At 43.3% G+C, this 139,972-nt stretch overlaps 1 protein-coding gene across 1 annotated transcript; it reads left to right on the forward strand.

Annotated features, from left to right (window-relative positions):
• Positions 1-24,649: 24,649 nt before the first annotated feature.
• CIP2A (cellular inhibitor of PP2A) lies at positions 24,650-111,621 on the forward strand. Its single transcript, XM_088481106.1, has 21 exons — positions 24,650-24,914; positions 25,045-25,192; positions 32,786-32,898; positions 57,147-57,241; positions 64,158-64,254; positions 66,865-66,987; positions 74,397-74,542; positions 79,808-79,883; positions 80,426-80,653; positions 81,358-81,517; positions 87,624-87,765; positions 88,819-88,918; positions 89,812-89,930; positions 91,288-91,474; positions 92,064-92,138; positions 92,225-92,335; positions 92,722-92,918; positions 101,087-101,200; positions 102,661-102,743; positions 109,394-109,533; positions 111,073-111,621. The coding sequence occupies exons 1-21, from the start codon at positions 24,813-24,815 to the stop codon at positions 111,241-111,243; spliced, it is 2,727 nt and encodes a 908-aa protein (XP_088337232.1). The 5' UTR covers positions 24,650-24,812; the 3' UTR covers positions 111,244-111,621.
• Positions 111,622-139,972: the final 28,351 nt, after the last annotated feature.

Raw genomic sequence — 139,972 nt, forward strand, 5'->3', positions numbered from 1 at the left:
GGCTCGACTTTTCCCGCCTGACTCGGATCTGAAATAGAGGCAAAACTTCATCATCCCGCCTCTTGGGTCTCTCGGGTTTTGGATTCTATATAAGGTACCCGCATCGGCGCCATTTTCTCACTCGGCTGTGGACAGTGAAGAGGGAGGGTGGGAGTTAGGGCTGGCTGGGCTGTGTAGTGTAGTGTTGTGCTGAGCTGCGCTGCTGTTGTCCATAGGGGCTGTGTCCACTCCTCCAAAGTCCATAGGGGCTGGCTGTGTTGTGCTGCTGTTGTCCATAGGGGCTGTGTCCACTCCTCCAAAGTCCATAGGGGCTGGCTGTGTTGTGCTGCTGTTGTCCATAGGGGCTGTGTCCACTCCTCCAAAATCCATAGGGGCTGGCTGTGTTGTGCTGCTGTTGTCCATAGGGGCTGTGTCCACTCCTCCAAAGTCCTGTGCAGTGTCCCAGTCCTAAAGGGGTGCTGTAGTGTTGACCAGGGGGTGCTCTGTACATCAGGGGTGCTCCCCCCAAGTGCAAAAAAAATAATATTTTTGCTGTGTTTGTGAATTATGTGCGCAGTAGCCGCACATGCATCAACAAAGTAGCGCCAAGCGTGCGCCTGTGTCATAAGTAAAGGGCCGGTTGGCTCGTCTGTTAAAGGGTGGTGTAACCCCCAAAGTGCACTCCAAACAAAATAAAATATTATTTTCTGTGTTTGTGAATTGTGTGCACTGTGGCTGCACGTGCATCAACAAAGGAGCAGCGCCAAGCGTGCGCCTGTGTCCTAAGTAAATGGCCGGCTGGCTTGTCCGTTAAAGGGTGCTGTAACCCCCAAAGTGCACTCCAAAAGAAATTAAAAATATATATTTTTTTGTGTTTGTGAATTGTGTGCGCAGTAGCCGCACGTGCATCAACAAAGTAGCGCCAAGCGTGCGTCTGTCTGTCATAAGTAAAGGGCCGGCTGGCTCGTCTGTTAAAGGGTGGTGTAACCCCCAAAGTGCACTCCAAACAAAATAAAATATTATTTTCTGTGTTTGTTAATTGTGTGCTATGTGGCTGCACGTGCATCAACAAAGGAGCAGCGCCAAGCATGCGCCTGTGTCCCATAAGTCTGTTAAAGGGTGGTGTAACCCCCAAAGTGCACTCCACAAAAAATAAACAATTAATTTTTTTTCTGTGTTTGTGTGCGAAATGTATGCGCAGTAGCCGCACGTGCATCAACACAGCAGCAGCGACAAGCGTGCGTCTGTGTCATAAGTCAAGGGCCGGTTTGGACATCTGGTCCGGACTGAAGGACGTGCCAACAATTTCTGACATGTCTACTGTCACTGCATATGACACTGTCACCACTGACAGAATGGTGGAGGAATTATTTTCTGTGTTTGTGAATTGTGGGCCTGATTCAGAGCCGGACGCTCTGACAAGAGCGCTCGCTCTGAATCAGGGCCCTCCTACCTAATATTGGAGCGGCCTCCTGGCCGCTCGCATAGCTGTGGGTGACCACCCACAGCTTATGCGAGCGGCCAAAAAGATGGTCGCGATGGTCAAGACCATCGCGACCATCAGGCTTGCGACAAGAGACCCTTGTGGTAGGGTCTCGTCTGCCGCAAGCCCGGAGTGCTTTTGGCTCTATCAGAGCCAAAAACACTCCCACTGACATCACTAGTGATGTCAGTGGGGCCGGCCCCAGACGGTAGGTGTTCCCATGGGAACGCCTCTGTCTGGGCAGCCACGCCCCCGGCACGCCCACCAAAGGGGGCGTGCTGTCACTCACCATCGACAGCATGCCCCCTTTGTTGATGGTGAGTGACAGCACGCCCCCTTTGGTGTCGCATGCCCCTTCCCTGTCGCTCGCCGGGTCTCGGGCATGCGCACGACGGAGCAGCCTCCGTCGTGCGCCTGCGCATTTGGGTAACATCGACCCACTTGCAAGCGTACAGCGCTCGCGAGCGGGTCTGAATGAGACCCTGTGTGCACTGTGGCTGCACATGCATCAACAAAGGAGCAGCGCCAAGCGTGCGCCTGTGTCATAAGTAAAGGGCTGGCTGGCTTGTCCGTTAAAGGGTGCTGTAACCCCCAAAGTACACTCCAAAAAAAATAAATTCTTCTTTTTTTTTCTGTCTTTGTGAATTGTGTGGGCTGTAGCCGCACCTGCATCCTCAAAGCAGCAGCGACAAGCGTGCATCTGTCTGTTAAAGGGTGGTGTAACCCTCAAAGTGCGCTCCAACCAAGATAAAATAATAATCTTTTTTTCTGTGTTTGTATGTGAAATGTATGCGCAGTAGCCGCACCTGCATCCTCAAAGCAGCAGCGACAAGCATGCGTCTGTCTGTTAAAGGGTGGTGTAACCCTCAAAGTGCGCGCTGCAAAAAATAAAAAATTCTTTTTTTTTCTGTCTTTGTGATTTGTGTGGGCTGTAGCCGCACCTGCATCCTCAAAGCAGCAGCGACAAGCGTGCGTCTGTCTGTTAAAGGATTACATCGGTGACAGCATCCAAGTAGGCATGTCAGACAGTCCGTACCTGTACTGGCAGGAAAAAGAGGCAATTTGGAGGCCCCTGTACAAACTGGCTCTATTTTACCTGAGTTGCCCCCCCCTCCAGTGTGTACTCAGAAAGAGTGTTTAGTGCAGCCAGGAACCTTGTCAGCGAAAGGCGTAGGAGGTTGCTTCCACAAAATGTGGAGAAGATGATGTTCATAAAAATGAATTATCAACTCTTCCAGGGAGACCAGCCTCCCGAACGTACAGAGGAACCTGTGGTGGTGGATTCCAGCGGGGACAAATTTATACTCTGTGAGGATGAGGATGTACACAACACTGAAGAGGGTGAGGAATTGGTGGATGAGGACATCTTGCCTCCGTAGAGACAGTTTGTGCAGGGACAGGTTAATTGCCAGCTTGTTTTGTGGGGGCCCAAACGAACCAATCATTTCAGCCAGTCGTGTGGCAGACCCTGGCGCTGAAATGATTGATTTGTTAAAGTGTGCATGTCCTGTTTATACAACATAAAGGTGGGTGGGAGGGCCCAAGGACAATTCCATCTTGCACCTCTTTTTTTTCTTTGCATTATGTACTGTTTGGGGCCTAGTTTTTCAAACTGCCATCCTGTCTGCCACTGCAGTGTCACTTCTAGATGGGCCACGTGTTTGTGCCGCCCACTTGTGTCGCTTAGCATAGTCATCCAGCTACCTCGGTGCAAACTTTTGGACATAAAAACACTATTGTGAGGTGTTCAGAATAGACTGGAAATTAGTGGAAATTAAGGTTATTGAGGTTAATAATAGCATAGGAGCAGAAAAACCCACAAATTCTGTGATTTTAGCTGTTTTTATGCTTTTTTTTCCCAAAAAATACAGATCCAAAACACAAAACCAAGAACCCAAAATACAGAAGAGTGGTTTTGGCAAAACCAATCCAGATCCAAAACCAAAACACAAAACACGAAAAGTGGTAGGTGCACACCCCTAGTTTAAGGTTGTGTTCATCCTGCTTTATTTTGTTTGTTTATTTTTGCAATGGGAATCCAAAAGTGTATTTTTATTTTGTTTTAGGTTATCTTGTCTATTTTGCTGGGAGCCACATATGTGATGTGTGTTAGTCAGCTAGATAGATATATTCAGTGGTGTAATAGGGCTGATCCTAGTCCTGTATTATACTGCACAGGAAATGGTTTTTCCTACTATTGTATTCTAATATAGCACTGTTTATAAGGTCAAATGGCCGATCCTAGTACTGTATGGTGTGTATGACATTGTGGATGAAGGAGCGGGGTGCCACACTGGATGGGAATTTGCTTTCTGCCCTTTCAAAATAGGGCAGGGCGTGGCAGCTGGCAGAAACAGCCTCGTGGGAAACGCCACATATGGTCAGACGGTTGATCCTAGTGCTTGATTAGCAGTGTTCTCCCCAGAAAATTTTGCCAGCCGTGTGGTATCAAGAAGTAGCCAGGTGGGGCCTTCGCAATAATAAAATGTTTTAAACCCTGACCTTAGAAGTGCCCATTATGCAGTGTCCCCTGTAGTTATCCCCATATGCAGTGCCCCCTGTATTTGTCTCCTTTATACAGTGCCCCCAGTAGTTTTCCCTTTTTTGCCTTGCCTCCTGTAGTTTTGTTTTGCCCCTATGCAGTCCCCCCAGACTGGCCCCATTATGCAGTGTACCCAGAGTGGCCCCATTATGAAGTCCCTAGAGTGGCCCGATTATGCAGTGTCCCCAGACTGGCCCGATTATGCAGTGTCCCTAGACTGGCCCAATTATGCAGTGTCCCTAGACTGGCCCCATTATGCAGTGCCTAAAGACTGGCCCCTTATGCAGTGCCATATGCAGTGCCTCCAGACCTAAACGGGGGCACTACTGTGGGGACTACTACAGGAGGCAATGCATAGGAGGGACTCCTACTGTGGGCACTGCATAGTGGGGACCACTACTGAGGACTACTACTGGGGGCAATGCATAGGCAGACTACTACTGTGGGCACTGCATATGGGGGATCTATATAAACAGCGCAGCTTTAAGAATGCTAAAGGATTTTGAAAGGAAGTTTCCTAACGCAATATTGAAGTGTCTAGAATGATTTATAAGTTTGTCTGGGCATTTTTTTCGGTTCAAATGCCTTTTGCACGAGGTAGAGGTGGCTTTGGGGCTGGGTAAATATATATTATTCCCCTTGTATGTTAACAAAAACCGTAGGTACATGATTGATTTTGTCTACGTAATTTAAAAAAAAAAAAAATCCAAAAATACTTTTGCTTTGTGTTTGTAAAATGTGTATTAAAAATATTACATTTTTTGTTTGAATATCTATATAAATATGTGTATATATATAATATATATATATATATATATATATATATATTATATGGATATATATTAATATGCCCATGATTGAACGAGGGGTCATCAAATTAAAAAGTGTCAGACTAATCTAAAAAAATTTAAATATTTTCTTGCAACCATTTTCAATCCTGGTGTTTACAGACACACACATAAACCAGCCAGAGTAGAAGCTGTGTTGAGGAATAGATGTTTGTGTGTGTGTGTATATATATATATATATATATATATATATATACACAGTCAGGTCCATAAATATTGGGACATTGACAGAATTTTCATTTTTTGGCCTCTATTCACCACCACAATGGCTTTGAAATGAAACAAACAAGATGTGCTTTAACTGCAGACTTTCAGATTTAATTTGAGGGTAATTACATCCAAATCAGGTGAACGGTGTAGGAATTACAACAGTTTCTATATGTGCCTCCCACTTTTTAAGGGGCCAAAAGTAATGGGACAAACTAAACAATCCTAAATCTAACTTTCACTTTTTAATACTTTGTTGCAAAACCTTTTCAGGCAATTACAGCCTGAAGTCTGGAACGCATAGACATCACCAGACGCTGGGTTTCATCCCTGGTGATGCTCTGCCAGGCCTCTACTGCAAATGTCTTCAGTTCCTGCTTGTTCTTGGGGCATTTTCCCTTCAGTTTTGTCTTCATCAAGTGAAATGCATGCTCAATCGGATTCAGGTCAGGGGATTGACTTGGCCATTGCATAACATTCCACTTTTTAGCTTTAAAAAACTCTTTGGTTGCTTTTGCAGTATGCTTCGAGTCATTGTCCATCTGCACTGTGAAGCACCGTCCAATGAGCATTTGACTGAATATGAGCATATAATATTGCCTAAAACACTTCATAATTCATTCTGCTGCTTTTGTCAGTAGTCACATCATCAATAAATACAAGGGAACCAGTTCTATTGGCAGCCATACATGCCCACACCATGACACTACCACCACCATGCTTCACTGATGAGGTGGTATGTTTTGGATCATGAGCAGTTCCTTTCCTTCTCCATACTCTTCTCTTCCCATCACTCTGGTACAAGTTGATCTTTGTCTCATCTGTCCATAGGATGTTGTTCCAGAACTGTAATGGCTTTTTTAGATGTTGTTTGGTAAACTCTAATCTGGTCTTCCTGTTTTTGTGGCTCACCAATGGTTTACATCTTGTGGTGAACCCTCTATATTCACTCTTGTGAAGTCTTCTCTTGATTGTTGACTTAGACACATATACACCTACCTCCTGGAGAGTGTTCTTGATTTGGCCAACTGTTGTGAAGGGGTTTTTCTTCACCAGGGAAATAATTCTTCTGTCATCCACCACCGTTGTTATCCGTGGTCTCCCGGGTCTTTTGGTGTTGCTGAGCTCTCCGGTGCGTTCTTTCTTTTTAAGAATGTTCCAAACAGTTGATTTGGCCACACCTAATGTTTCTGCTACCTCTCTGATGGGTTTGTTTAGATTTTTCAGCCTAATGATGGATTGCTTCACTGATAGTGACAGCTCTTTGGATCTCATATTGAGAGTTGACAGCAACTGATTGCAAATGCAAATGTCACAACTAGAATCAACTCCAGACCTTTTACCTGCTTAATTGATAATGAAATAACGAGGGAATAGCCCACACTTGTCCATGAAATAGCTTTTGAGTTGATAGTCCCATTACTTTTGGCACCTTAAAAAGTGTGAGGCACATATAGAGACCGTTGTAATTCCTACACCGTTCACCTGATTTGGATGTAATTACCCTCAAATTAAATCTGAAAGTCTGCAGTTAAAGCACATCTTGTTTGTTTCATTTCAAAACCATTGTGGTGGTGAATAGAGGCCAAAATCTGAAAATTCTGTTAATGTCCCAATATTTATGGACCTGACTGTATATATATATATATATATATATATATATATGTGTGTGTGTGTGTTATACTTAATATATATATATATATATAAAATATATGTTGGATATATATATACATATGCAGCTGCCTGGCTGGTGTGACACCCAGCGGCTGCCAAGGGGCTGGTGGCGGAGCAGTCAGTGGTGGCTGATGGCTTCGGTCTCCACAAAGGATTGGGGGAGTTGCCCCCATCGGCCATTTTAGTTAAATTCAGACACACTACTGTGCTATGTACAATATAACCCTCTTTTTCAAGCCTCCAGCATTGCCACAAAGACAGATCCGTCTTTGTGGCTATGCTGGAAGCTTGAAAAAGAGGGTTACACCTCGAAACGTCGCCCTGTGGCATCATTGAATATGCCACTTTCTAAGATTCTGTGAGTGCTGTCCAGTTATTTTTTGGGAATATATATATATATATGTATATATATATATATATATATATATATATATATATATATATATATATATTAGGGATGTGCAGGCTCGGTTCTACTCTGTTCCGTTCGTTTTTTTTTACCTTATCTTATTGGCTATCCAAAACTCGTGACAGCTGAAACCCAATAAGATTCGGGGAAAAAAAACGAACGGAACCGAGTAGAACTGAGCGTGTCACTGACTGTAAACTGACATGCGGCTCAGTGAACCGATTGACCAGTGATGAATGCGAGCCAGCCTTAAGTGATGAGGTGTTGAACCTTGAGGGGCTGCATTTTACTATGTGCTTTTAAGTACAGCGTTTCTAACATTGAGACCATGTCTTTTTATGTATTCGTGTTTACTACTATTGGATGAGGTCTTGAGAAAGGTTCTGTCTAGAACCGAAACATCGACCAGAATCTTCTTACATCCCAGCAAGTGTTAATTGAATAAACCATTTTTTATAAAAAAAATTATTTGGCGAGTGCCTCCTTCCGTTTATGGATATACTGGACTATTGTGGGATCATCTCTGTGTGATCCTTGGAAGCACCCCAACGTTGCACAGTGGACAGTTGTGAGTGCAGGACTTTGTGGAATATATATATATATATATATATATATATATAGATAGATAGATCAATATATATATATATATATATATAGACGTATAATTAAATAAATACAAATGTATTAATTTAAAAAAATATATTATTTAATTTTTTTTTAAAGGTTCCAGACAAAAGAAAACCAAAATACAAGAAGACAAAGATGATGATGGCAATTGTTCGGATGGAGAAGATGGGTCTCTTCCTAGGAATATCCAGTTCAGTTTTAAAGAGAGTGATTTACTGGTTACGATGGTACTAGAATCATACCACAGTCTCTTTGGTAAAAGAGCACAAAGTACCCCAGGAAGACGTAAAACTGCAATATGGCAAAATATAGCAGACCAAATTAGTTCTATCGCTGTGCAACCACAAACGATAAAGCATTGTAAAAAGCGATTTCATGACTGCAAACATAGTGCAAAGAAAAAAATGGCCAACATTTCAAATCACCAACATGGAACTGGTGGTGGGCCACCATTAAATTTAATCTTTAATGTTTGGGAAGAGAAATTAAGGAAACATCTTTCTCCAGTCCTGGTTGAGGGAGTACTTGAAAGTATTGATACGACAAACCAATCATCCATTCCATTGGAAGGTATTGAAGCTTGTGTATATATATTTATATCTGTTCATTTTTTTAAGCTATGTATGTAAATGTACTTTTATTTTCTTGTGGGGCAGTTGTCCAAACATTGTGTAAACAAACACAGATCCAGATGCAAGATGATTCACAACGAGCCACCACATCTACAGGGATTGTTTCTGGAGGTCTTAAAAGAGTCATAGCAGGTATGTTTATTGGACAGTATAAATAAAATGTGTATTGGCCATGAACAGATTATAATTTTTATAATTAATTTGTAAAAAAACAAATTCTCAAGCCTCCCAAAAATAAACAACTCCAGCTGGAAAAACTTCATCTGACAAAGGATTGAAAAGGGTTTTAAATGATAATCCTGTAGTGACACTAACAAATGAATCTTTGCCCCAAACGGCTATTTCATCTTTACCCATTTCAACACCTGAAGTCATACAATCTGGAGAAAATATTAATTCCTCCACTGAATCAAATAATTCAAAAAGACAACATATGTATCAAATTGTAATGGGTTTGCTTAGGTAAGGTATACTTTATTTTGAACCAAATCAATTAATCTTCATAGGTCAGGAATTACAAATTGAAGTTGACTCCCCAGAAAATCTTTTTGAGTGTTTTCCTATATCGTCACCATGTAAGTGTATTAATTTTGTTTTTTAAATATATATTTGATACAATTGTAAGATTTTTCCAAAATTTTTTTAAACATTATAGATCTGGAGAATAGTGATTCTGAGATATTCGAGGCCAATCCTAGAGCACCAGAAAGTATTTTTATTTAAACTACTTTTTTTTTATTTTATTTCATTTAAATGTTGTTAATGTTAAACCTTTTTAATTTCAACACTTTCAAAAAATATTATTATACAAAGGGATGAACAAAGATCTATAACTCCACTTATTCCTGATGTTAGAGATATTTCACCTGGTATGTGAAGGTTGAATGTGGAAAAATGCACTATGCTAATAAATGCATTTTACAATAAAAAAAATTAATTTATATTTCTATAAAGATTCGGAGATTGAAGTTGGATCCTTGACTTTTTCACCAGCTTCTGTTACTCCAGGTAGTTAGTTATTTATGTATGTTAGGTAAATTTGGAAAATTTTGAGAAATTTTCATTTAATATAGTTTACTATTTCTAGGATCTATTCTTGCTTTTAAAATTCTGGCAATAGCTTTTAGAAATCTAATGGTAAGGTCTTCCCCTGCAGATAGACCACAAGCACCGGGTGAAAAAACACAGGTTAATATTCCATTTGATGCAATCACAGATTTTACGAAGTCTATGAAGTACATCATGAAGAAATCCATGCTTCACGTATACAAATAGATCAGCATCATAGAGAATCCCTACAAGTAGCAAGTGCAATGAATAGTGAACTTTCAAAAATGTCAAAGACCTTTGAGAAAATTTCAGAACAAGAGGTTCTCTCTTCTGCTTTATTAGTTATGTCATCTGGAATAAAATTCTTAATGGAGGAGCAGATTGTCCGTCAAAACACACCAATAAGTAGTTATGTTCCTGATTTTTCAAGCTCATTATTGAGAACACCAGTCATGAGGCAGAATTATTTTTCGCAAACTCAATCTCAATTATTTCCATCCAACAGATTTGACCACATTGTTGGTCCACCGAATATTCTAAACCCAGTTCAAAGCCTAACCAATCTTCCAAATCAAATTCAATCAGGTTCATTGTTGAAAACTCCCGCGCTGGATGACTCAACTTCCACAACACGGAGACGTCTACTCCCGGAAAATGAATCGATTGTTGAATCCGAAGTAATCCCTGCTACGATGCCTTTTGCCTAATTTGGATTTAAGGTATATATTTAAAAATCAGTTTATTAGCGTTAATTAAACGGGTAAAAATCCATGTTTAAAAAAGAAATTACTGTTTTCATGTATATTTATTTAAATAACAGATTATCTTAATTATTGGACATATGGGACATAGAACATATGGGGATGCAGTAGGGTAGCCGACAGAGGGAATCCCAAACGCCGCCTTCCCGACCGTCTAATCCCGGCAAGGCAGTGTTCTCCTCGGGTTGTTTTCTGCGGATGCCTCGCCCGGCAGAAACAGCCTACCACCTGCCACTTACCCCCGCCGACCACTGCTGAAGAAGCTTGGGCTCTGAAATGACCAGAGGCTAAAGAAGCCTCCGATCGTTTCAGAGGCAAGCGTTCCCAGTGATGCACTGCACGGGGGACATCACCCATGACATCAGGAGCCTGCCCCGCGTGCTTGCTGGACCTAGTTAGATCCAGTCAGAGTGAGGCAGTGGGAGCGTGAGTGTCAAGCAAGTAAAGGTAAGTGTTGGGCTGGGGGCACTGTCTAAGGGGCACTATTAAAGCCTTGGGGCACTGCATAAGGGGCCAGCCAGGGGGCACTACATAGGGGCATTAATTCAGCCAGGGGGCACAGCATAATGGTGATTTTTGACATGGGGATCAGCCTGAGACCTGTGAGGCTGGATTGGTTCTTGGCGTACGCATAATTGGTAAGGACCCCACTCCGCAACTTTCGTTCAACTGATTGGCAACCATGTATATATGATATTTTCTTTACATTTAATATGCAAGTTAATTATAATCATTTACTACTTCAACAGTGAAATAATCTTAATAGGAGTTAAATTAGGGTTTATGAGGTTTGAAAAATGATTTGTTTTAAATTTAAAAAATTTTCCTTGTCTTATAGGTTTCAAATGTTCGAGTTAAAAAGAAGATGGCAAAGTTGCTTATTTGAATGCAAGAAAAAAATCAACGTAAAAAGTTTAATATGTTTAAAAATAAAAAATTAAACTAAAAAGCAATTTTTATATAAATGGGCAAGAAATTATTGTTAAAAAAACATTCCCGGTATAAAAGATTTCTGTTTAAAACAGATTGTTGAAAAAACTAAAAAATAATGTTCTTACATTGGTTTTATTTTAAATAATTTCAAAATTGATTACTTACATGGTTTTTTGGGGATGGCTAGCACATCGCCCCCGCTGCTCAGCTGTCCATTGGAGATCCAGGAGGATGGGGCTAATCTGCATCCTGGGTGTCCAAAAAAGGTCCGGTCCACTTCCCTAAGAGGGAGAGAAGAAGAAAGGTGATTAGCATGTGCAGGTTTTAGAATCAGGAGGGGAGGGAAAGACACAGGTTACATGACACCAGCAATGAGGTTTGCTGATACTTGCATGTTTTTTTGGGGATGGCTAGCACATTGCCCCGCTGCTCAGCTGTCCATTGGAGATCCAGTAGGTTAAGGGATTTGATTATGCAGGAACAACTACTAATGTTTACACTGAAAAATAAAAACTAGACAACTAATACTATAAAAAACAAACATATAACAATGAAAAACTGATCCAACTTGACCAAAACAATTGTAACACATGTAACACTTATCTAAAACGGTGTTTAAACTTTAGGAATACTTAAACTGTTCCAGTAGAGGCCAAAACTTCAATGTTTGGTGATTCAAGGTTGATGCTCTATTGAAAGGAAAATAAAAAAAACATGAAAAACAAATCTGGGAAGTGGGTTTAACATTGATTAATATTTGTTCTAAAAACTTACATAGCATAATTTTTTCAATCAGATCATGGCGAGTGCTCTGTCCAAGGCCAGCATCATCAACCACTGTAGGAGACAGGTCAGAATCGAGACTGATCAATGGATCAATCTCGGCCTCCAAACGGTTTGCAATACAAATATTATGTGAAATTGTACAAGCAATAATTATATTGCAAACCTTTGTTGGCGAATACAGCAACACACCCCCTGACCTGTCAAGACAACGAAAGCGGGTTTTAAGCAGACCAAAGGAGCGTTCTATCACTCCTGTAGAAGCCATTTTGGAATAAGAATCCATTTTGTATGCCATGTATGCATGGAGGGTGGGTGCACAGGACAGGATGGAGTTAATTAATTGTACAGACCCTGTCATATGTGCACAGAAAAGCATATGTACATATATGGTAAGGTATGCGATTCCAATGTTTAAACAGAGCTATAGTCTCACTGCAGATAATGAATACCAGATGTGTTAGACGGAACTTATAAATGTGGGCTGTTCTGTTAAAATAAAGCAGAGAGATGGAGATGCTTGTGGTGCATACAGTTGTGTCCCGTGTCTTCTTCTCTACACACATGATTATATGTAGCCTTTAGCAAACAAGACTCTGAGGGTGACCAATAAAGGACTAGTTCACTGGCCATAGCTAGTGAGGAGATTTCACACTCCCCTAGTCCTAATGTGAACTGCCTGAAACCTGTGTTCTGCAGGGGTATCAGGATTAGCCAGTGGAGTTAGCAGCCAGGGAAAACGTCCATATCCTTGATCGCCTAAAATAAAAAAAATATATATTTTAAACTTTGAAAAGAACATTAAAAAATATTAAAAGATAAATAAATTATTTACTTACCAATCAGCCATCCATGAGGCATCTGTTGTTGTTGAAACATCTCAAAGAGGCTAGATTGCTGCAAAATCAAGGAATCATGAGAAGCCCCTGGCATGCCAGCAAACACCTGCATGAAAAGCATTTTTGAATCACAAATCATTTGTACATTTAGAGAATGGAAAGATTTTCGATTCCGAAAAATCTCTTCCATTTGGCGGGGGGCCATGAGAGCAATATGGGTGCAATCTATTGCACCCAAAACATTGGGGATTCGTCCCACGGCAAAAAACCCTGCCTTCACAGCATTCCATTCATGTTCTGTCTGAGGAAAATGTACAAACTCAGAAACATATTTCCGCATTGCCAGAAGGACCTGTGACAAACAGCGAGAAAAAGTGGCTTGTGAAAAGCCAGCAATTATCGCCAGGGTCGGTTGGAATGTTCCCGTCGCCAAAAAATGGAGTGTGGCTAGCAGTTTTGCCAAGCCTGGAACTGCTCTGTTCGTAGGAACACGTGGTTCAAAATCCTTCTCCAGCAGATCATACAGCTGGTAAATGGCAGCAGAGGAGAGGCAATAACATTTTATCACCTCATCCTCATGAATCCCATCCAACAACTGTCTTTGTCTATATAGACGTGGCCTTGGGATTCTCGCAAAACCCGAGGAAGATGGAGTACTTTCAGGTGCACCTGCAGAAATACCCACATTCACAGCTGATTCATCTGGAGTGGCTGTAATACTCATCTGCGCCCTAAACTGCAGCCTACTCGCTTGAACACATGCTGCAAACATGAATTCCCACACTTGAGCCGGAAAGCGCTCCATTTTAAAAAACAGAAATTTCTATATGATAATAATCAATCAAATTATAAGGATACTATTATCTGTGTCAAATGTCTTCTTCCTTCTTCTCCAGATTCAAGTGCGTAGTTCCTTGACAGGTAATATTCTCTCTCCTGCTCCTCCATCTGCTGCTGCTGATGCAGCTGCTGGAAAGAGTGATTAAAAAATACAATAGTCTATTTCTAACTTTGGAATGAACCAACTGTAATGGACTGAACCAAAATTGTAACAAGCCAATAGATAATTTTAAAAATATATAATCAACACCATTTAAAACAAATAATGCTTGGGAAAGCATATTTGCTGTAACACAGTTATATTACATGAAAAATATGTAATTTTAAACCATTTGAATTAAAACTCTCACCCCTAAGAGGTGCGGAAAGTTTTTTGCGAATTCACAGCAAAATTCACTTTTGTTTTTTGGCGAATGATATACGCATATTTGTAATTGAATAGCAACGTTCGATTTTCACAATTCAAAAGTGGATAGATTAGTATTTTAGGCGAATTGTAGATTTTCACAACATTCGCAAGTTTAATTGAATTTGGCGAAACGTTATTCGCTGGCGAAAATTCGACAAAATCACATTCGACAGCCATTTGCACCTAATTGAATACCCCTCTTTGTTCCAAATAGCACAGGAAACTGTCTGAAGATTTAAGAACTTTCAGGTTTATTCAAGCTGTGGCTGTGAGAGAAGCTTTTTATTAATTAATTGATATTATTTAGTTATTGATCTCTTAATGTACTAAAATTTTATTTTTTATATGTATTGTTTCTGATTATTATTGGTCTGAGAAGGATTATTAAAATTGATATCTAATTACTGTTTTCTGATGAATCAATAGTCCCTGTATTGTGATAGCACTCCATTCTTTGTGTTTTTTTCTGTTTTTGAACTTTGAGAGGGTCAGCTCTTCTATGGTAGCAGCAGTCCCACAGGGCCGATATTGACTATATTAATAAGTGGAGCACTGATTCATTTGTCCTTCCTCCATCACTTATTAATCCATATTGCTCCCCCTCTGTTTTGCTTTTTGTGAAAAAAGTTTTCTTGGCTGCTTTCTGCGGGTAGCTCTTATGGAAAGAAGATGTCTAATCTTAAGTGTATTTCAGAGCGTCTACAAAGACAAAATAACTATATGAGTAGCATTGATACAGTAGAGCCCATTATGGGGACATCTAATGACAATATCTAGATGGACAAATTGTTTAACAAATTGGCGTCCCTCTACTTAGCAGAAACCTGCCACTGTGGGACCAAATAACTTTGCAGAAATATTTTGAAAATAATTTAATTCCGCGTGGTTTAAGGATTTTTAAGACATCTTCATTCAGGAAGGATAAGACTTTTACAGAAATTTGGGATAAGACACTTGATCAGTGCTCAAGAACCCTTAAGGAACTACTGATCAAATATAGGACCAATAAAGTTTTAGAGACACAAAACGAAATTGAATACATCCAGACAGAACTTAGAAGTTTTGAGAAATGTCCAAGTTATACAGACAGAGACTTGCTAACTAACCAAAAGGTACAAGATTTTGAAAAAACTTTGATAGCAAGAAAGGAAAATAAATTGCATAGAGGTAGGGAAGATTACTACAGCGACAAAGCTTGTTCCTATAACAAAAGGTTTAGGACACCCTCAAATCATAGGACTCCCCAGTCTAATAGGTTTAGATATAAAACACCACCAACCATTAAATATAGGAACCATCTTTATGGGAAATCAAGAGATTTGTCCAATCGAGAACAGGGAAGGTTCAAACATGGGAACTATACTAGACAAACTCCACTGAGAGAAAATAAACATACTGACTGGGACCTAGCAAATTATAACATATTTAATGTTCTTCAACATGATAATGGTGATAATCCAGACAGATTCAATATTAATGAAGAGGTTTCTGGCAGTAAACAACAATTTTTTTTAGGGAGAGAAAGACGGACAGATCACCCTCGGTCACCTCGAACAGTAAAAGAAAGGGGCCCTACTACAGATTGGAATGGAAAATGAGTAAGAGAGAAAGAAAAAAAGGAGTTAAAGGAGAAAATGCCAAAAAGACATCCAAGCAAAAATCTAAGATGGAGATAAAAAGCAAGGGAGTATTGAATCTGTCTAGTAAACAACTGTCAGCAGATGAAATTAGACTACTAAATAAGGGATTGAAGTTTGCCCCTGCTATGAAACCCAACCTATTTGATTTGTTTATTGATCTAAATAAATCTGTAAGGACATTAAGTCGCAAAAGGTATTTTGCTCTAAAATCATTAAAGCAGAGAGATATAGAATGTTCTCCCATTACTCTAGATTCTGAAGATGATATATCCTTAGGAATTCTAGAATCTATCTTAACAGACAATGCTAACACTTCACAATCAAGTTGTATGATGTTTTAAACTTTTACCTAAGAATAATGTCTTCAAGAACTCCTCAAACTTCTATCCACTACAACAAAGGGTCACATATGTGGAGAGTTTTTCACTCAGCCACTATGGGGGATTTTAGAGATCTTTGCAAGAAAACTGACATGAAGAAAAATAAGGATAACTTGACAAAACAAGAATGGCTTTAAAAAACTGGCTATGGACCACAGCATTGTGATTAACAGGCAGACAAAGGGGGAGGACTTGTAATTCAGGATAGACAGGACTATTTACAAGAGGCTTACAAACAGTTGAATGACCTTACATTTTATGAAAAAAAACTCCCCTATGATCCAACTGAAGAATTTGAAGGAGATATGAAGAGACTACTAGATCAGGCACTAATAGATAGTGTTTTAACTAGGGACATATGGCAATTTTTGTTCATCACTTACCCGGTGGTCCCTGTATATTATCATCTACCCAAAATACTCAAAACTCTCACTTCGCCTCCTGGGTGTCCTATCATTTTGGGTGTGGGGTCCCTTACCACGAATTATCTACATATGTTGATTCACTATTACAAACTCATGTGATGTCTCTGTGGTCCTATATCAAGGATACCAGACATTTTCTGGAGAAAATTAGGAGCATTATAAGGACAGATAAGTACCTACTTCTTACTTATGATGTTGAGTCTTTATGTACAAACATACCCCATGACCTAGGGATTTCAGCAGTCAATCATTTTTTATCTCAAGACCAGGGCCTAGCAGAAACATCCCGTTAGGTTATTTTATCATCTATTAAGTTTATATTACAACACAATTATTTTGCATTTGAATCCCAATTTTATTTACAAACACGTGGAACTGCTATGGGAGCCAGGTTCGCTCCAAGTTTCGCCAACATATATATGGGGCGCTTTGAAAAGCACTACATTTGATGATTTATTTTTTATTTGGGATGGAGATGCACTTTCAGTCACCGATTTTGTTCAATATTTAAATTGGAATAATTTTGGTTTAAAGTTCACTAACACATTTAGCAAGCACACTATAAATTATTTAGACATCATGGTATGTGTGTCACATAAGTCACTCAACACATCCACCTATATTAAAGGAGTGGATTGTAGTAAATATTTAAACTATAGTAGTTGTCACCACCGAAGTTGGGAAAACAACATAATCAAAGGTCAGTTCCTCCGTTTATGGAGGAACTGTTCCAATGAGGTGTTGTTTGACCAACAGTCACAGACAATGTACAGCACATTCTTAGAGCAAAGCTATCCACCAATTATTCTAGATAGAGCACTTGAACAGGTGAAACAGAAAGATAGGACTTCATTACTGCTCTCTGCTACCAGAATCAAGAAATCAAGTTGTCCACTACAGCCTTCAGGTTATAAGGAGGAAGAGAAGTCCTTGACATTTATTACACAATTTAATTCATCCGTTTATGAGATTAAAAAGATTATTGAAAAGAACTCCTCTCTACTAAAAATGGACAGACTTTTAGCCCCTTCAATCTCAGAGAAGACAAGGGTAGTGTTTAGATGATCCAACACATTAAATCAAAAATTAGCACCAAATAAACAAAGATAATATGAATATGATCGTTAGCAACCCAGGAATATCATGGCTACCACCTAAACCAAAAGGTTTCTACAAATGTGGCTTTAATCGATGCTTCACATGTCAGCATGTGAACCATAAAAGTAGCACTGTGACTTCCTTTTTTAGTGGAGAGGATTTTAGAATCGAAAGTTTTTTGAGCTGTAAATCTACCTATGTGATCTATGTGACACAATGCGGTTGTGGAATACAATATTTTGGACGAACAACACACAAACTTAGTACATGGTTTTTAGAACACAGACAGGGCATAGTTAAAAATTGATAAATCACAGTGTACCAAGATACTTTTCCTCCTGTCCTGAAGGTAATATGGAAAACTTGAAATTATTGGCCATTGAACAGGTCAAAATTACTAAGAGATAAGGGGATAGATTCCAACGTCTTTGTAAAAAAGGAGGCATTTAGGATATTTAAATTAAACACATTAACACCGAATGGCCTAAACAATACTATCGAAATGAATCAGTGTTAGGTCCTCCATAGAAGGGTATCTATCCCTTTTCTTTCACATATCCTGCTTTTTGTGCTAAAGTCTCCCTCTCAAATTTATGTAGGAACTTAGTTACTAAGTGTACAGTTCCCCCTAATTACACTCCAGGTCCCTGGTGGTAAGTATATAGGAATCTGGAATGCCTCACATGTACCATTTAATTTAGAACCACTCACTTAGGACAATTTTTTGCAAAGATCCCTAACTCCACCCAACATTATTGCTCCTTCTCTTTCTTCCTCCTTCAGATTTCTATATTAAAAAAAATTATAACAATTTTCTTTTTTGGCTTGTGCTATCCATTTAATGGTATAGACCTGGCTATATACAATCTGTCTATAATTATAATCAATTAAGATCATATTACATGGTTGATAAATAGAAAAATAATATTAAAATAACTTTTTTTTTCCCCTTTTTGTATTAATACTGAGTATTATCTTCATGAGATGTATTTAATTTATAATCCATGATCTTGGTTGATTTTTTGAATAAGATCCCCAAGAACTGCTTTGTAAAAAGTCCCTAATTATCTCTCACATAATTTTTAAGTTTTTTAGTTTTAGGGAACATTTTTGTTTAATTTTGTTGATTTTGTATATAAATATATATATATATATATATATATATATAAAACAAATAACCTCCGGCACTTCAGTGCTCTCACTTAGCAGCTTGCTCCGGTGCCATCCCTAACGGTCAGGAGAACCCCCACAATATTGACAGCAAAGACAATGGGCGGCACTCAGAGACTCCAATCTTAAACAAGTGACCCCATCTCAAGGGTGTTTATTAATAAAGTCATTCGACGTTTCGGGGAGCGTCACCCCTTCCTCAGGACACACAATGTATATGTGAACATTGACAAACCATAAATAGTAACCCCAATGATTACTTACCTACCCTTCAGCAGCTGCTGCCCAGATCACTAACTGGGCATCATCCTCCGTGTGCTCCGGCCGCACTAGGCGTCGCGCCAGATATGATGTTATCGGACCCAGCAGTGTTACCATGGCAACCAGCCACTTGTTGCATACTGTGCAAAATACATACAAAATACACATCTTAAAAACGGCAAATATCAGCGCTTATACATAATTGCAATAAAAAATATATTAATAGTAGTGTTTCATTAAAAAAATAGTGAAACATACAAATATGAAAATGTGACATCATAAAAAAATCTATGTGTGACTATAATGAAATAAAAGATCCGTGCTGTGATCTATACAATCTATCATAAGCGTGACCTATTCTTAAAAAATAAATAAACTATAAAAAATACACCAAGTGCTAGATCGCTATCTAGGGTGAACAAACTAGTATTACATGTATAACAACTCAGTGAAGCTAAAAAAGGCTAAAACAGGGCAATCCGATAATGTAATATCATATACTAATACTCGACGAACTCTAATTGAAAAAATGTTACCCATACTACTGGGACATCTTTAAACCAAATACATAGCAATAACCAACTATCTATTCGCAACAAATTTAATTTATATATTTATTATAAAAAGCAACTTAAACCCAGTGAGCTCGTTTAATCCTCTTGGGGATAAAGTATCCAGACAATGTATCCATCTGGATTCAAGTTGTAACAGAGTTCGCATGGCACAGCACAGATCTGCAATAAGGACGGCTTTACAAACAGGTGTTGGAGAGCAGCCAGTGGCCAGACATTTTGTACAACATAAACATGCACTAGCCACTTTAAGACATAAAATTATTGATCATGTCCCGCTATCGGTTAGGGGGGTGATAGATCTAAAACTCTGTTACAACTTGAATCCAGATGGATACATCGTCTGGATACTTTATCTCCAAGAGGATTAAACGAGACACTGGGTTTAAGTTGCTTTTTATAATAAACATATAAATTACATTTGTTGTGAATAGATAGTTGGTTATTGCTATGTATTTGGTTTAAAGATATCCCAGTAGTATGGGTAACATTTTTTCAATTAGAGTTCGTCGAGTATTAGTATATGATATTTCATTACCGGATTGCCCTGTTTTAGCCTTTTTTAGCTTCACTGAGTTGTTATACATGTAATACTAGTTTGTTCACCCTAGATGGCGATCTAGCACTTGGTGTATTTTTTATTGTGTATTTTTTATTGTTTATTTTTTAAGAATAGGTCACGCTTGTGATAGATTGTATAGATCACAGCACAGATCTTTTATTTCATTATAGTCACACATAGATTTTTTATGATGTCACATTTTCATATTTGTATGTTTCACTATTTTTGTAATGAAACACTACTATTAATATATTTTTTATTGTTGTTTAGTGCAATTATGTATAAGCGCTGATATTTGCCGTTTTTAAGATTTGTATTTTTTATGTATTTTGCACAGTATGCAACATGCGGCTGGTTGCCATGGTAACACTGCTGGGTCCAATGACGTCATATCCGACTCGACGCCTAGTGCGGCCGGAGCACACAGAGGATGATGCCCAGTTAGTGATCCGGGCAGCAGCTGCTGAAGGGTGGGTAAGTAATCATTGGAGTTACTATTTATGGTTTGTCAATATTCACATATACATTGTTTGTCCTGAGGAAGGGGTGACGCTCCCCGAAACGTCGACTGACTTTATTAATAAACACCCTTGAGATGGGGTCACTTGTTTAAGATTGGAGTCTCTGAGTGCCGCACATTGTCTTTGCTGTCTATATATATATATATATATATATTCTACAATTCTTCTAATTATATAAATTTGGTTAGGTGTCATCTGTCTTACAATATTAATCAATTATGATCTGATGAGATGTTTCTGGATTATTATATGTCATGGATTTATTTATTTTTTATTATTATTTTTTGTTTTGTAAATTATAATATATGTATTGGGTTTATTACCTTTATGAAATAGTCTTAATATATGTATTCGATTTGAATAATCTTTTAATGTAGTCTAAATAACCTCTATTGTATGTCTGGATGTTGTTAATTTTAATTTTATTATTTATGGCAATGTTAGTGAAACTTTTTTTCTACTGAATACTATACTATAAGCCAATCAGAGTATGCTTTTTTTAATTCTATTTAATACATATATTCCACACAAGTAGGAAACAGTTAATAAGGAAACTCTCTGATTGGCTATTTGAAGTATTTAAGTAAAGAGCTAACAACTAGGGGATACAGCTTTTGAGGAAATGGCAGAGGTTCCAAGAAACGCGTCAAGCCACACCCCTTACATCGCTCTATGCTCTACAGCCTAAGTCCCCTTTCGGATCACTAATCACCGCACACTGCTCACCACGCTGCAGAGATCCGGACTCTCCATCTGACATACACGGGAACCCCAGTGGGTGAAAAGCCACGACCGCTAGTGCACTCATTCTGGGTTAGCTATGACCAGCCCGGGACCTGGATCAATAAAAACCGGAACAGACAGGTACTGATCCATTAAGGCAATAATAAATAGCCTCATTCAATAGAGATAACAGCAGGCTTTTTATATGTATGTTACATTCCACTATTGCGCAAATCGCTTGTGATCATTAAAGTGGTGTACACCTGATGGAATTCAGTTTCTGCAAATGGCTGCTATAGGCTTTTCTATGAAACCAAGTAGCAGTGTTTTATCTGGAAAACAAATGTGTTTTTATTTGTGAAAGACTCATAGTGCTTTCTTTTTGTAATCTACTGCACAACTTTTTAGGGGTCTGATACCTGATGGAAATACATTTTGGCAATGGCAAACTATGTGCCTATAATTCAAACCTAACAGCAGTTTCTATCGAAGAAATAACCCTTATGTATTTTAACACAAAAACACAAGACTCACAGTGCAATTGGAAGTGTGAGGTTTACCAAGGAACTATTCTCTCACACTATTTCAGGATTAAATTTGATACACACGTGCAACTTTGTTCCAAATAGCACAGGAAACTGTTTGAAGTTTCAGGTTTATTCAAGTTGTGGTTGTGAGAGGTTTTTTATTTATTTATTTTATTTAGTTAATGATCTCTTAATGTACTAAAATTTTATTTTATGTCTAGATGTCTCTTTTATATGTATTGTTTCTGATTATTATTGGTCTGGCCCATCCCCACATGACATAATATAGTAATATGCTCCACAAACACCAGCCCCGCTCCCCCAGTAATAATATGCTCCAGACCCCCTCCCCACAAAATTATATATATGCTCCAGCTCCCCCCTTGCTCACCTACCCACACACATGTACACTGAACAAGACTGTGCCCCCCTCCCCGTGTCTCAACCTCACCATTCCCCAGCTCCTGTCTCCTAGCCTTACTATTCCCCAGCCCATCTCTAAGCTTCACCATTCCTCAGAATCCCTAGCCGTGTATTCAGCTCACAGTCAGAATTGGAGGGACGGCGCTGGCTCCTGTTCTTTGCTTCTGTGTGTCCTGTGCAACGCTACAGGCTGCTGCTGTGTGTGTAGGGAAGGCCACAGATGGGCTGGAGGTGGGTCACGGACGGGCTGGAGGCGGAACAGTCATTCATGACTGATTACTCCGCAAAGGCTTATGGGAGGAGCTGCTGTGGCTGGGCATGAGCAGCAGCTCCCCCATCGACCAAGTTTCTTTTAACTATTAACACTGCCCGATGGGAGCAGAGCAGAAGGGGTTGGGCCGCATAATATATGTATTTGGGCCCACACTGTCGGGCCGCATAAAATGCAGACCGCATTTTTGACATGCCTGATCTCATTACTACTTTCTGATGAATCAATAGTCCCTGTATTGTGATAGCACTCCATTCTTTGTGGGTCTTTTCTGTTTTTGAACTTTGAGAGGGTCAGCTCGTCTATGGTAGCAGCAGTCCCACAGGGCAGATATTGATCATATTAATAAGTGGAACATTGATTAATTTGTCCTCCCCCTATCACTTAATCCGTATAGCGCCTGCTCTGTTGTGTTTTTTTTAATGTAAAAATACAGCTGAATTCATCTGTTAAAGATCGGGAACAGCCGTGGGGTGCTATTGCTCATGCGCAAACAAAGTTTTTTTTGCACGTGCTAATCATATGAATGTTTTTTTTCTATTGAATTCTTCTGATGTGATGGTTAGTTACCATCGCATCGAAAGTTTAGATGGTGGAAGCCTAGCCATCATTTGATAGCATGCTTGCCTACTCTCACAGAATGGCCAGGAGGCTCCTGAAAATCGTGTGGAGCTCCTGGCCGCCCAGAAAATCTTCTCTTGCATCCCTCTCTAACTGCCCACACCCCCGCCAGCTGCTCACACTGCTGCTGCCCACTTACAGAGCACCTGTAAGTGGGCAGCAGCTGCTATACAATGCCTGTTGCCACGGCACTATGTAGTGGGGAGCATGACTACGATGATGCAATTGTGCAACCACGTCACCTGCACAGCGCACCTTTGCAACTATCACGCCTCCCTCTGTGCCGACTAGGGATGGTCACCGGTGGACCCATTGGTGATTACCATCGATGGCACAAAAACCATCCATGGTGAACCATCAATGGTTTGCACTCCCTCGATGGCCACCGCTGCTGGGGGCACTGCAGGCCAATCAAAAATGGGGACGTGGCTTAGCGGCCACCCGGGGGGGTGGCGCTAAGCTCCGTCCGGTCAGGGAAGAAAAAAAAACATCGGCACTCACTCTTCCATCGATGACGAAGAAACATTGGATCTCTGCCATCGTTGGCAATGGTGGGTTTCCAATATTCAGTCCTACCATGGTGAACCCTTCCTTTGATAGCAGGTTTATGATGTCCATCCCTAGTTTGTTAATGAGCAGTTTAAAGTTAAATTACCAGAATTATCACTGTAATAGGAGTTGGTAGATATGTAGATTGAAGATTGATACATACTACAAATATGCATCACAGAGCTGTAACTAGACTTTTTGGTGCCCTGTGCCAGAAAGCGCATTGGTGCCCCCCTCATTTTTCAAACGGACATAATGCACCCAAAAAAGGGCCATGGCTTCATGGGGAAGGGCCAGGGAAGAGATAGGGGAGGGCATGAGATGCTGGGGATGAAATAAGGGTTGGCTGTGACGTGAGTGAGGACGGAAGTGCAGTTCCTGCCCATGACAGCCAGATAAAGAAGTACTTTGTTCCCACTAAAAGAAGCTTGTTGTCCGCTCGCCACGCTTCGGGTATGGTGGCTCGCTACATGGTTATATTCCCCCTCTATGCCCACTTGGATGGCAGGGAATGACGCTGGACACTGGCTGATGACTTCAGGGTCCTCTCCCTGAAGGGGATTTAGACATTACCATGAAATAAGAGGAAGCTGCAAGCAAGAATGATAATAAACAGAAATTTGACAGGCCCAAACAGCACCCCCTGACCTGGGGTGCCCTGTGCACTACCCTAGCTACGGCCCTGATGCATCATGTGGTTTATAAATAATAAAGAGAAAAAAAAATGTAGAAATATATTAAACGTGGAAACATAATTGTAGACAGAAGAAGGCGCAGTCACCGTGCACTATCAGTTAGTTACCAGCAGGCAGCAGTGACCGGGCTGGCTGTGGCACGTTGTATAGTATAATAAACAACATAAGCTGTAGGCGAAGTGGCGTCGTCCTCGCTCTCTTGTCCCTCGCCGGCCACTATTCCTCTCGGGTCACACGTCACGTCACATCCTGCCCTAAACCAAGATGAAAGTTTAGAGCGCGAAATTAGATTTTTGACATCGGTATAGTGACTGTCTGTCCTTTGGGTACCGCGTCCCCGGCCCGGACGTGCCCCACCATGGACCCGGCCTCCTGCATGAAGACCCTACTCCTCGCAGTGGCGCAGTACAAGAGCTGCAAGAACGAGGGCAACGGAGCAGCGCTGCAGCGGCAACTGGAGGTAGTAACGGCAGCCGTAATGGTGCCCCCTCCCCGGGTTTATGATGCAGCTGCACACGGTGTACATTTGTTTCGTCTAGTTACAGCTCAGTTACTGACCACGGCTGTGTATTGTTATCATCTTGTTACAGGTTATTTTTAGGCTGAAGTTGAATAAGTTATTTGGATCCAACCAGATATTACCTAGTGAGTGCCTGAGCAGTCTTGTGGAACTTATTGAAGACCCAAACACCAGCCCTGCTGTCACTTTAAAGACTATTAACCTGCTATCTAGTTTAGGTAGGTACAAGTTACATGGCTGCGTCACATTTACCTTTTTTGGCCTTTAAAACGAATAACTTGACACTGCTTATACAAAGACATATTTAACTTGCCTTGTTATGATTGTGTTTATGTTCTCTACATTGTAATATTTAGTCAATTAAAATGAGATATAGAAACAGTTCATCTAGTGTTGATGGCTGAAAGGTGCTGTTGCAACAACGGCACTTCGACTAAATCAGCGCCAATTTTATCTCGCATCCCATAGAGGTGTGGAAGAAAATGGGTATTGTTGTAGTACCATATTTTATGTCGTGTGTGCAGACTGGCATCACAGAGAATTAAATACCAACCTATGAATGCAAATAAAAAAAAATAAAAAACAAACATTTGAAAGTGACTGGTTACATGGGAATTGTTTTGTGAATACTCGCACTGCAGCTTGTCGCTTTACACAGAACAGCTTTTATTCTATCATAATCTGTGACCGACATCCATAGTAAAACTGCAGAAACAAAATGGCTCGAAATATGTACTGCAGCAAACTAAAGGCGCACATCCACTAGGCAATTGATGGCGTTATCGTTCAATCGCTCGTTAATCGTGCACTATAATGTCGGAACGAGCAGCGATGCGAGCTCCCGCTGGTCGTTTCCGACAGCAATCATCGCCTGTACATACTGGTCAATCTGCTGAAAACGACAGATTGGCCATGTTCAGGGATGACGGAGGGTGCCTGCACTGAACTACAAAATTGTTCAGCGTAGGCACTACAGGGTATGGGGAACTACTGTACGATTACAATGTTGTAATGGTACTGTCGTTACCCCATCGCCTAGTGGATGTGCGCCTTAAGGAAGCCCAAAATGCTTATACCAAACTATACAGATTACAGGCTGCAGAAGCTGTGGATGGATACATTTGAGGGGCCTATACATCTGCAATGGATTGCTGCAATTGCTTATTCTGCTGGGTGATCGCGGGTATTTAACATTTTGAAAAATGTAAATTCCCCGATCCCGACCTAAAAACATTCAGAATCGGCGAGTCATATTTGTGTGCCCCAATATGTTACTATCGCACATACAGATGCATCCACATACATCTATCCTCCGTGTGCGAAAAGTTGCGTTACACACAATGCGTGAGAGTTGTGTGACTCTGTACCGCTGAGCATCTTCTCGTGCAACTTTTTTCCTTCAAAAGTGGCCCATTCGCACAGTGATGCAAATAGGATGCACAAGCTTCTGCTGATTAAAATGATATGCGGCATGCATATATTCTGTGTGCGACAGCGGGTGTATCTGCATGCGAAACGCTATGTTACAGTGCCAGCAACGTTACAGTGAAGCTGCTTGTGCCTATCATTCTCATCGCTGTGCGAATAAGATGCAGTTGATGGAAAAAAGTGGCTCGAAAAGACGCTCAACGCTACCAAGTCACGCCATAGACTGTATAACGTGCAAGTAGGCTAGATGCATGAGGACACAGCCGTAGCTTAAGCTGTTACTGTCATCTGCAGGATTGCAAACAGTATGGGACCTCCTATCAAAAAAAGCTGCTACTTGTATTAGTCTGACAAGCTGGTGACACTGCAGGAAACCCTTGGTGTGTAATCTCCCTCTGCCATGATGCCAGTCAGTGCTAAGTACAGGACCCTCGCCTTAGGTTGCAATAACTAGCCCTGTGCTGAAAACACTAGGACTGTTCCCACACTTCCTGGTTGGTAGGTGTGGTGTAATGAAATTGTTAAGAAATGTTGCTGTTTGTTTTGTTTTTTGTTGCTGGTGAACTGTAGGTTTCAGCAAACACTGTTTAGCTACTGTATGCTGCTGTTGTAGACCTACTAGCGCTAACATGCTCAAACACTTTAGGGAGGGGGAACCACACAACAAGAGTTTCCCTTCTGTAGTGTCATTAGCCCAGCCTGTCATAGCTTAGTTCTGGTAGAGGCTTTTTCTGGTGGACCCTACGCTGTTTTTCCCCCTGAAATTGCAGTTACCAGCCTAGCATTTTTTGCTGTGGAGGAGAAACTGTTTTCATTTATTTATAACGCAATTGCAAGATCTGTGCTGTTTATCATCATCAGCAGCAGCACGCATTTGCACCAGGAGTCAATCGGAGACGTATTTGCCGGTGCTTTCTCTTCTACATGTGGCACAAATTCTGTGCAGTGTCACTGCTGTTCTTGGCCTGTGCTTGCCTGCCCACCCGTTCCCTACTCTGTTTGGTCACTTAAAGCATGCAAGGTAGTAAATGTAAGATGCATGTTTTTTTTTTTTTTTTAATATCTTTTTATTGAACAGCAATAAAACAATTATACATTGCACAATCCAAGAATTAGAGAAAATAAAATTGTCTGATAAACGACTAGTCTGTTTCTTGGAACAAACAATATACAAACTACTGTTAATCTTTTCAAACTTTTTTGGAAAATAGTACAAATATAGATTGAAATTATGTCAAAGTACAAAGAAACAAAGTACTTGAATATAATATAATGTAGAAAATTACAAAATTACAAATACTGTATAAAAAAATCAATATAGTACACCGTATAGAAATGCAAGTAAATATACAATCAATGTCACTCAAACTATGCAACTTATAGAGCCAGTGTAAGCAGCAATTGAATTTTGAGTTAACCAATTATCACATCAACTTCGGTATATCAGTCAATCGTTGCGTCAATATAATCTACATCAATGCAGAATTATATTAGAAAAAAGGGGGGGAGAGTTAGAATAAAATGATAAAAGAAACAGAAGAAGAAAGAAAGGTGAAATAGAAATAGAGGGGGAATCACTGACAGAAGGTGAGAGATACCTTGTCTGGGGGGATTCACAGAGAGCTACATATAAATAGCACAAATAGGGGCATTTTAAGTGATATTTCTTAGCATAAACCATTCCGTGTGATCAAAGACTTTCCATATGTTATTCTGAATCTGGACCGGTAAACATTGTATGTATGGTTCCCATTTTTTGGAAAAAATCCGTACCCCTCTTTCGATGTTAAAGATAGCCATACGTCTCTCCGCATAAATAACCTCCAGCAGCGCAATTTTCCATTCCATTAGTGTAGGTGCTGATTTTGAGATCCAGTAATTAAGGATAAGTTGTTTAGCTACTGTAACCATGACTCTCAGAGCAGGTTTCCATGGGCCCAAGGAGGACTCAGACTCCCATATTGAAAATTCTGCGAAAATAAGAGCTGCCGCATTTTTGGACAATTTAAGATGTATCGTATTATTTAGATAACACAAAATTTTATTCCAAAATCTATGGATCTTTCTGCAGTACCAGAGGTTATGCGAGAGAGAGGCATTAGAGCAGTCACATTTCACACAATTTCCCTCCTCCAGTGGCACAAAATGTCTCCGTTGGGCCGGGGACATATATGTACGATTTAAAATTCTAAGATGAATTTCTTGAAGTCTCGCTGACTTAAGGCAGGGTAAAACACAATCCAGATTCGCAACAAATGGCTCCAAGTCACATAATTCGGGTATCTCTGTGTGCCAAGCTTCCGCAACTGGTGCCCAAGCATGTATAGGAATTTCAATCAGGTATTTATATAAATGAGCTATTCTGAATTTGGTTGAGCGACATAAGAGTAGAATGCGACCCATTGTATCTGTGTTAATTGAGATCCATAAAGGATTATCTAAGGATTGAATGAAATGACGTACTTGTAGAAACATAAAAAATTGTGTACGAGGGATGTCATATTTATCCTGTAATTGTACAAAGGAGAGCAAATTGCCACCCGGATCAAATACATCTTTGATGGACATGATTCCCTTTTGATTCCACATTTTAAAAAGAGGAATGTCAAGTGAAGGGGGAAAACAGGGATTACCCCATAAGGGGATGTACGGGGATGAAAAAGGATTTTTCCCCAAATGTGTATTAACCTTCAACCACGTAGTGTAAGTGTCCCAGAATAAAATATTAGAATGAAATATCTTAGGAATGTGTATTTTAGGGGTGTGTAACAAGGCTGCTGGGGCATATGGGTGAAATAATGCTTCCTCCAAGTCAGGATTAGTATAGTGATCGGTATGTAATAACCAATCAGTTATATATCGGAATATGGCAGCTTTTGCAAATGCAGAGATGCTTGGGATGCTCAGCCCTCCATTTTTTTTCAATAGGTAAGCTCGGGAACGCGGCATTCTGGGTTTCTTGTACTGCCAAATGAATTTAAAAAAGATCTGCGTAAACTTCAGTACATCCACTCTTGTTAAAGTAATGGGTAAAGTTTGTAAAAGATAGGCTAGTTTCGGGAACACCACACTCTTTATTACAGTTACTCGTCCGAGTAGAGAGAGTTTAAGATCTTTCCAATTCTGGAGTTGGGAGTTTAATCTATTTAGCAATGGAGAGAAATTAAAAGCATATAGAGAGGATAATTGAGCTGGTATAAATATACCTAAGTATTTTAATTTATGTGTTGCAATTGTGAAAAGAGAGGCTATGTGGGGATGTGTAGCTAAAAAAGTAGCTGCATCAATAGGGAGCAACTCAGATTTACTCACATTGATGCGATAACCTGCAAATGATCCAAATGTGGTAATTAGATCCAGAAGTGTAGGGATGGATCGTAGGGGATCAGATATAAAAAGCATCATATCGTCTGCAAATAAAGACAATTTACATGTTTGGTTTCTGATAGTAATACCCTTTACCTCCGTTTCCTGTCTTATTGCTATTGCCAATGGCTCTAGCGCAATTGCAAACAAAAGTGGAGAAAGCGGGCAACCCTGTCTCGTCCCTCTCTGTGTACAGAATACAGGTGATAAATATCTATTAGTGAGAATCTGAGTAAGGGGAGAAGTATATAAGGATCGTATGATCTCAACAAAAAGGGCGGGCATACCAAACCGACGCAGAGATTCAAACAGGTGATCCCAGGTTACCAGATCAAACGCTTTTTCTGCGTCTAAAGACAACAAGAACCTGGGATCACCCGTCTCGCCCATATGCAGAGACTGCAGCACCGTAAGGACTTTCCTAATGTTTGTGACAGAATTTCTGCCACAAATAAACCCGGTTTGGTCCGGGTGTATGATAGACGGGAGAATCAACTTCAACCGCTCTGCTAAAATTTTTGTCAATAATTTATAGTCTACGTTAAGTAGAGAAATGGGTCTATATGATGAAGGCAAAAGGGGGTCTCTGCCTGACTTCGGCAGAACTTTTATAATGGCCGAATTAAAATAGTGAGGGATTATTTTACTATCCATTATGGAGTTAAATACATTAGTTAAAGTCTCTGTGATTTGGGGACGTAATATTTTGAAAAACTCCCCACTCAGACCATCTGGGCCTGGGGCCTTGAACGTCTTGAGAGATTTAACAGCCTGATCTACCTCTTCATGTGTAATTTTGCCAATCAATATATCAGCCTGTGCAGATGAAATCTGTGGCAGGGTGTGTGATTCCCAAAAAGCCTCCTTTTTAGTGATATCTATTGGGTCTTGGGAATAGAGGTTTTGGTAGTAACGGAAAAAGATATTCGCGATATCTTTGCCATTGAATTGTATGGCAGAGCTTTCATCTTTGAGAGCTGCAATATTATTATGTGGCTTGGTACCTCTCAGCATGTTTGATAGGAGTCGGCTAGGTTTGTTGCCGTATCGAAAGAAATGTAATTTACCTGAGTATACATATTTATCATCCATTTGAGTGAGGATTTGATCAAAGTGTAACCTGCACTCACCATATGCGGCTCTAGTCACCGGTGAGGATGAAGCTCTTAGAGCTTGAAATGCGGATGTTAAGGCCGTCTGTGCAGATCTATAAGTGGCGTCCTGTTCAGCCTTATATTTTGTCATAAAGGAGATAATTTCCCCCCTAATCACCGCCTTAGCAGTTTGCCAATATAAACCTGGGTTATCTTTATGTATTTGGTTGTTCATTTCGTAATTGGCCCAAGCAGACTCTAGCATTGACTTAAATTTAAGGGATGAGGCTAATTTTGCCGGAAATCGCCATTGGGAGTATGAACCCAAAAGGAATTTCCCCTGTACATCCACCCACACCGGCGCATGATCCGAAATAGCTATAGTTTCAATCGATGTATCGATAATCATTGGGGATATTGAGTTAGATAAGTAAAAATAATCAAGCCTAGAAAAGGCGTTATGAGTGGCTGAGTAGTACGTGTATTCCAGATCAGTGGGGTGTCTCATTCTCCACACATCTAATAAATTCAATTCTTTGGCTATATAATTTAAACCTATTTTTGGTTGTTTGGGGGAGGAATGAGAGAGAGTTTTCCTATCTAAGGTTGGGGAAGCGACCAGATTGAAATCACCCCCTAATATAATCTTAGAATCTGCAAAAGAATATAATTTGTTAATCAATCCTAAGAAAAAAGATTTATCATATATATTGGGACCATAGACATTACACAAACAATATCTAGTGCCGTCTAGCGTGACATCCATAAGAATGTATCGGCCCTCTTGGTCTACATCAGAGGAGTGAATATCGAATTGAATAGCCTTGCGTATTAGGATTACCACTCCACGTGACTTAGAACCAAATGATGATGACGCCAGTACCTGGTGGTGCAGTGTGTTTAGCTTGGCGTGTTCTGTGGGAGTTAAATGAGTCTCCTGTAAATAAGTGATATCGGATTTAAGCTTATTAAGATATGTCAATATGCGCTTTCTTTTCACTGGTGAGTGAATCCCCCTGACATTCCAGGTGCAAAACCTAAGGTGGGAATGCATCACAAGGTGTGGAAATTAGGTAATGCAAATAAAGATGCATGTTTAATAAGTAAAAATATAACATTTCTGTCCAAAGCTACATGGGGTCCTGTAAATGTAACTTTTTATAGCCTTTTAAATACCACTTAAATATGATCTGTTGGAGGATTCCTCCTTTTCAACAGTTCTCCAGCAACTATCAGAGCTTGTGGTGTAAATGTAATAGCTGTGAGTTGTAGGCATCTGTAAGATTTTGTCGTTTTAGACACTACATTTAATTTCTTGCAGCAATAATTTAAAAGGCAAAGCCAACCTGGAAATCATTGCCACTTTAACTCTAGCGGCGAAATCACCAATACATTGCGACTGTACATTTCACAGGCTATTTTCATTTACTCCTAAATTGTAACTGCATTTTATACATCGATTTTCTTATTATTTAAAACTACATGTTTTATTAGAGGTTTTCCTCTTTCTAGTGCTCTGGTACTATTCAAACTATATAACAACACATGTGACATTGTATTCTTGGTTAAGTGTCTCCAACTGGAGTAGCAGTAGAATTGAATTAACAATACTTTCAAAATGTTTTACATCTAATTTGGAATATATTTTCCATTGTCTCAAAGTGTGTGTATTACAAAGTGTGTCCAGTCTACTGGAAAGTTGCAACCAAATATAAGACACCAGCCTCAATAATTATGCACTATTTATTATTTTTTTTAAATAAGCCATTTTTCTTTATAGAAAATGACAAAATAATTTAAAGAGTAAAAAATTCTACTGGACATTAATATATAGCAACATGTCCTTGTATGTTTGTGAGATCACAACTGTTATACTCATGTTGACTTTATCACCTTTCCTTTTTATTTTATTTATGTTTACAGCTGCTGATATTGAAACTAGAGAAACTCTTCATGCTACATACAATGTTACCAATGTTTTGGCTGGTGTGGTTCATAGATATAGCTCCATCCTCAATGATCCTGTTTTATTACAGGTCTGTAAACTTTTATGGTGTATTTGTTTTGCGTAGTACTTTTTCTACTTAAAGTGCGAGCACTCTGCAACAAACCTTCACTTATTTGATTCCATTTAAGCATCTCATTTTAGATTGTACAAGAAAATAAGATGAATTGCTGGTCCTATGCTAGCTCTATGTGCATGCCAATTTTTAGTTGAGATGCTAACCGCCACATCACTGCTTTTTAGTTGCAATAACGCTCCAATTTATTTACCTGGTAGTTTAACTTGTAGTTTCACCAGAACCAGTGTACTTTCTTCCACTAGCTAATGTGGTGACTTTTCAACCATACTAATACTTGTATGTACCTGGAAAGTACTTTTAAATGTGCAAAACTCTGTTCCACTGTGTGAACATTTTTAATTGCATAGCTCACTAAGTTCATGGTATCATTTATTTCACTTGATGGTACACAGAAAAGTCAATTATTAATGATAAACTAAATAAGCAATTTTGCACATATAGCAGTTGATGGAGAGTTGGGCGGAAGTACAATTTGCACTCAGTTTCTATGCCGATATGAATGGTTTTTGAGCTTGCACCTCCTTACTCTTGGGTGGAACTTGGCATGCATTTGCCGAGTACATTTAGCCCTGGTTTCATGCACATGTTTCAAATGTGGTCCACAAGACAGGCACAAGGGGACAAATGACTTACAGGTGCTTTGCCCCAGGTACAGAATACACACTAATGATATTTGTTCCAAATTCACAGCATAAAATTAAATGTCTTTTGTTTGTTTTGTTTTCTTAAAAGGGAAGGCAACAGATGTATTTAATATTTACATAATGCTTTTCTCCAAAAGAGATGTGGGGTGGGGGGGGGGTGCAGGTCTTTCCTGAGTCCGACATGTTCTCATTGCGCATATGTGATGTAGGACATCCCTTGTAGAATTATTGCATAGATAACGGTGTCAAGGTAGTGTTGTTTTTTTTTTTCTTCAGGGTCCACAGGGTTGACCTTGGGGTATAGGTTGGGAACCAAATTTGGGCACCACGCAGTTAAAGCTTTTAGCTCCCAGGATGCACTGGGTCCACTCTCCTTGTAACCCCGCCCCCAAGGCAGAGGCACCAGTTTTAAGTTGGTGACAGGCCGGAGTCGGGTCACCGTTCTCGCAGGGGGGCTGATTAGCAGCCCCATAGCTTTATTTTATGAGTTAAAGGTTTTTTTATTTATTTACTTTTAGACTCTTCAGAGCGGCAGCGTCGGATTGTCCATAGGACGTCCAAGCTGCCGCTCCATCACCCCGCCGGCACTGAGACGTTAGTACAGATCTGGGGGTCTCAGTGGGACCCCAGAGTCTGTACTAGCTGGACTCTTCGGGCACCCAGGACTGCTGCCGGATCGGGGACAGGTAAGTTCGCAGGTCACCGCTTGTGGTGATCCGCGCATTTAAAATGCAGTCCAATGCCTCTGGTCTATGGGGACAGACCGGAGGCGCTGGCAGTGGCAGCGGGCCCCCCCCCCCCCCCGTACCCCATGTGTCCACTAGACCACCAGTGACTTCAAGATCGGCACAGGGAGCCGGCGTCCCGGGGGTTAATAGCTGGCCAGGGGAGGCAGCCTTCCCTGTTGTAGCGGCTCCTCCCCTCAGCTCAGCGCGCCTTTCAGTGCTATAGTCTGGCATCGTTGAGCTGCTTCCTCCGCGGGCCACGCTTCCTCTGAGGTCTCCAGGCGGCCATTTTATTTCTATGGTGCAGCAAAGAACTCCTAGGACAGCAAATGGTCCAGTCCCCCTGCGTACACAGCGCTATAGTCTGCACAGAAACTGAATCTGGGCAGTTAATTGTAGTGCCATTTGCAGTATATTATATGTAATGTTTATGTATATATATTTCTGCATTGTATGTGACTTATGCTAGTGCTGACTGTCTGTGCTTTTTCTCTCACCTGTCATGTATATCTTTCCCTTTTCTATACAATCTGCCCTAATGCAGGTGTACTTGGGGTGGTTCTGAGACGAGATATATTATTTTTTTTGTGAGGTTTGTCACATACTGTTGCGTGCTGCATGTTGCCATATTTTAGGTGGAACTGTGTTGCATACGCTGACAATGTGTCCCTGCATCTAATCTTACAGTCAGTCAGGACCAGTATAGTGCTGCTTAATATTTCTGTGAAGATGGTTAGTGAGATAGAGCACGATACTGCACCCATTTTTGCTATCCTGCAAGTCATGGACTGCATGTATTAGTGCGGAGGATTTGACTCAGAAAGGGTTATGTATGCGGCGCCATCTGGTGCCGGGCCCCTTACACGACCCCCTTGGGCGGTTTGTTTCTCAGGATCCTGCCATCCATTGCGGATCGCCTGGCTGCCCCAATTGTAGCTCACTTGGGGTTACTTCAACATTGTACCCTTTCATCTCAGGGTATCTCACAGGTTCTTGCGGTTTACTCCTGTGACACAGACTATCGCTCCCTACCGGGGTTTTTTACAATACATGAAATTCCCTCTGGACAACAGTCTGTCATTCCCCTTGCAAGGGATTACCACGACTGACACCCTGGGTGGATGTCGTTTCTACGAAACACAAAATGGCGTAATAAACTCCCTGTGGTTACTTCCCAGTTTGCTCTGCTGTCTAACATAGGGAGAACTGGATGATGTATCGGGCTCCTTCCCTATCACACGAGGGGGAGCCTAAATCAAGTATTATTATTATCACTGCTTTGGTGCTGGCAGTCAGGTCCATCCTAGTTATAGAGAATGTCGAACCTGCACCTATATCAAACAGCCTCCGTTTGAGCATTAACGTGTCTTCGGCTGTGTGCCCCGTCTCTGACCAGCGGGTGGATCTCATGGCGGGAGTCTGGCTATCGCCAGATAAGAGTTGTCACAAAAGCGTTTGGCCTCATGTTTCCCATTCCCTGAAGGTCATTACAAGTAATAGAAATCATCTCCTGGGGTGGATTTTCATGTTACTTGTCTGATTACGAGCATTACTACGCCTCCCATTCCAGCTACTCCCACTACAAGGCCTCGGACTAGGGCCCGAAATTCAGAGCCGATCGCAAAAAGCGATCGCTCGCTCTTAACGAGGGCAGCCGCTTTTGTTTTAAAAGCCAGCCTCCTGGCCGCTCGCTAAGCTGTGGGTGACCACCCACCGCTTTAGCGAGTGACCAGGCGATGGTCGAGACCATCGGGGCTTGCGACGAGACCCTTGTGGTAGGGTCTCGTCTACCGCAAGCCCCAGGTAGCTTCCTACTCTTAACAGCGCAGGAAGCTCCCTACTGACATCACTGGTGATGTCAGTAGGGCCGCCTACAAATGGCAGGCGTTCCTTCAGGAACGCCTCCATTTGTCCGCCCACCCTGCCTACAAAACGGGACGAGCTGTCGATCAACATCGACAGCCGCCCCTTTTGTAGCGAGCTCCGGAGCGAGAAAATTTTTCTCTCGCTCCGGGGCTTGCGCACATTGGATTCCTTTGCCTCTCGGGATGCTTTCTTTGGGCGACGGATTCTCCACTCATCACAGGAGCATCCCCACCCTTATAAGGACTGCTTTGGGACATCCCCAAGGTCAACCCTTTGGACCCCTATTGACCCTGAAGAAAATGAGAGAGATTGTAAGAACTTACCCTTGTTATCTCTTTCTTCAAAGTCCATAGGGTCCATAGGGCACCTGCCCTGATGCACCTGGCTTCGTATGGGCTGTGTTACTGGTCACCGGTTTTCCATCTCAGTCTCTGTGAGTATGGTTCTTGAGTGTTCCAGTTTTCTTTCTTTCCTCCTCCGGCCTTTGGCTACTTACAAACTGAGGTTCCTCTTGCTTGGGGGCGGGGTAATAGGGAGAGTGGACCCAGTGCATCCTGGGAGCTAAAAGCTTTAACTGCGTGGTGCCCGGGTTTAGTTACCAACCTATATCCCAAGGTCAACCCTGTGGACCCTATGGACTTCGAACAAAGAGAGATAACAAGGGTAAGTTCTTACCACATCTCTCATTTTTTTTTCATTTTTTACCCTGCACCGTATTACTACTTGTATGGTTATTCATGATCTTTCATAGGAGATGTGTAGACTGTTAAAGTATAGCACAGCAACATACCAAAGAAGAGTTCATGAACAACGCATGAATTAGATTTATTATACTTAATGTTGCTCTTAATGATCCTGCTTTTTAACCTCTTCTCTGTGGATGCCAAATGGGACTTGTCATCCACATATATCTTAAAATGAAGGGTGCTGAGTCCCACTTGTCTTCAGCGAAGTGCCCCGATTATAAAAGCAATTACCTTCTCACCGCTAATGTCTGATGGAGAGTTGTGAGTGACCTTGGGGTGGTTTCAGAGCAGTGACATCAGAGTGGATGCTTGCCAAAGGGCCTCATTCAGAGAAGGTTTGTGTACGTCTCCGATGGTGGGGCGATGGTGCAGAACGAGTCCTGCGTTGTTGCACACAGTGCCCCCTGAGCCGCAACCTGATTGAGAGTGCTGAGGCCACGGTCTGCGTCAGTTACTGAGCTACGAGGGCGAATGTGAATAAACTCAGGGTTATTCAGATGGATGATGCAGCATCGGATCATCTGCGATACCATCTTAGGACACAGCACTCTGATCTGCAATGCTGTCAGGAGGTGTCTTTGCTCCTCAGACTGCATTAGCATTTGTTAGCATCGCTGCTGTACCCAAAGATGCAGCAGCAATGCTAGAGCTGGGTGCACACTTAACGAGGTGTGTGCCAAGTGAACTGACCGTGGACGCCCCGCCGGCGGGCTGACATATTGGGCGGTCTGTATACACTGGGCGATCTGGTGCCCGATATGCCGGCCCCAGACGCATAACGCTGCATGGGATTATCAGCCGCATCACTTGATTTTACTACATGTTCAAAAGATCAGGCAATGCAGCACAATGTAGCGCATACACACTGCACGATATTAACGATTTGTCATTCCGATGCGTCGGAATCGGCCAAAATGTTAACAATATCGTGTAGTGTGTACCCAGCTTAACTGCTTCCATCACTGAATAGGGCCGAAAATCAAGAAAAAAATGTCAGGGATTGGAATTAGGAGTGTAAGTCCCTGTATCTGTTCCACCAATGATCCTAGAAAAATGGGGTTCCCTCCTTTGAAAGATGGGAGTTCCCTCTTCAAACTAGGGCCCTCATTCAGAGCCGTACGCTCTGAGCAGAGCGCACGCTCTGAATGAGAGCCGCCCTCCATGAAAATGGAGCGTCCTCCTGGACGCTCGTATAGCTGTGGGTCACCACCCACAGGCTATACGAGCGTGCAGTTTGATGGCCGTGATGGTCTTGACCATCGCGACCATCGAAACTGCGAGCCGGAGCCTGCGGTTGAGATTTTCAACCGCAAGCTCCGGAGTGATTTTGGCTCTATCAGAGCCAAAATCACTCCCGCTGACATCACTAGTGATGTCAGTGGGCCGGCTTCTGACGGGAGGCGTTCCCGTGGGAACGCCCCCGTCAGGGAGGCACGCCCACCAAAGGGGGCGTGCTGTCAATCAACATCGACAGCACGCCCCCTTTGATCAGACACAACGAGCGAAGGACTTTCCTTCGCTCGTCGCGTCTGGCGCATGCGCACGACGGAGCTCCCTCCATCGTGCGCATGCTCAGTGCAGAACATCGACCCACTTGCGAGCGGACATCCGCTCGCGAGTGGGTCTGAATCAGGGCCTAGGTCCCTCAGTAGAAATATATGCTTGGTAATCCAGTGTGATTACCAGATATTTAACCCCCTACACTGCAAAAAAAATCATGGAGTCCAGAGATCTCCCTCCAACCTGGCTTCCAAAAATTAGGGTCACCAACATTAGAAAGACAAAGTTAGCCTCTTTCAGATGTTGCCCATGAGTATATATTTGGAGATCATCTGTGATATTGTCTGGTGATCACAGATGATCACCAGACAATATCACGATCTGCTATGGAAAACAGTTTATTATAAATGAGGTAGAGCACCAAATGTGCCCTTTAGCAACCGTACGAGAGAAAATACATGCGTGGGTATCATTGTTTGACAGAAGGGGGTCCCCTTTTTCAATTGATATGCCCACTTAGCTGCTGTTGTCTGCTGATCACCAGACATTGACTAAAACAGTATACAAGAAATTACATTTTCCACAGATGGGGATCTACAGCCCAGATCTCCTCCATCATCTATCAATTAAAATAAGTGATCCCCCTCATTTTATGTGGCATACTTACTAGTTTACATAATGTCAGTGTTTTTCTTCCACTAACAACCTTCTCACTTTAAGCATCTTGGGGTAATTTTGTCCAAGGATAACACTAACCTCTTACAGCTTAACTTTTCCCCTCTGAAAATTAGTGTAAAGTTGATTTTTCAGAATTTTTGTCATTACGACCCTCTTGGCTAGGATCAATATTGTAAAAATGAGTGTCCTACCAAAAATCCTCTACCTGTTCCAGACACTTCCAATTATTGTCCCGATTTCCATTTCTAGGGAATTGAAGGGTATGGTGGGAAAGTTTGTTTGGGGCAATTGTAGACCCAGGTTGACACAAGCAGTACTCATTCAAAGCCAATCTATGGGGGCCTTCAACTCCCTCACTTTCTTGGCTACTATCATTTGGCACATTTGGCTACAATTGTGGAGTTGTCTAGATATCCAGTCAATAAGTAATGGGCACTTATTGAGGGCCATTCGGTTAGACTTCCCATCTCTGTTATTCCATAACTTAAAATAATTACTAATTTCATCATCCCACATTGGATCCTACCCTCGTATGCTGAGAAAAACTTACACCTCCCCTCTTTTAATCCAGGGTCATTGTTTCTTACATCCCTACTACACAACCCAGATTTCCCAACTGGGCTATCATTAACGCCCCTTTCTGTTTGGTTGTCAGCAGTTATCTCACATTTGGGATATCTAGTAGATGCGGGAAGGCTGTGGTCCTTTATGGCTCTTCAGCACACGTTTGGTCTTCCGTCCTACTCGTTTGGATTTATCTTCAATTTAGACATTATCTCCTCGTTACCTACCAATACTGCTGGGGGACGATCCAAGATCGTTTGAGTCTTTGTGCCTCAACTCCAGTCGGACATTTAATATCCACTTTATATCAGTTCTGTTTAATTGGCCTCACTGATACTGTGCCTGCCTATGTGGCTGCATGGTACAAGGAACTGACCAGAGAGTTGACTAGAGATCAGAAGGTCCCAGATATTTAGTTCTACATTTGCCAGCTCCTCTTCGATACAGGTGCTTGAGACACAGTACAAGATTTTCTCTGTGGTATCTGTGCCCTGTTCATCTTCATTAAATGTTTCAAAGTCTCTCTGATCTCTGCTGGTGGTGTGGTCAAGTGCTGGGCACTCCGCTTCATAGTTGGTGGCATTGGCCGGTGTTGCCTGGCTACTGGCAGATGGTCTGTGAAACTACTGGTCTCCTGATTCCTGATACACCGGAATCTTGGCTTTTCAGTTAAAATAGATATGGCCATTTCCCAATTTAAGAAATCACTACTCCAAATATTGGAGCAACCATCCCATGCTTTTGGAGGTCCCCCATACAACACCGTATTTCTCAGTGGATCCAGAGGGTTGATCCTCTGAATTCACTCGCACCTGTTTTGATTGGCTGAAACTCCGAGTCCTCGCACTATACTGTCAAACTTAAATCCTCTCTTCCAGATTTGGCTAAATAGATATGGCTGACAACTTCCTTCCCCTCCCCCACCTGTCCTTCCTTTCCTTTCTGTTCTTTCCTACTATTCTTACTCTTTCTCCTTCATCCACTAGGGGACACTGGAGTTCAAGACAGTGGGGTATAGACGGTGGTAGAGCAGAGCCTGGCACTTTAAATAATTCTGAAGTGTGACTGGCTCCTCCCCCTCTATGCCCCATCAGCCCCAGTTTTTAGAATGTGCCCGAGAGAGCCGGTCACATAGGGCTGAGCTCCAGCCCACACTTAGTATTTTTTCTTTTATTTCAACTTTATTTTAATTTCTAGCTTTCACAAAGCATTGAGGACAGGCTGACAAGAGTACTGCGTCTGTCAGCCTGCTACATGGAGGCATCAGGAGACCCGCCACCACTAAAAAAGAGTGCGTGTCGGAGTCCCAGGCACCCTGGCAGTAGCTCAGGGAGGACACGCCACAGCTTAATATAGAGGCTGTGTCCGTGCTTCCGAATGCCTAGCCGCAGCCCTGATGCCAGCAGTGGTAAGTATAGCTCTGTTCCCCTTATGGGGAACGGAGTTTAATCTGCGGCCCCTCTGCCCCCTCCCAGGCTCAGGTGGTATATACTGTAGAATAACCCCTCCTGGAATCCTGTTATAACGCCGCTAGCGTTATTACAAGGGGCGGAGCTACCGCGCATAGAGCGCGGATACATGTACAGGGAGACTGCTCAGACAGTCTGTAATGTTGCTGCCTAGCAGCGAGACCTGATATCCCTGCACTGAGCGCTGTCTGACTTAATAGAGCTGACAGCGCTCTGTTTGTCTGCTGCTCTCACGAGAGCCGAATCCTCCCTCTTCTCTATCCCCACGGAGAGGGAGCCTGCCGCGTCCCGCTACTCCCATAAGGGAGTCTACATTGCGCAGCAGCGCGGCTGTTCCCTGCCGCGCTGGTGCTTGTAGAAGCACTGGCGCTGGCTTCTGCAGGGGGAGGAGCACAGCCACCGGAGAGCGAGGCTGTTATTCACAGCGCTCTCGGCTGCTGGTTGCGGCGCCGGTGCTTGTATGTAGATTGCACCGGCGCTGGCTACAATTGGCCGCATGGCGGGGCTTAGGGAGCTGCTCAGCGCGGCTGTTCCCTGCCGCGCTGGTACTTGTAGAAGCGCTGGCTTCTGCACACAGCCGCCGGAGAGCGAGGCTGTTATTCACAGCGCTCTCGGCTGCTGGTTGCGGCGCCGGTGCTTGTATGAAGATGCACCGGCGCTGGCTATTACGTTCCCGCTCCCCCACTCGCATTATGCCTGCTATACCAGCCATTGTTTGCGCCCCGCCCACTTATTGATAAGGGGCGGAGTCTAGTCCATGCTGGCGTGCACAGATGCCGCCATTACCTCCAGCGAGTATTATAAAACAGCATATGCACCTGCCTTAAAAGGAGCCGGGGCTTATTGCCAGCATCTCCTGCATCCTCACTCTGGAGTTCTGTGGGGGTTGTGGGTTTTATTCCCAGTACGGCCCTAGATGTTTGGAGTTTGTATGTTCTCCCTGTGCTTGCATATGGCCTCTCCCGTTTTTTTCTTTACTTAAACTCTTATTAGGTTTAACGGCACAACTGTGGAGTTTGTAATTTAACCTGCAGTCTTTATATAGATTCTGGCTCTGCCTCATCTCTGTTATATTGCACGTCGGTAGTTCCCCTACGGAACTGGGCAGTGTACTGGTTTAATATTATATATTTAAAAAAAAAAAAAAAAGAATGAAGCACAGGGAGGAACATGCCACAGCCTAATATAGAGGTTGTGTCCATGCCACTTTGCCCACCACATATCTATCAGCGCCTACGGCCACACGCCCGATCTCGTCTGATCTTTGACGCTAAGCAGCGCCAGGCCTGGTTAGTACTTGGATGGGAGACCGCCTGGGTATACCAGGTGCGGCAGGCTTATTACATTGAACATCTGGGGCAAATATGCTTGATGTGTAACAGAATAATGCAGTGTGTTTCTTGCATCTATAGCTGCCAGAGATCACTCTGCCTAAATGTGTATAGTATGCATAGTCGGGGCCACTGTTCTGGCTGCTGCCAGAAATTACGGTTATTGCATATCTTTAACTCAAGGTTACAAAAGGGTGCGTCCCATCCCCAGGCTTATGCCTCACATTGGCTCACCTTAAGAATGAGCCGTACTCTTCTCATGCATATATGTGGCTGCCTTCGGTGCTTACCTTAGAAGGTATGCATCTGTGCATCTATATGGATTTATATCTTATTTATTTATTCCCTTCGGCAGCACACACAACACGAAGTAGTAACATATGGCCGTTGTGGTGGTTGGCATTGCTGTCTCGCATCACTGAGGTCATCTTTTGATTTCCATCATCTGGAGCCAGAAGGGCACACCTGATAAGGCGAGTACATCGGTAACTGAAGGGTCCCAGGATCGCAATCAGTCTGGGATAGTACGTTGCTAACATTTCCTGCCCCAACGCCGTAGCAGAATAACAGCCACGCGCGGCACATGAACAGTCTCCCTGTGTGGAGGTAAGCCACATGTATGTATATACTTATATTTTATACTAAACCCGGCGTTAAGACCTGGGGCTCAGTTCCTTCCATGGCTCTAACTATTGCCCATGTTATATTTTTCTACTTCAGGGTCCATAGGGTATCCACAGGATACCTTGGGGTATAGGTGTGACGTCAGTCGCAGGGCACCAAAGAGTTAAGCTTTCAGCCTCCCAGGATGCACTAGGTCCCCCTCCTATACCCCGCCCCCGGGCCAAGGCACCTCAGTTTAGTTTGGTGCCCGGCCGGCGTCGGGTGCACCTGTCGGAGTGGGGGCTAGAAGAGCCCCTGAAGCTTTCTTCAGTGCAGCTGTGGCTGCACATCTGGATGTACAGCATGGACAGTCAGTCCTGACGTCCATGCTGTCTTCCCTACACCCCCGCCGGTACCAGAACGCCGGTACCGATCCGGGGATGCTGGTGAGCATCTGGGGTCACAGCTAGCGGTGACCCCAGATGTTCCGGACCATGGCCGGATCCAAGGGGGACAAAGGTAAGCAGCGGGGTCCCACGGTGGGTCCCCGCTGGTCACATGGTCCTAAGTCCCCAGGCAGGGGGCTTCCTGGGGACTGGCTGCAGCGTGGAGCCAGGTACTGAACCTGCGCTTTCCACTACCCCCTGGGACAGCGGACCGCAGCAGAGCGGTAGCGCTGCGGCGTCCCAGGGGTTAAATGCATGCCAGGGGAGCGCGCCTTCCCTGTCTCACAGCCGGCGCCTCCCCCGCTGCACACAGCCCTCTCTGCACTGTGCTGACTGGTCCTGTGTCAGCGCTCCTCCCCCAGGCCAGCTTCTCTCTGCTCCTCGGCGGCCATCTTCTCTGCAAAGCATGGTGAACGCTGCTGGAAGTCTGGAAGGAAGCATCGTGGTCTGGGTCCCCCCGCATACCTCTCCTCCGCTGTGGCTCAGGTCTGTGTATGCAGCGCTGTGTCCTACCAGGCCCTGTGTCTGTGTAGTTGAGTGATCAGCGCTGTTAGTGCAGGAATTGTTATTTCTCTGCATTGTATGTGACTGTGCTAGCGCTGCCTGTAACTTTTCTTCTCTAAACTGTCAGCTTTATTACTGTCCCTGTTTTTTCTGCTAAAGCCCTTGCGGTGCGGTGCTGCAGGGTGGTCTCTCGCCTATTTAATACTTAATTGGTGAGAGAGGTCACATACGTGGTGCCATCATGTCTGAAAGTGATTTTCCCCTCCGGCTACAGGGTACCACGTGCAAAGTACCGTTAGCGGAGGGGGAGGGTAGCGCGGAGGGCCTTTGCCGGCAATGTTTGTCCATGGCGCGGCCTATTACGGTTACAGCACCGGTACAGGAGTCGCCCTGGGCTTGTTTCGCTCAGGCGTTAACAGCTTTAGTGGGCCAGTTAGCTCCGCCGCCCGCGTTTACTCCGATGGGTTTGTCCCAGCAGTCTGTGGTGTCGTCACCCATGCAGGGGTTCCCACGACAATTGGTGGTACCCCACAGTCTCCCTATTTCCCCGCTCCCGGGTTCTCAGGAGCCAGCGTGGGTTAACTCCCTGACGAGTTCTGTACAGCACTTGTCGGATGTGTTGCAAGGGGAGTCTGTGATGCGGCCTCATAAAAGGCCGGTGGCGTCTCTGTCCGCTCCTTATGAGGATTACGAAGGGACGTCTGATGATGGGGAGATTCTGGATCCTTACGATCAGGAACCTCTCCATACTAAGGACGCTGATGGCGGTCCGCACAGCCTTGGTGATTGAGGACGAAGTTCCCCCAGCGGCTAAATCTAAGTATGCCTTTTTCAAAGATGTGAAGGGCGATGCCACAGTCTTTCCTCTTTCGGGTCAGTTGGTGGACCATTTAGAGGAGGCGTGGAAACAACCTGGCAAAAGATACCAGCCGCAGAGACGCCTGGCGGTGGCTTATCCGTTCGCGGATAATTATTTTGCTAAGTGGGAATCCCCTTCACAGGTGGATTCTCACGTGACCCGTCTTGTCCGTAGTGCCACATTGCCGATGCCATCCATGTCCTCCCTTAAGGATGCTACGGACCGCAAGGTAGAAATCTGCCTGAAGTCCGCTTATTCCCTTGCAGGGGGGGCAGCACGGCCGGCTATGGCCATTTGCTGGGTTGCCAGAGCGATGGAGCGCTGGGCGGATTCATTAGAGGCTTCTTTTGAATCCGACTGTCCGGCCGAACAGGCGGAGTTGATTGGCAATCTCCGTGATTCGGCCACCTACATCAACGAGGCGGCTCTAGACATTAGTACTCTGGTGTCTAGAATTTCTTCAGCAGCGGTAGCTGCTCGTCGCACCTTGTGGCTGCGATCCTGGAAGGCGGACGCAGATTCCAAGAAAGGTCTGGAAGCGTTGCCGTTTACCGGAGAAGTTCTCTTCGGTCCGGATCTGGATAAGATTGTGGCCACGCTGGCGGCAGCCAAATCTGCTTGTCTCCCGTCGGCCGCTGCTCCTTCTGGTTCTGGACCATCGTCCTTTCGGTCATCTAGGGCCCAGGGCAGGCCCAAACCACAGTCGTTTCCTCGACAGGCTGGCCCTAAGAAATCGGTCAAGCCCCGGAAACAGGCATGGAGTACCAGACGTCCGGCCCCCAAGCCAGATGACAAGCCTGCGGTCTGACGGTCCGGGTCTCCCCTCGGGGGATCCCAGGGTGGGAGGCCGCCTGCTGCAGTTCTCCCGGTGTTGGTCGTTCACTACGACAGACACTTGGGTTCTGGAGGTGGTCTCCCACGGGTACGCCCTCTCCTTCCGGCACAGACCCCCGGCTCGATTCTTCACCACGGGTCTACCATCAGACCGGAACAAGGCTACGGAGCTGCGGAAGGTATTGCACACTATGCTCCAGGCTGGAGTTATAGTGCCTGTTCCATTCTCCCAGAGGGGCCAGGGTTTCTATTCAAATCTATTTTTGGTACAGAAACCCAATGGGTCATATCGTCCGATTCTCAACCTCAAAGCACTCAACAAGTCTTTGCGGGTCCCGAAGTTTCGGATGGAGACCCTACGGTCCATCATTCTGGCGCTGGAACCTGGGGACTACATGGTGTCATTGGACATACAGGACGCTTACCTGCATGTCCCTATTCTTTTGCGCCATCAAGAGTTCCTTCGGTTTGCAATCCGCAGCGACCACTTCCAGTTTCGGGCGTTACCTTTTGGCCTGGCGACAGCACCACGTGTTTTTCACCAAGGTGATGGCGGTCATGGCGGCTTCTCTGCGGCTGCAAGGAGTCCGCATGTTGCCGTACTTGGACGACCTGTTATTGGTGGCAGGATCTCCAGAGCTCCTGTTACACCACTTGGACCTGACCATTGCACTGCTGCAACGGCACGGCTGGCTAATCAACTGGCAGAAGTCCACTCTAATCCCGTCTCGGAGGATTCTGCATCTTGGAGCCTTATTGGACTCGGGACAGCAAAGGATCTTCGTGACGGAGGACAAGATCTCTGCTTTACAATCAAGGGTGCGCAGTTGTCTGCACAGCCGCCGGGTGTCCTTACACTCGGTGATGAGGTTACTGGGCTCCATGGTGTCGGTGTTCGACATGGTGGAATACGCCCAGTTTCACTCCAGACCTCTGCAGCACCTGATCCTATCCAAGTGGAACGGGCTGCCTCAGTCTCTGAAGTTCCAGACGATTGTGCTCACCCCGGAGGTTCGCCTGTCCCTTGCGTGGTGGTTAAAGACGACCCACCTCAACAAGGGACGTCCGTTCTGGGTTCCAAATTGGGTCCTGTTGACAACGGACGCCAGTCTTCGGGGCTGGGGAGCAGTTTCGGGTCCACACTTGTTCCAGGGCAGGTGGACGCTGACAGAAGCGGAGCTTCCAATAAATATCTTGGAACTCCGTGCGGTCTTCAATGCTCTCCTGCAGGCACAGCGGTTTCTCCAGGGTCACCCGGTGCAGGTCCAGTCGGACAATGCTACCACCGTGGCCTACATAAACAGGCAAGGAGGAACTCGCAGTCGGGCGGCTCTCGTAGAGGTCTCTCGGATCCTGGTTTGGGCGGAGCGCAATCTACCGGCCATATCAGCGGTCTTCATCCCGGGAGTGCTAAATTGGGAGGCGGACTTTCTAAGTCGCCAGGACGTTCATCCAGGGGAATGGTCCCTGCACCCGGACGTTTTTCAACTACTGGTGGACAGGTGGGGTCTTCCAAAAATCGACCTCATGGCGTCCCGGCACAACAACAAGTTACCGGTGTACGGGTCTCGCACAAGAGACGAAGGGGCGTCTCTGGTGGATGCTCTGTCCGTCCGGTGGACGTTCAGGTTCGCATACCTGTTCCCTCCGGTCTCCCTTCTTCCACGGGTAATCCGGAAATTCAAACAGGAAGGAGGGACGCTCCTGTTGATAGCTCCCGCGTGGCCCAGACGGCACTGGTTCTCAGACCTTCAGGGTCTGTCCGTGGACAGTCCTCTGCGGTTGCCGCTACGACCGGACCTTCTGTCTCAGGGTCCTTGTCTTCACCCGGACCAGACTCGGCTGTCTTTGACGGCGTGGCTGTTGAGACGGCCATGCTGAGGTCCCGGGGGTTTTCCAGCTCTGTGGTGCGTACCATGTTACGAGCTCGGAAACCGTCTTCCGCGAGGATATACCATCGCGTGTGGCATACGTTCTTCCAGTGGTGTCGACCGAGAGGTTATGCACCGCGGGAGTTTCGTCTGTCTCGGATTCTCGCCTTCCTGCAAGCGGGGCTAGATCATGGGCTTCGCCTTGCTTCTTTGAAGGTACAGGTTTCGGCCCTATCTGTCTGGTTTCACCATAGGATTGCTACAATCCCGGATGTGCGCACCTTTATGCAAGGTGTTCTCCGTATTCAGCCGCCCTTTGTTCCACCTGTGGCGCCTTGGGATTTGGCTGTGGTCCTGAGGGCTCTCCAAGGACCGCCGTTTGAACCACTGGGCTCAGTGGATATTAAATGGCTAACAGCTAAGACTGTTTTCCTTCTGGCCATTGCTTCGGCCAGACGTGTTTCTGAGTTAGGGGCTCTTTCTTGTAGACCCCCTTTCTTGGTTTTTCATGGGAACAGGGCAGTGCTCCGCACTCGGCCCGAGTTTCTTCCCAAAGTTGTTTCCCAGTTTCATGTTAACGAGGAAATAGTTGTTCCGGCCTTTAACTCACCGGGTCTTTCCGTGGGTGAGGCCTCTTTGGCTGTTGTGCGGGCCTTAAGGACTTATGTTGACCGCACTTCTTCGTTTAGGAAGTCGGACGCTTTGTTTGTCCTCTATGGCTTCTGTAAAAAGGGTTGGCCTGCTTCAAAGCAAACTTTGGCAGCCTGGATCCGTATGGCTATTTCTGAAGCTTATCTTCATGAAGGCCTACCGGTCCCTCCTTCTCTGAAGGCTCATTCCACTAGGTCTGTGGGTCCTTCGTGGGCAGCTCGACGTGGTGCCTCGGCAGTTCAGATCTGCAAGGCTGCTACGTGGTCTTCTGTCCATACCTTCGTGAGGTATTACAGGTTTGACACCTTCGCCTCTCAGGATGCTTCCTTCGGGCGGCGGATTCTCCTTTCTGCACAGGAGCGTCCCCACCCTTAAAGGATACTGCTTTGGGACATCCCCAAGGTATCCTGTGGATACCCTATGGACCCTGAAGTAGAAAATATGAGATATGGTAAGAACTTACCCTTGTTATCTCTATTTCTACGAAGTCCATAGGGTTCCACAGGACTCCCGCCCTGTCGCACCTGTGCTGCAGATGGGCTTTGCTCTGGTCACCGGTTTTCCGTCTCCCTCTGGTGAGAATGTGATTCTTGTATGTGTCCAGATCTTTGTTCTCTCTCTTCCTAATCCTCCTCCGGCCTATGGCTTGGTAACTAACTGAGGTGCCTTGGCCCGGGGGCGGGGTATAGGAGGGGGACCTAGTGCATCCTGGGAGGCTGAAAGCTTAACTCTTTGGTGCCCTGCGACTGACGTCACACCTATACCCCAAGGTATCCTGTGGAACCCTATGGACTTCGTAGAAATAGAGATAACAAGGGTAAGTTCTTACCATATCTCATATTTTCAAATTATATCGTCACCTACTAATCTTGTATGTAGGTACGCGTAGGCATGTGGGGATTTGTGTGTGTGTGTGTGTGTATATATGTATATATATGTGTATATATATATATATATAATATATATGTGTGTGTGTATATGTATGTATGTGTGTGTATATATATATATATATATATATATATATATTATATATTTTGCTTCTTCTCCTTACCATTAAAGCAGCGGTAGGATATGTTCTTCTCAGTTTTATGCCTGATACCTAGCATATTTAAAGAGGATGCTGCGATGAGAGGCTGGACTCTCCTGATCCGGTAGTTTGTTCTATAACTCCGCTTACACCATCTCTCCCTAGGGATTGGGTGGTGTGTGTGTATATGTATATAATTATGGATATGTGTAGGTATGCCTATACTTCCACAATCATTAAGGTACATATTATTCCACGTCTGAAAAGCTGCCAGGGTTTACCAGAAGCTGTCTGTTATATCCATACTCTATAGACTAGAGTCATGTTCTGCAGCTTACATAGGATAGTCACAGGCTCCTACGGCATTGCTTCTAGTATGGACTCTATACATGTCCTGGGGCCTTCCTGTATGTCCACACATGTATATAAGGATATGTACTTACACCCGCCTCGGGTTATAGTCCTGTTTCCATCAGCCTATATCTACGGCGTCCACTTCGGGGGACCTATTAATTACAACTACACTCTAGGGCGCACTTAGTAACCAACTTGTAAGACACTAGGAATGCAGTGTGTGTATATATAGATATAGCATGCTGATCTCCTATTGCGGGATGTGTGTGTGTGTGTGTGTGTGTGTGTGTGTGTGTGTGTGTGTATATATGTATATGTATGTAGCGTGCTGATCTCCTGGTGCAGGAGTTTGACAAGTGACTTACTATGTCGGTACTAACTCTTCCTTTCAAAGAGTTTGCCTTTTCATGCAGCTATGTTTGTGTGTGTATGTGTATATATACTGATATATTCCCGTTCCTTGTATGAATTTTCCTAATAATTGGAGAAATCTGTTTTTGGCCCTGACTGGCGTTATCACTACATATATATATCTCTTCTTACTTGGGATAATTAACGCATTCTATGTCTATGTACAGGTACCTTTCCCAGTATCGATTCTGGTACTTTATATTATTGTCTTGTCGCATATCTCAATAAAATGGGTATCTGAAGGTCCCTTGGGTACATTTCCTATCAGTACATAGAGAATCCAGGATCTATTCCATCCTCATGGCTTATTTAGTTAATTTACATGAGGCCTAGGGCCACCCGCCGATATAGGCAGGGTCTGGCCTGGGTTGTATCAGATTGTGGGCGTAATACACACTTCACCATTATAAGTGTTAATGTAAGGATACACTAGCAGACCGTTTTTGGGGTATGTGTAATCTCTATATGGATACATATCCCTAATGGAACAGGCTCAGGTATAGCGTCCTGTTGTACGGCCTTCTTGTCTCCACTAACAATTTGCTAGTTTCTACAGTATTTTCTTCTGCAACATCTCCAGACTGAAGTCCGTGCTGTAGAGCATTGACCTTTGCCCACTGAGGCTACTCTCTGTACCTGTCGTGGTGGGTTGCTGTGAGATGAATAAGGTCAGTGACATTCTACATAGCGTCCAGAGGGCTTCTGGACGCTCACAGGTAAGCGGGCTTACCCCACTAATACCTCGGAAGATGCTTCCTTTTCATGCATCCTGTTATTCTCTCTTACGCACCCTAGCTGCTGTCCTAGCAGCCTTCAGTTCTTTTAGATCAGTTGGCTGTACACTTTAGAGCTTTCCTGGTGTGTAGGTGCATAGTTGTAACATTGAGATTTGTGACCCTATTCTACTGGAATCTGTTGGGTTTATGGACTGAAGCGCATCTATGGGCTAATGCACATCTTTACTATAAAGTGTGACAGTCTCTATGTTCCATACAGCGGGCCTGGTTTGTTTCCTGTTCAGTATCTGTTGATAAATTCAGCACACTGACAGGTACCTGAATGGTACCTTCATAGTTGTCCTAGTGCTTTAGCCTTGCGGATGGGATACTTCCCTATATTGGTAACTCTCCCTGGGTGGAGGTGGCATCCGTGCTCTTTTTCTGCTAAGGGTATCCTGGGTGTTTTCATACTATGTTCAGGACAGTAGTTGGTACTGATTACACTCTACCATCATGTAGGAAGTTGTCTGCTGTTTGACAGGAGGGGTGGTACTGCCGTCTGACCCACTGGAAGGAATTGTAGTCTCAATCCTCTCGTATCCGCCTCATGCCCAGTGGGATCGCCACTCGTTGACAACTTCTATGGTCTAAACCTTCCACTGGTTACCAACCCTTTAGTAGTTGGACCTCGAGAATGGTTCAGGGCGACTGTTAGGTCGTGACTCTTGCCTCCTTGTTTGCTTGGTTAGGAGTCTGTGGACAGGTTCAGCTCCGTCTCTGTATATTGGTATCATTATACTTTTATCTATATGATTGATGTCCCGCAGTGCTGGGATTCTGCTGTCTGAGACTGTTGCAGCTTCCTGTAGTTGTCGCTGGTACGGTTTTCTCGAGTGTTGTTCTCATGTCACTGCCATTCTATGGATTCTAGTTGGGGTTTTCTGCTCCCAGCGGTCTTGCTTGGTCTGTTTTTGGCTGAGCTTACGGTGTTTTGATGCTTCTCATCTGCGGCTACTCCCTAGCCGTATTCCATTGAATTTACGCTGTAAGTTGTGGAATGTCTGTGACTGTTCAGCAAGGAGCTCTGATTGTCTCCTGGCTCTACGACATGCCTCCAGTCTTGGGCTGTCCCTGTTTCGGTTGGCCGAAAGGTCTGCAAGTTCTCCGCGCTTCCCACCCGGGAGGTTGGCTTTGGGACGTCCCCACTGTCTTGAACTCCAGTGTCCCCTAGTGGATGAAGGAGAAAACAGGATTTTGGTACTTACCGATAAATCCCTTTCTCCGATTCCACAGGGGACACTGGACGCCCGCCCAGCGCTGCGTTCCTGCCGTTTTGTTGGGTCCTTATCTAGTTGTGTGACTGCATGTGTTCCCTGCAGTGGGTTCCTCTGTTCTCCTTCAGTCGGTATTGTTCCGTTCTGTGGTCTTCTCCTTCTCCTCATTTTCCTGTTGTCTACAGTCTCCTCTCGGGCTCAGTTCTTAAAACTGGGGCTGATGGGGCATAGAGGGGGAGGAGCCAGTCACACTTCAGAATTATTTAAAGTGCCAGGCTCTGCTCTACCACCGTCTATACCCCACTGTCTTGAACTCCAGTGTCCCCTGTGGAATCGGAGAAAGGGATTTATCGGTAAGTACCAAAATCCTGTTTTTACACGTTTTTGATGTGTTTTCTTATTAATCTGATACTATTCATAGTTTACTCCTTGATTTGATTTAGGCTGAGCAATGGTCGATCTTTATATTTTATCTTAATGTAATGTAAAACTTTTGTTTTATCGGCCTTGTCTATTATCAGTACGACCTGTATGTGCCTTTTCTTCTTCAGGGTCCATAGGGATCCACAGGAATACCATGGGGGATAATGTGGTTGGAGTGATCCAGGCACTAAAAAGTTAAGCTTTCAGCTCCCAGGATGCCTCAAGGTCCTCCTCCAAATATACCCAGCCACAGGCATTCAGTTGTTCGTTTGGTGCAGCAGGATTCAGCCGCACCTTTGTAACATGGGACTGCTTAGGCAGTCCCAAGCTTTTGTTTTTTGTTATATTTTTATGTTTTTGAATTAGCAGTGCTGAGCAACTGAATTAAGATGCATGTAATGCGACTCAGTCTACCTCCGCCAGGGTCAGTATATAGTGCTCTATTTCCTACCAAGCCTCGCGTTTGAGTAGTTTATACAGGGTGTATGGCAACTTAATTATATATGCATTGTATGTGACTGTTTGATAGCTGCTGTGTTGATGCTGCCTTTTATTTTCTGACTGTGTGGGGGTTTTCCTTGGTACTTCACATTTACTTATTTGTGAAGGCTGTCACATTGCATTGCATTGTTAGCTTTATAATTGATATGTCAAAAGATAAAGGGAAACAGGAGGCGGAGGCCCCTGTGCTGGTTTTATGTAAATCCTGTTTGGCGAGCTTATACCCTAAGGACTTTACAACAGACAGCACACAAACCATCCTGTATAAAGAACCAACTCACCTGTCCAGTATACCAGCCCCTGTACAAAAGCCATCTTGGGTGCCCTCCTTGTCTCAGGCGATGACTCAGCTAGTGGATTGTTTGGCTGCTCCCACACTGGGATACCCGCAGCATGCTATGTTTGCTCCACCTATACATCCTTCCTGGGTGGATGTTTATGCCCACTCAAGTCCAGTATGGCTCAGTCGGCTGTTGCAAACAGACCGGTCGTCACTAAGGCGTCTAAGCGGAGGGTATCTATTTTAATCAGTCTGCTCAGCATATAGATTCAGACGCATCATCGGAGGAATCAGATGATGTGTCGGGTTCTTCTCCAGGGTCTAGCTCGGGAGAGGAGGACCGTCCTTCTACAGTGGATGTTCCTTTGGTGAGGGCGGTTAGATCACTCCTAAATATACAGGATGATGAATCGGCTCCTAGAAAGAAGGTGGTAAAAGCTGAGTTTCATAAATCTGAGCAGCTCACTGAACTTATGGAAGAGGCATGGAGTAACTGGATACACTGTTCCATGTTACGAAAAGATTAGCATATTTGTATCCTTTCCCAGCTACTGAATGTACTAAGTGGGAAATCCGTCCTACTGTGGATGCTCATGTGACACATTTAGTCAGGAATGCTACGTTGCCTATTCCGACAACCTCATCTCTTAAAGATCCTAAAGATATAAAATTTGAAACATGTCCTAAAGCAGTATTTTCATAATCTGGAGCTGTTACACGATCCAGCTATTGTCTATGACTGGGGCTTGGGTAGCCAAGGCTGTTGAAGACTGGACGTGGCATTGGAAGATACTCTACCAAATGCTACCAGAGAACAGCTGACATATATCTCCCACATACGGGAAGTGGCCTCCTATTTGGGAGAAGCTGCAATAGATGCTGGTCTCTTGGCTTCTAAAGCATCGATAGCATCTGTTGTTGCTCGTAGGGCCCTTTGGTTAAGGTCCAGGACAGCAGATACAGGGTCAAAGAAGGCTCTGGAATCCTTAATCCTTACCTTTTTGGGGGGATTATACTTTTTGGAGCAGAATTAGATGAGAATTGATATGCTGGCATCTTCAAAATCTGCTGGTCTGCCATCAACAGCTACGTTGAAATATAGGCAGTCTTCTTTTTGTTCCTTTCGTCCTTGGGGACGAGCAAAAGAACAGTCTTCCTCCAGGCCGTCTAGTTCTCACAGGACAACCAAGCAGCAAACTAAAAGGTCCTGGCCCAGCCAGACGTCCAGCTTCTAAGCCGGACGACAAACCCCCTGCCTGATGATGCGGGCCACCTCCTGGGGGATCCCAGGATGGGAGGCCGACTTCTTCAATTTGCGTACTACTGGTATCAAACAGACGCCTGGGTCTGAAAAGTAGTCTCTCGGTTATGCCCTCATTTTCCTGGGGCATCCTCCCCAGACGTTTTTTTGCACCACTCTCCAATCAGATTCTATAAAGGCCTTGGACCTATAGGAGGCTATTTACTCCCTGTTGCGGGCTGGGGTGATAATCCCTGTTCCTGTGGGTCAACAAGGAAGGGGTTATTATTCCAATCTATTTTTGGTTCAGAAACCGAATGGGTCTCATAGCGCTATTCTAAATCCTGAAAACCCTCAACAAGTTCATCCGTGTACCCAAGTTCTGTATGGAGACTTTTCGGTCTATTATTTTGCCAATGGAACCTGGGGATTTTATGGCTTCCCTGAACATTCAGGATGTGTATCTGCATGTGCCTATTATGCCATCCCACCAACAATTTTTATGTTTGCTGTCCTCCAACATTACTACCAAATTCAGACACTGCCCTTTGGTCTATCAACGGCCCCTCGGGTCTTCACCAAAATAATGGCGGTTATGACAGCCTTCCTCAGGCGTCAGGGAATCTGAATACTACCATATCTGGGCGACCTTTTGATTGTGGCACAGTATTCCTGGTCACCTTCAATGTGTCCTTGTTGCCACGGATGCCGGATGCGATGCTGAGCTGCACCGACGTCACGTTCTTCACATTGGAGGCTCAGTGTCCACCGACAATAAGGGGGAGGTGCCGGGCAGGGAACACTGCATTGGGTCAGGGGAGAGTGCCAAGCAGGGGATGTGGCATTGGGGTAGGGGGTAGTTATCCATCACAGTGCAGGGGCGGTGTAAGGCCGACATGCAAAGATCCCTCCTCCTGTATAATAGTTCAGGCTGGAACAGTCACCTGAACTGATTAAAGAGAGCCTACAAGTGGGGCCGGTATTTGTAGAGCTGTATAAAAAATATATTCTGTGTAGCCTGGGGATAGTATCTGGGCCTCTAAGAAGAGGAGAATTAATATATAAATTGTTATTTCAAGTTTAAATCATTATAAGGTCAGGATTTAAAACATTTTATTTTTGCGAACGCCCCCACCCGGCTACTTCTTGATGCCACCTGGCTGGAAATTGTTTCTGGGGAGAACACTGACATTCTACCCGGTCTGTGGGGCCATCGTGGGCTTTTAGTCGTGGTGCCTATGCTGAACAATTGTGTAAGGCAGCCACGTGGTCTTCTGTCCACACTTTTTCTTAGGTTTTACGATTTTGCACATCCCCATGGTATCCCTGTAGATCCCTATGGACCCTGAAGAAGAAAATAAGAGTTATGGTAGACTTGCCATTTATACCTCTTTTTTTTTTTTTTTCTTCAAGGTCCACAGGGCACCCACCCTGACGCACCTGGCTTTATTGGGTAACTTTTCTTTCGGGCACGGATTCCCTCATTTTCTGAGAGTTTCTTCCTTCCCCAAACCCCCCCCCCCCCTTTCCTTCTCCTGCCTTGAGCTTGTTTACAGAACTGAATGCTTGTGGCCGGGGGCAGAGTATATGTGGAGGACGACCATGGGGCATCCAGGGAGCTGAAAGCTTAACTGTGCGGTGCCTGGATCACTCCAACCACATTATCCCTATGGACCTCGCAGAAAAAGTTATCAATGTAAAGTCTACCATAACTCTTATTTTTCTATGTCTACTGCTGATGATGTATTTCAATAAAACAGATTGCGTTAAAAAAAAAAAATTGGCAGGGCTACTGGATTATTTCTAGACAAAATAATCTATTAAATAAAGACAGTGAAAATAACCAAATATCCACCATCATTTTTGAGAGAAATTTATTTTTTAGTTATTTTTAAAGCTTGCTTTTTGTAAAGGTGAATTTAATACCAATACAAGAACCTCAAAGTAGTAAATTACGGTTTAAATATAAATAAAATAAAAATGTGTGTGGGTACTGCATTAATAAATCAGTTATTGGTGTTGGAATGTGATGAGCACAAATGTCACAAAATAGACTCCGCACAGGGGTGAGAGAACTCTCAGCAGCTAAAGGGGTTTAAGTAGTAGACTAATGCTGGGCATACACTGCCAGATAAAATGTCTGTCAGACCGACAGACATTTTATCTGGCCGGCTGCCAGCCGCAGATGTCCGCGGCATACACTGTGAGAGAAATCTCAGTGTATAGCCCGACATCCGGGCTCCGCCCCCGGGGGAGGAGACATTTCCCTGTTCCTTACGTAGGAAGGAACACAGGAAATGTCTGTCTGTTGGCTGCGCTGGTCATACACTGCCCGATGCGGACGACAGTTTACCGGGTAATATCTCATCGGACGGGCATGCTGGACAATCCAGCATGCCCGACCGAGCAATATTTAACCCTCGGTCGCCCCCCCCCCCCCACGCTACAATTATCGCGGCGATCCGCCGATATCGGGCGGATAGTCCCGATAATTGCAGCGTGTATGGCCAGCATAACACATGTTTCTGATACATTAACTACACAATTAAATTACATAAAGGCATTACATATCCAACAAACAAGTGTGCTTGAGGGGAGTAAGTTTTCAGATGTATTCTTTTAATAAGCTGTCAATGTGTTTTAATTTACTGGATTATTATTTCGTTTTTTTTCTTCTTAGAGCATTCAGCTGCTGCAAAGATTAACCTACAATGTAAGAGTTTTGCATGCAAGTGTCAATATTGAGGAATTAATTTCATTCTTGATGAGCAGAATGTAAGTCTACTCAAAAAATATGTATTTGCATTGAACATTCACAGATAATTTTACTGTTGCAGATGTATAAAATAGAGACCATGACAAATAAAAATGTATGTATGTTCCAAACAAGGTAAAATAAAGTTTTTCATTGACGTAAGGGCCTATACACATGAGCCAAGGTTCTCAGTTCTTTGGACTCGATCCGCGGACATCGATGATCGGCTATCCATTGGTGGAGCGGGGAAATTCACCATGCTAAAAATCGTCAACTCCCCGATTTCCAACCATTTTCGGATAGGGGAATTTTTACACTTTTCAACATGTTGAATTTCCCTGGCATCATGTCTGTAGAACAGGGAATTGCGGTAATACTTCGCAGATGTATGGGCCCCATTAGTCTTTTTAATAATGCATACATTGTTCACAGTATAATTTCTTTGAGTGTCACTGCACTGTTGAATTTTGCATTCAGGTATATGACTTGCTCATGTAGTTAAAGGGATGGTCGTGGGTTTACAGAATCAATATGGAAATAACAAAGTATAATCTTGGAATCTGCTAATTTGTTGTCACTCTCTCTTTACACTACACTACACTACCTTGGTAGCACAAAATTATAAATTTTTTTAAACTCTTTTAGTATCGAAATATCAGAAAAAAACAACCATACAAGTCGCATCCATGAATCAACGTAAGATTCACAATGCAATTGAATCATGAATACATCACATATTAGAACTAAGAATATTCATAAAAATAGAATACAAAAAAATAAGACCATGTAAAAGGGAGTAAAACAAGAGGTAGGGGGAGACAAGACTTTACATCTACAGATATATATATTTATGTGGCGAGAGACCTAATGATATAAAAAATAAAAACAGAATTATTTGATTAACATAATAAAGCGATTGTGAGTTTAAAGTTTAAGAGGAGGCATCAATTTGTTTATATAAAAACCAAGAGGTATTTTCATAAAGTTTCTGTATATGAGTATCCGCTTCCATTCCGTCAATATAAGTACCCCATTTTTTTATATAAACGCTATACACGTTTTCAATATCGGGAAGAGTGGCTTGGCGTTCAAAATACAGAGTACGAAGAAGCATATTTTTAACTTCAGCCAATGCGAGAGAGGATCTTTTCGGCCAGTGTTTCAAAATCCCCTTCTTTGCTTCAGTGAGAATAACAGTCAGAATCGAAACCATTTACCTTTTCTTAGAGCCTAGATTCCAATCTGAGAAACTAAGGCAGAGAAAAGCTACAGGGTATTTCATTAAATGTAAAGAAAATACCTGATTGAAAAAGGTGACAACTTTATACCAAAACGTGGCTATTTTGCCACATGTCCAGAAATTATTAAAAAATAATGCATCCTGTACAGTGCACTTTGGACAACAAACTGTTTCTTCAGGCACCATATGCTATTTGAGCTTGAGAGATAGTCAGGTGCATAAATATTGGGACATTGACAGAATTTTCATATTTTGGCCTCTATTCACCACCACAATGGCTTTGAAATGAAACAAACAAGATGTGCCTTAACTGCAGACTTTCAGATTTAATTTGAGGGTAATTGCATCCAAATCAGGTGAACGGTGTAGGAATTACAACGGTTTCTATATGTGCCATCCACTTTTTAAGGGGCCAAAAGTAATGGGACAAACTAAACAATCCTAAATCTAACTTTCACTTTTTAATACTTTGTTGCAAATCCTTTGCAGGCAATTACAGCCTGAAGTCTGGAACGCATAGACATCACCAGACGCTGGGTTTCATCCCTGGTGATGCTCTGCCAGGCCTCTACTGCAAATGTCTTCAGTTCCTGCTTGTTCTTGGGGCATTTTCCCTTCAGTTTTGTCTTCATCAAGTGAAATGCATGCTCAATCGGATTCAGGTCAGGGGATTGACTTGGCCATTGCATAACATTCCACTTTTTAGCCTTAAAAAACTCTTTGGTTGCTTTTGCAGTATGCTTCGGGTCATTGTCCATCTGCACTGTGAAGTGCCGTCCAATGAGTTCGGAAGCATTTGACTGAATATGAGCATATAATATTGCCTGAAACACTTCATAATTCATTCTGCTGCTTTTGTCAGCCGTCACATCATCAATAAATACAAGGGAACCAGTTCCATTGGCAGCCATACATGCCCACGCCATGACACTACCACCACCATGCTTCACTGATGAGGTGGTATGTTTTGAATCATGAGCAGTTCCTTTCCTTCTCCATACTCTTCTCTTCCCATTACTGTGGTACAAGTTGATCTTTGTCTATTCTGTCCATAGGATGTTGTTCCAGAACTGTAATGGCTTTTTTAGATGTTGTTTGGCAAACTCTAATCTGGTCTTCCTGTTTTTGTGGCTCAACAATGGTTTACATCTTGTGGTGAACCCTCTATATTCACTCTTGTGAAATCTTCTCTTAATTGTTGATTTTGACACATATACACCTACCTCCTGGAGAGTGTTCTTGATTTGGCCAACTGTTGTGAAGGGGTTTTTCTTCACCAGGGAAATAATTCTTCTGTCATCCACTACAGTTGTTTTCCGTGGTCTTCCGGGTCTTTTGGTGTTACTGATCTCTCCGGTGCGTTTTTTCATTCTTTTTAAGAATGTTCCAAACAGTTGATTTGGCCACACCTAATGTTTTTGCAATCTCTCTGATGGGTTTGTTTTGATTTTTCAGCCTAATGATGGCTTGCTTCACTGATAGTGACAGCTCTTTGGATCTCATATTGAGAATCGACAGCAACTGATTCCAAATGCAAATGTCACACCTAGAATCAACTCCAGACCTTTTACCTGCTTAATTGATAATGAAATAACGAGGGACTAGCCTACACCTGTCCATGAAATGGCTTTTGAGTTGATGCTCCCATTACTTTTGGCCCCTTGAAAAGTGGGAGGCACATATAGAAACCGTTGTAATTCCTACACCGTTCACCTGAATTGGATGTAATTACCCTCAAATTAAATCTGAAAGTCTACAGTTAAAGCACATCTTGTTTGTTTCATTTCAAAGCCATTGTGGTGGTGAATAGTGGCCAAAATATGAAAATTCTGTCAATGTCCCATTATTTATGCACCTGACTGTATGTACTCTATGTAGAACAAGGCTTGACAAATTTTATTGAAATCTAGAAGCCAGTGTAAATGTTTAGGAGCCAGCTCATCATCACCAACCAAAATATGAGATCTTGTATAGACCACCAAACAAGCCCTTTTAATGCCCCACCAGACCTCCCCACATGCCATTAGACCACAACACATGCCTCTTCAATGCCCATCAGACCCAGCCACATGCTAATCTCTTGTGTCCAATGTATAGTATAAACAAGTACTGCCCCAAATTCATCTCATGCCGCACGGCAGGGCCCCCGGTTCATCTCATGCCGCACGGCGTGGCCCCTGGTTCATCTCATGCCGCACGGTAGGGTCCCCAATTAATAATACTTTTATCGGTACTTGTGTACTTTACGTGCTCATTGCAGAGCGAACCCAAGTGTCCTACACTTATTATTATTATTATTATTATCATCAATCGTTGTAATGTCTAAATCCAATTCACGGAGAGGACCCTGATGTCATCAGCCAGTGTCCAGCGTCATTCCCTACCATCCAAGTGGGCATAGAGGGGGAATATAACCTTGTAGCGAGTCACCGAGCCCGAAGCATGGCGAGCGGACAACTTTCTTCTTTAGGTGGGGGCAACTTTTGGTTCTTGTGTACGTAAACTACACAAGTACCATTTAAAACATTTTGATTGGGTTCTCTCTGCAATGGGCACGATTCTATTCTATACGATGTGAATAGCGCCGGGAGTGAGCTCCCGGAGCTATTCAATACACCGCGCTGCCAAGTCCGACTATTGGATTTCTTCTCGCATCCCCCCGGGGATGAGAGCAGAAATCCGACAAAAGTCCCGGCACGAGACTGTTTTCTGCCCTTCGCGCCGGGGAAAACAGCATCGCGCCGGGAAGTTAGGTTGGGGAATGCCCATTCTCGCGCCTAAAAACCCTGTTTAAGGCGCAAGAACGAGCCTTCCCCGACCTAACATCGCGATGGATTGAATAGCTCCGGGAACTATCTCCCGGCGCTATTTACATCGCGCTCAATTGAATCGAGCCCAATGAGTCCATAAAGTACACAAGTCCCCTTTTGTCAGTGGAAGCCCTTAGTGAAATTGTCCACTGCAGACATATTAATTTAAGTAAAATTATGGTCTGGTGCAAGGATGGGTGGGGGGGGAGTAGCTGAATAGTGCACAGACTGGCTTTAGGACCGGCCCCAAATAAGGCACAGCAGAAAGCCAAGACGTTATGGATGTGGCACAGTGTTAATGTGCAGCCAGAAACAACAAGTCAAAAGCTGGGCATCCACTATACAATTTTCTGTCAGATATCTATCCAATCTGGCTGGTTGGAATGAAAACCTGGTAATGTATGGGAGCAAATGACAGTTGATCATATGGTTTTAAACACTGAAAAAAGGACAAAAAAAATGTCAAATTGGTTAAATTCATGTGTTTTAAACAATTTGTCTGAACAACCATTTTTGGCTATTTTCCAGTGTTTGTGAGCAAAAGGACAATTGTCATTTGCTCCCATACATTACCAGGTTTTCATTCCAACCAGCCAGATTGGACAGATATCTGACAGATAATTGAATAGTGGATGCCCAGCTTTACTGTGTTTCATGGCTGCCGCTGCGCTGATTTTTCACTTTGGATGCCGGAGTCTGGGACCGCTGTGGTGCCACGTGCCAAAGCTGCTGAGACCTCTCTCATAAAGCACAGTAGTCAGCGCTCCCTTCTCTACCGAAGCTAACAGCCAGGTGCTGGTTACAGTACAGCACTGATGTGACAACAATGCAAACGGCGATGCAGCCAGTAGGCTCACTCCACAAAGGTCCCAAGGGTGACTGGAGGCACAGCCTCGTATGTACGTCAGGCACGGTGCAGTCACCGAAGTGCCCCTGAATTACACTGCATCCTCCCTGGCTCAGTCCTGACTCTGGTATCCACGTCCTCCCCAGCTGAGCGGCACAGTGCATCCAAAACTCGGGCATAGCCACTGTCCCGGCTTGCTGGCCACCCACCTCTACACGTCACACTGTCAGTCCTGTGGAAGCTAACACAAAATCCAGTCGCCAGGTTACAATACTTGGTCGCCATGGCGACCTGGCGCCCGGGATTTGTCGAGCCCTGATGTAGAACCTTAAGGTGAACTTGTAAGGATGCTAATGAAGCTATTTAAACGTCAATTGGCTATATTTTAACAAGACACCCCTGCCAAAAGAAGGATCCCATTGGGGCTCCACTTCCACAAGTCCATTTTGTCATCCCCGGTCCACCCCGCACTGGAGCCACTCCCACCCTACCCAGTAAGTGAGCTAGCTTGGCTTGGGTACACTATCTGCTTGTTTGCTGTGATAGGGAAGCTATGCATGATTTCCTGGGTATAGTTCACATATCTCTTTAAATTGTTATAAAAACATCCAATTTGTGTTCTCCTGAATGTCATAACCAGTGTTAAAAACATAGAGCATACTATGAGAAAATGTGATCTTGAAATAATACCAGAATGAGAATAATTGACATGATGGATATTAAACTTTAATAGTTAACATATATATATTCTAGTATTTATAGTAATATTTAGCCAGATCAGACAGTAAAAAAAACACCAAATTAATTTTATAAGCAAAAAAAGTCCCTGGTAGGAACCTTGATATCATGTTCAGTGTTAATTACATAAGGAACAGCTGTTCCAAAATACTGTTATTTATCCACTTGTGTTAATTTTGTGCAATTATTTTGGTAGTAATAATCTTCTGTCCTCAACCCTTTTATAATCTCTAATGGTATGGAGGCAACATCATTGGTATATACAGACATATCTTCAACTCAGATAATCTTCAAGTGTTAAATATTGTCACCACAATGGTTTCCAATTACAGTTGTTTGATTAATATTTATTGATATTAATTTTTTTTAATCCATTCAGCAGTATTTGAAATTGACGCCATAGATGCCATTAGTTCTTAAAAATGCATATTGGGCAAAATGGTGTTTTTTGGGGGTTTCAAATTCTACCTGATTGGATTGATCTTTAGACTGAACACACACTATTAATTTGTGTAATTTTCCCAATCCCTTAAATATTTCTTTATCTTTGCATAATTGTCAATTTTAAGACCCTGCTCATATAAATTGCACAATTCAATTTAATCCTAATCTGACTGGAGATAAATTGAGCATATTACACAAAACTGGATTTGACAAGTTTGTCTCATATGGTAATATAATAAATGTTTGTGCACAAGACTAAGATTTTAAACTGAGGCTTTTTAAAGGAAATTCACAAGTTAAGTTATGACTTAAGATCCAGGAAATTGCTGGGTCTATCAACCTGGCAAATTCCTGGCTCTCGATTCGATCCTGGTAAAGAGAAAGGTCATGGTCATGGTCCTGGGTTGTAAGCATTCACACATAGTAAAATCGGGGTTCGATGCGCAGTCGCATACAAAAACCCGGCCATAGATACAGCACAACAGTTGTTGAACCCCAGACGCAAAGAAGTGTCAGATAATGGGTAAAACATAAAAAAAAGCAGAGAAAGTTTATGTATTCCTTATCTAACTTCAGTGTTAATAATAAACTCCTATTTTTTGCTTTTGTGCTATATCTTTATTTATATTGCATTATTTTGCCATCCCTTTCGTTTTTTTTGTTAGTGTTTGGATAGGACATACAGTATTTATTTAAAATTTGTAGCTGTTCCTTTTAAGTCCTCTGAAGTTTGCTGTACTTGTTATATCTGCTGCATTACTTATGGAGTCCTCTTTGACTAGCATTGGGCTCTTGTTACTATTGTTCATGTTATTTGCTTAGAGAATGTAGTAACCCATTCATATTGTTCTTTCTAGTCATTCATCCGAAGATGATCTAACCATGCCATGTCTTGGCCTTCTTGCAAATCTGTGTCGGCACAATCTTTCTGTCCAAACGCACATAAAGTCTTTGGTAAGAATACATTTCCATATTACCCTTTACTTGTCATTACAAGGTAGATTTTAGTTTCGCCCTCATGTGAAGAAGTAATTCAGTACAATTTGTTGAGAATAGATTTTCTGAAATTGTTAGTGGTTGTGTTTTATTACATTAATAAATCAATATAGGTGGGTACACACTGGAGTGATGTGCACCCGGACGACGGGACGATATATTGCATTTGCGGTACACATCAGAACGATGTAAAGGAGGACGCAACAGTACCCCATAAATATAGTGGCCCACACACAGCAATGCATTTAGAGAGTGTAACACACAGGAGTGCCAACAATCTCGAACAATACTCTATTGAGAGGACATTGTAAGGAAATAATATAAATAGGACACACTCTACCTCCCCAGTCCGCAGTACTGCAACTCCCCAGCGATTACTCTCCTACTCCCTGCTGGCAGTGCTGTAGATCCCATGCAGTCACTACTCGTCCTCAGCTTCCCGTGGCACGGTCACTCTGCTCACCTCAGCGGGCGGCAGAGGGTTCTCCTGCTCCGGCAGTGCCCAGCTCCCTACCCGCAACTTGCTACACTCCGTGGTCTCCTCTATCCCTGCACGGTGGTCTCCAGGCTGGGGAACGGGTTCTTCCGCTTCACCACCCCGCTCTGCTGCTGCAGGCACGGGGAAAAGGGCCGCTTGATGGCATTCCCCAGGGAGAAGAGCTCCAACTCCTTCAGCCGCAGGACTTACTATGGCTTCTTAAAGCTGTGGGAGTAGCCAGGGAGCAGCGCGGACATGGTAGGGGCTGCGTACTACTGCCGCAATCGACAACTCCGCCCCCCCCCCCGCACGGAAAGTTCTGCTACATCAGCGAGACGCCACCACCTTTATAAGCAGCGCGTGCCGTGACTTGGGCATTTTTAAAAAATGAGTCCCCAGTCCTCAAAAGTGGGTAAAATACGTGCTATAGCGCATTTGCGAACACTGCTAACGCTCGCAGGAGCACGCTGATTGGCCGTACACACTGAGGGGGTCTATTTACTAAGCAGTGTTAGGAGACAGAGTGAAAAGTGATAAGGTGCCAGCCAATCAGCTCCCAACTGTCATTTTTCAAACACAGCCTGTGAGATGGCAGTTAGGAGCTGATTGGCTGGCACCTTATCACTTTCTTATCACTTTACACTCTGTCTCCTAACACTGCTTAGTAAATAGACCCCATATGACATTCAGGGGTCTATTTCCTTCTAGATGTCTAGAAAACTTTTCACACAAAGACCAAATGCATTTAATTGTACCAAATAACCTGTGTCCTATAGCTTTTATTGGACAAGCAAGGTAGCATCCAACAGGATGTAGTCTTGCTTGTACTGCTCAATACCTCCCTGTATTTCTCCTTCCCTAAAAATTTGATGAGCTTGCCTCACTCTCCTAAATAAAACATGCAAGGTGGGTGTGATTGAGGGGGGGGGGGGGGCTGGGGGGTGATTCAATTAGGTAATCCTGCATATACTGAATGGGCAAGAATGTTTCATGGAAGAGCAGTAATAAGAAATATCATGCAGTACTGTCTGATTCCTATTGGATACAGGTTGGTAATGGCAGTGTTTTTGGATACAGAGGAAAGGTGGTGGTGGTTTAATTTCCTTATTTTTTGGCTATAACAATTCTGATGCAACAATGTCTTATTGCCAAAATAATACCATACATATTAGTGGGGATCGGTATGAAATACCAGCGGCTCAATAACTGCCGGTTCAAATCCCGACACCGGATCCCCAAAGATCGAAGATCCCGACAGGGGTGGTAAGTTTATTATTCCTACCCTTCTCTCCCCTCCTCCCTCTCCAGTGCCTAACCCTAACCTCCCCCCAGGGGTGGCTAACCATAACCTCCTTCCCTGTAGCCTAATCCTATCCCTCCCTGTGGAGTGCCTAAACCCAACCCTCCTAGGGGGGGGGGGGGGGGGGAAGGTGCCTAACCCCCTTCTTCCTGTAGCCTAACACTTCTTGGGGAGTGCCTAACCCTAATCTCCCTTCTGGGGTGCCTATACCTAACCCCCGCCACACCCCCCCCCCCCCCCCCCCATCCTCGGGGATAGGTGCGCTACTTACCCGGCTCTAGAGGGTTGGGATGGCAGGGGTCGGGACGCCGGTGTCCTGATCTCCTTCGGGATATCGGTGTCTGCATTATACCGGGCGTCGGGATTCCGGTGTCGGTATATCGACGTCCAGGATCCCGTCCGCTGGCAAATTGACTACATCCCGTATTAGTTTTCATTCTAGGGCAAGCAGGGGGACCTTCTAAGAAGAGCACTCTTGCGCCCCCTTTTTATCACTGTAGTGGTATGCCCTGCACTCACGGAGATGCTGGGCTGCATTTGGGCCCATATTTTTGGCCAAAATTATGCTGAGCACCTTAAATTTATATTGCAGAGTTTATTATAATTCTGACTGGCAATGTTTACTATTTGGAGTGTGCAACTGCATTTTCTTTCTCTTTGTGAAATTACTCGTCTCAGCATGGTAGCACCTCCCAAAATGTTTAGAATTGGGGTGTGCAGCCCAACCTCACCCCCTCCACAGAGTTGAAATATTAATGTGTTACTGATTTGTGTTTGGATCTTTCTACAGAACAATGTTAAAGGATTCTATCGCACATTAATTAGTTTCTTGGCACACAGCAGCTTGACTGTGGTGGTATTCGCACTCTCAGTATTGGCAAGTCTAACGTTAAATGAAGAAGTTGGTGAAAAGGTGAGATTTTTGTCTTTTCTGTTTTGTTCCAGTGCTCTTTTTTTTTTTTTGTCTTTTTTTTTTTTTTTTTTACAGTGAGGCTTGAAAAAACAAAAATGGTGATTTGTATCTACTGGGCTCACTTCAGTTACATTGTTATTTGCCTTATAGTCTATTTGAGAAATTACTGGATGGCAGAAAGATCAGGTTATATTTTAGTATGTAGTTATCTCAACAACCAAGAGGGTTAAATATCCATAAATGGTCTTGTTTATGTCCAAGCAATGGTAAGACTTGTGATATTTGCCCAAATTTACTAAATATGTGTCCTTACCAGTCAGGTGATTGTTTGTTTGTATCAGTCTGGTCTAATTTAGACCAGACTGATAAAAATGTGTTCACTTGTTTTATATTTTTGTGTAAACAATGGTTCTCACTTAAAAAAAATTTAATTAAAAAAATTCTCCTGTATAGTACAGTGACTTAAGAGGAAATTCAGTTACCCCCGTTTAATTTAAAGGGTGAGAAGGGTGGTAGCCTCATGCTTCAACTCCTGGAGTTATTCAGTTAGAGACCCTTTTTCTTGCCTGTTAAATTATCCTGGTAACAGGCGCTAAGACACAGAATCTGGGATAATTTCCAAACCTGTGTGTTAACATAGTTGCGGCACCCGTTAACAGGCTATTTATCGTGACTAATTGAATTCCCACCTTAGACCTTTTTTTTTTAACCATATGGGTTCAGCAATTATTTTTCTTTTCATCAAAAATGCGTAAATCATAATTTCCACTTTCTTTTATGCAAATCCACAATTAAGCAATGGGTTAATTGATTAGATAACGCAATTATGTTTTCCATTCTAATCTCGCAGAGTACCACACTGTAGGGATCAGCATTTGATTTCTACAGTGCTTTAACGCTTTTTGCTATTCAGCAAAGCAAGCATTAAAATACTCGAAAAATCTTTACTTTATACAGTATAATGCCATACATGCTTTATAGTGGTCTGTTTACATTTATGGGCCGTATTCAATTTGAGGCGTTAAGTCCGGATTCGCAGTAATTTACCGCCGATGACGACATTATCGCCTGTTTTCGTTTTCCTCCGTATTCAATTTGAAAGACTTTCCGCCTAGGCGTTAAGTCAATTAAATGTAATAGGCGGTAAAGTATCGCCTATGAATGGTAGGCGTTAAAAAGTGTAGAATTGGGGTGCAGCCTTCAGACAGTCCCCCACAGGTAATCTGTGTGAAAAAAATGTTTTCAAAAAATTAAGGGCACCCCAAAAATTTACTTTGAAAAAGGGGGTGAAAAAAAAAAAGTTGGGGGTACAAACTTAAAAAATAGCGAACTTTACCTTGGGGGTGTTCCCAAGTATGCCCCAAGTATTTTTTTGATTGCAGGTGTTTGCGGCAGGAGGGTTTTTCACGATTTTTTTAAAGTCACTTTAGCAACTTTAAAATATGCTGAACCCCATTTTCAAGTACCCCAAATTTGATGCCCATAGTTATTTTGCCCAAAAAAACTTCTTCTAAATTCTCTTCTGCATGCAAAGTCGCATTTATGTACCTCTCGCGGCTATTAGAAACCCCGATTCCTTCAGTAGTAAAAAATGGGGGTACCCATAGTGATCCCCCATGTCTACACATCTTTAGGGGGGTCCCTAGAATATTTCCCGAAAATTCTAGTTTTTTTTTAAGCTGTTAAAAATTTACAAAAAAAATGACATAAGGTCCACCTTCAAAAGCCAAACCAGCCCCAGGCTTGACAGCCAGTGGTGGTTTCTAAATATACGGGGAACAAAATGTGTAGGGTTCCACCGTATTTTAGAAACCAACACCAGGCTGCAGGGACTAGTGCTGGTTTTAAATGTAGGGGGCAAAAACGACGTGGGGTACCCCCCTATATTTAAGACCAGCACCAGACCCAACCGACTGGGGTGTAATGCCACAGTCCGGAGACCCAATCACTGGGGCTCCAGGTCCAAAGCATTACACCCCAAGTCGGTCAGCGCAAGCCGGTGATCTCGGGGGAGTCGGGGACCCCCCAAAAAAGGGACCCTCTCCTGAGCACCACAGGCTTACGCTGAAGCCTGGGGATCATCCCCATACCCCTGGAGCGGTGGGTATGGGGGTAATAGGGAGGCCAAATAATGTAGTTCCACTGTAAAGTACAATAGTGTTACAAGTGCCAGCAGACATGCGGCACCTGTAATTTCACTGTAAAATAAATAGTTAAAAAAATACAAAAACGCACACACCGTGACAGTATAACTTTTTACACACACCTACCCATTCACACATACTTATACCAGATGTTCGGTCCCCTTCTCCACGGAGAATATCCAAAAAAACATGGCCCTGCAAATAAGAAATCATACTCTCCTATATCCTGGCGCTGGTATCCGCAGTAATCCGCGTACTTGGCAAAAAAACAACAAGCGACTACACGACCCACCAACGAGCTATGAGTATGTGTGTTGCCACACATACTCATAGCTCCCGAATGCCAGCTGGCTGCACATCCACGGAGCTGGCAGTCCCGAGAGCCAATCAGCGGCCGCGCTGACTGTAGAGCGGCCGCTGATTGGCTCCGGCTACTGACAGTTCCCAAGTGGGCGACTCATACCACGTGGGAACTGTCAGTAGCCAGAGCCAATCAGCGGCCGCTCTACAGTCATCGCGGCCGCTTATTGGCTCTCTGGACTGCCAGCTCCGTGGATGTGCCGTCAGCTGGCATTCGGGAGCTATGAGTATGTGTGGCAACACACATACTCATAGCTCGTTCGTGGGTCGTGTAGTCTTTTTTTTTTTTTTCCCAAGTACGTGGATTACTGTGGAGACCAGCGCCAGGATATACGGAAGTATGATTTCTTATTTGCAGGGCCATGTTTTATGGATATTCTACGTGGAGAAGGGGACCGAACATCTGGTATAGGTAAGTATGTGTGAATGAGTAGGTGTGTGTAATAAAGTTATACTGTCACGGTGTGTGTGTTTTTGTATTTTTTTAACTATTTATTTTACAGTGAAATTACAGGTGCCGCATGTCTGCTGGCACTTGTAGTTCCACAAGTGCAAAATGGCAGGCATGCTGGCATTTATATTTCCACTGTAAAGTACAATAGTGTTACATTATTTGGCCCCCCTATTACCCCCATACCCACCGCTCCAGGGGTATGGAGGTGAGCCCCAGGCTTCAGCGTAAGCCTGTGGTGCTTGGGAGAGGGGGACCCTTTTTTGGGGGGGTCCCCGACTCCCCCAAGATCACCGGCTTGCGCTGACCGACTTGGGGTGTAATGCATTGGACCTGGAGCCCCAGTGATTGGGTCTCCGGGCTGTGGCATTACACCCCAGTCGGTTGGCTCTGGTGCTGGTCTTAAATATGGGGGGGTACCCCACGTCTTTTTTGACCCCTATATTTAAAACCAGCACTAGTCCCTGCAGCCTGGTGTTGGTTTCTTAAATACGGTGGAACCCTACACATTTTGTTCCCTGTATTTTTAGAAACCACCACTGGCTGGCAAGCCTGGGGCTGGTTTGGTTTTTGAGGGGGACCTTTGTCTTTTTTTTGTAAATTTTTACTAATTTTTTTTTTTTTTCTACAGGTAAAAAAAAAACTGGAATTTTCGGGAAATATTCTAGGGACCCCCCCTAAAGATTCGTAGACATGGGGGATCACTATGGGTACCCCCATTTTTATCTCCTGAAGGAAGTCTGGATTTCTAATAGCCGCGGCAGGAAAATAGCTATTTAAAATCCAGACTTTCTTTTGCAGGCAAAAACAGGGGTACCCATAGTGATCCCCCATGTCTGGACATTTTTATGGGGGTCCCAGGCATATTTCCCGAAAATTCCTGTTTTTGTTTTTTTCGGAAATGGGGTCAAGGGTCATTTTTAAAAAACAGGGATAATTTTTTAATTAACTCTAGCAAGTGAAATAAAGTTTAGATTTGGGGTTTAGGGGTGCAGGCTTATAAAAAAAATAGCCTGTACTTTTGGGAATGCCCCCTTAAAACGAAATGTTGCAAAAAAAAATGTAAAAAAAATAAAAATCGGGACACCCCCTAAAAAAAATTAAAAATAAAATTTGGGGTGACAAAAAAAAAAAATGTCAAACAAAAAGCCAAACTAACGAAATTAATACTGGTGGGGTCCCCAGGTATGTGGCAGGTGTTTTTTTATTTTTTTTTAATTTTTTTTTTTATTGTGCAGAGTAGCGGCAGGTGTATTTCTGCAGAATTAAAAAAAAATACCTTTAGGGACTTAAAAATATGCTAGTACCCATTTTCATGTACCCCAAATTTGATGGGACCACTTTTAAAAACGAAAAAAAAAGCTAAATGCTCTTCTGCATCACTTCATCAATGTCGGGGAAAAAAAAACACCAGCCGCGGCTAATTAAAAACCCCGACTTTCTTCTGCAGGCAAAAACGGGGGTACCCATAGTGATCCCCGAGGTCTGGACATCTTTAGGGGGGTCCTAGGATTATTTCCCGAAAATTCCCGTTTTTACCGCCGATCCAAGTATCGCCGGGTCCCGTTTTCGCCTACTTTCAAATTGAATGCGGGGATACGCGGGCACGCGCGCGCGCGCGATACTTTAATGCCTGGAAAACAGGCGAAGCCAGCGTTGCGTCCGGGCCGCGTTAATTTAACGTGCCTCGGCTCAAATTTAATACGGGCCTATATGTTTGTGCTCTATTTAATATTTCTATATAAATGTTAAATATAATAGCACATAAATATACATGTATACATACTAATATAAAGTCTGTGTACACATGTCAATCACTTTGGACAGGCTGTATTTGGACTTGCTCATCGGCAGTCACCATAAAGCAGGGGACGGTGACTGTTCCGGAGCGCAGGACTGAGAATGCACAGAAACAGAAGGCATTGTTTTCGGAAAACCGATAACAATGCCTTCTGTAACATCGCAGGGACAGTGTGTTACCCCAACCCCGCTGTCCCTGCATGAAATAATGCTGAATAGCTTCCATAAATTTCAATAACTGATAAAAAAAATTGTGACGATGTTGCCAAATAATAATCTGGGCAACATCGTCACTATTGCTGAATAGACCCCTAAATCATAGAAATTTAGGAAATTAATATATTGACATTTCCATCTGACTCAGATGTTCGTTTTTTTTTATTTATTTTTTACTGTAAAGTGTTTATGGTTGTAATAGAATATTGGGAGACTTAAAATAAAAACTCATGTGCGATTTAGATACATGAACACTTTTATGTGCGCTCTTCATGTGTTACACATCTACCAATACAATTGCTGCATTACAGTTTTAGAACGTGGTGAGAAATGCCCGTAAGAAACCATTCTGCCATTCTTTATTTTTTTGTTATAGGCTTCCAGGCATTAGAGGATAAAAAGTGCATAGATATTAATATATGTACTCATGTGGCATTAACCTTTTACTGAATACTTTAACAGTTAAATGTGGGTTTATTTTCAGACAGAAGCTTTTCAACTCTGTAGATTGTCACTGAAAATATGTTAGGACTAGGTGCTGATAACAGGAACTATGTCATTTGACCTTCAGTTATTGCTGTGAAGTGAGTGCTGCTAAGTGTGTGCTAACTGCAGACAGCTGTCATGGCAAGGTCAAGTGCCTCTCCAGATCTTCTATATGCTTTTGCTATCATAAGTGGTTTAAGCTTCTTAATATTGATCCATTTTGTTTTCCCATTACAACAGTGTACAGAAATATTTTATTGGGATAGTCTGATTGAATGCTCCTAAGTAACATCCTTACCAATATGTGTTTATGACTTTCATGGTAAAGGATCAGAATCTGGCCTCACTACACATGGGGTATGCGCAGCTATTCGGACAGCTAAACAGAGTCCTGCGATCAGGCACTTAGGGGTAAATGTACGCATGCCCTACCACCTGTGGCAGGGCAATCTGGAAAGTGCAGTTCCTTAGGAAAGGATATCCAAATGTAAGACTTGCAGTGACTACAGAATTGATCTTGGCAATGACCTATTATAGTTTAATTTCCAATTATTCTGCATTTTCCAGAAAACAATAGAAATCACCATCACAACTTTCTGTTCTTATTGGTACAATAATCACTTTCTCGTTTTGCGCATAACAGTATTCTTAAGCTGTACATTTTTAATAAGTATCTGTAGACTTGTTCCCTCTTCCTAGTGCAGTTCTGGCCATTGGAACATTTACCGTTTTTGTGCATCACTTGATGGCTCGCTTAATAAAGTAGGGTTGATCTGTTCTTGGTGAAACTAAACCTAAAGAAAAATGTGCATTGTACAGGAGGGTGACCTATGCTCTCTCCTTGATTGTCGTCTTGGGTTTCTCTTTAAGTTATTCAGAGGTTGATCCCTGCATACTGCCACACTTCTGTAAAAATCTGCCTTGTGCCAAATCTTTATGATAAATGAGTATTGTTATGCTGATCTAATATCTTTTTTTCTGTTTGTTTATTAAAATATCTATCAAACAATTTATATTATAGTAATATCTGTTACAAGCATAAGAATACTCATTTATCAATTTTATCTGTATGAATAGTTGCCCCTCACATGGAGTTATAAAATCATTTCTGGTCTTGGAATAAAATTTGAACTTTACCTTTTACTCTTCTGGAGGTATCCTGGTAACCGTGGTGACTGTAGAAGCACTGATCCGTGCTCTTCCACACCTTTTTCTTTCTTCTCCTTTCCTGCCCCATTTCCAGTTCACCTACCAGGAACCATGTAAATCAATCCTGGCATATAATGGCTAATGTGACCCCAATAATGTCCAGACACCGAGTCGCAGTAATAACATTCAGTGAGTCTAAACCCTGTAGATTTAGACATAAACCAAGTACAATACATAAAGAGTGCACTTTGCGGCACTGCACACACAGAAAAACACTTCTGTTTTTAGTTGCTTGTGGCCCCTTATACCAGTAGAGGAGGAATGCAGGCTTGCTTACATAAGAGATGCAGCCAACTTGAACTTATATTTAATGTAAAGGTAATTTAGATGAGTGATTACTTTGTGAGTAGTGGAATCCCACTATTAATTTTGACTGTAGGACAGATGATTGCTTAGAGAATTTCACAGGTGTCCTTCCTTTTTTTTTTTTTTATTTATGTAAGGTTATTGTTGCATTAATTCACTGCTTTAACTACTGGTGAATTGCAGGTAAAACTGGCCTGTGAGATGAATTTTGCATTGCAAAGTTGTTTTCTGGTGTGATGAATGAAAGCCTCTCATCTTGTCATAGAGAACCGACTGTTCTTTAATTTTATTATCCCATTGCAGCCCATAAAACTATATAGACTATATAATATGCAGCACAGTAATACCATATTTTCATCGCCATCTTAAATTTATTAATTTGTTTTTTATCACATTTACTTATTGTTTAACTTTTTTTTTTTTTTTTTTGTATAAAGCTTTTTCATTCCAGAAATATCCATCAGACCTTTCAGTTAATATTTAACATTCTTGTAAATGGAGATGGGACTTTAACAAGAAAGTATTCTGTTGACCTACTTATGGACCTATTAAAGAATCCAAAAATTGCTGATTATCTTACAAGGTAGGGCTATGTGTTTAAATAACTTATAATGCATTTAATACTGGATGACAGAATAAAATAACCATGCAGTTTCTGAAAAAAAAATTGCTTATCTTGTCTCTTAGAAATTAAACCTGTAATAAACACCAAAACTTGGTCATTTAGGACAGGCAGTTAGCATTTGTGTTTTGTTTTTTTTATATTATTTTATTTTATGCAGCCACACTCTGGAGAGATTCAGAATTGGAAATACAGCATATTACTTATTTTGTTGTAGTTACATCTAACAATAGACTTTTAACTCTAGCTACTGTAAGTACGCATCTAATATGTTTTCTGTTGCTCTGGCTGCTGGTTACAGCTGAGACAAACACTCTGTATTAGATTTCAGAAAGACACTTGCACTATATTGAAGCTCTAACTTCCTGATGCAGACAGCAATTGGAGACTGGAACCATTCACTTGAGTAGACAAATACAATTGGGCTCATACTAAGTTGGATGCAAAAAAACCCCTCTAAATAGTTACATGTAAAAATAGCACCTGTATGCTGAGTCACTGGTATCTCAACGACTAATTGTTCAGTGTAGGCACTGCAGGGGATGGGGAACGACGGTACGATTACGATGCCGTAATCGTACTGTCTTCCCTGGGTCGTGTAGTGGATACGCACCTTTGCACACAACCAGGTCATTAAACATTTGCTTTGATAACAAAAAACACATTTACTATTGGGTTTGGTTATATTTTGTAAAATAAACACCTATAATACACCTGGCAGTGTTCTCGTCAGAAATTTTTTCCAGCCGGGTGGCATCAAAAAGTAGCCGGGTGGGGGCCTTTGCAATTATACGCGCGCTGGGAAAAGGGGGTATCTCCTTTACCAATCCAGCCCGACAGGTCTCGGGCTGCTCCCCCACTGGCTCTCAGTCAAAAGTGCCCATTATGCACTGCCCCCTGTATTTGTGCCCTTTATACAGTGCCCCCTGTAGTTTTCCCCTTTATGCTTTGCCCCCTGTAGTTTAGCTTTGCCCTTATGCAGTGCCCCCAGGCTGAAGTAGTGCCCTCAGACTGGCCCCTTCTGCAGTTCCCCCATGTTTAAATAGTGTCCCTTATGCAGTGCCCCCAGGCTGGCCCCTTCTGCAGTTCCCCCAGGTTTAAATAGTGTCCCTTAGGCAGTGCCCCCAGGCTTAAATAGTGCCCCTTAGGCTGTGCCCCCAGGCTTAAATAGTGTCTCTTATGCAGTGCCCCCAGGCTTAAATAGTGTCTCTTATGCAGTGCCCCCAGGCTTAAATAGTCTCTTATGCAGTGCCCCCAGGCTTAAATAGTGTCCCTTATACAGGGCCCCCAGGCTTAAATAGTGTCCCTTATACAGTGTCCCCAGGCTTAAATAGTGTCCCTTATACAGTGCCCCCAGGCTTAAATAGTGTCCCTTATGCAGTGCCCCCGGCTGGCCCATTATGCAGTACCCCCAGGTTTAAATAGTGTCCCTTATGCAGTGCCCCCCAGGCTGGTCCCTAATGCAGTGCCCCCAGGCTTAAATAGTACCCCTTAGGCAGTGCCTCCAGACTAGTCCTGGCCCCAGCCCAGAACTTGCCTTTACTTGCTCGCCGCTCTTGCTCCCATTCCCGTTGCCTCGCTCTGACTGGATCAAACTAGACGTCACCCAAGCAGTGCATCACTGGGAACGCTTGCCTCTGAAGCGATCGGATGCTTCTTTAGCCTCCGGTCACTTCAGAGCCCAGCGTTCCACAGCAGGGGTCGGCGGAGGAAAGTGCCGGGCGGTAGGCTGTTTCTGCCGGGCGATGAGCCTGCAGAAAACAGCCTCGGGAGAACACTGCCTGGTATAATCTTTCTCATGTACAAATGGAAGTAGCACTAAATTAATACTTAAATATGGCAATAAAATTTTTTAATATAGACACTAATTACTTCATAGATCAATATGTAATCAGCAACCCTAGCTAAGGCTAGCAATGGTCATTGTCATCCGCATGTATTTGCACCAGCCCATAGACCCCAACATGCGATATGGCTATTGACTGGCATATATACATCTCTGTGCGAGTCTGCCTAAGTAAACATATTCTTACTGCACTCAGAATGCGTTTGTTTGTCCTTTTCTCTCCCATTTTGCTCTCCAAGCAACAGGGGGTACAAGTATTAGATCTGCATATGATAGAGGCATATTTTATATAAGGCATAAATTCAACTTGGCATGAGCTCTGATTGTGTATTTACATATTTTAGCCTAATCTTTCGCTAAGGAATTGTATGTAGTAGTGCAAATACAAAGATAGTTTAGCTCTGAAAATGAAACCGATTGCCTTGGACAGCGCAATAAAATAAAAATGAGCATTAAATAATCTCCTTTTCCCTCTACAGTTCATAACCCATTCTTTTGAACGCTTTACTGAAAAAGTGACTGACTAAATAAATAATGAATAATAAAGTAGGATCCAGTTCTCTGAATTCTAAAGAAAGAAATATGTTAAATTTGAATTAACATGTTAGATACAACCTCCTTGGAGGGTATGTAGTTGGGAAGCCTGCGGACCTAATCTCCATATGCGGCTTCCCGACTGCTTTATCCCGGCGAGGGTTAAATGGCAGGCGTCTAAATCTAGACGCCTGTCATTTTACCGACGCCGGGAAACCGGCGCCCGGCATCCCGATCGAAGGGATGCTGGGCGCCGCTGCGGACAGCCGCGGGGGTTAGGTTTAGGGCTCCCCGGGGGGACTTGGGGTTAGGCCCCCCCCTAGAGGTTAGGGTTAGGCTAGGGGAGGGAGGGTTAGGCACCCGCCCGGTGGGACTTAGGGTTAGGTGGCGGGATGGGGGGGGCTAGGTTTAGGCAGAGGGAGGATTAGGGTTAGGCACTGGGGGGGAAGGTTAGGGTTAGGCACCCTGAAGGAGGGTTAGAAATAGGCTAGCTAATACTTACCTTTGACGATCGGGATTTCCTCCTCTGTCGGCCTCCTGGTGTCGGGATTCTAACCGCCGGGCAGTGGTCTGACGGTAAATCATACCGCTTTACACTTGGCGTGACATTACATATTGATTTCCCTTAATACAGTGTACATGCTTGAAATGAACATTTTATTAGTGAGAAATGTAGAACTTTTCAGCAGATATGTTCATGTTGTCCCACAATTCAGTGGATGATGATTTTTTTTTTTTTTTTTAAAGTAAAATAATCATGGTTAAATACTACACCAGTGGTTCCCAAACTTTTTTGAATCACTGCGCCCTAGAGTATCAGCATTGTTTTCACCCCTAGGCCAATAGTTTGTTATTGAGAAATTCAGAAACAAATGTAGTGAAGTAGTAAAGTGAAGTAAATTGTGCTGACCTGTCATCCTTAGGGTCAGTTATGTGATGGGGACAGGTTTGCACTTCTGTATGTCCTCATATTTACATTACATTGATCATAAAAAATTTGATTTGGTGCTGGACCACCAACCTGAGGTACCCCTGCAAGTGTCTCGAGGCACCCCAGGATGCGGCACACAGTTTGGGAACCACTGTACTACACCATTGTTTTAATCATTGATATCCAGCCATTGCAATTAGAGGATCTTATTTCAATATTTTATGACCCTTAGATTAATGTACTTTTTTAGTGTGAGACATCTATAATATAACCATCCTAAATGTCAGTCTAGCAGTTGTTCATTAGAGCTGAGTTGAGCACACCCTTCCCCCTCAGAGCTTGGTGGCTGCTAGGGACAGCATGCAGTGCAGCCCCAGCCTTCACCCCCCTCACAGGAACTCAATGTGAACAGTGAGAGCTGAATGGAAGGGATTGCACCTATTCCCCTTGTTTCTCTAACTGTATACAAGCACACCACAGCCAGGACACCCTCTCAGAGCTCCACAGTTACACCAAATTGTCTACTGACCTTAGATGTGGGAGAGAGAATATAGGGGGGGCACTAGGGGGGAGTGAGCATAAAGGGGGATGTGGGGAGAGAATACAGGGGGGACTGTAGTGGTGAAAGAGAATATAGGGGGACATCAACCTTATGCTAATTTATGTACCTATGATGAAAAAGAGGTTCATCAGTAAACCTCTAACTAAACTGCTTCACCAATATAGATGAAATAAAGCCATGTTTGGAAGCGATTAATGAGAGCGTTTGTCGTAGAGTTTTCTAAAATGAAGACACCGTTGCAAAATAAATACATTTTTTATTTTGTGAGTTTACAACTGGTTTTATTAAATACGCTTTTTAGACATAAATACTATGGTGTATTTAATAGCGGATATAAGCAGCAGCAGTGACCTAGAAAACAAACTAGCCTATTCTACAAATAAGGAGAAACTTTATTGCCATGTAGTGTTTTCAGAACCACCATTGATAAAGTAGAGACTGATGAATAATATAAGAACCTCACATGGCTGATTTCTGTACCAAGTGAGCAGAAATTATGCTAGACTAAGGGCTCAACAGCATTTTTTATTAAATGTACAATAAATATCATTTTAGCTTTATTTGCTCAATCATTATCAAAATTTTCATATGGTAAGTGTTTAAACATCTAAATCTATTTAAAAAGTGTTTTTTATGACCATTTATGTAGCAATAAATTATATTTCTGCAGTTACAAAAATCATATCTCCATAATCTGTAAAATGATGACAAAGCCATGAATAGGTGATAATAAATATATAATATTTTTGCTATAAGTTTAATCGCACCCACATGATCTCTGGTTCAATCACTTCTATTTATACAAAAGTAGACAAGTGCCTATATGATATATACCTAATTATTGGATATGATGTTGATAATAGGTTACATGCAAAGACCATTAGTAACGTGTAACATTATTCTTTGGAGGGTGAACATAGCATGCACCTCACAACACATTCTCTTGCTTATATAGATACTTTTGGGAAAAATGTGAAAATTTGTGTAACATACTCTGTTACCACGTTATCAGTTTAAATCCGTTCCTGTGAAACAACAATGATTTTATCAAGTGTTGTACATTTCTTAAAAACTGATCAAATTAAAGCAATGCTGACAAAGGGGCCACATAATGGTCTGTATTATCTGTCATAAACTATCAGATCCTTTGGATATACTCCCTAGTACCATTTCATTATAGGTGTGCTTACAAGCTTATTCACAATATTTTTTTAATTTATAGTTTCATAACATTCTAAAAAGTATTAGACCATTACAAAGACCTACATTTAATTTAGATTTATTTTTCTCCATCTGGGTTTATGAATTTTACACTGATTTATTGATTGCCCATTTTTTTTTTCTCTTCACTAGATATGAACATTTTAATTCCTGTCTTAATCAAGTGCTTGGCCTTCTGCATGGCAAGGATCCTGACTCTGCTTTCAAGGTGTGTGTGTGTGTGTGTGTGTATATATGTATATATTTATAAATCATATTCATAAGCTGGGAACTAATTTTAGTGTTTTTTTTAACAGCACTCTTGAAAAAAAAAATTATTATTATTTTTTTTTTTTTTACATAGAAAGGTACACTTAGAAAGTGTGGCTTTGAAACAAGATACATATGTATGTTTGGTTTTGACTGAAGTCTCTACAGGGCTTGATTGATTCTTTATATGATAACGCCAGTTGTGCTGTGGCCAGATGACTACTTACCATATATACCTTTTAAATGTCAATGCTACTTAAATCCCTATGACATCAGAACTTTAACACTTGTTCTACAAGCAGATAGTGTGAATGAAGATGTCACAGGACTGCTAAATTTGGTAGAAAAATATAAATGTAAAAAGCATGCTTTCACTCCATAACTGGTAAGCCAGTTCTAAATGTACCTTAATGTTGTTTTTATGCACAGTGTGCATGCCCTTTTTACTGTATTCAATATTCCTCAACTATCTTAACGGACTTGCATTCCTGTATTTTTCAGGTGTTAGAATTGTTGCTGGCTTTCTGTTTTGTCCCCAGCTTAAGGCACATGCTACGACAAACTATATTGGAGCAATCTGGTATTCCTGGAACAGGGAATGGGCGAGTGGGACCACGCACAAAGTCTCCAGAGCCAGTTGTGGCACTTGTTCATTGGTCAAGCCATGTGCTGGAAGCCCCTCAGAACTGTGCAGTGTTGGCATTAGAGCTCTTCAAGGAAGTGTTTGCTGTATGTTTCTGCTTTTTGTGCTGTTTGTTTATGCATAAATGGTAAACCAGGTTTGCTTGTTTACAAATTAATGAGTGAAGGGTGGTCTGGTTGGAGGTGGTGAAAAAAGCAAAAGATAATAGCAAGGGGTAAATACTTTGGGGAGATTAGATTAATTGACCAAGAAAAAGTTAGCTCTAATGAATGAAATGAAATGTTTTACCCACTGAACTGTGCTAGGCCCTAGCTGGCCAATGAGGCACAGGAGAAGAAGCTCTATAGACTTGGATAAATCAGTAATGCAAAACGTTTTAGTTAGGCAGAATGAACAGCTACTTCTTGGTACTAAAAGTCACTGGTGAAGCATTGCACTAGACTAGAGCACAGGTTCTCAAACTCTGTCCTCAGGACCCCAAACAGTGCATGTTTTCCAGGTCTTACAGAATCACAAGTGAAATAAATTAGCTCCTCCTGTGGATCTTTTATAATGTGTCAGTGAGTAATGCATACATCTGTGCACCTGCTGGGTGACCTGGAAAACGTGACCTGTGTGGGGTCCTGAGGGACAGAGTTTGAGAACCACTGGACTAGAGGATACTTACAGCCAATTCTTAGAAAGCAAAGGAAAGTGAGCAGACACATGTTCCAATTATAGTTTTCAAAACGTCAGAGTATTGTTTCCCATTCAAGTGCTGATAGTCCCATTTGATTTTTGTATGGTTTAGGATGCCATTGACACAGGTACCAGCCAGTCGGCAGAACGCTTCATTGACCTTCTGATGCCAGTTATTCTTGAGCAACTTCTTGTTCCTGATCAGTCTTTGGATGAAATATTGACAAAGAAGAAATGTGAAAGAATAGGAAAAGCAATGGATGTACTGCTCAATATCCTTTAACATGACTCACTTTGAAAGTACACGTACATACAGTATGTATTCTGTTTGTAGTACATTTTGTAATATGTACTTGGTTACACACGTGGTCATATGATCATTTACAGCTACAGCAGATACTTACTGGGAGGAGGCAAATAAGCCAATAAATCAAACTATCATCCTACATAAAGTTGTACAGAGTAACACAAGTTAATTCTAACAATTTATGTACTTTATCTTATTTTAGAATTTTTTTTATTCAAGTGCATATTTTCCACACATACTTTGTTTATAAGCTTCTCCATGTGTGTATATTTAAGACTGTAATGACCTATTTCAACTCTGCCAATGCTACTGTTGGTAGTTTAGTAAACCCTGATTGGTTCTATGCAACTATACAATTTCCTTCTTCTATATAAGAATAATAGTTGCAGTTTATCTGCAACTTCACTGTAATCCTCTCATCTAACTCTGCGGTACCAATACCATTACCAGAACAGGGTTCAGCAAGGTCTCCTTAATGCCTCCTTTATTACAGTATTCTTTGGAAGAAGTTCAATTCAACGTGATGGAATCAATATGCTGTTCAGCATCACAAGGTTTCCCTCACACCTCATAGAGCTGTGCGGGAAAACTTGTGATCTCAGCCCCACCATATAAGGACAATATGTGCTCAGCCGCACATTACATTCAATTAAATTCAGCCCTTTGAGTGAGAGATACTGTACATTGATTTAAAAAAAGCAGCACACAAATATACAAACTTTAAATAATAAGAAAATACTCTCATATTCCCCCTCTATCATTCTGAAGTTAGAGCACATGTTATATATGGTTATAGTTTGCATAAATATAATTTCCAGAATTAGGGTACAATTATAGCTGAAAACTTATTTGTTATGTTATGCAAAATAACATTTTATAGATGCTACTCTTTTGTTTTTATATAACTGTAGATACTCCAGGAGATTGTAGGCAGAAATATAGCATTCCAGCATATTGTAACAAATATTAGATTATTAGCTCCTGAAACTAAATATATTAATGTTTATTGCTATTTCACAATATCTTGGAGTGCCAACTGTTCCTTGGATTGTACAGGGTGTGTGTGTGTATATATATTATCTCTCTCTCCTATAGCGTGGCCTGGCAGTCCCACATGTTAAGGAAAAAGAGAAAGCACTCCTTGATAATATGTAACATTGTATTCAAAGCATCATAAATAAATGCATTACAGGGTGTTGACGTTTCAAGGATCTAAGACCTTTTAATCAGGACTGTGAATAAACCAAACCTTAGGATATGATCCATCAAAATAAAAAAAAATTATATATATATATATATATATATATATATATATATATATTCCCCAAACAGTCCTTAATAAGAACCAGGCGGCACTCCAATGCACAGTGTAAAAAAGTTGTATTCAAGAAAATATCAGAGACATACTTATCGACGTTTCAAAGTCTGCAGACTTTTTCTTCAGGATATGTCAGTGAGTGAAGCAAAAGTTTGCTTCACTCACTGTGACATCCTGAAGAAAAAGTCTGCGGACTTTGAAACGTCGATAAGTATGTCTCTGATATTTTATTGAATACAACTTTTTTTACACTGTGCATTGGCGTGCCGCCTGGTTCTTATTAAGGACTGGTTGGGGAGTATACTTTTGAGGAAAGCACCCTATCGTTGCACTTCAGATCCGAATATAATATATATAATGTGTGTATTATATACAAAAAATATTTTTAGTGGGGGGGTTATTTTGTTTAAAGTGGTTGCTCATTGACTAATGCTGTGCAGTTTGTATTGTGGAAGACAAAAGTGTTAGGGAATAAAAAACCGATATCAATAAAATGTATCCTTGTTTATTAAAACCATACATAAAATGGTTGAAAACCGTCCTCTAATAGGAATATTGGTCTTTCTGGTAAACCTAACCATATACATAAATCATTCCAATTGTAGCAATAAAGCCCATAAATATAATAGTGTAGCTTCAGTTGTACATTATGTAACAATCATTGGTGATTAAATTGCAGCTATAAGCAGCTATAGTCTTCTGACAATATTAATCACAATTCTTCGCATCACTTTGTATAAGAAACCAGAGATTCTCAAAGTCAGAAAGAAAAAAAAATCAGGTACTAGATTACAACAAGAATTGCATACAAAGTATCCTGTTTAGGGGTCCAAGTCAGAGAATGAATATATACGGTACCGTATGTCACTAAATTGTCTGCTGTGTTTTAATGTCCCAGCTGCTGTACCACAATTGGGTAAACTCCATGCCTCCACAAGTGGAGGATCCGTGATGTAAATAAGCCGGTATCCGATGGATTTAACGTAACCTCACTTGCTGGGTTGCCGCAGCTCCAGCAGATGTAAGCAGTCCTACTTGGTAAAATTCCGTGGAGCCGCGTGTCTGACATGCAATAGATCCGAATAGAGCAATGTTTTAAAGAACAGATATATTGCTTAGGGTTGTCACTGTGAGCTCCAATTAGCAGTGTAATTGATGCTGGTTTCCGGATACTTGTTCTGCGGGTACAGAGGGCTCCTATAGCTGCTGAATTGGTATAATAGGGGTTCACTAGCGATGTGGACTAGCTTAGAAAATATCTGTGGACTTTTTTAAGCTGTATACCCCCTCTCCTCATAGGTCCATTTTATATTGGCTGATCCAAATAACTGTGCATATAATTAGCACACCACTAACAGGTGGAAGCAACAATCTGCTTAATTTGTTACTATGAATAGCCCAATAAATGAATCTCTTATGGTGCTCACTGTAACATAATTAATAGATGTATATCTAGTACAACATTTCTATAAAAATTACTATAGAATATTTAATTTATTACATTAAATCGGTCTTAAATTTCCTTTTCACAGACAGGTCACATTCGAATACCTGATGTTACACAGTAGATTGATATTCACGATTTAACATCCAGGCAAAAATTATATAACAAATATATTTGGTATATTAATAAAGATCTCTCATCATACACCTTTTGAGAATATTCTAGGTTAATACCTATGCTAAGGATTTTTTTTTTTAAGTTTGTAATGTAGTTTAATGTATTTTTCAGTTTTGAAATACTATAACATTTTATTTGCTATAATAAGTATTTTTTAAATGATGCCAGTGACATCACTGAGAATGCAGCCTGTGCAGTCACTACAAGCTATGGGCCTGATTCAGCTTTGGGAATAGAGTAAGAGCAAGTAATTGAGCATTTTGGTAAAACCGTGCTGCACTGCATGTGGGGCAGATGTACAATGTGCAGAGAGATATAGATTTGGGGGGGGGGGGGGTGTCCAAACTGAAATCTAAATTGCACTGTGAAAATAAAGCTGGCCAGCATTTGTGGGCTACATGCAAAAGCAGCCAGTATTTACCCTGCATGCAAAAAATATATATTTGCGCTCCTTTCATTTCAATATAGTTTGTCCAGGTACATAGAGCAAGTAACTATCTTACTCAATTCACAAATCTGAATCAGCCCCTATATAATTACAGATGTGTCCTCATACATCTAGCCTCCTTGCGCATTAAACAGCCCTTCTAGTCGCGCCACGCCATCTTTTTGTGTGACTTTTTACCTTCAAATGAGTCTTATTCACACAGCGAAGCAAATAGCTATCACACAGCTTCTGCTGATTACAATGATATGCAGCATGCCTATGTTCTCTGTGCGTCTGCGGATCTATCTGCATGTGAAACGCTATGTTAGTGTTAAAGCAACTGACACTGTAACGTAGCATTTCACATATTGATACACCTGCAGATGCACAGAGAGCATAGGCATGCTGCATATCATTTTAATCAGCAGAAGCTGCTTGTGCGTTTTGTATCACTGTGTAAATAAGATGCAATTGAAGGTAAAAAGACGCTCTGCGCTACCGAGGCACACGTAGCTCCCACGTTGTGTGGTGCGACTTTTAGCGCATGGAGGATAGATGTATGTGGACACATCTGTAGTTCCTAGAGAATGGATAAGGCTGTGTTCTTACGAATCCACTGTGTGTAAGCTAAAAGTACTTTTTAAAAATGTTTTAAATAGTGATATTTTACTGAATTTTTTATTTTATTTTTTTAAATATGCAAACCTATTTCTCCCTTTAGAACTTCTAATACTTACAGGTTGGATAAACTCAATAAACCTGACTTGCATAGAAAACGTTTATAGATTTTTGTCAAGTTTTTATAATTAAAATAGTCCATAATCTTTAACAGAAGACCATTTCAAGGGGTATATTTACTAAAGAGCGGGTTTTTAAAAGTGGAGTTGTTGCCCATAGCAACCAATCAGATTCTAATTATCTAGCACACTCTAGAAGATCATAGCTAGAATCTGGTTGCTATGGGAAACAACTCCACTTCTAGAAACCCGCACTTCAGTAAATATACCCCTAAGTGTTTCCAATTTTAGTGTCTTATCCCGCACAGGATTAGACTCAGATTAGTAGTATAACCAGCATTTTACATACATCAGGTGAGAAATAACCATAGTTCTAGTACTAAAGCTGGATGTGTTCCCAGGAATCCTTCCTCTGATCTCCATCTTCACAGGTATTTTTCTTCCAGTGTACGGGCTTTTCTACCGGTGGCGCATTCGGCCCCTGCAATGCTAATTGCAACAGCGACCGTCTAACACCACATATGGGTTTTACACCCCCACACCTACTTTGACTCTATTCGGCAGGGTCTCAGGCCCCTCCCTCATTTGTGGTCCGCTCTTGGATGACCACCGAAAACAGAAGGGACCAGAACGCTCAGAGCCGTACTTTTCTTATCTTTATACCCTTTCAACACTACATTGCACATTATCAACTGCGTTATTGATACTTATTGGCGCATCTGTGTCTATAGATGCAGGCTCTCTCGGTGTGATATTTAAATAATGTGTCTTGCCTAATTTATGACTGTTTTATGTACCCACAAATGGATTTATGATATGATGTATATTTTGCGGGTTGATGCCCTACACTCCTGCACCTGACAAATTATGCATATACAGTATGTTTTCAAGCCAAATAATCTATGCTCTGAAAAAAGTATGTCCCCAATGATGACTGGGTATCACAAATGGTTAATAGCTGCGCTGTTTATGATTATCGGCACATTTGTATTTATGGTTACACCGTGTGGTGACATTCTAACCAGGTGTTATACTCATGACATTTGAGTTATGACCGCTCATCTATCTACTAATGGTTTTAATCAAGTCCACATTTAGCGAGTGTGGGTGTTTACACACCCACATTATACTGACCATGCATATGTGATTTCTGGTTAATTAATCATGTTCTGAGAAAGATATACACTCCGCAACAAATATATTATATATATATATATATATATATATATATAATAACATTGTGCAAATAAATTGCCCTGTGTATGCATATCACCGCTTTTGTATTTATGATCACAAGATATGAGCTGCATGATGGATGTATACAATTTGTCTTGTTCACGCTGATTCATTTATGACTATTTTAAAATCTGTGAATGGATTTATAATAAGGAACATTGTATATACTTTATATGTTGGTTCTGACCAGTATCATTTTGCAGAATAGATAAAGGAGACTTCACAGATATTGTTCATTATAGGTGATAAAGAGGGATTTATATCTAACCACTGTACGCCGATCCTGCCACACGACTTATCGGAGATTGATGATTATCTTATCAGCACAAGAGACCATTATTGTTAAATTATTCAATTAAATATCTTCGTTTAAATTGTTTCTCTGTTAATATATGTACAGTACATATGTATGTCCTATATAGTTATAGTGGATGACCCTGTCATATTCGTCTATTAGATTCTGAGTACCCCATTTCTTTTAAGGGAAGAAAAATTAAAAGTTATGTTTTATTGAACGAACATTAACCTAAACATTAAGAGTGCCCCACGTAGGAATCCTTGGCTGTAAATTAGCCTTGGCTAATTATAAAAAAAATGTATTGAATACCCCTAAGTGTGTAAGATTTCAGGTGTTCCTATTATAATAAAAGGATTATTTGTCTGCCTTACTAAGTGCTGCTCTGTGTGTTAGTATTTAATCTGTTACTGGCATTGTCCTTAACCTGTGCTTACCGCTTTGTGGTGATGACTCATTAAAGTTACGCATTGCTAGGAAGCTTGCTGCCAACAGATGTGTTGCTCTTGTGGATTATCAGTTCACATTCAGTGGAGTAGAGTCTGGCTTTGGCACCAAAATGGTGGATTCAGAACTGTTGTAAGTTATCCTCAAATGAGTTACAGAATCCATGAAACAATAGTTATAAGACCTCTTCCCTCTTGTTCCTTCCCCTGCACTATCCTTCCCACCAGTGCACCTTGTCGTCTTGTCCTCTTCAGCTATTCTGACACTGTCTCCTCACTCATACTATGCATGCAGGATCATCGAGCTGTTGTACCTTTCCCTGTGACTCACCACTGCATGCTGACTGTGATTTACTCTATCCTTTATCCTGTAGTCCTCACTCCTTGTCTTGTATTTATACAGAGATGTACACCTAGCCTCAATTCACCATTCGGTGCGAGACGTCTGGCGTGAGTGAGCTGCCAGGTTCTGTGTGATTCTGCTAGCGCCGAGCAATGCGTTTTGGTAGCAATGTGGACCTTGGTGTAGATAAAAGCCGTGGGTGCTGCATCGTAGCACTTCGTATACAGATTCAGCCACACACAGATATACAAGTGGTGCATATCAAATTAATCAGTGCAGTTTCCTAATGTCTCTTAGTTGAACAGCATTGCGATTAAGACCCCATTTACAGGTGAAAAAGATGCACGGCTCAAGCAGTCACATAGGACCTGGTGTGCCAAGAGGGGCTGTTTGGCACATCTGTACTTCATACTGTTCACTGTTGTGTAATGTGTTTGTAACGTATATATTATATTAGGTTGTTTTTGTCAAATCTTGTATGATGACACTATACTTTGTGGCGCCTAACTAATAAGAGATGGTGAGGAGTCTTTCGGCAATTGTCTAATCAAAGGGGGAAGAGCTATAGCTGCATAAGTTCTAAGCAGTGTGTGTAACATATTAGCATAAACTCAGACTTTTAATTAAGCTCAAATCCTAACCCCCTGATTTGGTTGTAGAGACAAATGTTTTTAAACTTCTAAGTAGACTATTTGATTTATAAGGCACCTTAGGTTCCAGAAATCATGGTTTGTTTTTTTGTTTTGTTTTTTAGTCTAGATACAATTGCAACAATTGAGATTATTATATTAGAACTGATGCAGTGAATGACAAATTAATTCAGATTATTATTTTTGCTCAAAGCAATGTTTCTGCAGATGTCATTTTGAAGACTTTGGATCTCATGAGCAGACTAAAGCAGTTGGTAACACATATGGAAGCTGCTTTCTATAAGATTTTGCAGGTATAGTTTGGAAACCTCAATCTTTATTTTTTTATTTTTTTGGATATGCATACATTTGGGTTTTCCAAAGCAGTGTACATTGACAAAAGATAGATCTGAATAATTAAGATTATTTGTGTCAAAATCATCCACTTGTTGATAATGTTTACTGCTCTTATATATTTACATTTGCATGTTCTATATTGACATATTACCCACACTGGGCCTGTCTCTGCTGTTTTGTTTCAAAGATCCCAGTGACTGTAAATTTGTGGACGACAGCTGACTATACAGCTCAAGAGAATGAATGGCAGAATTCACATAATATCCAGGGACCCATCATTTAAAAAATTTGGGGTTCCACTTTATTGTTACTGGGTACCATCATAATTTATAGTTTTAACCTACTACATGACTCTTAAATGCCCCCCAGACTTCCCCACATGCCATCAGACTTTTATGCATGCGACTTAGACCATCTCTCACACCTTCAGGCCTTGCAGTACTGCCCTTTATTTGCCCCTCAGAAGTCCCCTGATGCCATCAGACTTTCCCATATGTTTTTTTGTTATTTTGTGTGCTATGTAGAACAACCCACTCATCATATTTCCTGTGCCTGTGGTCTATTCTCAGAAGGAAGTGCTGGGTTGTCAGTGTGATTGGGTTTGAATGTGCATTTAGCGTAAACAAGGAGAAGTATTTGTCATAAGACTCAATGTTCCTTATGACTGTTCTATATTTTTTTCTGGCTTGTGTGAGCTTTGCCCCAGGCAAATGCGTCATGGTCCGATTTGTAGGGATGTGTGAACCCTTAACATTCTTGGACATGTTTTTTCAACTAAAAATCTAAATCAATGCTAATCAGCAAAAAATGTTAAGATCACCAGCACACATGAACCTCTTTCTATTTGTAGGACCAACGGTTGATCACACCACTGTCTTTTGCAATAACTTCTGATAATAGAGAGAGAGTTCAATCTGGTCTTCGAATACTATTTGAAGCTGCACCATTACCAGACTTCCCTGCACTCGTGTGAGTAACATTTGCTGAACTATCTTTATATCTAGGACAGGAATTGTTTAAATATTTGCACCATAAATATGCTAATAAAATGTGTATTTCTTGGGTGAAGAATGTTAAGTTTGGACGTTTCTGTGTTATGTACATACAGGAAAAACTGTCTCATTTAAAAAAAAAAAAAAAAAAAAATAAGTCTTATGGAGCATACACACGGTCAAATTTGTCAGATGAACGATTAAACGATTTTACCAAAGTGTTGAACGATTGAACGATTTTTGACTGCATTAAAATGAATGGAATCGTCCAAGTCTGACTGCAAACACATCAGATGTCAGATATCATTATCTGACAAACGGGAACGCGCATTGTTGATCGTCCATCGTTCAGGCATGTCAGATATGTCAGATTTTCCTTCAGATATGAACGACTGAACGATTTTTAAATCGTTATCGTTCATATCTGAAGGAAAAATCTGACCGTGTGTATGCACCATTACTCTGTCTAGAATCTTTTCTTTTTCTGAAATGTTTCACATTCTCCCTGTAATTACAGTTGGAATATCGTCCAGTAAAGATGCCAGCGGATTCCTACTTTTGAGTAGTTGGGTTTAGAGTTAAATTTACTTCTGACTGGAATTAATATAAAAGTTTTAAATATTGACACAAAAACTGCTAAAATGTCTGTTCATTCTCTGTAAAGCTTTATTTCTAAAACTGCAGATATGAAACTTGTTGCAATGAATAATATGAGTTGTGTGAAGGTATTTGTTTTCATTAAACGGCCCTCAAAAGCCTTAACCAGCCCATGTGCCTGACGTATGGGGGTCAAATGCTAGAATTTATATAGCTACAAGCTGATCATCACAGGGCTTATGCCTCTATAGCCCTTAGAGGCTTGCAGCCCAGCATTGAATAGCACTGGGACTCTTCCAAACGTACTTGGGCACACAATTATAGCAAATAAATGTCTTTAAAACCATTGCTCAACACTTTATTACAAATTAAATCCTCATTCTTGATTCATTATAGTCAAAATGTGAAATAAGTGCTTTCCATTATTTTGAAAAAAATCCTTAAAAAGATGCTCCTTGTTGCTCAATGCCGCTAAATTGTAAACAAGCTAACTTCCCTTTTGCAGCTAGCAAATCTCAAGCGTTTTCCCTGTGGACCACAACAAATCAAAAATGAAAATTGTATATGCTTCATAGAGTGATGAACAAGAAATTTGGGGAGCCTTATTCATTTAAAATTTATTTAAAAAGTTTGTTGAATGCTTGTGTTCATTAGAGTGCCCTCACTCTTGCACTTCATGCTTGCTACATTTTATACTGTTTAGTTTTTTCTGAACCAAAATATGCTGTATATTTTAGGCTTGGCGAGAGTATTGCAGCTAATAATGCATACATACAGCAAGAAACAGATCATCCATCAAAAAGATTTGGAATGCAAGTTATTACAAACAGCTGTAATTCGCCACAGACCTCCAAAATGCAAAATGTAGATGCATCTTCCTCAAATATCCAAGATCTCATAAATAAGCTACAATCAGGGCTGGAGGTAAAGTAAAAGACACATTCAATCTGGTATTTATGAACAAGATTTTATGCCCCCAAACATATGTGACGAATCTTCGCAATTCCTCGTTCTGCTGACCTCAGTGCCTGGGGATCTCAGGGATTTTTAACATGTTGAATTTTCCTGATCTGCCGATGGATCACCAATCATGGATGTCCACGGAACAGCAGTTTTGGACCCCAATCCATGGATCTGGTCGTTGGCAGAATGGGGAATCACAGCTCAGGTGTATGGGTCCCTTTTAGACATGTTTATTCCCGCTTATAAAAAGTGTGTCAATATAGCGAAGCATTTAGTGATGCCACACCATTTATTTTCTTTTATGTAGAACATCAATATTTTCAGTGTAAATATTTGTTGGCTGAATTTGAATACCTTTTCTTTAATTTTTGCTTCAAAGTTTTGTGCAGTTTTAGATGCCTCACAGACAACCGTATTACAAAGACCATTTGCATGCCACAAGATGGGCCCCCTGTCCTGTTCCGTGCCCTCACCCAAATCATTGGCCCTGTCTAAAGGCAATATATGTTTGCGCTTTTATACAAATTAGCTAACTTAATTCTTTTTGTAGTTCAAAGAACAAGTGAATGATGTGAGGATTTCAGATATCATGGATGTGTATGAACAAAAGCTATCTGCGCTAGCTGTGAGTACTGCCCTTTTACTTATTTTCCTCTTGAGAAATATGGCCGTGCAGTGTAATCATTCTACTATACGGTTATGTTTTTCCAGTCCAAAGAAAGTCGCTTGCAGGATCTACTGGAAGCAAAGGCATTGGCCCTTGCTCAAGCAGACAGACTGATTGCACAGTACCGCTGTCAAAGAGCACAAGCTGAGGCAGAGGTGAGAGATACATAGCAGAGATATCTCAAACTTGCATAATGAAGCAGTGCTAATAGTGTTGGTGTAAAATGTCAGTTCTTTACCAGTAGATATCCTACTAAAGCAGTATACTCTAATATTTCCTAAGAGCTAGTTTTTTTAATCGTAATTTTCAAACAAATATTGTAATTCTAATATTTACATGATTAGAAAAATATAAATGGACACTTTGAATAATTATTTACACCTTATTAATAACGTGAAGTGTGTTTGTTAAAATACAGAATCTGTTAAAATGTAAATATTTGCTTTATTCACTTTTTTTTTTTTTTTTTTACAAGCTTTGGAAAAGAACATAGGTGTGAAGGACTTGGAGTGTTAATGGATTTCATGATTTAATATTGCAGGCGCGAAAGCTTGCTACAATGTTAAAGGAGGCAGAAAGAAAGAATGAGGAGATAAGCTTACTTCTGAAGTCTCAGCAGCTGGAGTCAGAACGAGCGAAGAGTGACATTGAGCAGTTATTCCAGCACAGCAAGAAGCTGCAAGCTGTTGCCGATGAGCATGAAACGCTAAAGGTCTCCTACGCTGACCACCTAATGAAGTAAGCATTCACTTGTCGTCTTTTTATTTCTCCTTCCTCTGGGGACACTGAAACACTGGGGTGTTTAGGAGTGGGTACGAGGAGGTTGGCACTTAAACCTAACTTGTTTGAGCATTGGCTCCTCACCCTTCTATACTATACTATTATTCTTCTGGCTGGGGCACGCTGGGAACTGCAGCCTGCTGCCCATCGCGGGAGGCGTCTTGGGGAGGGACTCCCACAGTCACCCCAGACAAATGTGTGGGCACCGGGGCCTTCTCAGAAAACCACGGAAGGTCCAGCTGGACCGTCTAGTAAACGATTCCCTTCCATTACACCAGGGAGGAGGGCAGGGTGAACCTCAGCTAGCTACGACGGCCAATGATAAGGAGCCTGTCACTAATGGTAGGTTCTTCACTCGCGCAATTGGAGGGTGATGGGTTAATCCTGAACTAAACCACCTCCTCAGCGTGCTTTCTAAGGCAGAGTAAAACTGATACATTTCACACACCCCCCTCTCGCATATCTCTCAGTACCAGAGGTGAAAGCAGCCTGCTGCAGCTGTGATGTTTCCTTACAGTGGACACAGGCTTCCGGGGGACAAAAACCTGTTAGTTTGACTTCTGCCCTCTTTCTCTACCTAAGGGGATGATAGTAAATGTATTTTAACATGTAGAACTGATAACAAATCTTAATTGATTTTATGTTGTTATAAGGGGTACATACCCTTTACACTGCAGCTAATTGGGTTGTATTGTTAGTGGTTCATTATTATTCTGGTGTAAAACATACTGTTTTGTTATTTTTTTCTCATATCCTGTGTGTTATAACATTAGTTCGCTATGGCACTGATTCAGATATATACATAAACCTGATGGTTTACGTACATATCTGATGTTTGTAAGTCTGCACATATGCAGAACGAGTCCTGTGTGTTAGCACGCAGTGGCCACGAGCCGCAACATGGCCATTTGTGTTCCTTGAAACTGGGAGCGTGTCGTCCCATTTCCTGGGAGTGCCGAGACCCGGGTCTGTAGGATGCAGATTTCCTGCCCTCTCAAGCGGCCAGGAATAAGGTTTGGCTTACACAGCCTGGACAAAGCATTGGTTGCTATGGTCGTGATGGTGATCCAAAGCAGCATTTATGGGCGCTGCTCTTTGATCACTGAGATACATGCAAGAGGTGTCTATTTCCTACAGACACCACCTGCTGCATTTGCTTTTTAGTTGGACAATATTGCACAATCGCTTCCTTGCGGCTGTGCAATAACGTCCCCATCTGAGTCAGGTACTCTGTCTGTAAAAGGATCTCAGTCCAAGAGAAAGGAGACGCTAAAGTTTTGCCTGTTCAAATTGGCAGGCTAAATTCCCTCAGCCTAGAACAGACCGTAGTGCTGTTTGCGAGTCATGCATTCACCTGGTAATGTTTCTGCAGGCATGTTGACCCCTACATAGGCTAACACCCTGACTTCTGCTATTGCGGAACTACTGAAGCAACTTGCTGCAGCTTCAGAGCCACGTGGTGGTCCTTCTGTAGGCCCACCTCAGATGCTGCATCCAGCACCTGCTCCTTCTCAAGTTCCCTCTGCTTCCCCAACAGAATAAGAACCTCTACGGTCTTGGAGATTAGCCTGTTCTGTGCAAGGTTTAGTCCAGGTCTCCATCCCTGGAAAGGTTATTAGAATCATTGTCTGTGTCTAAGTCTCAGATACTCCAGCTGCCCAGAATCCTTTAATCTTAGGAGGATTCTGCTTCAGATGATTCTTATTTAGATTAAGAATATCAGTGTGTATCTGATTTTGAGCAATCTTCTTTTGTAGAAGACGATGCAGGCAATATTAGGGGGGCCCTTATAGCAGTTAAGCAGGTTCTGAAAATTCAAGACTCCATCTTTTTCGTCTCTTCTCCTCAACTTGATCTCCTCACTGAAACATGGTAACATCTGGAAAAATTCCAGGTGTCTTGGCGTTTAAAGTCTTTTTACGCCTTATCCCGTATGGATAGAACTAAATGGGATGATACTCCTATTGTGGACTACGATTTCCTATTGTGGACTACGGTTTCATTTTTTTATCTAAGAAAACCACTGTTCCTGGTGCTGTTATCTTTAAGGATAGTCCAGATGGGAAAATGTAATCCACCCACAAGGCTATTTATATAGTTGCTGGTGCATCTTTTATTGCCAATTTTAGTTTCTGCTTTAGTTAGCAAATCATTTTTCAACCGCTTTATCTCATGGTCTCTCTTCTTGCCCTCCTAGATCAAACCTTCTACAACTTGTAGAGCATAGTAAGGAGTGTGCTAATTATCTTGATGCAGCTATAGTTTCTTCCAGTATCTTTGCATCTGCTGTTGAGCCTAGATGAGCATTGTGGTTGTGATCCTGGCAAGCAGACTCAGATTCTAAAAGGCCACTGGAAGCTCCTCTCTTTGGTGCCAAGCTTGACAAAATGATTGCTCTCACAGGCCAAAAGGAATTCATTTTGTTCCTTTTGTTTATTTGGCAATATGAGGTGAGGTGTCTGCCAGAGAACAATCTGTCCATCAAGGAACTTTTTCGAGAGTAAGACGGCTTGGACAGGATGTCATCCGGCCTCTAAACCATCTGCCAAACCCTCTGCATGACTGGTTTCCCTCTCACTTAGGGACCTCTCTGGTGGGAGCCCATCTTGTCCTTTTTTGGTACAGGTGGTCCCAGAACATATCAGATATGTGGCTAAGGATAATTTATTTGAGGGGTTACATAATAGATCTTTTGCAGACGACTCCTCGCTGTTTCTTTACCACGGCTCTAATCAAGGACCACCAAAGACGTTAAGCTTTAAAAAAAGGCAGTAACTGATCTACTCCAGGCAGAAGTTGTTATTCCAGTCCCAGAGCATAATAGCGGAAGGGGTTTCTACTCAGCAATCTGGTTTTGAAGCCAGAAAACTGTCTCTTTCCCATCTTAAATTTGAAGACCCCAAGTATATACTTCAAAACATTCAAAATGGTGGATCCGGTCAAATGGTTGACCGTTACTATGTCAACACCTGAATATCAACATGTCAACAGGCACCATTTCAACCTCCTCAATGTCAACATGTTGACATTCTCAGAAGGCTGACTGATGGGCGTAGATGCTGCCAGGAGGGTTAGGGTTAGGCACTTGGAGGAGGAAATGCACCTTGCGTTACTGTCGGGATATGGAAGACTACGCTGGAGACGCCACTGCCGCCGAGACCAGGTAAGACACCACTATACAATGCTCTACTCAGTGCTCAGTCCAGGTAAGACACCATATACCAGGTACCAGCTTAGTATTCCGTCACAATGTAACAGTTTTATGAACAAAGCCATTTTTTCAACCTAAAGTGGCTTCAAGATTCCACATTAATCAAAAATTGAGGTTTCGGGCTGTAGATGATTCTGATTCATATACAGATCCCTAGTCTCTAGATGTAGCGAGAGCCCTTCGAATCTATCTAAAGCCGCCTACCCACTAGCTGATATTCTGAACAGCAGAACGCTAACTATATCGTAATCCTTCATTATATCGGCCAGTGGATAAGCCGTCAACGACCAGCGATGCACGCTCCCACTGGTCATTGACGTCGTTGCACATCACCCGTACTTGCAGGTTCTGCAAGTACAAGGATGAGGGAGGGTGACGTCACTGAACGATATCATGATTGGTATCGTTCAGTGTGGGTGCTCAATGTCATTAAGGACATTGAGCACACCACTTCTGGGGACACACTACACATTATCGCTCATGGAGCGATATCGTGTAGTGGAAATGCACCTTTAAGCAAACTAAATACCTTTTGTTGAATGGAAAGTCTTTGTGCTTTTTGACGCTCAGCAGAAAAAAACAAAAAACTATAGTCCACTGGAGATAGAGGTCATATGTGCTGCGGCTTATCGGCCAGCCCCTGAGCATGTTACTGCTCACTAAACGAGTGTCTTGAGTGGATCTGCATGGTGCCACTGCTGAGCAGCTGTGTAGGGCATCAACATGGTCGCCCATTCATACGTTTGCAATGTTCTACAAATTTTATACATTCGTGTCATGAGATGCAAAGCTTTACGTACTGCAATACAGCACCCCCTCCCATAGGGACAGCTTTGGGACATCCCCAGTGTTCTAGTATCCCCCCAGAAGAAGGATAAAATGTGATTTATTTATTTTTTTGTACTCGCTGTAAAATCCTTTTCTCCTATTCCGTGTGGGACACTGGATGCCCCCCCAGTGCAGGTGTTGCTACTTTGTTTTTAATATTTTACAGTTTGCATGTTTTAACATATTAAGGTTTTTTTGAAGGTTTCTTCTCCTTTCTGGGCTTTGTTAGTAAATAACTGAATACTTAGGGCATCTGGGATATAGAAGGGGGGAGGAGCCATTGTTCAAACAAGTTAGGTGCTAAGTTCCTCGGTCCCACTCCTAATACCCCAGTGTTCCAGTGTCCCCCATGGAATCGGAGAAAGTCTGTGGTGAGTATTAGAAATTTATTTTTTTTTAATAGTGGTTTCAGTGAGGAAATACAGTGGTGCTTGAAAGTTTGTGAACCCTTCAAAATTGTCTATTTCTGCTGAAATTTGGCCTAAAAGTACCTCAGATTTTCACAAAAGTCCTAAAAGTAGATAAAGCGAACCAAATGAGACAAAAAAATTAGACATGCTCATTTTTTTTGAGGAAACTGATCTAATATCACATATCTGTGAGTATGTGAACCTTTAGGCTTAGAAGATATTTTGAAGGTGAAACTAGAGTCCTGTATTTTCAATCTATGGGGTGACAATCAGGTGTGAGTGGACAACCTGTGTTTTTAAAAGATCAGGGATCTATCAAAGTCTGTTGTTCAAAACCTGTTTGTTTGTGGCATGATACACTTCCACAAAGGAGATTTCTGAGTACCTCCGAAGAAGAGTTGTTGATGCTCATCATCAGGCTGGAAATGGTTACAAAACCATCTATAAAGAGTTTGGACTACACCAATCAACAGTCAGACAGATTGTGTACAACTAGAGGAAATTCCAGACCATTATTACCCTCCCCAGGAGTGATCGATCAAAAACAAAGATCACGCCAAGAGCAAGGCATCCAGTTATTTGCAAGGTCACAAAGGAACCCAAGGTAACGTCTAAGCAACTGAAGGCCTTTCTCTCATTAGCTAATGTTAATGTTCATGAGTCCACCATCAGGAGGACACTGCAATCCTGCCATGCACACCATTGTTGTTCAAAGAGAAAGCCACTGCTCTCCAAAAATAACATTGCTGCCTGTCTGCAGTTTGCTAAAGATTACCTGGACATGCCAGGAGACTATTTGAACAATGTTTTGTGGCCAAATGAGTTCAAAATAGAGCTTTTTGCTTTAAATGAGAAGCGTTCTGTTTGGAGAAAGGAGAACACTGCATTCCAGCATAAAAACCTCATTCCATCTGTGAAAACACGGTGGTGGTGGTGGTGCTGGTGGTATAATGGTTTGGGCCTGTTTTGCTGCATTTTCTGCAGGACGACTTGCCATCATTGAGACAATGAATTCTGAATTATACCAGAATATTCTAAAGCAAAATGTCAGGATATCTGTCCATGAGCTGCATCTCAAGAGAATGTGGGTCATGCAGCAAGACAACGACCCAAAGCACACAAGTAATTTGACCAAAGAATGGTTAAAGAAGAATACATTTAAAGTTTTTGAATGGCCAAGTCAAAGTCCTGACCTTATTCCAATCGAAACGTTGTGGAAGGACCTTAAGCGAGCAAAAAAATGAGCACGACTAACTTTTTTTTTTCCGTCTTATTTGGTTCCCTTTATCTACGTTTTGGAATTGTGTGAAAATCTGAGGTAGTTTTAGAACAAATTTCAGCAGAAATATAGAAAATTCTGAAGGGTTCACAAACTTTCAAGCACCATGGTAAGTTAGATGTTTTATATCAATGTCTGACTTGCTGTTCTAGTAGCAGTTATGAGGAATCACTGTGATCTTTATCAGCAATAGATTTAGTATGGGATTACAGGAGTAAAGTTCAGAGTTTCTAATTAGAGCACATTCTAGAACCTAGTCCTAAAATGTTGATAAACCTTTCCGGTTTTCTCTGAGAAGAAACTGAGTGCTGGGCACTTTGGTTCTGTGTTAACCCTTTTAGTGCCTTAGAGTGGATGAGAAATAGCCTGGAGGCCAGTACAATTTTAACTAGTTAGTGTCTGTTTCGCATGGAGCAACTAATTTTATGTATTTATTTTTTTTAATTTCTCCACCGAAGTGCTAAATTGCATATATATTTTTTGCAATTTGCTACCCTTGGTGAGTAAATATATTTTTGTATTATCAGTCTTTCAACAATTGTTCCCTTAGCAAGTCATATAAAAACAAGAATACAGCGCTGTAGATAAATGTATTGCATTAATATTTAATAATTAAAAAACATAGACATTGAATTCAATCAATAAAACTGTCATCCAATCCACCATAAATCACTAGTCCATGAGTGCTTCGGACCAAGTAAAAGTCCCATAAATTGGTGCTTAAGTGTTATGTATTCCAAGCCAGATAATTACCAAGTCCAATGTCCATTTGTGATTAGGGGGTCCTAATTAGCAGTGTTGACAAACTTCCGCATGCATCTGGTCCCCTGGTCAAAGGTATGGCGATAAGCCGGCATAGCACGTTTCTGGGATCCTCCAGCTGGCACTCTTTGGTTAAAATAGGTGGTGGAGACTGGCAGAACCACCTGACGCATTTCGCTGTGACAAACCCACAGCTTTATCCTTTGATAAAGCTGTGGGTTTGTCACAGCGAAACGCGTCAGGTAGTTCTGCCAGTCTCCACCGCCTGTTTTAACCAAAGAGTGCCAGCTGGAGGATCCCAGAAACGTGCTATACCGGTTTATTGCCATATCTTTGACCAGGGGACCAGATACATGCGGAAGTTTGTCAACACTGCTAATTAGTACCCCCTAATCACAAATGGACATTGGACTTGGTAATTATCTGGCTTGGAATACATAACACTTAAGCACCAATTTATGGGACTTTTACTTGGTTCGAAGCACTCAAGGACTAGTGATTTATGGTGGATTGGATGACAGTTTTATTGATTGAATTCAATCTCTTTGTTTTTTAATTATTAAATATTAATGCAATACATTTATCTACAGCGCTGTATTCTTGTTTTTAGACGTTTTTCTGAGTTGAGGTCTGACTAACCTCTTTGTACAGCTGCTGTTACTATACAGAATATTTACTGTCTGTTAGCGCTCATTCAGGATCTACTGTGGTTGTTGTTGGTTCCCTTAGCAAGTGTTAGAAAATTAAATCCCTATATCTTATTTCTTATAATGAATATAGGGATGTCAAATATGTATACTTAGAGAATGTTTGTGTGATACATTGGAGCCCTAAACATGATGTAACACATGCTGTGGAGAGCTGCTCTGACATTCTCATTCATTGATGTCATAAGTGGTGCGCCCCCAGCCTCCTAAAGGGTCACATTCTACACATTCTGGAAACGATCTGGTGTCTGTACGACAGATTCCTCCCAACTGACCAGTCCTTCCCATCACGGTCACTGGCAAAGATTGGTAATGTGCCTGCTGTACAGTTTACACTTGTGGTCCTCTAGAAGTGGTGTGGTTAGGCATATCTTTTTTCATCTACAGATGTATCCACATACATCTGCCCTCTGTGTGCTACACATAACATGGGAGCTCCATGTGACTCTGTAGTGCCGAGCCTCTTTTCATGCAACTTTTTACCTTTTTAAATGCGTCTTATTATAATAGCAATGTGAAAAGTTCGCATAGGCAGCTTCTGTTTAAAATTATATGCAGCTTGCCTATGTTCTGTGAGCGACTGCGGGTGTATCTGCATGCGAAACGCTACGTTAGTGTTTCAGCCGCTGACACTGTAATGTAGCATTTTGCATGCAGATACACCCGCAGTCGCTCACAAAATATAGGCACGCTGCATATCATTTTAATCAGCAGAAGCTACTTGTGCTACATATTCACATCGCTGTGTGAATGACTCATTTGAAGTTTAGAAGTTGCACGAAAAGGCGCTTGTCGCTACAAAGTCACGCCATAGCATGGCGTGAATAGAAGGGCTGTTTAACGCGCAAGGAGGCTAGATGTGTATTATACAGATGTGTCCTCATACAACAGGTTAAATGTTTTGCAGTAACAATGTTTTAAATTTATAGATATGAAGTCTGTGAAAAGCAGTACAAGGAGCTACAAGGATCTTACAACTTGTTAAATAAACAAGCTGAAACCATGAAAAAGCTAAATGACTCTCTAAAGATCCAGAATGAGAAGTAAGATATTTGTTTTTTTTATTTGATTTTATTTTTACAATTTTCTTCCCCTATTACCTGTTTGAACATGGCATGATATGGCACACTTGTATCATTTAGTTTATGAAAGGAACACAGTTTTGTCTAATTAGAGAAGTGTAAAATAGAACATCAGTGGATTATATACAAATTGCATTGCCATAGTGAGCATTGCCATTATAGAAAGCACTGCCTAGAAACAGTTCATATAGTGCATTTCTGTTGAGTGCAGCCGTTACCTGCAGTGCAGTTAGAAGATATATAGGGGTATTCAATATGGGAGCGATAACATCGTTTTTGCGTTAATATCGGAGCTATGACGTCATTATCGCAGGTTTTAGTTTTACACTATATTCAATATCAAAGACTTATCGCAGTTTTGAAAAGTCTTTGATAAAAAACGAGGATAACTTATCACCATTGAATAGGTGTCGAAAAAAAGTGCAGAATTGGGGTTTAGGGGTGCAGGCTTAAAAAAAATAACCTGCACCTCTGGGAATGACATTTAAAAAAGAACTGTCAAAAAAAGTTTAAAAAAAAAATGACACCCCAAAAAATTAGTTTAAATATTGGGGTGGAAAAAAAAAAACGGGAAAAAAATGATTAACAATAGGGAAATAGGTTCAGGGTTATTCTGAAAGTATGCAGCAGGTGTTTTCTAGAATAGATTTATAGCGGAAGGTGCACAAATGCAGAATTTTTTAAAACTTACTTTAGGGACATCAAAATATGTTAGTACCCATTTTCATGTACCCCAAATTTGATGGGATCACTTAAAAAAACGAAAAAAATAACCTAAGTGCTCTTCTGCATCACTTCTTCAACTTCGGGAAAAAAACACCTGCTGCGGCTATTTAAATCCCCGACTTTCAATTAAAGGCTAAAACGGGGGTACCCATAGTGTTCCCCCATGTTTTTACAACTTTAGGGGGGTCTTACAATTATTTTAAGGAAAAATTCGTAACTTTACGCAAATCCAACTTCAGAGTTTTCGTTAATTTTATATTGAATACGGGGATAAGCGGGAGCGCGCACCATACTTTAGCGCAGGAAAAAACTCCGATATGAAACGTTAACTTCGACAGTAAAGTTAAGTTTCATATTGAATACCCCTCATAATGGTGGACATGATTGTTAAAATGGTAAAACAAAGAGAAGTAGTGGTGCTCCTTTTTTAAGATGTAGATTTTATTTTCTAAACTACAGTAGAAAATGTTTTATTGTTGCTATGGGCAAAATAACCCTGTTCTATTTTGAACCAGTATTCAGATTTATCCTTCTCTGCCTACCCATGTCTCCTATACCTGTGGGGAATATGCTGTATGCAGTCACAAGCACAGCTTTATGTGCATTGTTCTTTAACGACAGCAGTGAAGTAACTTCTACAAAATGTATTTGCAATTCTGTTCTCCAAGCTGAGTGTTGTACTAATTGCATTACAGAACTCTGGCACAGTTAGAGGACATTGAAAACCAAAGAAAAGACTTGGCAAAGCAGCTACAGGACAGGGAGAGCAAAATACTGAGTAAGTAGTGTCCTTGTTTAGGAAGGATCATAGCACCTTTTTGCTGATATCTTTATCGCATGCATGTTCTCCTATTCCCAATTTTGAAGTGGTTGGAACAATCAACTTGAAATGGTAAAAGCAGCACAGAATATTTCAGGGAAAGAGTGTGCTGATCATGTGGGAAGCAACAACATTAACCATTCTTGGTATAGACCAAGTGAGTGATAAGGGCTTCATGTGACTTGATGTGAAATGGGGAAGTGGGGCCAAGCAGGAAGCCACAGACTAAGGGGGCAATTCAATTAGCCGCTGGGTTTGTCCACACAGAGCTTATTCAAATCAGCATTTTCCCTGTGCGGTAAACCATAGGTTAATGCATGCTAACCCATAGATTACATGCAAAGTGCTGGAGCCTGGGTTTCACCACACGTTAAATGCAGAGCCTGTGTTTCACTATGCGTTAACGCAGATTTTTCTTTATAGGTTTAGCCCGCGTGTTCCCGCAGCTAACTGAATCAGGCAGCACATTCAATTAGCAGCGGGGTAAACCACGCGGCTAATTGAATTCCTTTCTAAGCGTTTCATGGTGCAAGAATTTGTGTCCCCAATAGCACATTGTAGTGATTGGAGGCTTCTGTAACAATCTGAGGATTGCGGTGTCCAACACATCTCTATATGAAATGAAGTACATACATTCAACTTGTAACTTTCTACTTCAGGGTCCATAGGGTATCCACAGGATACCTTGGGGTATAGGTGGTGACGTCAGTCTTCAGGCACCACAGAGTTAGTGTTCAGCCTCCCAGGATGCATCTGGGTCCCTCTCCTATACCCCGCCCCCGGGCCAAGGCATCTCAGTTTCGTCGGTGCCTGGCCGGAGTCGGAGGCACTGTGCAGAGGGGGGCTGTGAAGAGCCCCTGAAGTTTCTTTCAAAGGCAGCGCTGGCTGCACATCAGGGAGTACAGCATGGACAGTCAGTACTGACGTCCATGCCGTCTCCCCTACACCCCGCCGGTACCATAACGCCGGTACTGATCCGGGGATGCTGGTAGACATCTGGGGTCACGGCTAGCGGTGCCCCCAGATGTCTTGGACCATGGCCGGATCCCAAGGGATAGCAGGTAAGCAGCGGGGTCCCGCGGTGGGTCCCCGCTGGTCACATGGTCCTGAGTCCCCAGGCAGGGGGCTCCCTGGGGACTGGCTGCAGCGTGGAGCCAGGCGACCAACCTGCGCTTCCACTACCCCCTGGGACAGCGGGCCGCTGCTGAGCGGCATGCGCTGCGGCGTCCCAGGGGTTAAATGCATGCCAGGGTAGCGCGCTTTCCCTGTCTCACAGCCGGCGCCTCCCCTGCTGCACACAGCCTCTCTGCTCTGTCTGATTGGCCATAGTGTGTCAGCGCTCCTCCCCCAGGCCGGCCTGCTTCATCCTCTGCTCCTCGGTGGCCATCTTTGTAGCATGGTGAACGCTGCTGGAAGCCTGTGAGTGGTGGCATTGCGGTCTGGGTCCCCCAGCATACCTCTCCTCTGTTTGTCACAGGTCAGTGTATGCAGCGCTGAGTCCTACCAGCCTGAGGGTCTGAGTAGTTGAGAAACAGCGCTAATAGTGCAGGGATTTGTTTCTTCTGCATTGTATGTGACTAATCTGCTAGCCTGCTGTCTGTACTTTCACTTTCTACTGTCAGCTTTATTACTGTCCCTGATCTTGCTCTGCTCAAAGCCCTTGCGGTGCGCGGTGTGCAGGTTGTTATTCACACTATACCAATACGTATAGGTGTGAGTGTCACATACTTACCATCATGTCTGAGACTGACTCCTCTCCAGCTCATGTGTACTAAATGTAAGGTACCAATAGCGGAGGGGGAGGGTAACGCAGAGGGGTTATGTCCCCAGTGCCTGGCACTGTCACGGCCGATTATGGTCCCGGGACAGGAACCTCCCTGGGCTTGTTTCGCTAAGGCGCTTACAACCCTTGTGGGCCAGCTAGCTCCGCCACCTGCGTTTACCCAGACGGGTTTGTCCCAGCAGTCAGTGGTGTCGTCACCCATGCGGGAGTTCCCGAGACAATTGATGGTACCCCACAGTCTCCCTGTCCCTTCCCAGGTTTCTCCGGAGCCTGCGTGGGTTAATACTCTAACTACATCGGTTCAGCATTTGTCCGATGTTTTACAGGGGGAGTCTGTGTTGCGGCCTCATAACGGCCGGTGGCGTCTTTATCTGCTCCTTATGGGGATGACGATGAGACGTCAGATGATGGGGAGATTCTGGATCTATCTGACCAAGAACCTCTCCGTACCAAAGAGCCGGACGCTAAGTCCAAGGTGTATATCCCTGGTCTTATTCGAGCGGTCCGCTCGGCTTTAGTTATTGAGGATATTGATCCTTCGGTGGCCACATTCATATATGCCTTTTTAAGGATATTAAGGGTGAGGCTACGGTGTTCCCTCTTTCTGATCAATTAGTGGATCATTTAGAGGAGGCGTGGAAAAATCCAGGTAAACTGTTTCAGCCCCAGAGGCGCTTAGCTGTGGCTTATGCGTTTGCGTTCAATTATTTTTCTAAGTGGGAATCCCCTACGCAAGTGGATTCACATGTCACACGCCTAGTCAAAAGTGCCACGTTGCCTATGCCTTCGAAGTCATCCTTGAAGGATGTCACTGACCGCAAGGTGGAGATCTGCCTCAAATCCGTTTATTCCCTTGCAGGGAAGCATCCAGACCGGCTCTGGCCGTGTGTTGGGTAGCCAGAGCTATGGAGCGCTGGGCGGATAATTTGGAGGCGTCTTTGGACTCTGACTGTTCGGCTGAACAGACCGAGTTGGTGGGCAATCTCCGAGACTCGGCCACTTACATTAATGAAGCGGCCTTAGATATTTGTATGCTCACCTCTAGGATCTCCTCTGCAGCCGCGGCTGCTGGTCGCACCTTATGGTTGCGTTCTTGGAAAGCGGACGCGGATTCCAAAAAGGGATTAGAAGGTCTGGACAGGTACTATTTGGTCCAGATCTGGACAAAATTGTAGTTACGTTGGCAGCAGCAAAATCTGCATGTCTTCCATCTGCTACGATTCCTTCTAGTGCTGGTGGGTCGTCCTTTCGGCCTCACAGGGCCCAAGGTAGGCCTAAAGTATAGTCCTTTCCACGGCATGTCCAAGCCCAACAAACAGGTCTGGAGTACCAGACGTCCGGCTCCTAGGTCAGATAACAAACCTGCGGCCTGACTGTCCAGGCCTCCCTTTGTGGGACCCCAAAGTGGGGGGCGCCTGCTTCAGTTCGCCCAGTGCTGGTCGAGGACTACGACAGACACTTGGGTTCAGGAGGTGGTCTCTCACGGGTATGCCCTCTCCTTTCGGGACAGGCCTTCCGCTAGACCGGAGCAAAGCCTCAGAACTGCGGAAGGTTTTGCACATTATGCTCCAGGCCGGAGTTTCAGTGCATGTTCCAATTTCCCAGAGGGGCCTGGGTTTCTATTCCATTCTATTTTTGGTGCAGAAACCCAATGGGTCTTACCGTTCAATACTAAACCTAAAGGCCCTCAACAAGTCCTTGAGGGTGCCTCTGTTTCGGATGGAGACCCTGCGGTCCATTATTCTGGCACTGGAACCTGGGGACTATATGGTGTCATTGGACATCCAGGACGCTTACCTGCATGTCCCTATTCTTTTGCGCCATCAGCAGTTCCTCAGATTGGCAATCTGCAACGAATATTTCCAGTTCCGGGCACTGCCTTTTGGCCTGGTGACTGCTCCACGGGTATTCACCAAGGTCATGGCGGCTCTCCTGCGGACGCAGGGAGTCCGACTGTTGCCTTATCTGGACGACCTCCTGTTGATAGCGGGGTCTCCAGAGCTTCTTTTACACCATCTGGATCTGACGATTGCGGTACTGCAACATCACGGCTGGTTGACAAACTGGGCAGAGGTCCACTCTCACCCCGTCTCAGAGGATCCTGCACCTCGGGGCCTTATTGGACTCCAGGCAGCAGTGGATCTTTGTGACGGAGGAAAAGATCCTTGCTTTGTAGTTGAGGGTGCGCAGTTGTCTGCAGTGTCGTCGAGTGTCGATACACTCGGCAATGAGGTTATTGGGCTCAATGGTATCGGTATTCGACATGGTGGAGTACGCCCAATTTCACTCCAAACCTCTGCTGCTATTGATCCGGTCCAGATGGAATGGATTGCCTCAGTGTCTCAAGTCCCAGACGATGGGGCTCACTCCGGACGTTCGCCTGTCTCTAACCTGGTGTTTGCAGAGGACCCACCTCAACAAGGGTCGCCCGTTCTGGGTGGTGAACTGGGTCCTGTTAACAACGGACGCCAGTCTCCGGGGCTGGGGAGCTGTCACGGGTCCACGCTTGTTTCAGGGCAGGTGGACTCGGGTGGAAGCGGAGCTTCCAATAAACATTTTGGAGCTCCATGCGGTGTCAAGAGCTCTCCAGCTGGCACAGCTGGTTCTCCAGGGTCACCCTGTGCAGGTCCCGTCGGACAACGCCACCACGGTGGCCTATTTAAACCAGCAAGGAGGAACCCAAAGTCGGGCAGCACTCGCAGAAGTGTTCCGTATTCTGGTATGGGCGGAGCGCAATCTCCCAGCATTATCAGCAGTGTTCATCCCGGGAGTCCTCAACTGGGAAGTGGATTTTCTCAGCAGGCAGGACGTGCATCCGGGAGAGTGGTCTTTACACCAGGACGTCTTTCGGAGTCTGGTGGACAAGTGGGGTCTTCCAGAGATAGACCTCATGGCGTCCCGGCACAACAACAAGTTGCCGGTGTACGGGTCTCGAACAAGAGACGAAAAGGCGTCTCTGGTATATGCCCTGTCCGTTTAGTAGACGTTCCAGTTTGCCTACCTTTTCCCTCCGTTTTCCCTTCTTCCGCGGGTAATACGGAAATTCAAATCAAGAAGGAGGTACGCTACTGTTGATAGCTCCCGAGTGGCCCAGACGGCACTGGTTCTCCGACCTCCAGAGTCTGTCAGTAGACGTTCCTCTGAGGTTACCATTACGACCGAATCTGCTGTCACAGGGTCCTTGTCTTCACCCGGACCTGACTCTGTGTGGCTGTTGAAACGGTCATGCTAAGGTCCAGAGGGTTTTTCTGGCTCCGTGGTGCAAACCATACTAAGAGCTCGTAAACCTTCCTCGGCAAGAATCTACCATCGTGTGTGGCATACTTTCTTCCGGTGGTGTAGACCTAGAGGGTATTCCCTTAGGGAGTTCCGCCTGTCTAGGGTGTTGGCTTTCCTACAGGCTGGACTGGATCATGGGCTTCACCTGGCTTCTCTGAAAGTGCAGGTGTCTGCCCTGTCAGTCTGGTTTCATCGTAGGATTGCTGCGCTCTCTGATGTGCACACCTTTATGCGAGGTGTTCTTCGCATTCAGCCACCTTTTGTTCCACCGGTGGCGCCTTGGAATTGGGCTGTGGTCCTGAGAGTTCTCCAGGGACCGCCGTTTGAACCACTGGACTCAGTGGACTTTAAATGGCTTACAGCTAAAACCATGTTCCTTCTGGCCATTGCCTCGGCCAGAAGGGTTTCGGATTTAGGGGTTCTCTCTTGTAGACCCCCTTTTCTGATTTTTCATAGGAATAGGGCGGTGCTTCGCACTCGTCCGGGATTCCTTCCCGAAGTGGTATCCAGTTTTCACATCAATGAAGAAATTGTTGTGCCGACTTTCAATTCACCTGGACTTTCAGTGGGTGACGCCACTTGGGATGTTGTGCGGGCATTGAGAATTTATGTTGACCGCACTTCTTCTTTTAGGAAGTCGGACGCCTTGTTTGTCCTCTATGGCTTCCGTTAAAAGGGTTGGCCTGCTTCAAAGTAGACTTTGGCAGGATGAATTCGTATGGCAATTTCAGAAGCTTATCTTCATGAAGGTCTTCCAGTTCCCTCCTTGGTGAGGGCTCATTCCACTAGGTCTGTGGGTCCTTCGTGGGCAGCTAGACGTGGTGCCTCTGCAATTCAGATCTGCAAGGCTGCTACGTAGTCTTCTGTCCATACCTTTTTGAGGTATTACGCTTTTGTCACCTTTGCCTCTTAGGATGCTTCCTTCGGGCGGCGGATTCTCCTCTCGGCACAGGAGCGTCCCCACCCTTAAAGGATACTGCTTTGGGACATCCCCAAGGTATCCTGTGGATACCCTATGGACCCTGAAGTAGAAAATATGAGATATGGTAAGAACTTACCCTTGTTATCTCTATTTCTACGAAGTCCATAGGGTTCCACAGGACTCCCGCCCTGTCGCACCTGTACTGCAGATGGGCTTTATTCTGGTCACCGGTTTTTCCGTCTCCCTATGGTGAGAATGTGATTCTTGTGAGTGTCCAGATTTTTTTTTTCTTCTCTCTCTTTCTTCTCCTATGGCTTGTGACGTAACTGAGATGCCTTGGCCCGGGGGTGGGGTATAGGAGAGGGACCCAGATGCATCCTGGGAGGCTGAAAACTTTAACTCTGTGGTGCCTGAAGACTGACGTCATCACCTATACCCCAAGGTATCCTGTGGAACCCTATGGACTTCGTAGAAATAGAGATAACAAGGGTAAGTTCTTACCATATCTCATATTTTTTGTTGTTTGCTTAGATTTAGGTGTTTATTTGATTTGTGACATCATTAAGCATGCACCTTGCAGGCAAAACAAGGCAGACATTTAATTTTCTTCTGTTTTATATATAGCCTTTCAACAGAAGGTCAAGGGCCTAGAGGACAAGGTTAAATCTAAACAAAAGGAAAAAGAAGAATTGGAAGAAACTATTGACATCCTTCGTAAAGAATTAAGTAAAACTGAACAAGCAAGGAAGGAACTAAGCATTAGGGTAAGAGTTTTTTTATTTTTTATTTCCCTGATACTGCATTGTTTTATTTTGCAGGTTTATTGTGCTATTTTTCTCTAATGTGACTCCTCTATTATTCCTGGTATCGGTAACCTTGCAATCTATCTTGAGACTTTTGCTTATTATTTTTCTCTTAACCTTATTGTGTATCTGTATATTATTATACTACTATTTTTTTATATGGCTCCACAACTGCTACAAAGTAAGTAAGTAGAAATAGAGCAAGCAAAACAAAAAAAAGTACAAAATATTTCAGAACATGCGATCCGTGTTACAGTAAACATTCAGTCGCTATTCCCACAGAAATAGCGCCAGGTTTGGTGCCATTGTGGGCAATGGGGGGAGATTATGGTATAAGTGGGGGGGAGCACTTAAGGGAAGAGGGGCCTGCTCATGAGAGCTTAGAGTCTAAGGGCAAGAAGCAGACGGGTGACAGAGGGGAGAGACAGTGAGCAAGGAGGATTAGAACGGTGACTTAGGCTGAGAGCTGGAAGGCTTAAATACAAAAGTGGGTTATATGAGACCAGTTGAAGCTTTGGAGAGAGGTGGATTATTCTGAGGGAGGGGGAGAGTTCCAGTGGTGGGGCGCAACACAGAAAAATGGAGAAAACTAAATTCGCATTCCTGTTACTGGCACTCCTGCCTTCACTGGAGCACTATTCCATCTTTTGGTGGCAAACATGGCTAGGGAAATGATCACAATTATGTTGCTGCAGGGTCCTTCAAATACAGAAATTGCTACGTGATGATCTTGTGTCTTTTAGAAGCACCACCAAAACAATCTGTTTCATTATTAGCCCAGATTCTTAATCAGGAGCTGAGTGTGAAAAGATATGGGTAACTCAATGTAAATGAGTAGATTTTAGGAATAGAATACCAGATTATGGAAAACCCTGTGCTGGAAATCCTAAATTTGTACGGTCAGTAAACTTCAAATTTATCAGTGAGTTCTGGGGCTTATTTAAAAATAACACTAGTTAAAAGTGTAGACAAAACCTTGTACTTTTTCCTTGTTTAACAGAGAACTAGCAGCATATCCCTAACTCTTCTCATGTATTACATGTACTTAAATAAAATGGGGTGGGTTGGGAATGCACATTGAGTGTAATGTACTCTTTACTGTACTGTTTTACATTGTCCTGTCTTATTGTATGAATGTTTTTGTATCCCCTCTGTACGGCGCTGCGGACCTCTTGTGGTGTCCTATACTTTTTAATAATAATAAAAGAATACTCTACTCGTACATTGAAACACTCGCTTTGCATCAATTTCGACATTGCCTGAGTTGTACAGGTCCTCTGACTTGAATTATTTTCTTAAACAATCAGTCAATGTGCATATAATAAGAAGGTGCTTTAAACACAAATTTACCACATGTACGAGGCCAATATTTTGGTCCACATTCATGATGATCATTTTATTAGGATCCAGGGCCTGGTCTATCTTGCTTTTAACCTTTGCTAGATTTAAACATGAATAAATTATATCTTGTGTAACTTTTTTTTTTTTTTGACACTCAAGGCATCTTCATTAGAAGTTCAGAAGACTCAGTTGGAAACACGTTTAGAAGAAAAGGAGGCAATCGTGAAATCCCAACATGAAGAGCTGAGCAAGCACTCACATATGATTGCTATGATTCACAGCCTGAGTGGTGGCAAACTGAATACAGGCAATGTGAACCTCAGTCTGTAGGAACGTGGATGCTTGTATGTAGCATTTCTGTTGAGGCTGTTTGTGTGCAGTAGACTTGGTCGGGCAAGGACATCACAAGGAGGATTGATCATGCTTCACAATTTTAACTAACTTTTCTTTAAAAAAAAAAATGCAATACTTATGTACAAAGCTAACTTTTTAACATTTTATGAGTCATGTCGTCTAATTCTTGTTACTCTATACAAAATATCCATTCCATTTAAGAGCAGAGCAGTACAGTTTTTTTTTTTTTTTTCTTCTGTTATTCAAACGTAGTATAACATGTTTTGGGGCAAATTCTTGCCAAGCCAGTTAGTTGGGGTTTATATGTTATCTGCAAATGGATTAAAGACATGTCTGAACATATAAATATTTAGTTCAATGTCTAAAAAATGGTGGTGCATATGTGAGTAAATACAGTTAATAAATACAAAAAGGAGAAAGTACTCACTGAGTACGGCACTCTGGCAGAGAAAAGGAAAATTTTAATTGATATGCTGATAAAATGCCATAATGTGGAACATACCAAATATATAAATAAGTTCATTAGAACCACACAAGGTATTTAAAGTAAAGCTAATGAGACAAAGTAGAAAATTGCTAGTGTAGCAGTGTTGTGGGAATAATCCACATAAGGTGATTATATACAAAGAAGTATTCAAATATTATGCAAATGTAATCGAGGAGCATAATTTTTAATTAATCCCACGTCACTGCTACACTAGCAATTTCCTACTTTGTCTTGTTAGCTTTTTTTTACTTAAAATATCTTGTGCGATTCTAATGAACCTATGTATATGATATTTGGTGGGTTCTACTTTATTGAATTTTATCTGCATAACAATGAAAATTTTGACTTTGTACTGGTTTTTCTTTTCTTTGCCAACCAGAGTGCCGTACTTAGTGACTACTTTCTCCTTGTATTTATGAACTGTATTTACTCACAAAGTGCACCACCATTTTTTAGACATTGGATTGCATATTTATATGTTCTGACTTTTATTTAATGTGGAAGGTTGCATAATTTGATCCTATTTAAAGATACCATATAAACCCCTGCCAAAACAGGTAGTTGTCATGGTCTTCTCTGCCATACAAGTCCTAAATGCACTTTTATCAGAAGTACATAATTTTATTTTAGTCATATTTATTTTAGTATGTATTTGTACACAATATGTAATAGGTGTCTCACAGAATACAATACCATTTATTTTGCAACTTGGATATGAATTTTTAAGGTTTCACAGAAGGTTTTGCTCTAATAAGTACTGGTGTGTTTTCAAAGGAGGTTCCCGTAAGGATCATTTATCTTCGGAAAATGCAATGACTTTTTATCTGGACCCATGCTATCAAACACCAAGTATGTGTTGCATATTGTGTAATTGAATTGACATGGTCTAAGAGGTCCGTTATTATATGTTTGAGTCCACTCTATTCAAAATGCACTGGTGCTAAACGTAACTAACCCTAAAGATTTGTCCATTTAATTAATAAATAAACACTAGATCTGCAGAGAATCAGCGTTTTTGTAAGAATATACACCTTGTTCATATCTTTTTCAAAATCTAAACTAGGGAAGTTACTGTTCATTTATGTATATGTCTTTGCAAATATTAAAATCCTAAATATGTATACTGTAGTAAAAAAAAAAGTGTCTAAAAATAGTGTTAATGCTTTTATATATTTTGACTATAAATTGTGGTACAGCCCAAATTACAAACAAGTACTTTACACTCCCCTTTATATGGTTGAATAGGTGTGGTTGGGCTGCTGTACTGGATAAATGTCTCTTGCAGTGACATGAGGTTTCTATAGGAAAAAGTCAAAAGCGCCCACTAGTGTGATACTGTTTCAAACTATTCACCAATAGTGACTGTATTGCAAAAAGTGATTGCTTGCCCAGCCTCGTAACCAATCCTTAAAGAAAAAAAAAAAAAAACTTGTGCTTATCTGAAATCTACAGAACAGGATCCTGACTTGCTGATAAATCCTTTATATGGTCAAATTTCTCCACTTCAAACTCCAAATAACAGAGCACATAGGGGTAGATGTGTTAACCGCCGAAGCTGCATCAGCGCAAGTTATGTGCACTGATACCGCTTCTCCCCCATGTATGATTGGGGGTTTGGGCTATGCGCCTCTGTCATTATCGGCACTGCTATCTACAAGATAGCAGCGCTGATAGCCTGGGCAATGTATGAACAGTAATTTCGCCGGACCGTTCTGCCCGCTGCAGATATCAGCAGCTTGGCGATGCCCTATCCTTGCTGTGGGCTCCAGGGCTGCATGCAGGATCTTGCGATGCTTGCGAGATCCCCTGCAAGCTCAGTGGAGGCGGCCGGAACTGAGACACAGCGCATCAGCACTAGGCTGATTTGCTGTGGGCTCTAGTGGGGACCGCCGAAGGGGAGAGTTATCACTCCCACCGATGAGCTGTTAATACATCTCGTTGTTAGTGCTTCTTGCTTCGCAATAAGTGCTGCTATAATACATCTACCCCATTGTGTGATAATGTATATAAATTGGGTATTTATTACAGCAGAAAATACTCACAATTTATAAAAACACACAAAGTTCATCTGACACTGCTTTGGTCCTGATAAGTGTTTAGTCCCTTGTGGCCACAAACAATGTAGATGGATAATCGGGTTTCCCAGGATATTCAGTACGCAATTCCTGTGTTTGAAGGACCCCTGAGTGTTTTGTCCTGGGGACTTTCTCAAAGCGGTGTTGTCCTCCAGATGGTTGCCTAATAATGCCCTGGATCCTCCTTTAGATAGGGCTATTCATTTGCTTAATGAGTATATCACAAACCCAATTCTAAGTCACTACTGTAGTACAAATGTATCGCATATATAAATATACAAACATTAAAAAATCTCCAAAAAAAAATGATATATAAAAATGTTTGTTTTCATCTGTAAGATCAAACCAATTGCAGGCTGCATACCCGAAGACATTGCATTTGTTACCCAATTTGGTAGTAAGTCATATAATTAGAAATGAATAAAATTTGATTTTAGTTCTTAACTGATAAATTATTTTCTCTGAGTCCATGGGGGACATAAATATGTTTTGTAAACCAGGGCCGAAACTAGGATTTTTGTCACCCGGGGCTAGGCCATAATTTGGCTTCCCCCCCCCCCCCCCCCCCAAAAATAAATAAATAAATAAATACAACATAGAGGATGAAAAGGGTGTGTGGTTCTGTCACACAGTAATGCCCCTTACAACACAGTATGCAACACAGTAATGCCCCTTACAGCACATACATAGCAATACAGTAAGGCCCCTTATTCGTTAAGCCACAGTGATGCCTCTTATACATTTATGCCACAGTAATGCCTCTTTTACATTATGCCACAGTAAGACCCTTTTTATATTATAACACAAACTAAAACAAATTGAACTGCGCTTATAAGTTTAATGTTTGCTATATGATGTGACAATTGTTATGGTTTGGTATCACCTGTCTGAATGACTGTAGCAAAGACGAGATCTTCTAAAAGATCCCAACGTGGAGCGAGACGCATCGACGAAAGGGTTAAACACTGCTAGGCTAGAGAAAGACATTCATTCCTTTTCAGCCCATTTTACTACCCACCGGCAATCGAGTAAGCCCTGAGCAAACCGGAGCCTAAGCAACCACTGAGGGATTGACAGGGTGCTATCAGGCGGCTGCTGCACCATCTGCACCCTGGTCTCCCTGATTTACGGAACCAAGTCATTCAACAGTGCACCGCTACTTTCATCAGACTGCGGCAGGACTCCGAAGTTACAAAACTAGACGAGTTACAGCCATATATTACCATCACTTTTATATATTGGGACTCGCTATTCTGCCGATGGGTAAGGCTCTTTCATACACGGGCTGTGCATTCCACTGATTATATAAACCTATAGTCGAGAAACATCTATCAATAAAAAGCTTAATGATTGTGGTCATTTTTGATTGGTATCCCAGCGGTATATATTACACAAATATTAATGAATTCTTGACCAGTGTTATATATCTAGCTATACACAAATATTTTTGGTCAATTATTTTTTATATTTTTATTGTTGTTTGTCCTTTAAGTGGGAGATATTTTGTATCTCATTGTGTTAAAATAAATTGTGTACTTTTTAAGAGAAGCCTTGTCTTTGCGACAGTTATTCAGACAGATGATACCAAACCATAACAATTGTCGCATCATATATCAAACATTAACCTTATAAGCACAGTTCAATTTTTTTTTTTGTTTTAGTTTGTGTTTAAGGTGAACCAGATGGTACTGGGAAATTAACTAGCAGCAAACCAGATGGTACTGGGGAATGAACTAGCAGCATTTACGGGAGAATTTTTCTATAAATTATATTACTTTTTTCAGTGAAGCGCAAGGAGACTGGATACTAAGTAATTAGTGTCCAGTAATTACATTTCTACTTCAGGGTCCATAGGGGTCCACAGGGTGACCTTGGGGTATAGCTGGATCCTCGGGCACCACGGAGTTAAAGCTTTTAGCTGCTCCCAGGATGCACTTGGGTCCAACCTCCCCTATACCCCGCCCCCGAGCCACAGGCACCTCAGTTTTAGATGGTGCCCGGCCGGAGTCGGGTCACCCTGCGGGGTTGGCTGCAGGAGCAGCCCCCTAAAGCTTTTAATTTTTTATTTAACTTAGTTAAATTTATTTATTTTTTACTATTAGTTTTTTCTCTAGAGCAGCAGCGCTGGGCTGTCTGTACAGACGCCCACGCTGCCGCTCCTTCTCCCTGCTGGCGCCGCGACGCCAGCACTGAACTGGGGATCGCGGCGGGGGAAGCCAGAGTCTGTACTAGCCGGACTCTGGCTTCCCCCGGGACTGCTGCCGGAAGACGCCGGGGAGATCAGGTAAGCCGCGCACCGCTGATTAGCGGCGGTGCGCGGGTTCCTTTTAAATGCAGTCCCATGCCCCCGGTCTAGGGGACAGACCGGGGGCGGTGGCGGCGGGCCCCCCCTCCAGCGGAGGCATACCCCGCCAGACCACTAGACCACCAGGGTTAATATCGCGGCAAGCGGGATGCCGGCAACCCGGGGGTTAATATGCTAGCCAGGGGAGGAAGCCTTCCCTGTCAGCGGCTCCTCCCCTCAGCTCAGCGCGCCTTTCAGCTCGGAGTCTGGCGTCGCTGAGCTGCAGATACTCGGCCACTCCTCCTCTGAGGTCTCCAGCGGCCATTTTCTCTGTGGCAGCGTGGATACTCTCAGGGAGCACGCGGACCGGTCCCCCTGTGTACCTCTCCCCTGCAGAAGGACAGTGTACACAGCGCTATAGCCCTCCCAGACACTGAATCTGGGAGGTTGATTGTAGTGGAAAGGTGCAGTGAGTATATCTTACTGCATGGTATGCGACTTTTGCTAGTGCTGCCTGTCTGTGTCTTTTTTCTACTTACTGTCAGCCTGTACCTATCCCTTTCCTTCTCCTACAAGCCCTACAGGTGTGCGGGGGAAGGGTGTTTCTACTGACCTCACCTATATAGATCACGTATTTGTGAGGTCCGTCACATACAGTTGTGTGCTACACGGTGCCATATTGTGGGCTGTTGTTCAGCACACTGGTGAGTGCGCACGTTTTCTTCCTAAGTCATGTCTGAGGAGGAGATTGAGCACTCCGGGGCTCCGGTATTGTTCTCCTGCAGGCGCTGTTCTGCAGGAGTGGATAGGGAGGATTTGTCACAGGACGGCCTGTGCGGACGGTGCCAGGCGGTCCCTGGTACGTCTAAACCTCCCATTTCGCAGGAGCCACCATGGGCGATGTTTTCCCAGGTGCTGGTGTCCATCGCGGACCGTCTGTCGGTCCCGACTGCCGCCCCTACTAGGGCGTTGCCCCAGCCTGCCATCCCCCATTCCCCGGGTATCCCACAATTATTGCAGACTCCCCCGGGGTCTCAGCCTGTTGGTCCCTATGCGGGGTTGCCAATGTATATTCAGTCCACCCCTGTGGCACAGCCGGCTGTGGTGCCGTTTCAGGCTCCTGTGACAGCTCCTCCACCCTGGGTGGATGCGCTTTCCCACACTGTCCAAGATTTGGCGGCAGCATCTTCGGCTTTTCAGTCGATGTTGCACAGTGACGTGCCCTCCAGGGCGTCTAAACGCTCAGTCATGGCACAGGCTGCGCATCTTTCGGATTCTGAGGGGTTCTCGGATGATGGTGAGGTACAGGATGACTCAGCCTCAGATGCCTCAGTCCAGGAGGTAGACACTAAGTCTTCCATCAATGTGCGGGCTCTGGTTAAGGCGGTGCGGGCTATTCTTCTGATTGAGGATGAGGCACCCGCTCCCAAGTCAAGGTATCCTAGTTTTAAAAAGGCTAAGGTTACTTCTACAGCGTTCCCCTTGTCTGATCAGTTGACTGATCACATGTCGGTGGCCTGGCAGACGCCCAGTAAGCGTTTCCTGCCACAGAAACGCTTGGCGTCCAATTATCCATTCCCGGAAGCGCATTGTAAGAAATGGGAAACTCCGCCTGCAGTCGATTCCCATGTAACACGCCTCATCAGGAGTGCTACTTTGCCATTGCTGTCTATATCCTCGCTGAAGGATCCTACGGACAGGAAGGTGGAGACTTGTCTAAAGTCTATTTATTCTCTCTCGGGGGCTGTAGCCCGGCCGTCCATGGCCATCTCCTTGGTGGCCAAGGCCATTGAGGGGTGGGCCAACGCCTTGGAGGACACGTTTACGGATGAATCTCCGGACGTCCAGAGGGCGTTGTTAGGACAGATGAGAGATGCCGCCTCCTACATTGGAGAAGCATCTTTGGATGCTAGCCTGTTGACCTCTAGGGTTTCGGCGGCAGCAGTGTCTGCTCGTAGATCCTTGTGGTTGCGGTCTTGGAGAGCAGACGCGGATTCAAAGAAAGGCTTTACCTTTTAATGGGGAATTACTATTTGGTCCGGACCTGGACAAATCCAGGTCAGCCTTCCTCCCTTCAGCTACTACACCTGCTAAGGTCCGGAGCTCGGCGTTTCGTTCCTTTCGGGTTCAGGGCAAGGCAAAGGGTCAGTCCTTCCCGAGGCAGTCCGCACCCAAGACCGCCTCAAAGCCAAAGAAGCAAGCCTGGAGTGCTAGGCGCCCTTCTTCCAAGCCAGAAGATAAGCCTTCTGCGTGATGGGACGGGCCTCTCTCTGGGGGACCCCAGAGTGGGAGGCCGACTTCTTCAATTCGCCCAGTGCTGGCACAATACCACCACGGATGCCTGGGTGCGAGAAGTGGTCTCCCAGGGGTACGCCCTGTCTTTTCGGCATAGGCCGCCTTGCCAGTTTTTTTGCACAGGTCCTTCTCAGGACAAAACCAAGGCCTTGCAGGTTCAGGAAGCCATAGAGGCCTTGCTGACGGCGGGGGTCATTATACCCGTACCACAGTCTCAACGTGGGATGGGGTATTACTCTACGCTGTTTCTGGTGCAGAAACCCAATGGCTCTCATCGCCCCATCCTCAATTTGAAGTCCCTGAACAGGTTTCTCAGGGTTCCCAAATTCAGGATGGAAACTTTGCGTTCCATCATACTGGCGATGGAACCGTGGGATTATATGGTCTCCCTGGATATCCAGGACGCCTACCTCCATGTGCCTATAGCAACATCGCACCAACGGTTTCTGCGGTTTGCTATTCTCCACAACCACTACCAATTCAGGGCTCTACCCTTTGGTCTCTCCACGGCACCAAGGGTATTTACCAAGGTGATGGCGGTCATGGCGGCTCACCTTCGGAGCCAGGGGATACGGTTGCTACCGTATCTAGACGACCTCCTCTTGCTGGCAAGCTCCCCGGAGGTACTGATCCAGCATCTCCACCTGACGGTCGCTTGTCTACAGGCGCACGGCTGGTTGATCAACTGGAAGAAATCCTCCCTCATCCCATCACAACGGATGGTTCATTTGGGGGCCCTGCTGGACTCTCGTCAGCAACGGATTTTTCTGACTCCAGAGAAGGTCTCCTCCTTACAGCTGCGGATTCACAGTTGTCTGAGCAGTGGCAGAGTGTCGGTGCACTCAGCGATGAGAGTTTTGGGGTCCATGGTGTCGGCATTCGACATGGTGGAGTTTGCCCAGTTCCATTCCAGGCCCCTGCAGGGGCTGATTCTTTCAGAATGGAACGGATTGCCACACAGGATCCGCTCTCAGATGCTGGTGTTGTCCCCGGAGGTGCGTCTGTCCCTAGCCTGGTGGCTGCAGACAGCGCATCTCCTGGAGGGGCGCCCCTTTTGGATCCCGGAATGGGTTCTGCTCACGACAGATGCCAGTCTCCGGGGTTGGGGGGCGGTGACAGGCTCCTTGTCACTTCAGGGTCGTTGGTCGGCGGAGGAAGCGATTCTTCCCATCAACATCCTGGAACTGCGGGCAGTATACAGAGCCCTGCAGTCGTCCGGCACCGCTCTTCACGGAAGGGCCGTTCAGGTGCAGTCAGACAACGCCACCACGGTGGCGTACATCAATCACCAGGGAGGGACTCGCAGTCGAGCTGCGATGTCGGAGGTGTCCCGCGTCCTGGCTTGGGCGGAGCGCTATCTTCCTCCTTTTGAGCCCTTGGAGTCAGTGGAGCTCAAGTGGCTAACTTTTAAAACTGTTTTCCTCTTGGCAATTGCTTCTGCCAGGAGGGTTTCAGATTTGGGGGCGCTTTCTTGTCGTCCCCCTTTTCTGATTTTTCATCAGGACAGAGCGGTGCTTCGCACTCGTCCTGATTTCCTGCCTAAGGTGGTTTCCAGGTTCCACATTAATCAGGAAATTGTTGTACCAGCCTTTCAGTCACCTGATCTTTCGGCTGGGGAGACTTCCTTAGACGTTGTAAGGGCACTCCAGGTTTATGTGGACCGGACTAGTTCTGTGAGGAAGTCGGATTCTTTGTTTATCCTCTTTGGTTTTCACAAGAGGGGTTGGCCTGCCAACAAACAGACTCTAGCCCGTTGGCTTCGTTCTGTTATTATTGAGGCTTATATGCAGGAGGGTTTACCTGTTCCAGCCTCGGTTAAGGCTCATTCCACTCGGTCCGTGGGCCCTTCTTGGGCTGCTAGCCGTGGCGCCTCTGCTGTTCAGCTCTGTAAGGCGGCCACCTGGTCTTCCATTCAGACCTTTTTGAGGTTCTATGCGTTTGACACCTTTGCCTCTCAGGATGCATCCTTTGGGCGCCGGGTTCTCCTATCAGCACAGGAGCGTCCCCGCCCTTAGTTGGACTGCTTTGGGACATCCCCAAGGTCACCCTGTGGACCCCTATGGACCCTGAAGTAGAAAACAAGAGATATGGTAAGAACTTACCTTTGTTATCTCTGTTTCTACGAAGTCCATAGGGTCCACAGGGCACCCGCCCTGACACACCTGGCTTCATATGGGCTCTGTGACTGGTCACCGGTTTTCCGTCTCCCATTTCTGTGAGTATGGTTCTTGTGTGTTCCAGTCTTCCTTCTCTCTGTTTCGTCTCCTCCTCCGGCCTGGGCTGCTTACCAACTGAGGTGCCTGTGGCTCGGGGGCGGGGTATAGGGGAGGTTGGACCCAAGTGCATCCTGGGAGCAGCTAAAAGCTTTAACTCCGTGGTGCCCGAGGATCCAGGATCCAGCTATACCCCAAGGTCACCCTGTGGACCCTATGGACTTCGTAGAAACAGAGATAACAAAGGTAAGTTCTTACCATATCTCTTGTTTTTCTGCCCTTCACACATTATGCCACAGTAAGGCCCCATCTCCCTTCTCTTTCCTGCTAGGGCCGTGCGGTGGGTGAGCTCGGGGTGGCGTGGGACGGGGCTGCCACATGCTGGGGAACTATCAATACTGCCGTCATTGTAATGTAGCGCCAATCATGTACCAATTGAAGCTCATGGACCGGCAGCTTCTGCTGATTGGCTGCCGGACTGCGAGCGCTGATTGGCTTGCGACCTACATCACATTAGACTGTCTCTGTGCCTCTCAAGGCCGGGATGCGGCTCCAAACCCACAAGAGCAGCAACCTAGCCTCCCAGCAGACTCTCCCCGGCACCCCCTCAAGTCCGGCATCCGGTTCACGTGCCCCCCTAGTTGCAGCCCTGGGTATAGGTGGAGCTGGAGGAGTCTGGGCACTAAGGGTTAAGCTTGAACAGTACAGACTACTCCTCCCCTAAACACCTCCCCTGCCTGTGGCCTTTTGATATTACTAAGACAACCCAAAGGACAGAAGAGGAGGAGAACCAGGCACACAGAACATGCACACTGAAAAGGAAGTGTAGTTGCCTGGACCACCAATCACCCTGGTAACAACCTATGATATCAGCAAAACATTGGAAAGAGACTTTCCTGCAACATTGTAACCATATAAATGAAGATTGACATCAACATTACTCCATAAAGAGAATAAATTGAATTGTAAATTGCACATGGTTCTTTAATTTAATCGGGGTGAAGAAGGGTTGTAGGCTTTGGCTTTAACACCTGGGGCTATTCCATTCCTGCCCCTTTTCCACCAAGACCCTTTTTTAATTACTTAAGTTAACATGTTAACTGGTGTTAACACATAGGGGTATATTTACTAAATATAATAAACAGTATGTCACCTGTGCAGCTGGTGTGTAGTTACAGTGCAATCTGACAGTATTCACAGCGCTTCACTTTTTCCACATTTTATGTTACAGCCTTATTCCAAAATGGAATAAATTCATGTTTGTCCTCAAAATTCTACACACACTATCCCATAATGACAACGTGTAAAAAGTTTTTTTGAGTTTTTTTTTTTTTTGCAAATGTAATTAAAAAAAAAAAAACTAAGATCACACGTACATAAGTATTCACGGCCTTTGCTCAATACTTTGTTGATGCACCTTTGGCAGCAATTACAGCCTTAAGTCTCTTTGAATATGATGCCACAAGCTTGGCACACCTATCTTTGGGAAGTTTTGCCCATTCCTCTTTGCAGCACCTCTCAAGCTCCATCAGGTTGGTTGGGAAGCGTCGGTGCACAGCCATTTTCAGATCTCTCCTGAGATGTTCAATTGGATTCAAGTCTGGGCTCTGGCTGGGCCACTCAAGGATATTCAGAGTTGTTCTGAAGCCACTCCTTTGATATCTTGGCTGTGTGCTTAGGGTCGTTGTCCTGCTGAAAGATGAACCGTCGCCCCAGTCTGAGGTCAAGAGCGCTCTGGAGCAGGTTTTCATCCAGGATGTATCTGTACATTGCTGCATTCATCTTTCCCTCTATCCTGACTAGTCTCCCAGTTCCTGCCGCTTAAAAAAACATCTCCACAGCATGATGCTGCCACCACCATGCTTCACTGTAGGGATGGTATTGGCCTGGTGATGAGTGGTGCCTGGTTTGCTCCAAACATAACGCCTGGCATTCACGCCAAAGAGTTCAATCTTTGTCTCATCAGACCAGAGAGTCCTTCAGGTGCATTTTGGCAAACTAAAGGTGGGCTGCCATGTGCTTTTTACTAAGGAGAGGCTTCCGTCTGGCCATTGGGTTCTTAGTCCCCTCCCTGACTAGGGCCCTTCTCCCCCAATCGCTCAGTTTAGATGGCTGGCCAACTCTAGGAAGAGTCCTGGTGGTTCCAAACTTCTTCCATTTACGGATGATGGAGGCCACTGTGCTCATTGGGACCTTGAAAGCAAAAAAATAGGAGATTAATTGCTGTAGAGAAAAACCACTACACTTCCTGGCGCTGTGTTGTGAGATAATTAATATTAAATATCACCAGCTGCAAGTAAGAGGTCTAGTTGGGGGTGTGCATAAAAACTAAGAAGAAACTTTAAATACTGCGCATAGTGATATAAGTAATCACAATCAAATTTATAACATATCGGTGTTTGCTTTCTGTTGAAATACAGGAGGCTTGTGTATAATAAACAATAAATTTTATTCACAAATACCTAAACAAAATAAAGTCAATAAATAAAATCACATTGGATAAAATAGCATATATCGTAAAAGGACAATATAAATATGCCAATGGCCATATGGAATTAAGATTAGATTGATGATTTAAAGTGCATGCAGAGCTATTAAATCACCACTCCTGTGTGGAAATAATCAGTGTTCCCAGCTCATTAAATGTTAATAATAGCAAGAGAATTTTTGTAGCTTATAATTGAAAGCAAGTAGCCATACTGTTGCAATAATACATGGTCTCAAAGAACAAGCCTGAAACATACACTCGCAGCGGGGAGTGATATTCTGGCGTCCCAGTTATATCCACCTGAAACCCGCAGTTGAGATTATAAGTACTGTTACCTCAGTCCGAATGGGCAGATGTATTGCCACCTTTGAATTTCCCCAGCTCACTGATATATGCAGTCTTATGGATATGTCCAGAGCTGAATGTCCTCCGTACAGAGCAGTAAGTCTCTTAGTAAGCAGCGGTGAATGCTGTGTGTGGGGATAGACAGCCGCCTCTGTGTTCCTGCGGACCAGATGACGGCGTCCGCACAAAGACAGGTGTCCGGCCACAGCAGGTGGATGCGGCAATGATGTCCGCTGTAGCGGTAATTCTCAGCCCCTGATAAACGGACTCCTGGAAGTTAATAGCTGGTAATGCTTGTAGGCTTGTCTAGAGCAACAGGCGTGGTTGGAGGGTGAAAGGTCAACGAGTTTCATCCCGTAGAATACCGGGACCCTCTCAAGACTGGGAAAGTCTTGAGAAAGTCCTGGTATTCTATGGGTCGAAATGCGTTGAACTTTAACCTTCCAACAACGCCTGTTGCTCTAGACAAGCCTACAAGCATTACCAGCTATTAACTTCCAGGAGTCCGTTTATCAGGGGCTGAGAATTACCGCTACAGCGGACATCATTGCCGTAATCCAACGCTTCCATCTGCTGTGGCTGGAAACCTGTCTTTGTGCGGACGCCGTCATCTGGTCCGCAGGAACACAGCATTCACCGCTGCTCACTAACAGAGACTTATTGCTCTGTATGGAGGAGGACATTCAGCTCTGGACATCTCCATAAGACTGCATATATCAGTGAGCTGGGGAAATTCAAAAGGTGGCAATACACCTGCACATTCGGACTTAGGTAACAGTACTTATATCCACCTGAAACCCGCAGTTGAGAGTATAACTGGGACGCCAGTATATCACTCCCAGCTGCGAGTGTATGTTTCAGGCTTGTTCTTTGAGACCATGTATTATTGCAACAGTATGGCTACTTGCTTTCAATTATAAGCTACAAAAATTCTCTTGCTATTATTAACATTTATCGAGCTGGGAACACTGATTTATTTCCACACAGGAGTGGTGATTTAATAGCTGTGCATGCACTTTAAATTATCTATCTACTCTTAATTCCATATGGCCATTGGCATATAAATATTGTCCTTTTACAATATATGCTATTTTATTTATTGACTTTATATTCTTTAGGTATTTATGTGAATAAAACAATTTTTTGTTTATTATATACAAACCTCCTGTATTTCAACAGAAAGCAAACACCAATATAAGTAATCACAATCAAATTTATAACATATGTCACTATGCCCAGTATTTAAAGTTTGACCTTTGAAAGCAGCAGATATTTTTCCGTACCCTTCCCCAGATTTGTGCCTCGAGACAATCCTGTCTCGGAGGTCTACAGACAATTCCTTGGACTTCATGCGTGGTTTGTGCTCTGACATGCACTGTCAAGTGTGGGACCTTATATAGACAGGTGTATGCCTTTCAAAATCATCTCCAATCAACTGAATTTACCACAGGTGGACTCCAATTAAGCTGTAGGAACATCTGAAGGTTGATCAGTGGAAACCAGATGGAACCTGAACTCAATTTTGAGCTTCATGGCAAAGGCCGTGAATACTTATGTACATGTGATTTCTTAGTGTGTTGTTTTTGTTTTTTTTTTCATATATAAATGTGCAAAAATCTCAAACTTTTTACACGTTGTCATTATGGGGTATTGTGTGTAGAATTTTGAGGACAAAAATTAATTTATTCCATTTTGGAATAAGGCTGTAACATAACAAAATGTGGAAAGAGTGAAGCGTTGTGAATACTTTCCAGTTGCACTCTGATGCAGCCTATTAAGATTCAGTAAAGTTTCCCTACTTTAGAAATTTAAATGCAATAGATTAAAAATCTTGGCACAAACTAGTGTGCTTAAGCTAAAGTATGTGTGGATCACAATTTGGAATGTGCACAGTAGAAAAGGTTAGTTCAATGAAACATTTAAGACAAACATATGCAGATATAAAATGTCTTATAGACTGGAAAAGTCATCAGTCTGAAACTGTAGCACAATAAAAACAGGATCTCTAAAAATAATGAATGGTTCAACAGTCCTATGACATTGAGTTAGCTTTGCCCCTTCTGGTTCATGAATAGCTGGTCAGCTCAGGGTTGAGATCTAGGGATAGGAAAAGTTAAATTGTAGATGATCCAGTCTTTATACAGTATGTATATATACAATATCGCAGTACAGCGCTGTGCTGCATAATTTTCTGCTTACCAGTAAGTCTTGCCAAAGTGGGGTCTCGTCCTTTTTCCCACCGTATTATTTAAAACATTTGCCAAACAATGAAAATTATTCACATCTAAATTAACTGTTGCCACTAGCAGCTAACACAGTAAACTATTTCCTAGAAGTAAAACATGTGTCAATAAAAAACTTGCATCTATAGCAGCATGAATTGTTGTCTCTGTATAAAGGGCCTGATTCATTACGGATTGCTATTGCAATCATAGCTCCGCAATTGCATGCAGGTCTGCTGCGAAAATATGCTAATGAATTCTATCGCACTGCCAGCATAGAGATGCACACTGCCTCCCACTACTGCTATCTCACATCCGTAATACCTTGCAGTCATGCGTATACATAGACACATCACGCAGAATTGCAGCAGTCCTGACCTTACTTATACCCCTTTCAGACATACGACCCGGGAAGTTATCCTGTGCAAAATCCCGGGTATTTGCTCAAGACCCCCCTTTCACACTACAGCGTCTACCCGGGAAATTCCCAGGTAGACCCCTTTCAGACAAGAGCAGGGTTTTTTAGATTACCTGCCTCTCCTATGCCGTCTGCCCTTCCTAGCCTATCCCCTCTCCGGCTGCCGCTGATGAGGTCATCAAAATGTAGCAGTCAGCCAATCCAGCCATTTTTATTTTATTAATAAATTTGTTTTAACCCCTTTTTTGCTGCCCCCCCAATGGGGAAGAGAGAACCCTTTCCATCAATGTACTGCCCTGGTGGTCCAGCAGGAGTGCGGGCGGCCCGCTGTGGCAGAGACCTGTCGGCGGTCTCCAGCGCTGGCGGGTGTCCCTGGCGTCCGGCTGGGGTCCTCTGTGTCGCGATCTACAGTGATAAGCCACCAGCGCGGGGAGTGGTGAGCGGCAGTGCTGAACGTCCTATTGGATGCTCTGCGCTGCCAACTCAAAGCAGCAGCTCTGAGCGTCCTATAGGATGCTCTGCACTGCCAACTCAATGTAAAAGCTGCTTGGTGCAGCTCAGGAATAGTAAATTCCCGGGTAACACCATTCAGACATGTACAGTGTAATTTCCCGGGACTTAAGTCCCGGGAAATTCCCTGGTCGATTGAAGGTTCGGCTACCCGGGAACGTGTTCCCGGGTAGGTACCTTTCAGACATACGCGGCTGAGGCAGGCCAAATTCCCGGGGTTCTCGGTATGTCTGAAAGGGGTATAAGAAATTGCTAGCCTCGTTGCACACATTGAGTACTCAAGCTGCGTATGCCGTCGCAATGGGTAATTTAGGCACGCCCATGTAACAGAGTTCAAACGGACAGGCACGCAGGGCCAGCACTTCCATTAGGAAGCTGCCTAAGGGTGCCAGGACCTGAGGGGTGGCCCGCTGAGGCTGCCTTAAGGGGCATTGCCTTGCCTCTACCGAAAGCCACTCCGACTGAGAGACCCGCTGAAACCTGCCTATCCCAGTGGCGGCAGGCCTCCATCTACACCTGTCTGCCAGAGAAGGCAAAAAATGTAAAAAAAAAACCTGACACACCAAGAGCAGAGACAAACTGCTGCAGCTGGGGCCAGCACTTGTGACGTCAGCGTGTCACCTGCCGCCCCACTCTGCCGCTCCACCTCCAGTCTACCCGAGGCAAGCTCTTCAAGTGCTATTGAATGTTCCCTATGCTCAGGGCCGGATTAATGGGGGGGCGACAGGGGCGATTGTCTTGGGCCCCCACACCCATCTGGGTTAAAGAGGACCGGAGGAGATGAAACCAGTTCCGCCTCCTCCGGCCCACCTAACCCCGGCGCCGCAGGGAGGCTCCATTTACAAGGTGCACGCTGTAACCAGCGAGCGCCCTGCTCCGTCCCTGCAGCCGGAGTCGAAGGCTTGAGCTCACGTGAGCTCCAGCCTCCGGCTCACGCAGTGCACTATGGCAGAGGCGTCATGACATCTCTGCCATAGTGCAAAGGACCAGCCGAGCGGACTGCAGCGGACGCGGGGCTTAGCTTAAGGTAAGTATGAGCTTTATTTTTTTAGTGCAAGCGGCCTACTGGGGGCATTACTGGCGGGGGGCATTACTACAGGGGACATTACTCGGGGGGGAGCATTACTACTGGGGCATTACTACTGGGGGCATTACTCAGGGGGGAGCATTACTACTGGGGCATTACTCGGGGAGGGGAGAGGCATTACTACTGAGGGCATTACTGAGGGGGGGAGGCATTACTACTGGGGGCATTAATCAGGGGGCGTTACTATTGTGGGCTCTACTAGAAAGAGAGCATTAGTATTAGGGGCACTAATAGAGGGGCATTACTACTGGGGGCATTTCTACAGTGGGCTCTACTAAAGGGGGAATGACTACTGGGGGCATTACTATTGGGGGCACAACTACATGGGTATTACTACTGGGGGATTTATACAGGGGGCATTACTATTGGGCACACGCCTAATTACTACTGGGGGGCATTACTATTTGGGGCACAACTACAGGGGTATTACTACTGGGGGCATTTATACAGAGGGCATTACTACAGTGGGCACTACTAATGGGAGTATTGCATAGGGGCACTGCATAAGGGGCACTACTACTGGGTGCACTGCATACGGGGCACTACCACTGTGGGCACTGACACTACTGGAGGCTCTGCATAAGGTCCCCATTGCGCATACCCCCAGTTTGTCACATTTAATAGGGGCCCCCACAGACCTTAATCTGGCCCTGCCTATGCTCTCTTGCTGCACTTGCGCCCTCCCATGCTGTGGTGACCTCCCGAGGCCCGAGCCACAGACTATATCCTGATGGCCTCTCTGCCTGGGGACACAGGCTGCTCCATGAGGACATCACTTTGTCAGAGGTAAGTAGGCTGGGGCCCTGGGGAATTTACAAGTGAAGGGGGTGCCTTTTTAACTAGAAGCATATAATGTATATAAATACTGGTGGCCAAAATTGCGGACACATTTTGAAATTTGAATGTTCTTTAACTTTGAATGCTTATAAAAACTTTCACTTCACCCAGTGCAATGATCATATATCAAATGAAAGCTACTTCCCTGTACAATTCCTCCCTTACTTCTGCTCTTGATTATGTTGCTCCAGCAATAACTACTCAACCTCGCAGATCCACACCACAACCCTGGCATTCCAAATGCACCAGATACCTACAAAAGTGTTCAAGAATTACAGAGCGTCAGTGGAGAAAGTTACGCTCTAAGGCTGACTTCCTCCATTTCAAATGTATTCTCTCTTCCTACAGTGCTGCCCTGTCTCTCCAAACAAACATATTTCAAGAACCTCATCTCCTCCCAGTCCTCAAACCCCCGGCGTCTCTCTGCCACTTTCAACTCCCTACTCTGCCCTTCCCCTCCTCACCTTCCCTCCTCGCTCTCTGCCCTCGACTTTGCCACCTACTTTACATCTAAAATTGACTCCATACGTGAGGACATCATATCCCATCAGACCCTCAGCACTCCTCCCCCTCCTTGCCCTTACCATCCCTCCCCTTCTGTCTCACCAACTCTGACATCCTTCTACCCTGCTTCTGGTGAGGAAGTCATGGCCCTCATCCGGTCCTCCCCTCCTTCCACCTCCTCTCTTGACCCTATCCCTTCCCGTCTCCTCTCCCACCTGTCTCCTTCTGCCTTTTCCCATCTGGCTCACCTCCTTAATCTCTCCCTATCATCTGGCACTGTCCCTTCTGCATTCAAACATGCTCTTGTCTCCCCCATTCTTAAAAAACCTACCCTTGATCCTAACATACTTTCCAACTATCGACCCATCTCTCTTCTCCCTTTTGCTTCCAAACTCCTTGAGTGTATTGTCTACAACCACCTTACCACCTTTCTTTCCTCCCACTCCCTCCTTGACTCATTTCAATCTGGCTTCCGATCTCTCCACTCCACTGAAACTGCCCTCACGAAAGTCAGCAATGACCTCCTTGCTGCCAAATCCAAGGGCCACTACTCACTGCTCATTCTCCTTGACCTCTCTGCTGCATTTGACACTGCAGACCACCCTCTCCTCCTGCAAATCCTTTACTCTCTCGGTTTACATGGCACTGCCCTCTCATGGCTTTCCTCCTGTCTGATCGTTCCTTCGCTGTGTCACCTCATGACTCCTCTCCCCCCCACTTCCACTAACAGTAGGAGTTCCCCAAGATTCTGTTCTTGGACCTCTCCTTTTCTCCCTATATACATCCTCTTTAGGTGAACTCATTAACTCCTTTGACCTCCAATATCATCTCTATGCTGATGATACTCAAATTTACCTTTCCACCCCTGAGCTCTCCCCCTCACTCCTTACCCGTATCTCCAACTGTCTCTTTGCTGATCATCTTCCCACCCTCTTCCACTTCCCACAATTTCATTATCTATTGATGGCATAACTATCTCCTCTAGCCCCAAAGTGCGCTGTCCTTTAAACCGCACATTCAGCACATCTCGCAGTACTGCCATTTTCACCTAAAAAATATCTCCAGACCAAAACCCTCATCCACTCACTGGTCATATCCAGATTGGACTACTGTTACCTTCTCCTAGCTGGCCTCCCAGTCTCTCGCCTCTCTCCACTACAATCGGTTCTCAGTGCTGCTGCTCGGCTCATCTTCCTCTCCAGACGTTCTACATCTGCTTCCCCTCTTCTTCAAGCCCTACACTGGCTCCCCTTCAGATGCCAATTCAAGGTTCTTACATTCGCCTACAAAGCCCTCACCAAATCCTCTCCCGCATAGATTTCTGACCTTCTCTCCCTTCACACTCCTGCCCGTCCACTTCGCTCAACTAATGCATGCCGCCTCTCTTGCCAACTGATTACTTCCTCCCACTCCCGCATCCGAGATTTTGCCCGTGCTGCTCCCTACCTTTGGAATGCTCTCCCTCTACCTATCAGACTCTCCACCTCTCTACAAATCTTCAACCGGGCTCTCAAGACCCACTACTTCATCACTGCCTTCCAGCTCTCATCCTAACCCACCTCATGCTCTTTCCTCCCTATCTTCCCCTTCTGTGTCACACCTGTCTGTCTGCCCCTCCCCTTAGAATGTAAGCTCTCATGAGCAGGGAACTCTTCCCTCATGTGCTTCTCTTTACATTCTCTTCTACTCTCTATTCCCCATTAGGGCACCTAACACGGGACTGCCAACTCCCGGCAGCTTATTGTGAGTGCTTTAATCACTATTTCAGCAATGTATATAAGTCGTGTCCTTGTCCTGCACTGTAATGTACTGTAAGTTACTTGTTTCTTGTTCACCTATTAGTTCTATGTACTATGTAAGGCGCAGCGGAACACTTGTGGCGCCATATAAATAAAGGATAATAATAATAAAAGGACATTTAATGCTGAATTCAACACAATAAACAGGTCAAATATTTGCATTACAGGGGAAGTTATGCTACTTTCAGTCAGACAAAGAAGCACAGATGCGTTAGATTCAAGAAGCGGTAACAGCTACTACCAGCCAATCGGAATCGTCGTTCTGAGGACCAATCAGCTGTCGTTTATGAGCAGGTGCAAGGTCATGTTCTGAGATGGGAAAGGTCAGTTTGGTGGTTTCATTTTGCAGAATAAAGTTGGTTACTGAAGTGCAATTATGGTTGGATGTTTGTGTGTATTGTTTAGTGCTAACGACGGTGTAAAAAATAAATGCAACAATGTCATCCAGGCAAAGCGGTGATTGGTCACCCAGGAAGAGATCCAGGATTGTGTTGTTATGTGAAAATGGTCTTTCGTATGCAGCAATTGCGAGAGAAATTGGTGGGAATGTGACAACATCAGGAGTACGAAAGTTTTGTTTACGCTATCAGGAAACACAATCTATACAAAACAAAGAAGGAAATGGTTGGAAAAAGTGCACAACAGCTGTTAATGATAGGAGAATAAAACGAATTTGCGTCAGGGACAGATGGATGTCATCTGCGGCCATTAGCAGTGACCTGAGTGCAACTAGTGTTTTTGTCAGTGGAAGAACGGATTGGAGAAGACTAACTGAGGTTGGCCTAAAAGGTAGGATTCCCAGAAAAAAGCCATTGCTGAATAAAAAGCAGCGGCAGAAACGAATACAGTGGGCAAAAGAACACATTGCATGGAAGGTCAGTGGAAACAAGTGATATGGAGTGACGAAACTAAGATATCCATATTGGGCAGTGATGGGAGAAAATATCGGAGACGTCGCATCAGGGAAGAAGTACATCCAGATTGAATTCAAGCGACAACAAAGAATCCTACAAGTGTTATGATCTGGGCATGTATGACAGCACATGCTGTAGGCCGCCTTTATGTCATAGATGGCATACTGAACATCAGAAAGTACATTGACACCATCCTACAACCAAAACTTCTACCTTCTATCAGGGATCTTTTTCCAGATGATGCCCCATTTTTTTTTCCCATCAGGATTCAGCTCCCTGCCACACTGCATGAACATGTAAGTGGTTCACGGAGAATGACATACAGGTGCTGGGATGGCCAGGAAACAGCCCAGACCTGAACTCCATAGAACATTTGTGGTTCAGTTTGAAAAAACTGAGGCGTCCATCTAATAAAAGACAATTAATTGAGGCTACAATTGTCTCATGGCACCACATAATAAAGAAGGAAGAGCTCCAAACATTGGTTGGCTCAATGCCACGTTGCTGTGCTGCTGTCTTTGAAAATAAAGGATACCCAACGAAATACTGATAGGACAGTAACATCATAAGTACACAGGGATTTTCACCCTAAGTGTTGTTTTCACTGCATAACTTCCCTTGTACTGCAAATATTTGACCTCTGTTTGTGTTGAATTCAGCATTAAATTTCTTTTAATTTGATATATGAATCATTGCTCTGCATGAAGTGTAACAGTTTTTATAAGCATTCGAAGTAGAAAAACATCAAATTTCAAAAAGTGTCCGCAATTTTGGCCACCACTGTATATGTATATTTGCATGTATATGTGTATATATTTATATATGTGTGTGTGTGTGTGTGTATATATATATATATATATATATATATATATAATATAGTGTGTTTGTTCTATCAATATCTCTCTATGGGTCTGATACAGAGGTGGATAGTGATGCAGTAGCGTGAATTTATGCTAATGCTGCAGTACACCCACCGGCTGCGGCTCTAATCCACCGTGGTGCAGTACCAGTCGCACGTTTGAGCGGACATCTGCCGCACCATTGAACATGAGAGTAATCCTGTGGTTTCTCAGAATGTCGAATGGTATATGGGCATAGGTGTCAGTGGAACTGCGTCTTTCGATACATTCCTTGACACCGTCACGCCCACAAATAACAATTAGTCCCCCAGTCACTGCCCAGAAATGCCTATTGGAGTTGCATGAATTGCCATGCAATTCCTATCTTTGTCCCATGGTGGTAACCATTGGGACATATGTGCAGACGACCGGTGTTTCAAATGCGATTACCTCTGAATCAGGCTCTATTTATCTATCTGTGTATCTACGTAAGATAAAAAAAAGGGATTTGCCCTCCAGCACACTGCAGCAATAATGTCATTAAGCACTTGTGCAAAGTCATTAAGCTGATGTGAGCGACCACCATACGAGCCAGCATTGGGAGGATGTGCTCGTCCGTATAGTGCCATTTGGAGGTTTCTGGGGTACCTCCCTGTGAGTCAGCTCTCGGCTTATACATGTGCTGTTATCATGCAGTATATTAATTTGTAATTATATGACCCAGAGTGGGTGCTACTATTAGGTAGCAACAATTATTTTGGGGTGAGCAGTTGGGCGTGGGACCCCCGGAGTTGCTCTGACTGGGCCTTTTTCAGGGCATCACCACTTAATCCACATAGATATTTTTTCATCACTTTCATATTTGTTTCATTATTTGCCCTGGGGATGGTCCTTGGCTAGATTCTCTGGGGTTCCTTGCGCCTCAGATGTGAACCCCATAATGTTAGGGATGCCGGTATAGAGGAGCCTTGATGTTGGCCTGGCGCTTATTCATATATTTGCAAATTTATGTAACTAATACCCCTGAATTCTATTATTATGTAGGATTCAAGTATTTTTGTTGATATTGCTGCAGGTGTGCTGGAGGGCAAATCCCTTTTTTTTTTTTTCTTTAGTTCAATGTAAACCCCGCCCTTTACAAGCACCTGTGCAAAGCCATTAAGCTGATCTGAGCGACCACCATACTTTTTTTTTTTATCTACCTAAGGTAGCAACACATAATGCTCTCCCTACCTACTGTACCATTTCCATTCATTAATCCAGTGATTCCCAACCTCGGTCTTCAAGGCACACTAACAGTCCTGGTTTAAGTGATATCCATGATTGTGCACAGATGGTTAAATCCAAGTAACTGAGGTACTAATTAAGGCACACTAACAGTCCAGGTTTTAGGCTATCCCTAAAACCTGGACTGTTAGTGTGCCTTGAGGACCGTGGTTGGGAACCCCTGCATTAATCCAATCCCTGGAGTTCCCTTTTAAATCTTTTTTTTTTATTTAAAATGTTCTGGTCTTAACATCTGACCCAGAGATTGTATGGTATTTTCTATCTATCTATACGTCGCGCATAGTTGTAGGGCTAAAAATTTAATACAGAGGGGGGGAGAGGGGGCAGCAGGCAGTAGTTTGCCTAGGGTGCCTAGAAGCCTTGCACCTGCCCTGCAGGCACGCCTGCATTTCTCCAACCACTCCCCCGTCACCTCCCACCAAACACTCCCGGCCTGTTACTCTGCTATGGCTTGCTGTGCTCTGTGTAAACGCAGTGCGATCGCGGTGTAGCCTCCACGCACTGCAATGCATACGCAGTACGCAACAATTGGCCGACTGCATTGTGATTCACAGTGAATCAGGCCCTGAGTTTGATTGCGTGTTAGCTATGAACAACTAGGAAGAGTCCATGGAAGATACATAGAAAGATTTTTAAAAATTGTAAGTCAGCAAGATCTTTGTATAAGTCAGCAGTGCTCACCATTAATCTCCACAGATATTAGGAAGGAAGTTCAATAGATGTGTACTGTACCATACTAATTCCACAGACATAAGCGGCCACACTAAAATAGCTGCATTAGTAAAAGTACATTTGCCACCTATCTGTTGTCTCGGAGGCCCGCAGTCCAGGGTTGACTGCCGGAGTGTACTGATGCCAGACACCAGCTCCCTGCTGTCAGTGTATACCGCAGCTGTGGAAGCCTAATATAGTAGCTAAGGGTCTCCTATTGCCAGGACCGGCCATACACCAAGTAGGTAGTTCAGTTTTCCATGCACTTGCTGCTAGATGACGCATTCTGGTAGGAAAACTGAAAGCTGTTACTGCGGCTGTACCTTGGCCTGCTGCTGTAGGACCCGGGGGGGCCTATTTAGCAAGCATTTTTTTCATGAAATGATGTAGAAACTGCAGCATGGACTATTGCTATGTACTAATAGCACAATGCAGGAGATGTCTGTCAGAGTGCTAATTGGCATTGCAGATCGCAGTCCATACAATTATCATAGGGGACTACGATCTCAGCCCTATGCACCAAACTCCAAAATGCGAAGTTTGGCCCCATCTTCAGATGGAGTAAACTGCTTTAAGCCTCCAATCTCCCACAGCCGCTGTCCGGCAGCAGTAGATGACACTGTGCGCATGCACAGTGTCAGCTCCACCCAGAGAAGTCTTTCACAAATGTGAAAAACTTCTTTAATAATACCGGGGATATAACTCGCAGGGTCAGCAGTTACTGCTACAGGAAATGAGAAAGATGCACTCATTTGGTAACCTCTAGGTTAACAATACAGACCCCCGTCTTACATGTGTATTTTATTTTCTTGAAATTATGCTTGTTACAACTTACACTTATTCAGCAATGTTGCTGCAATACAATACAATATTATGTACATTACTGCCATAATAGACATGTTGAAATCTCTGTTACTGTATTCACCAAATTAAAGTACACTACAATATTAAACCAGTTTTTCATGATTCCCCCCTCATATATGTTATAGGGATGAAATATAAAAACGTAGTTGTTACTTCTGGTATTGCCTGACATGCTTCTATATGAGGTAGTGTTACCCAATGTATGTCAGTGACAGGTTGTTCCATTGGAGGATTGCAGAGTTATTCAAAATGTCTTAATAATGTGACTGCATCCAAGATAAAACTGTCATCAGTTCTTTTTTAAAAGTGAATTGTCTCAGTGGTTAAATGGCCACTTATCTGTACTTAGAAGCTGTGTCTGATGGTAGTGGATTAAATAAGTCTACTTTCCTGGTACATGAAATGCTGAGGGTAAAGTGATTTGTGTTTGAGAGGAGAATATATACTCTCCATTTACCATTCTCTGTTTGATGTATTGCAGTACTGATCACTTATAGGTTCACCTAGAGACACTGGGCCTGATTCTGACCCGCTCGCGAGTGCTGAGCGCTCACAAGCGGGTCGATGGTGCCCAAGTGCGCATGCGCACGACGGAGGCGGCTCCGTCGTGTTCATGCGCGAGACCCGAATAACGACGGCCAAGCCGTCGTTATGAGTCTCGCACCAAAGGGGGCGTGCTGTCGATGGTGATTGACAGCACGCCCCCTTTGGTGGGTGTGCCGGGGGTGTGGCTGCCCAGACGGAGGTGTTCCCATGGGAACGCCTACCGTCTTGGTCCGGCCCCACTGACATCACTAGTGATGTCAGTGGGAGTGCTTTTGGCTCTGATAGAGCCAAAAGCACTCCCGGGCTTGCGGCAGCGAGACCCTACCGCAGGGTCTCGTCGCAAGCCCGATGGTCGCGATGGTCTTGACCATCGCGACCATAATTTTCGCAGCTCGCTATAGCTGTGGGTGGTCACCCACAGTTATGCGAGCGGCCAGGAGGCCGCTCCAAAAAGGAGCAGGGACGGCCCTGATTCAGAGCGAGCGCTCTGTCAGAGCGTCCGGCTCTGAATCAGGGTCACTGTTACTCTCTGTTCAGGAAAATATCATTATACGGTAATGGATGATACAACAAATGACTTTTTTTTAAAACACAGACATTAAGATTTTATAAACGAATTCTTGTGCTGTATATATACTTCTCCACCTGTCCTCTTTAGGAGGTTTAGTGATAGAAGGACTATTGATAATTCAAAAATAATAATAATAATTTGCTCCATAATTGGCAATCCGATAAATTTCCTGGATTAATCACTCCAAAGTGTCACCTAATAATTATATATACCTGTGTACAAAATGGTAAAATTCTGCGCTCTACACTATAGAAAATGCAGCTTGATTAATATGTGGTCCCCACCACACTGAAATGCAAAATCGCTGGGTTTATATTTTTTGTTGAATTATATATACCTACCTGCTCCGTGGTTGTGCTGCGCAGGGCAGGCACATCTCCTCTCTCGGTCTGCTCCATCTCTCCTCACTGACTGATGCTGGGAGAAGACAGCCACGCCTCCTCAGTAGCAGTCAATGAGGAGAGGCGGAGCCGACCGGGAGGACGCAACCACGGAGCAGCCAGCAGGTAAGTCGATGAGATGGGGGTGCGGAGGTGGGCCACAGACCGAGGCCTGGTACCGTGGGTGCAGGGGGAGGGCCGGGCCCCTGGTCGGTTCCCAGTCCCCATAGCAGCCGCACCCCCTGCACTTACGCTAGTTACCCCACTGTATAAACTGCTATTTTTCAGCAGGAACTCGGGTCACTGTACATAAAATGCTATAGGTAAAGTGATTTGTGTTTGGGAAGATAATTTTACATAGCATTACGATCATATAATTAGCATTATGCGCTTAGCACATAAACGACTGAAAATATCGATCCATCCATTTAGAGATATAACTCAATAATATGATATTCCAGATTCGATCACTCAATGGGGTCAATTCAAATAGGAGCGAGTTGGGCCCTGCGAGCACTTTTCACGGCGAACTCGCCGAGGCAAATTTCATTTGCAATTCAATTCCAAACTCGCCTAGCATTTTCCTAGCAAATTTGTGTGCAGCCCCCTGAGTGGGTGAAAAGGTAGGGAACATATTTTAAGGTAAAAATGTCAAAACACAGTGCAGAACCTCTGGTACAGCCATCCCAATGAATAATCGTGCACTTGGAGGGGTTTAAATAGCATAATTTGGAAAATACCGAGATGTCAGTTTTCAGGGGAATTTCTCTAAAAAGCTCAATAATAATATTATAATAGTATAATAATATAATAGGTTAAATGATGTAGGACAGGTATGGGGAGGTGTTGTATTGATGGGAGAGGGAAGCGAAAAGTGTTTTTTCCCAAACTTTTTAAAACTTGTATAAAAACACAAAAAATCACATTACACACATTTTTGTGTACCCCAAAATATTGTACAGACAGATTTTGTATCTGTACAAAATATTGTACAGATATTGGAGGGAAGTGACAACCTAGAAAAATAGACTAGGACAGAGGTTCCCAAACCATCCAGGTTTTAAGGATATCTATGGTTGAGCACAAATGGCTAAATAAAAAGACCGAAGTACTAATTAAGTCACCTGTGAGCAAGCATGGTTATCCATAACTGAAGAAACTGGGAGCAAAAGTCCCGGAGAAACGCGTTAAGGCATATGGACTATTTGGTTTTATGCTGCTAACCAGAGATGGACTAAACCTGACGCTTATCCCCTCTGTCCTCCTCATCGCTACCTGCACTTTGGGGAACCTATCGTGGCACACTGCTCCACGGACGGGCAGACATCGGCTGCTGGCCACTGAGATAACAATACTGAGCACTAGTCGATTACATGTGGGAGCCCTAAACGGAGACCACTTATGTGCTGATAACTTATTAAGGCTAAGGTGAGCCAGAGGACCAGGCGGCTATTGCGCTACGGCGCCTCTCTATTACGACGGCTTCAACTCCATTGTGCCACACATACAGCATACTGTGGGGACAGCCTAGAGAGATCCAAACGGAGACTGTGTCATAAGAAGTCAACTTAGGCTGAGGTGAGCCACAGGACCAAACGGAAATTATACCACGGCATCCTCAATTATTTGCATACTCCGGCAGGGTCTACCCTCATCTCAATTGGGCCACACACACAATCCACCACAGAGACTTTATTCCCTATAATCGGATTGGACATTGCAAACACTTTCTGACTAGGTGAGACTTTATAATCTTTACTATTTTTACTTACCATCTGGACTGTTACATCTCAGAAGGGATACATTGGGGATATTATTTATACCATTCCATCAGTTTCACCGCTTGTTCTTTTATTGCTACAGTACATTGAATTAGGAACATTGATTTCTTATATTTACTTGTTGTTACTGTTTAGCTTTATATTGTGGTGTAATAAAAACATTTTTATATTTGTCTACTAGCGCTAGCTTTTTTTTCTTTTTTCCACTGTCTATTGTTTAGTGGGTTGCAGTTCCAACAATGGGACATATTCAATTTATTGCCGATGACGTCATTTTCGCCAGTGATAATTTTATACCATAGAATAGGTGGCGAAAAAAAGTGCAGAATTGAGGTTTTGGGGTGCAAACTTTAAAAAAGTACCCTGTAGCCCTTGGAATGTCCCCCAAAAGTTATCTGTTTAAAAAATGTTTTAAAAAGTAGCATAGGACACCCCAAAAAAAGTGGTTTTGTTTTGGGGGAGAAAAAAAAAGTTGGGGGACAAACTTAAAAATCTAGAGAAATAGACTCAGGGGTGTCCCCAAGTATGCGGCAAGTGTTTTTTAGAATGCGGTTGGTTGCGGCAGGTGGATTTTTGAAGAATTTTAAAACTTCACTGTAGGGACTTAAAATATGCTTAGACCCATTTTCATGTACCCCAAATTTGATGGGACTAGTTATTTAAAAAAAAAAATGTTGCTAAATTCTATTCTTCACCACTTTCTTTAAGATACATTAAAGCACCTGCCGACACAGTTTAAAACCCTAAATACCTTTAGCAGGGCTTTACGGGGGTACCCATAGTGATCCCCTCTGTTAGTACATCTTTTGGGGGGTGACAGGCTGATTTCCCTAAAAAGTGACAAGACTTTTTGGTTCTTACCTTTCCGCCGGGTCCCGTTTTCGCCAAATCCTAATTGAGTACGGGGATACGCGGGCACATGCCCAATACTTTATGCCCAGGAAAACCTGCGATGATGGTCGAAAAGTCTGACCTCAGACTTTTTGCCTCTAATTGAATATGGCCCTTAGTGTGGCAGCTCAGTAGTCAAATATAGCTCTCACACAGACTACATTGCGCACCTGTCTCCAATATCTATTTCACATGGTTATCCATAAACCTGGACCCTTACAGAGCCTTGAGGACCGAGTTTGGGAATCTCTGGGGTAGGACAAGGAGTGTGTGCAGGAGTATGTTTAAAGCTAGAATGAATCTGGTCATTATTCTATTTTAGTCATCCAGCTTGTTATTTTTATTAGCTTATGATTC

This window comes from Taudactylus pleione, unplaced genomic scaffold, assembly GCF_031769625.1.
Source record: "Taudactylus pleione unplaced genomic scaffold, aTauple2 ptg000265l, whole genome shotgun sequence".
NCBI lineage: Eukaryota > Metazoa > Chordata > Amphibia > Anura > Myobatrachidae > Taudactylus > Taudactylus pleione.

Coding starts and splice junctions, on each gene's coding strand:
- CIP2A (XM_088481106.1), top strand. CDS start 24,813: ATGGACCCGGCCTCCTGCATGAAGACCCTACTCCTCGCAGTGGCGCAG. Junction 66,988..74,396: donor ATGAAGAAGTTGGTGAAAAG/GTGAGATTTTTG, acceptor TTTTGTATAAAG/CTTTTTCATTCCAGAAATAT. Junction 80,654..81,357: donor TCTTCAAGGAAGTGTTTGCT/GTATGTTTCTGC, acceptor TGTATGGTTTAG/GATGCCATTGACACAGGTAC.